A 144,179-nucleotide genomic window follows, 5' to 3' on the forward strand; every position below is an offset into this window, starting at 1 on the left:
GAAGAGTGTGTGTGGGAGACTGGAGGCCCCATCTCCTGATGAGGGTTACGGGAAACCTCGAGGACAGGGCTGGGCGCCACGTGGCAGCAGGTGGCCCGGAGGACCGACCTCCTGAGGGGGCCACTGAACCCTGTGCCTCCAGAGTGCTTGCAGCTTCTTTGTGATTTCACTCCGGCTACTTCTAAGCAGTCCTGCTGAGTGCTCAGTTTTATCTTAGTACATAGATAATGAAGGGTCACAGAACCAGAGAGAGGATCCAGAGTCAGAAGTGAGGCGAGTAAAAGGCTTAATACTTAACTATGAAAGGCAGGGCCAGGGAGCTATACATGGCCCAAGTGAAAAGCCACATTGTGGACACCAAAAATAGAAACTCAAATGGGGAAAAAAAAAAAGACTTAGAGGCTTGTGTATTAACTGTTCTCAACTACAGTTTGTGTGACAGAGTTTGTGCTAGTGTGTCTCCTGACCGGGTTGTTAACAGTGACACAAACGCAATTATCTAAAGATATCATGTAAACAACTGACAATGTTGTTTCTCCAAAATTTTATTTTAATTTAAATTACAGGGCCAGCCAGATATTCTGATAAGAAATTTACTTTTCCTCAAGAGAAAGGAAATGCTTCCAAGGCATTGTTAACAATTGTATACATCTCCACCTTTTTTTTTTTTTTAAGGGTTAAAAATCACATTGAGTAACTGACTTATGTAAAATTAAACCTTTATAACACAAAAAGAAACCACTTCCAGTATAATAGTTTTGGTAACATGAATATATTAAATGATCAGAATTTCAACTGCAATTTTTAAACTTTGAGTGTTTTCACATTTTTGTTTAAAAACAACAAAAAACCAAAAGTCTTAACTATCCCCAGATTCTAATGCGAGAGTAACACATCCGTGTTTTCTTTGACACACTGCACCCCTCACTGTCTTCCACACAAAGGCTCTAGTGCTGCAACAGCATCACCAAAGTGGAAGCTGCTGTTTCGAGTTCTAAGAACCAGCTTGGCAAGGAAACCTTTCTTCCATGTGGTGTAATGAATGCTTGCACCCTGAATCCAGACACCCAGCACTGGACCACGCGAATCAGAACGATGCATCACAGCCAACTCTGCCTTCCTAAACGTCTTGGATAGTTTCATTTCAAGGAGTTTGCATTGCTTTCTGTAGTTCCAACAGAAAAAACATGGAATATTTTACACAGATTTTGGTAAAGACAGGCTCAGGAAAACCAATTATAAATGTAAGACCACTATTTCAAATAAACAGAATAAAATACATTTGTATTTTCTGGGGCTCTTTTCCTAAATGGTGCTCCTGGAAGGAGATTTTAAAGCCTGTTGAAACATCAACTGGGAGTCTCATTTTACTGGCTGATAAGTAATTCAATTAGTAAGAGAGGCTAGCAAAGAATAATTATATAAATTTCTTAATCAGCTACAGCCATGCTGAATTCGAACCGGCAAACTCTGATTTGTAAGTTGTTAGTTGTGATCTTCATGTCACTAAGATGAACAGATACCATTCTAATAACTTTACATAGATATATTCTAGGAGACGTTGTTCTGCCGTGGTCACAGTAACAAAAAAGTGGTGCAAAATCAGTTACTTTATAAATACTGATAATTTGCAGCATTAAAGAACAGGACGTTAAAAAAAATAAATTTCCCCGTAGGACACCTATGACTAGGAACTCTTCTTTTCCTAAGAGAAGCCAAAGTTTTAATTATTCAGTTTCACAACTATTGTACTGGATTACTTACTCTAAGAAAGAAAAGGTGCTCTAACGAGGTCTCCCCACACACAAAGAATCAGCGTTAATTTAGCATAATTGGTATCATTCATAGATCTGGAGAACTCTTGACTCATTTTAAATGAATAAGGCCAATATTATGCAGGAAAAGGTGTAGCTGAGTTCCAGGTCTGTATTGTAGTCTATTGATGGCACCCCATTAGATAACTGAATACAAAGGACTGGTTTACTTCGTTTTCTTTTAATGCTGTGATACTTAAATGTTAAATCAGCATTTTCAGGTGATCTGAAGTATTTCAATTACATATGAGCATTCATTTTTTGCAAAAACTCAATATTAGGTAATAGTTACATACTAATACAATAACATTCCTCTGCTGTACAAATTAAATCATTTAAAAGAAATGAGCATTCTAAGAATTATATACAAAAGAAACCTGTAAGCACTGTTGAAATGAAATGCGAGGTGTCGTTGCTAGCTCTACTGTTTTAAAATACCTTCAAAAAGTAAAATTAACAAATACCCTTCAACGTATCCAGGTTTACAAGTCTCAAGAAAATCAAATGTCAAAAAATTCTAGAAAGCTGTGAAAAGCATATATACATTTTCCTTATGACCTTATGAAGCTTCACACTTTTGAGAAGTTGCTAAGTTTCAGTATCAATTTATTCGTGTGTCAACTTTATCCACTCAAGGAGCTCCCACCTTGGATACAGTTCCCCTAGGATTTCAAATAAAGCTCTGCACGATCTTCCAAGAGTGAAGGCATACAATCTTACCCAGAATCCGCGCTCAGATCTTTAACAAAGATAAACGCAAACAGGCAGGTTTACTCTGATCAGATCAATGCCCTCTTCCCCTAACACACACTATCATCTATGCATTTGCCTTCAGGAACCTAGCCAAGTTCAGAACTTCTACAGCAAACGAAGTCTTTAAGTTCTGAAATGACACAAAGATCAAGAAAAAGTCCACGTGTGCTCTAGTGTGCAAGAAAGCAGCAGCTACGTTCTCCAACTTGGACTAAAAAAACAAACAAACAAAAAATCAAAAAAGGTAAAATGAAAACCGTTCACTTAACAGCAGATTAGCAGTAATGTTCCTCATGAATCGATAACAGTGCCTGATGCTGAATAGCTAACAGCAGACGCTGAACTTGGATTTAATTTTTTCGATGTTTATTGGAAATCAGGCTTCTTGCTGAGCTGGTCTCTTCAAATCCCTGATCTGTTTGACTAAATACGTCTTCTCATCATTGAACTGCTCATCCTCGGTCCTGTCATTCTGGAACTTGCTGAGGAACTCTATGAGCTTGGCCTGGTTCTTGAGGAGGATGTCGAGGATGGGCTGCGTCTTGTTGGGGTTGGCTACGAACACCTGCACGGGAAGAATCAACGTCAGCTATAGGACAGGGCGCCACGGAGACTGCAGACAGCGCACATGCGGCCACGCCCACAGCTCCCCTGGGGCACGGGCTGAGGTCAGGACTGCTCACTTAGGGGTGTCAGCTTTGGAAGACCTTATTTTTACAATTAAAAAAGGAGGGAAGAAGTGCATGTTTAAGCACAAAAAGGACTGACATGTTTACTCATGCTCTGAAACTCTGAAGTGAAGTCACTCAGTCGTGTCCGACTCTTTGTGACCCCCATGGACTGTAGCTTACAAGGCTCCTCTGTCCATGGAATTTTCTAGGCAAGAGTACTAGAGTGGGTTGCCATTTCCTTCTCCAGGGGATCTTCCCAACCCAGGGATCGAACCCGGGTCTCCCGCATTGCAGGCAGACACTTTACTGTCTGAGCTACCAGGCAAGCCTGACACTCTGTAGTTGGTATTAAATACAGACTTTGATTTTAGAATAAAATGGGCAGAAGTTAGTTCTGGGCACAGGAGGTCAGAATGCATTTTAAGAACAAAAATCTCCATGGAAAGCATTAAGAAATGCATTACCCTTTACTTTGGGATTAGTAATCTTCCATGCCAAAGACCACCTGACTCGGAGAACTGACTCACTGGACAAGACCCTGATGCTGGCAAAGACTGAAGGCGGGAGGAGAAGGGGACGACAAAGGATGAGATGGCTGGATGGCATCACTGACTCGATGGACATGAGTTTGAGTAAGCTCCGGGAGTTGGTGATGGACAGGGAAGCCTGGTGTGCTGCAGTCCATGGGGTTGCAAAGAGTCAGACACAACTGAGTAACTGAACTGAACTGATGCCAAAGATAAGTGACACTCCTCTACAAATCAACTTTTCTTATTCCCAAATACAAATGCCCTGTTTCTGGGTCCATTTTTGTTTAAATGTTGTACCACACAACTGTGAAAATGGACTGAACGGAACTGTGTCACTCAGATTACCAAAATGAAGCTAATAAAATAAGTAACTTGCAAATAAAATGGGATGAACGAGTGTTTATGGTTTTAGTATTCTACCTTAAAAACGTGGAAGGCCTCAAACTGGATGTTACGGCTTTTGTCTCGTAGAAGGTTCATCATTAATTTGAGGTTCTCAGGTTTACTGATGTATTTTGTCATAATCGTGAAGTTGTGTCTGTCTAGTAGCAGTTCACCGAGAAGCTGAGAAGATAAACAATTTATCCCATTATTCCACCATTATCATTTAAAATTTGAAGTAAAACCAAAGTTTTAAAAACAGTTCATTAAATAATCATATTATTAAGCATGGAATATTAATAGGCACTCAAAAGATGGATGAATTGAATTATGACCTGAAAGCTAATGAGCACTTCCTGTTTGCTACTTGGACACCTCCTTTTCCTTCTGGGGTTTAAAGCTATGGTGGGTCTGACACTGCTCCCTGAAGATGACCACATTCAAGTCACATCTGGCTCAGAATCTGAGACTTATCAGAAACTATTCTTTAAATATGCATTTGTGTTACCTCAGTAAAAAGAAACTACCAAAGATAGCGGTCAGAAGATAAGTTACTGGATAACTATAAACGTTAGCTCAATTTAAAAATAATTTTACTACTTTTTATGTATCTGAACTTTATGGGACAAAGGGTTTCATGTAGATAGCTTTCCATATAGTTACCCCTATACACACCAAACATCATTTTATCTTATCTGATTCAGAAAACTTTATAAAAACAAGTACTTTTCTGGTCCTTCTTAAGCAAGGTATCCTGAAGATACTCTAAACTTCTCTTAGTGACACCACAATATCACTAATGACGTTAATTAAACTAAAAAAGAAAAAAATCTGTCGCTGCAGTTAAGTCTGTGCTTAATCAATTCTATGGAGTTGATTATACCACATCAGCTCTTAATTTTAAAATCAAACCTGCTTATTCTAGATTTCTTTTTCTGAAACTAGCGGTCACCTCTTCATGTTGTCACTGTGCCAACTTCCAGTCAAGGACTAGTGTGCAGATGGTATGACCGCATGGGGGATAGGGGCCCAGAGGCACCCCAGAGTGGCGCCCAGCCTGGCTCCCGGCACCAGCCGGCCTGGGTTCAGATCCTGCCATGTTGCTCCTTGTGAGCTCTATCTCCTTGAGCGCATTATTTAACTTCTGTGTGCTTCAGTTTCATCATCTGTACAAGGGAGTGGATGATGCTATCTGTATCTTATGACAGTGCAGTGCGAAATAACAGCATGAATACATGCAAAGCACAGTGGACCTGAGTCTAATAAGAGACATGGAATGAGGTCCAAGGGAAGAAAAACACATGGATAGAGCTACTTTGCCATGGTTTACTTGCTTTTGTTAATTCCTTTTCGGGTTCCTGACTATGTCTACATACCTGACGTTTCCAGATAACTGATCTCTAGATAAATAACATATCACAGGAAATCAAAAATAACCTGATGTGCAGGACAACAAATCTGTGTAGGATTTATAAAGAATTTAGAAGAAGAATTCAAAAGCTCAGACAGGTTTCACACCGATCCGAATCACAACATCTACAACTTTCAAAATAAGAAGCCCAGTATTTACTCTTTCAGAGGCTCAGAAGTTAGCATGAAGTGTGTACAGATTTACCCAGTGTTCATTTTCTGTCACACAAACCAGAGATACTGAAAATGGCTCATTTCAGCTTGATTATCTAGGGGAGGGTAACCAGTAATTTAAAAAATTTCTTTGGATGTAAAAATTTAAAAATGTCAGGCCAGTTTTATTAAAAATAAAACCCTGGCAGTCCAGTGGTTAGGACTCTGCACTCTCACTGCTGAGGGCCAGGGTTCAATTGTTGGTTGTGGTACTAAGATTCCATAAGCCACACAGCATGGCCAAAAAACTCCCCTGAAATCTGGTACAGGGAATTCAAATTTAAATAAATACAGGGATAAATAAATGCCAATGTGGCTGCAAAAAAGGGAGTACAAATTAAAATACATGTTTAGAGTACCACTGGTCCTCAAAATTTCTCCATGTGTTCAGGAGAAGCTGCAGGCATGAAAGACTGGCTTCATATCCATTACTAAGGTCTCACAAGTGGCAGTCATCATCTTCCTTTCATGTTGGTAATTCTGAAGTGTTAGAAGGTCTTGAAAGTCTTTCTCCTATCTAAGCAGCAAAGAATTCTGCATTTGGTCCAAGTCTTCTGATCTGCCAATTAAGAACCACCCCCCTCCGCCCCGCCCCGCTACCCAGGAGATATCAGTCCTGGAAGCTAGTATCCAAGACAAACCCCTCTAGCCTCCTTGGCCTCAGAAAATACTGAGTGCGTCCAACGGGGGAAGAGGCCCTTGGATATGGAGGTTCCTGGCAGAGGGCGGCCTCTCCGCGAGGCTCTCAGGGCAGCCTGCACTAGGTTACACTGACGCGCAGGGAGGAACGATGCCTTAAAGAGCTGCCAGGTGTACTACGTCCACCGAACATGAAGGATTGTCCCTATCGGCTCTCACAACCCCCGGCGACTGCCCAGCCAGCACGCCTGCAAACGGAGACCAGGCTAAGGACCCTGACACTGGACCAAAGGATGCCTGGGAGGTCAGGCTCCACCTGACGGAGTGCTGTAGTGGTGACATATTTCTTATGGCCTTAAGGAAAACGAGGGAACTAGCTAGTCAGGGGAAAGGCATCTTTTGGGAATGTCCCTAATGTTCTTTAGTCAATTTCCACAGAAAGACAAGGTGGAGAAAAGTGATATCCCCATGGGAGCAGCAGCAGGCGGAATGGAGTGTCTTGATTAAAATAAATTCAGATATCTCTGAGGGGAAGCACTCTGGGCAGAGTAGAATTTGAAGTGGACCTGGCAAAAAACACAAATGGAATTGCAAATTTCCACCCACAAATCCTTTGTGATTCCATCTGTAACTCCTGTCAGGACCACTTCCTGACAGAAGGAAGGGTATACATGGGTATACATTTTATTAACTGCAGTAAGAATTTTCTAGAGAAAGGGTTAACAAACGATCTGTAAAGAGCAAGACAGGAAATACTAACGTCTTTGCTACCCATAAAGTGTCTGAGGCAACCACTCAAATCTGCTATTGTAGCCAAAACAGCCACAGACAATACATAAATGAACAAGTACATCTGTGTTCCAACAGAATTTTATTTACAAAAATAGGCAGTGGGCTGGATGTGGCTCATGGGCTTGCCAACCCCTGTTCTAGAGTTTTAAGTCTTTATTTAAGTTTCAAATGGAACTGTCCACATCCTATTTTGACACAAAGCAGCCAAAGCCGCCTGGTTCCCCATGTCACCGCTGGCAGCCGCCCCTCCCCTCACACAGCAAGCCTGGGGCCCTCTGGGCAGAATCCTGGGAGCACCACACCTGCGGTGCCTTCACCTCGGTGCTAACAATTCTAAGTTTTAAAAATAAGGCTCCAAAACCTAAAGAACTTCATCACTTGGAGATCAGATTCTCTTCAAAATTCTGCATATTCTATTTTGGTATCTCTAACATACAAGGAGGTGAGCTGGAGCGGGTGCCCCAGGTGACCCACTGCTGAGCCCTGCTCCTTTCCACAAAAATCTCGGCCAGGGACACGTGCCTGTTTCCTGTAAAGCTCTGGGACCCATACATGTTTCAAACAAGGGGTGGAGAGAAATGAACGACTCAGATGGTGTGTCATACCTTGAGTGACTGTCTTTTTGTCACATAGTTTTCTGAATGAAGTAACTTCTCATATTCACTGAAGAACTAAAAGACAAGAAAACACACATCAGAGGTTTTTTTAAGAGCAGTAGATAACACTGAAAAGCTTGAGCACACACTTCTAACAGCCCAGAGGCCAATCTCTGCCCAAGCCCTGCTCCTCCCGTCCGTTTCACACTCACCCTCGAGTGATATCCGCTGGTTACTGCCATGAAAAAGGCTCCTGGGCTGGCCCTCTCCAAGCTCCAGAGAAGTGTGTACAGAGCTTGTATCTCTTCTGTCACCCAAACTTCAGATACACACAACTTGCTCCCTTCCCCACCTCCCTACCCCACTGTTCTCACTGTTCTCACTTCCTGGTGTTGAATTAGAAAATTCGTATATATATATATATTTCTTACAATTCAACTAGTCCAAAGCACAACCACAAAGAGAAAAGTTATCTGTTCTTTCAAAGCAAGAAAATAATTAAGAATAGAAGAGAGAGAAATTCAGCACTGTTAGGTACGTGTCCCACAAACAGTAGGACTTGAGCTCAACTTGAATAATGAAAGAGATTTTTGTGCAGAAGAGATACTCTGGGGATAAAAACAGAAGAACACAACAAGACTGAAGACCTGGAAAATGCAAAATGATACAGACTGAAGAGCTGACGAGGGTCCACTAGATTTACAAACTGGGGCTCGCTGACAAGAACCATGTCCCTGGAAGGGTAAGGAGCAGAAGCAGAGGACAGTAAGGAGGTGGGGGACACACAGGGGGCAGGGCCTCCCTTCTTAAAAGCTAGATGAGTGGGCCAGTTAGCTTTTTGTTTGTCTGAACTATGGACAGGCTTCTAAAGTTGCAAAATGTTGCATTACTAGTGTGAGGCTGCTGGGTGTCAGTACATTACTGAGACTTGTCCCTGGCTGTGGTGGGTTGTTGAGGATGCCTGCTGTGTCCACACTCAGGCTACTTCTGCCTTTGCCTTATGATGGGTCCTCATCAGTCATTCATCTGAGGTTTAGAGCTGGGGTTGGCAAACTCTAGCTCATGGGCTATATCCAACCCACTGTCTGTTTTTATACAAGTTTTACTGGAATACAGCCATGTTCATTTGTGTATTGTAAATAAATTCGTTTATGAACTGTTTATGGCTGCCTCTGCAGTAGAACTGACAGGAAAGTTGACCAAGACTGTGCAGCCATGAAGCCTCAAATATTTGCTCTCTGGCTGGCCCCTTACAGAAGAGGTTTTAGCGCTAACCCAGAACCGTCCCTGCAACCATTCTTTTATCTCTGGGCAGAGGTGGGATCGCCCTCTATGTAGTATGCAAGGGAGTTAGACTTCTCTCTTCAGAGGTGGCTGTTACCCCTACCTTCTCCTCTAACGATCATCAAGCCATGATCGAAACAGTCGGATCTGCCTTTGATCAGTAACACAGGAACACCTCAAGTTCTTGACAGAACATGCAAGTTAAGATTTTCTGCCGCATAATTTTTAGGGTAAGCTTGGTTGTAGGAGATTATTCTCAAGGAGAACTGTTTGGTTAAATCTCAGCCCTGGGACAGCAGTAAAGGACTAGGATAGACAAAGGACTGGCATGGTCTGGGCTCCTCAGAGATTTGCTCTCCGTGAACCGCACTTCAGTTCAGCCTCTTCTTCACTGCAGAGTCACCCTCGGGGATGGCATCAACTCCATGACGCTGCAACTCAACTCCTAAGACCGCCAATGGGAGAAATGTGCTTCACATCCCAGTGCTAGAAAAGGCTGTTTCTTTTGAACAAGCTTCACAGACACTGTGATCTTTTAATGGTTTTATTTCCCTCTATGTTTTGATTATTAGAAAGCTCAGAACCAAAGTGCACAGACTTTAGAGCATGTGTTTTTGTGTGATAACTCCACATTTGGCCTAATTTAAACTGCTCGTATCTCCCCTTTCCTTCTCTCAGATCTGACTGCACTCTATACCTACATACATACATATATTTACATATATATTTCAGTTAGCTGCTGCACATACGCTTTCTAAAATCCTGATAACCAATGTCACCCATTAGTAACACATAGGAAAATATTTTATTGCAAAATTAAAGTGACATCATTGCCTATAGTAAATTTCTTGGAAATATCGTTGGCAGGCTTTAAATTAAGACACTTGTATGCTTAATTATAAAAACCTTTGCGATCATGTTTTAATAAAAACAACTTGTTAATGCTTATTAAATGCTTACTGTGTTCCAGGCACCGTGCCTTGCAACCTGACACATTCTTACCTAATCCTCACAGCAACCTAGCAGTAATAAGAAGGTGCTGTTATGAGCCGTCTCGTACAGCTGAGGATCCTACAGGTACAGAGGGCCAGGGAAGCACACGGTGAAGCTGGGACTAGAAGCTAAACTCCACACAGTGTGGTGCTGAAGCCCACGCTTCTAACTACTGCAAAAGGTGCTGACAAAATGACTATGCTTCCGACTAAAACTAGCAAACACATGGAAAAAACACCCCTACGTCCCAGTGTACACGGGAAAAAATAAATGACCACTGACGCTTAAGCCATCGATGAGGCTATTTCTGAGGGAATTACTGTGGACTCTGCACTATGTTATGATGTTACTCCTAGCGGGATGGTAAGACGGGAAAAGGAACATGGAAGAACTAGAAAGCATAAGCTCTGCCTCCAAGAATCTCCTAACTTAGCTGCACAGCACAGGGAATTTCCTGGTGGTCCAGTGGCCAGGACTCCACACTTTTCACATCGAAGGCACAGATTCAATCCCTGGTTGGGGAACTAGGATCCCACAAGCTGAGACGGAGCCAAACTGCCCTCCCACCCCCCTGAAAAGAAAAGCTAGTTGAATAGTGAATAATGAAGTATTAACAAAACTTAAGATTTTAAAAATTCAAATAAGTAGTGGAAGAATGAAAAACTAAGCCAAATTTTAGAGGAGAGAGAGAAATTTTAAATGGATTGTAATCATGGTAACTTCTCCAGGAGCACCTATACAGTTTTGGACAGCACTGAAATTAAACCAGTGCGGCACAAGGAAGTGCTCGTGGGCATCGTGGGGAGCAGAGATGACACAGGTGGGACAGAAGGAGTGACCATGCTGTCATAATGATCAAGGGCAACCAGGTCATCAGAGCGCCCAGACCTGCTCACAAACCTCTGTGGGTTCTATCACCAGGAAGTCGAACATCAACTCCAGCTGGAGCGGGCCTTATGGCTGAACTAACCAACGTCCTACTTTACGAATCAGGACTGACTCCTGAGCCTCCAGAGTTGAGGGCCTCGGCCTCGGCCACAGGAGCCAGCAGCGGAGCGGGGACACTGCTCGTCCGCCTGCTGTGTCCTCTAGGCTGGGGCTCTGCTCACCCGCTGCCGCGGAGTCCCTGTCTCTGTAAGCAGCTGGGATGCGAGCAATGGATGGGAAGTATGGGGAAGGAAAGAAGCCACGTAGTAATTTTCTCTTTATCTTAACTGTGTATTATCATTCAGCAGCAAAGTGCTTTATTTTCTTCTTCTAAAGCAAGAAAAGATGCAAAGGGCAGTTTGTCATCAAAAAGCAAATTCTGCTTCTGACCAAGTGACAGTCACTACCTCGGTTTTCATAGAGAAGTGATTACAGCACCAATTAAAAACATATTTCCAAAATAAATCTTCTGGTACAAAATCTAATTAAAAGCTTTCATTTCTGGTAACAAAACTTACAGTGTGCTATTTTAAAATACAGTTTCACATACTTACTCTATCATAATGTTGTTCCAAAAATTCCGCACTGAGCAATTTATGTCTTGTAAGTAAATCCTAGAAAAAGAAAACATACTTTTTACAGTTGTTTGGCATTCAAGTTCTTTTAGAAAAGAGAATCTTAAAATTCCATGTCATTTGACCTGATAAAAACTGTTGTCAAAAATTACTACACTTAAAAATATTTGAGCATGAATTGTATTGAAAATGTTGATTCTATAAGTAAATAAAATAAATAAAATCATCAATAATTTGAAATTGTTAGAGTAATGATTATGATTGTCACAGGTCTAACAGCTCTTAGATGGAAAAATTAAAAAGCAAATTTATAAGGCAATGGACATAAAAACTCAAAGAAAGGGAATCAAGAACTGAAATGAAACAAAAGTAAATGGTTGTGATAAAAAGCCCAACAGCATACTGCTCCTGGTAGAGAAAGAAGAAATGTCTTTTATTAGAAAAAGTACTGGCAGTTTCGTTTTTTCCTCAACATTCAATTTCATCTTGAATGCTATCTTTTTTCAGAGGTAGGATCTCTTTTAAAAGCCCCATCATAAAATCATTAGCTCCAAAGTAAGCAGACTCATGCTGCAAACATATAAAACCAAAAGTTATGAATAGTAGAGTCCAATTCTGCATCTCTGTGAAATAGAGCTTATACCTGACCCCATGAAATGTCCCTGGAAATCACTCAAGGGTCATTCATTCAGAAAACATCTCCTATGTGCCAGATAAAGTTCTAGGTGCTGGGGCTACAAAGACAAAAAGAGGTGGTCCCTACTTTCAAGGACCTAGAAGTCAGCAATGAACTAGCCGTGGACGCACCAGGTGGGAAGAGAATGGAAACGAGACGGCAGAACAGACCGTTCGTCTTCAGTGAACTCAGGAGCACAATTCCTTTAGAGCTGCTGACCTGAGAGGTCAGTGTCAATAATCCCCTTTCTCTGAACCAACTTTCCTTCACTTGTTTTCTCTGCTGTTTAGGTTACAATGACTACTGTTTCCTGAAGTATGTCCTGAGAAATGACCTAAGGAATGTTCCATGGTCAACAAAGGAGGAAAGGGCTGCAGCTTTGGTTCCCTCATGGAAACGAACCCCTCAGGTTTCAGAGGGTTTTGGAGGGAGTTTTCCTGATGTCTGCTCGCTAGCTTCCTGCACTGAAAGTCCTTCTCTGCACAGGCTTGCCCCTGGCCCAGTTACTTCCTATCTTCAGACCTTGACACACACACCGCCTCCCTGGGGAACCCTTCCTGGCTGGTCACCAGCACTAAAGCATGGTCACAGTTATGACCTGATATCTGTGGGATTATGTTCTTAACACTTCTCCCAGGGTAGGCTATAAATTCTATAAACACAAGGTCATGTCTATTTCTACTGATCTCTGAATTCCCAGCACCTATGCAGTAACCAGCACATAGTAAGAGCTTAATATTTAATAAATAAATGAATGAACCAACAGAATTCAGAAACATGTTTGGGAACACACCATATTAATCAATCTTTGAAGAACGTTTTTAGGCTTCTAACCCCACCCCAAAGATTTACAGGTGTTCAAACTGCTGGATAGGGTATGTACCCTATGCCTATGGTAGGCATATGAAAACCTACCCAATTTTCCCCAAGTGTCCCTTTGGGATTAACCAGGAAAAAGAGAAAACCTGGAGTGAGTAACTTCAAGAATCTGGGAAGAAATATGGGGAAGGAGGAGAAGGTGGGGCTAGAAGAATTTGTATTATCTTAATATATTGTCCCATAGAGTCATACGTGAAGGAGAGAGGAACATGAGAACTTTAAGGCAATATATCAAAAATGCTTGTTAAATAGTGTCCTGCCTCTAACATGCTACTCTCAATGTAAAGTGCTATGTCTGTAACATGTGGTCTATGACAGCTCTCCCCTGAGTTAGGACCTCAAGGGCAGGGGCTTGTCTGGGCAGATCACTGCTAAACCAGAGTTCCCTGGTGGTCAAGTGGTTAGGACTTCATGTTTCCACTGCAGGGGGCCCTGGTTTGATCCCTGGTCAAGGAGGTAAGATCTTGCAAGCCTCGCAGCATGGCCAAAAAAAAAAAAAAACAAACTCCTGAAAACAAACAAATGAAAAAGATCACTGCTGATTCCCAGAACCTAAAGAACAGCACCCAACATGAGCAAGCAGTCAAGAGACTTGTGGAATGAACAACGAATAAGCAAATTTAAAGACTGCTGTGTCTGGATCCATGTAAGACTGAGTGTCTCATCTACTGTGTGGCGAAGTCTTTCTGGAGGAGCCAGTACAGGGCTAGGAACCAAGTGCTCACCGCTCAGCCACGATCTGACCAAACAGAAAGGCGTCTCAGAGGCAACGGCTCTCCACTGGGGTTGGATTCTCGGGTACAGGGAGGCAGACAGTATTTCTCTGAAAAGCAAAGATCCTGAACATGCAGTACAAGCGTTTTTCTTTTTGGTCTGATCAAGGTGACTGTTTATCTTGAGAGCTGTATTTCCAGTAGGAGCAAGAGGCTCACAGTTGGGCCACACACAGCAAGGGGGAACGTCCAGTACCCCCTCATCAGAGATTCTACCTGTTACCATTCGGTTTAGACAGACCAGGAGGCTCAGGAAACCACTGCCAACCTAGGGATCACATCTCCGGGGCCTTGGGGGAGGAGAGAGACTGGAAAGGGGTTGCTGAGACTGCTCAAGCAGGAGCCTGACGCCAGTGCATCCGGGGAGGGAAGTCCTTCCTAATAAAAGCCAGGCCAGGGTCTGGAGCAGACAGTAAAACACTAGGAGGGAAGGTGTAATTCTTGAGAGCCAGCACAGAGGAAAAAGGCTGATACTAAGCTGGGAAAAGACGAGGTGGGGACTTGGGCAGAGCGTCTCTCTCCTGAACAACAGGAAAAAACCCTACCCTCGGGACTAGAGCCAAGAGCTTGGCAAGCTCAAACCAGGCTGTGGGCTGTGTATGGAGATGAGGCAGCGTGGGCACAGAGACGGATAGACTAGAAAACAAAGGGAAGGGGTCATGTAGTCGAAATCTGGTGAGCGACTGGCAGAGATGACAGGGTGCACGTAGTCCAGATCAGCAGAGTGGCCGGCTCAGCCAGCAGGGGCCACAAAAGAACACGAGGTCTGACTTCCCAACCTATCTAAATTCCCATAGGGCCAAGCCCTGGCATGATCCGGAGACAGGTCAGAGGTCATCTCCCAAGTCCAGCAGATGGAGCAGCCAACTTTCAGGGTGGACTGAATTAAAAACACTCCTACAAGTTATGTGAATTTTGGCTCCCAAAGGTCATGTGACAAAGATGGCCCTGGAATCCCTGAAGAAATGCTGCTAACCCAGGGGGCTCATTTTCACAGAGCCTCGGCAAGCCATCCGGCCCAATGTTGTACTTGATGACTGTCTATGTCCGAAGACAAGAGATTCAATTCTTCCAACTGTGTGGTTCACCTTTGGAGCTCCAAAAGTTAGAAAGTTCCTCCTGTGCTAGAGTTAAAACCTAACCTAACCCCAGAAATCTGTCAAGAGTCACAAAACTAGGTGGAATCCACTTCCTTGAGGATCCACTTTAAATTTAAGTAAGCAGTGCTCTCGTGGCAAGTCCCTACTGAGTTTTCTCTTCTCCAGGCTAAGTATGTCCAGTTCCTTTAACCACACCTCGAATGACAGGTTCTGAGTCCCCCTCACCATCTACTGTCTTCCGAAAGTCATCTATTTGTCTATGTACCTCTTAAAGTACAGCGCCTGGACCACGTGTGCTATTGCTACCTTACAAGCTTATAGCGGGGCGAGACCAGCAGCAGCTCCTTAGGTCACACATTATGTAGCCACAGGTAGCTTTGGGGCAGCATCATCATACTGTTTAATTTTACTGGACTTACACAGAATTTTGTTTTCTCAGGGTCAGCTCTCCAGTCAGACTGCCTGGGTTCAAATTCTGGCTTCCCCATTTATTGTCCGACTTCATCCAACATTTTTCTAGGTTTCCATTTCCTCATGTGTAAAGAAGATAATAACAATACCTCCTTCACAGGGTAGTCTGAATATGATATGAAGTCACCTACATTTTAGTCATTATTACACTGTGTATTGACTATATTTAGTATTACCTCCTATCATCATGCCTTATTCTCACATCTCATATTTACAAAGCTGGGTCCTCAGGTGGAAGACCTCAGCTTTTGTGGGTTTTTTAATACTTGAAAATTTTTTTAATTGGAGGATAATTGCTTTACAATGTTGTGTTGAAGACCTCAGTTTATCTGTATTTAACTTCAACCTGTTATATATTCTGGCCTCTCTGGATTTTTATGAAGCCTTATTTCAGGATCTATCTGCTTTCTATTCCTTTGTGGCATACATTTGTTGCCACCTTTTATCTGAGTCTTTAATAACAATCTTCGGCTGTGCTAAGTGAAGACAAATCCACTAAAAATTTCTCTCCAGGATGGTGGCAATCCATTTTCTGGCACCTTATGGATATGGTGTTCAATTAATTATGAATTGCTAACCTGAAACTCCATCCAGTTCCGAGTTTTTCATTGTTTTACAGGTCTGTTTTAACAGACATTCAACATCTAATGTGTAAAGGAGTAATTCTAACAGCTACTGTTCTCCGCGCATAGACTACTGAGGACACAATAACCTGGACATACTCGTACTGTCACCTACATTCTGACAGATGGGAAGACAGGTTAAATCAGTCTCAGAGCAGGGAGCCGACTCCAGGCAGCCATGCCCCTCGCCCCCTGATCTACACGTGTCTATGAGATTAGTATGACTGAACTTACTCTTAGTGAATCCATGCTGGCTGCGGGTACACGGTTTCCTTTCCAAAATGCTCAGAAACCATCTCTTTAGCAGTAGTATTTTCTAGAACCTTACACAGGTATAATATCAAGCTCCAAGCTCCACCAGCCTCTCTGGGGAGTCTACTTTCTTTTACTCTGGAAAATGGGAAATATATTTGTTGGCCTTCTGATACCCCTCCCCGTCTCCTTAATTCCTCTTAAAAAAAAATCATGAACAAATAACTGGCCACCGATTTACTGTCTCAGTATCCCATTCATTCAAGCTCTGAACTGTAGACATATTTCGAGCAGGTAGTTTTAATTTCCCTTTAAGACTCAGCACCTGCTCCTCCTCGTTCAGGGTTACGGATGAGCTGCATTTGTTTGAAAGTTTGTGTGTGTGAAGTGCATTTTCTGGGAAGGTAGCTCTGGTCATTCTCAAAGGAGAGCATGAACCAAGGATCTATTTTTTCCATTATAAAAGTGTCCTCTGCCAAGAGGCCACCAGCAAACCGAAGAGGAGCAACCTCCTTCCCTTATCAGCACCTCTGGCATGGAGGTCAGACCACCCTGCCCTGACCAGACTTAAGGAAGGGTGGGGAGGGAGCTTCAGTCTGTTTGACAGGCCTGTGCCTCTCCTGAAACATCTTCGTTCTGGGCCCTACTTCCTCTTGCTTCTTGGCGGGCTCTCCCCCTTCTATCAGGAGTAGCTGAGACACAGGAGCCAAGCCCATCCTCACTGCTCTAGAGCCCTCTCCTCTAGAGCTCACCCTGAGAATCCTAGCAAGTCTCTCAAATTTCCCTTCTTCAGGCAGAGACCACCTGCCTGACTCTGCTCAGTCTCTCCGTCTCTGGCCAGGACCCAGCAGGGGTGCTTTACCCACAGTGATTCCATCACCACCATTTTTCTTCTTGGTGACAATTTCATTCAAAGAGGTAATCCTAACTGAGATGGGATTATCAGCAAGGCCAATCAGACCGTCAGAGACTGGGACTCACGTTTCTGGTAGAGTGAGCAGGTCACTCACCTCAGCTATGCCGCCTGTGCTAGGAGCATGTCCCTCGCGTCCTCTCGGTCAGGCGGTCCAGCTGAACTCTCCCAGCCCACTGCTGCTCCTCTCCTCTGCCCTCGCCCTCCTCCTCCCAGGGTTCTGCGCTCGGGCTTCCAGCCTGCTTCCCACACAGGAGCATCTCTTCCTGACACCTGGTGCGGCTGCACCTCCCTCCTAAGAGGTCTGCTGCTTCTGAACGGGTGTCCCCTTCCATCAGTATGTCCCAAGCATGAGTCCCAACCCACCACTGCAGTGATAGCTAAGATGTCATGTTTACCACTCCACGTTATAATCTCAAAGTCATTTCATCCTGCTTTGTACATGTGTGTGTGCTCAGTTGATCAACTGTGTCTGACTTTTTGCAACCCCATGGACTGTAGCCTGCCAGGCTCCTCTGTCCATGGGATTTTACAGGCAAGAATACTGGAGTGCCATTTCTTCCTCCAGGGGATCTTCCCGACCCAGGGATCGAACAGGCATCTCCTGCATTGGCAGGTGGATTCTTTACCAGTAAACCAACTGGGAAGCCCTTGCTTTGTACATTAACATATAAATAACTGAGGTCATACCTAAGGTTTCTGACATCTTTAATAATCCCTAGGCACCTTTCACATTATTACCTTATTCTCATTCAATGTGAAACCCTAGGCTTCCAGGCTTTCACCCTATCTTAAGGGTATTCATTCTACTGGAGGAACACATTTTATTCAAAGACCAAGGCACGTGCTCATCGTCTAAATGGGTCTTTACACATAAAACTGAACCTTCACAATAACAGTGGCCACTTCTCACTGTAACAGTGTTTATGGTTTGTAAGCACAGTAGTCTATGTTAGACTATTAAATTCTGAATATATTGAAATTGCAGTTCTAAATACTCACTTATGAGGTCAGACATTGTATATAAGGGAATGTTAACATATCACACAGAGGATGAGATAGTTAGATGACATCACTGACTCAAGGGACATGAGTCTGCGCAAACCTGGGAGACAGAGAAGGGCGGGAAGCCTGGTGTGCTGCAGTTCATCGGGGCACAAAGAGTTGGGCACGACTTAGTGACTGAACAACAACAGCACATAAAGGCTTGCTCTTACTGTAAAAAGCACTAACAAACATTACTGCTTTATTCACATAATTTAAACAGCACAGAACCTTGCAATTCAAAACAAATGTGCATGCCGTACACTGATGCCATATCACGTGTCTTTAATTTATACAAACACACAAAAGGGGCTAAGGCAGGCAGGGGAGGGAGGGACGCTGCTGGTGATTCTGCACCCTCTCCACCCTGAGTTTAATAAGCAGCTCGGGCCTGAGCATGAGACGGGAGAGAGCAGCTCACTGTGCCCTTGGGCCTGTTCACAACAGGGTGATCTGTCCCGAAGGTGGTTCTAGTATTTAAAGGTATGTGCATTCCAAAATGATATAGCCCTGAACGGAAGCCAACTACTCTGTGTGACGCTTAACCAAAGAAACTGCTACACTGTGTTTTAACACAGGAGACAAATCTGATTTTCACATATACTGTATATCTATATACTGTATTTGATGGGGAATTTAACAGAAAAGTGTACCTTTGACCATACAGGACTTATGCATTTTAGACAGACTTCAGAGTCTTAACTTTTCCAACCTATTAAAGCTGTGACTCTACTGCACATACCTGAGTCACAAACACACATATAAAATACATGTTTTCCCACTAGAGGGCAGTCGTGTGTAGATTTGGAGGGTACAGAAAGTTTAGCAAAGAACAGCACACCTGTTAATCTCACTTGTACATATATTTGGAATTCTATAGTTTTTGTTACCTTGAACGTGGCAAATGCATCTGAAGCTATGTCAAATGTTGACATTTCGACATATCTGAAGAAATCATAAAACTGTTCCGACCACAAAATGATTTTTGCAAGTGGTTCATGTCTGATGCATTCTCTTAACATTATTCCACAATTTAGGGCTATTTCTGGAGATTCATACCTGCAAAAAGAAAAGACAATCATGACTGCTTTTCCCACCCATCACTGTTCTTTTAAAACTCCCAACAGTTCCGATTTTTAGAACAGGAAGTTTCACACATGTTCTAACTAAGTGACAGAAAAGGTTACAAGATGCATCTCTCTCAGTGGAGAATATGTGCTCAGTCGAGAGGGCACACATGTGTCATTGGGTGGTGACCACTTCACCATAAAGAAAAGTAACAGCCTTGACAGTGAGTATGAGGGTAAAAGCTCATTCCTTCAGTTAAAAGACTTGAAGGGAGGTATTCAGGGTCACACCTCCAAAGAGGGTTTAATTCACCTGAGGTGCTCTCAACACTTCAGAAAAACCAAACACTGAATCAAAAAACAATAGGAAACATAAGTTTCCTAAATTCACAGGATCTAAATGGGTCTGTCAAATTATACAGCACCTAGACTTCATTGTTTCAGTTTAATACTCAAATAGTACTCCCAAGACTGCTGGCAACACACAAACGCCAGAGCTGAAAGCCTGGTCTTGAGGATGTCACCGAGCGCGCTGAGGCTCCCAGGTGGACACAGGGGACGCAGGGGCTCCATGTACCCCTCCTCAGCTCTCCACACAGACTTCCTCCACTCCCTCTCAAGGTCGCTCGTCTCTTCCCTCCCCACCATCAGAAAGAGAACCTCATTCTCCTCTCAACGTAGCAGGCTTCTCCATTCTGATGTGCACCAAACCTCTCGGACTGGACTCTGTCTGCCATCTGCGCACACACGTCACCCTGTCACTCCACTTCCTCTCACACTTGCACACTCAGGCTGCATCTCCTTCCCCACTCACAGTCGCCTTTAGTTTCCTGCCATTGAATCCAAAGACCTCTGGGCTAAAACAAATGATCTTCTAACACAAATTCTGGACAATGCAGACCTTTGCATCTCTTTCTTTAAAAAATGAAAGTAAGGCTCCCAGTTCTCCTTTCTACCTCCTCTGTTCTTATTTCTTGCCTGGTTGAAGTCTTTCTTCCGTTGCTCTGATCCGTAAGATCTCACAGTTCCCACCATGGCTCCTAAACTGCCCCAGCCCAGACCCACCCTGAACTGTAGTAAGGTATTTTCTGTTGCTTTTGGACAATTCCATAAACTTGATGTGTCTAATACAGTATCACTATTTTGCTTCAGATATCCTGGTCTAAAACAGATCTTACAGAACTTTCTTTGATAACGGAAATGTTCTCTATCTTTGACATTTGGCTACTATGACTGAGGGACTGAATTTTAAAATGTCATTTAAATTTAAAATAAATAATTACATGCTGTTAGTAAGAACAGTATTAAATAGCACAGTTCTGAACATTCCCCTCTTTGTCTACTTCCAACCTTCCCATCTTCAACGTCATCAGTCCTTTCTAATGCTCCTCTGCAATATTTCAGTTTCATTTTCTTGTATCCAGTGCTGCATGAAGTCATGCCTGGTCACCTGAGTGCCCCTAAGCAGTGTCTTTGTTCAAACTCTGTCCTAACAAATCTATCTGACACATAAGTGTATCAGTAGCCCTTTCCAATTTAGGAGCTTAAAATGATTCTTCTTGCTAATTAAATAGACACACATCCAGGCTTCCCCACATCATAGCAATGCCTCCGGTACAACACCATCTCCCACTACGCCATAAAACCTTCCGATTCTCTCCTTACTGTTGTCAGTCACTGCGTTCATTCCTGCCCCTGTTCTTACTATTTTTTCTGTCTATGCAAATCTGAAACTATCTGGAACCTCAATCCTAAGTCCATCTCTGTTACCAAGTGTTGCCTTATTGACTAAAGCCACATTTTACCCCCCCCGAAACCCTCTGGGAGTGTTATCCGGTAGGACTATCCTCCTATTGTACATACGTTCATCACACACCCTCAACACCACCAAAACCACATTCCTCTGTGTCACTGGCGGCATGGCAGCTAGAATGGTGACAGGCTCTGAGGTGACTAAAATGTCTGCTCACAAAATGGCTGACCACAGAGTTTCCTCTGCTGCTCTGAAACAGGCAGGAGACGAGAAAGACAAGGGTAAGACAATTTGGTACAACAAGTCGGGCAGGTTCTGATGGCAGTTTGTCAAGCTGGCCTTAAATGATTAAACCATAAACCACTGAGTACAAGGCAAACAGTTATGCGGTACAACCTGTTAGCGCTAGGCAGGAGAGCACATTAACATTTAAATCGCCAGTGAAAGAATGACTGCCTCCGGATGCAGGCTAACACAAGTAACATGGTTTTTCCCAAAAGCACACTGATACCGGCAGCGTCACTCCTCAAAATGTCTAACGTCAGAATGCCTGTAGCCTGAGTGGATAATCACATTGTGTTGAAACAGTCTAAACTAATTAATCAACAACTGCAGAAAAATTTCTTTTTTTTTTTTTTCTTTTTGGCTGTGCTGCATGGTTTTCAGGATCTTAGTTCCCTGACCAGGGACTGAACCTGGGCCCTCAGCAGTAAGTGCTGAGTTCTAACCACTGGACCTCCATGGAGTTTCTGAAAAACAGAAAAATCACAGGGCCCTGGAAGAAATGCCTGTTTCTAGGTCTGAGGAAGAAACCCATATAAAATGAGCATTGGATGTTTTGTGCAAGACAGCAAGGAAGCTATCAAAGACTAAGGGGGTATTGCCAAGAGGGCACAGGAGCCAATTTGAAAGAGTGCCCAACAGCCCAAGATGGGGCAATCTGGACATAAAAACATGGTCATAATGACTGAAAAGGTTTGAGACACATCAAACATATTTTAAGATCTGATTAAACTTCAGGTTTGATGCTTAAATGCATAATGATGCTTAAAACAATAACATAATCATTGCTCACTTAAGAAAGTGGCCATCAACCGATTATACTAAAAAATGATAATGTAGAAAAGAGTCAAGCATCTATTCTGTCTTTCCTACAGAAGTCATGAAACACTTGACATATGGAGAAGGAATAAGAAAATTAGGAAATCACCATTTTGAACCTAGACAACAGAGTACATCATGAGAAATGCTGGGCTGGATGAAGCACCAGCTGGAATCAAGACTGCTGGGAGAAATATCAATAACCTCAGATATGCAGATGACACCACCCTTATGGCAGAGAGTGAAGAAGAACTAAAGAGCCTCTTGATGAAAGTGAAAGAAGAGAGTGAAAAAGTTGGCTTAAAGCTCAACAATCAGAAAACTAAGATCATGGCATCCGGTCCCATCACTTCATGGCAAATAGATGGGGAAATAGTGGAAACAGTGGCTGACTTTATTTTTTTAGGCTCCAAAATCACTGCAGATGGTGAATGCAGCCATGAAATTAAAAGACGCTTACTCTTTAGAAGGAAAGTTATGACCAACCTAGACAGCATATTAAAAAGCAGAGACATTACTTTGCCAACAAAGGTCTGTCTAGTCTAGGCTATGGTTTTTCCAGTAGTCATGTATGGATGTGACAGCTTGACTATAAAGAAAGCTGAGTGCCAAAGAATTCATGCTTTTGAACTGTGGTGTTGGAGAAGACTCTTGAGAGTTCCTTGAAAAACTGTAAGGAGATCCAACCTGTCCATCCTAAAGGAAGTCAGTCCTTGATATTGATTGGAAGGACTGATGTTGAAGCTGAAACTCCAACACTCTGGCCACCTGATGCGAACAGCTGACTCACTTGAAAAGACCCTAATGCTGGGAAAGATTGAGGGCAGGAGAAGGGGACGACAGAAGATGAGATGGTTGGATGGCATCACCGACTCAATGGAAATGAGTTTGGGTAAACTCCAGGAGTTGGTGATGGACAGGGAGGCCTGGTGTGCTGCAGTTCATGGGGTCACAAAGAGTCTGACACAACTGAGCGACTGAACTGAAATGAATGATCCTAAATGGATAGTAAAACCATTAGGTACAGGGTTGATGGAGAACTTTACAATGGGCAGGCTGACATCATCTGTATCCACTGATCAATCTAACATCACCAGAAGAAGGACAACCACCACTGCCCAACAGAAGCACACAGTCCCATCCATGAAGAATTCCTGTTCCCACTCCCTCAAATGAGGCTGAATCTAACCAAATGCAAAAAAAACAGAGGATAGAGGAACATGGTTATTTGTGAAACCACAGTATGCAAATACAAAACATGAGATTTTTCTACAAAACACATGGCCCAGTTGCTTCAACAAATAATAGTATTAAAAGAAGAGGGCAGGAACTATTATAGATTAAAAGCGAGTTAAGAGTCATATCAACCAAATTAAGTTTGTGGACCATGCTTGAAGACTGATTCAAACAACCTGAAAAATGACATTTTTGGTGGAAATCAAGGAAATCTAAACACTGACTGGGTATTATATTATGCTTAGGTTTTTAAGTGATATTATGATTATGATACGGAAGTGATGTTGTACGTGAGGAAGAAAAACAGGAGGCAAGAAATAGACGAAACAGGAATGTTAGTAATTTGTTAAATATCAACAAGATGTTAATAATTGCTGAAGCTTGGTCATGGCTAGGAAAGGGCTTGCTATATTATCCCCCAGTTTATGTATATTTTCCACAATAAAAACTAAAAGGGGTGGAGTGGAGTCCCAACACCAGTGGCTTCTCCATGCTGCTTCTCCTCACCTCCCTAAGATGAGGTTTCTGCTCTGGCCAGCTCAGTTGAGATCTTTAAACCTTTCTTTAAATAGTGCCTCAAAAGTGTTACATGACATTCAGCAATGTTCCTATCATACCCCTGGTCACAGTAAATCCAGGCAGAGCTAACTAATTCACAGATTTTAATAACCACTGCTTTCTATGGAAAAAGGAATATTGGCTTTAAAAATACACACAGGCATCCGGAAGCTGCTCCAAGAACACCAAAATTTCAGACTACTCACTACATGTTCATACAGGCAGCTCTGGATTGATACAACAAAATACTGGATGCCAAAAATTCCGTACAGCATCATCTGAAGAAGCAACATAGATAGTTAGAACTAGAAAGAAGGAAATGGAATGCTGGCATCCAACACAGGCACTGACGCATGCTCTGTCTAAACAAGTCTGAACTTGGAGGAAGTGTTAAACCACAGAGATATGAATCAGAGTGAGGCAAGCTATAAGGCTGAGGTAGGAAAGCAAGCTGATTCATGCCAACAGTCATGCCAATAAAACGCTTGCCCACCAATTTAACAGAACCCTGCCACTGCACACGTACCCAGAGCTGGCAAACAACCCTGGTGTGAAACAACAGGAGGCTACCTTGCCAATCAGTGATGAGGGGAGAGGAGGATTAAAAAAAAAAAATTTCAATTTTAAGGCTTTTTTTGGTTTTTTATTTTTGGAAACTGACATCTATCCAAAGATAAATGACTACTCAGTTCAGCAGTAATGCCAGGAAGGTGCACTGTGGATTACCAAACTAAGTGGGTTAGTGGGTGGACACACACAGGTGTAAAGCAATGGAAGTACATCATAAACACGTACTTTGTTGTTGCTGACTGAACAAGGCTAAGTGCTACAGCATCCACGCTCCATTTACTAGGCAGCCTTTACTGTCATACAGCATGCGTGTACGTCCAAAGAAGAGGTCTTTAAGTATACGGTAACTTATTTAGCTGCTATTTCATACAATTAAGGTTTTTACATCTTAGAGAACAGAAAAAAGACCACAGAGGACTTATTTTTTTCTTGAGGTTTGAGATTTTAAGGCCCATAAGTCACTAACTTTAAAATCCCCTGGGCATCTTCAAATTCTGTTTAGCTCACAGGTTGAATTTTAAGGGGGGAAATATAATCAAGAACTACCGGAAAAGGAGTTGATGGAACTACAGAGAAAATGTTTTCCCACATTCACCATCCTGCTTTTGCCCACAATCATCTTTCCCTTTTTATTTTTCAAGTAAAAAAATATCAATTTTATTATATTATACATACCCTTTCAACAACATGAACAAAATATTCTGCTGGGTGCAGATGTATTCAACAGTAGGAGTTCTTGTACCAATTTGTCTTCTGAGAATGTTGTTGAAAATTTGAGCCACGTCTTTCTTGCCCTATTAGGGAGACAAAAATAGCAAAATGCCTGACTAAATATCCAACGGCCATCCACACTCCCAGATAAATGCAAATCAAGGTACTGACTGAACACCCAATGCCTGTCCCCACTCCCAGATAAACTTAAATCAAGCTACAGACTAAATACCCAACGCCCGTCCATGCTCCTAGATAAACTCAAGGTACTGACTAAACACCCAATGCCTGTCCACATTCCCAGATAAACTCAAATCAAGATACTGACTAAATACTCAATGCCTGTCCACGCTCCCAGATAAATTCAAATCATGGTACTGACTAAATACCCAATGCCCTCCACGCTGCCAAACAGAACTCAAATCAAGGTACTGACTAAAGACCCAATGACCGTTCACGATCCCAAATAAACTCAAATCAAGGTACTGACTAAAGACCCAGAGACCGTTCACGCTCCCAAATAAATTCAAATCAAGTTACTGACTAAATACCCAAATGCCCATCCACATTGCCAGATAAACTCAAATCAACATACTGATTAAATACCCAATGCCCATCCACCCTCCCAAATAAACTCAAATCATGGGTCTGTGTATTTATAATTAGGACTGAGTATCTGACTTTAAAACATTCATAGACACTGAATTTTATTTTTTCCTTTATATTTCCAAGTTCTAGTAGTGAAGTATTTTTGACATGAATAATGTGCTGACAAAGTGAAATCTCAACTACACATAATTTTCAGTGATTTCTAATTCTCAGAATGATGCTGACTCAGGTATGAAAAACAAAACCTTGCTATATGCTTACATTGTTCAGGGATCTGATTCCCATCCAAAGGGAGCAAGCAGCTTCAAATAGGATGCTCGTATTATAAACAATACATGCAGCTTCCTTTTAACAGTGATGGGAGGAGAAATTTTATTCTGCTATTATAATAAAAATGAAAGAATTCTGTAAGAAGTTGAGCTTTAATGGCATGTAGACATAGCCTCCTATTTTTTTTTGGGGGGGGGGGGTGCAGCACAGCTTGTGGCTTGCAGGATCTTACCTCCCTGACCAGGGATTGAACCGAGCTCTTCATAGTGAAAGTGCAGAGTCCTAACTACTGGACCACCAGGGAATTCCCCATCTCCTCCTATTAAACGAGGTCTACTTGGGAAAAATTTTATATCGATTAACAGTTAAGGTACTAAGTATCACATGACTCAATAGTTCAGAGTTCCACCACTGTACTTTGCTAAACAAAATAGGTGGTTGTTAACTTCATATAGTGAAACTGTCTTGATAAGAAAGCTGCACAAGGAAGTAACAAATGAAGAAGTGAGTTTCAGAATAGCCACTTGTTACAAGGCTGACAAGTCTGCAGGGGAGTGAGGGAAACATTAAAGCTTTCCAGCACCGAGATCACCCTGGGGTCTGTGCTAGGTTAGGGGTAGTAACGGCAATCTCGAAAACCAGTCTCAACGGCAAACATTTCTTTTAAATTTATGTCTCTAAAATCCCAAATGAATATTAAGATCAGGGTCCAGGCTGGGGAGTAGGTTGGGCAGACAAAGGAGGAGGAACTGGATGGTCCCAACGCATCCCCACCTTTGCTGTGGAAATAAAAATTGTTGCTGGAATTTGACACTCTATGAAAAATATATGAAATCAGCTATATAAATGAAAATATCATAGTTCTGTTCTTTCTTTTTGGTAAAGAGTTTTTTGATGTGGTCCATTAAAAAAACTTTGGGTTTGTTACATTATTGCTTCTGTTTTATGTTTTGGTTTTTTGGCCGCTAGGCATGTAAGAGATCTTAGCTCCCTAACCAGGGATTGAACCCACAGCCCCTGCATTGGAAGGCAAAGCCTTAACCACTGAACCACCAGGGAAGTTCTTCTGTCTGTTCTAAAAGACAGAAATAAATTTTGTTCTCTTTTAATTATCTACTGATAGTACACTCAAGTAACCTAAGAACCACACTTTCTTCAACCTTCTCCAAAACTGAATGTGGCTATATATGCATGCTAAGTCACTTCAGTCATGTCTGACTCTTTGCAACCCTATGGACTGTAGCCCACCAGGCTCCTCTGTCCTTGGGATTCTCCAGGCCAAGAATACTAGAATAGGTTGCCATGCCCTCCTCCAGGGGATCTTCTGACACAGGGATCAAACCCACTCCTCTTATGTCTCCTGCATTGGCAGACAGGTTCTTTACCATTAGTGCCACCTGGGAAGCCTGAACCTGGTTATAGATGTCTGTCATTTTCTCCCCTGGTTTTCCAAGTACCTAAACAGACAAAGGTCCATCTAGTCAAAGCTATCGTTTTTCCAGTAGTCATGTATAGATGTGAGAGTTGGACTAAAAAGAAAGCTGAGTGCTGAAGAATTGATGCTTTTGAACTGTGGTGTTGCAAAAGACTCTTGAGAGTCCCTTGAGCTTCAAAGAGATCCAACCAGTTCATCCTAAAGGAAATCAATTCTGACTATTCATTGGAAGGACTAATGCTGTAGCTGAAGCTTCAATACTTTGGCCACCTGATTTGAAGAACTGACTCATGTGAAAAGACCCCGATGCTGGGAAAGATTGAAGGCGGGAGGAGAAGGGGACAACAGAGGATGAGATGGCTGGATGGCATCACCGACTCAATGGAAGTGAGTGTGAGTAAACTCTGGGAGTTGGTGATGGACAGGGAGGCCTGGCGTCCTGCAGTCCACAGGGTCACAAAGAGTCGGACACGACTGAGCGACTGAACTGAACGGGCACAGACATCCAACCCCTCAGGATGATAAATACTGGGGTTTAAACAAAGCACACCCACAACAGAGCATCAAAGAGGGGACTGCTCATGACCATGCCAGAGCCCTTCACTATGTGCTTCTCAGACGAGTTTTCTCAAGACTGTTATCAAGGTCATTCTTCTCACTAATAAATACACTAAATATCTAGCATGGCCTGATTTGGCTGTATAGACTTGGGCAACAATATCAAGTCCTGACCAGGGATGAGCAGGAAATATAAACGAGTGCAGCGGGCCTGCAGTAGAAAAGCAAGCTGCGCCGTCTGAGGCATGCCCAAGTACGGATGCCCATGTCACAGGCTGAGGGCCATGCAGGGCTACAGGCGCCATGCTGCCAGATTTTTCAAGGGAAGCCAGAAATTCCAAATTGTGTATAAAATCTCCTGCTGTTTTAATGGTATCCTAATTTAAATATTTAAAAGCACTGCCATGCAAACAAAACATACATAATCTCTACTGTAATGAGTTTTCAGCAGGTTAAAGAAACAAATAAACAAAAAAACTAGATGTTCTCTAAGATCTTATCTGGGGATTCCTGGGTGGCGTTAGTGATGAAGAACCCACCTGCCAATGCAGGAGGTGTTTAAGAGACCCAGATTCGATCCCTGGGTAGGGAAGATCCTTGGAGGAGCAACATAGCAACCCACTCCAGTATTCTTGCCTAGACAGCCCCATGGACAGGGGAGCCTGGAGGCGCACGGTCCACAGGGTAGCCGAGTCAGACACAACTGAAGCGACTTAGCATGCACGCAAGATCTTATCTAGCTCAAAAATTCTAACATTCTATGGTCTTCTTTAGATTATTTATTGAGAGCCAAGGACCAGTGAATTATGTAAAACAGCATCCATTTAATAAATATACCTGAATGAAAGGGTGTAACAAATACCTAAGAAACTTCATATATGATGTCGTCAAAGAAGGGGGAAAGACATGGCCTAAGTCTGCAATACGCTTGAGTTCCTGACCTAGCCCCGCTAATTAGGCAGGCAGCCCGGACATGCTTACTGGTCAGTACCCCCGAGCCAAGAGCCGAACAAGAATATTCAAACATTTCAGAAGAGAGAGCATAGGAAAAGGACTATGAATGGTTAGTGTTTTTGAAAAATAAAAAAATGATTCTTACCTCAAAGTCAATGAGCTGCAAATCAGCTACCAGGGTGCTGAGGAGCCCACTGTTATACAGCTCTTGAGCGAGCTGCGCCACTGCCTCTGTCTGCGGCTCCTTCTCGTTTGTGCCATACAGAATTTCCTTCATGGCAACCAGGTTCTTGGAAACTTCTTCTGTAGCCTGATTGTGGGGGAAGAGGAGAAGAACAATTCATTTTAATAAACATAAATAACACACCTACATTTGCTCAATACCTTCTCTATGTATTACAAACCCACAGAAGGGACACAAAGGTGGGCACCCCACCCCTGCCCTCAGCAGTAAAAACTGCACATGTGTGCACACATGGGGACTGACGTGTGTGTTCAACAGGGAAGGCAGCAGCTTCACAACCTGTACACCTCAACACTGAGAACAAGGCTGTGAGAGCAGAAAGACAGCAGGGAGAATGGGCTCAGTTCTGCTCAAATGGGAGGGACACCACACGGAAGAGGCAGAGCTGACCCTGAGAACGGAAAGACACTGGCAAGCAAGAACCAGCTGGGGAGAAGCAGGCTGAGGGGAAGGCATGGCACGAGCTGGGGATGAGGGACAGGCAGAGAACAGCTGTGGAGGGAGCAACAGGAGAGGGAGTGGTAGAAGAAACGACGCCGAAAGAGGCTCTGAATGCAAAGCTAAAATGTCAGCAATATATTACAAGTCGCTAAAAAGCTTCTACTTTGGCCAAGATCAAAACAAGGGTCAGATTTACTTATCCCCATGAAAAAGATTAAAAAATGGGAGAACATCTATCACATAATTAATTTTAAACACTGAACTTCAGGCAGCACAGGAGAGCGATCCCAGAGAGAAGGGAAACAAATGAAGTGACCCTCATGACTGCCCTAGCTCACTGCTAGACCACCACACAGGGAGGACATGTGAGCAGACAGAGCTGGGAATCTGTGGAGGACAAGGAGCCTTGGTCCCTTTTGTGGGCAAAGACCAGAGAGGAGAGCTCCACTGAAGAGTGTTAGAGACCTACAAAAGGCTTGCCTGCTTCTCCAGCTGAGCACTGGTAAACACATGCATGTGAGGAAAGTACTCACGGCCAGGGAACAGTCACGGAGCTCATGCAAGGCTCCCATCAATGTGATGGAAAAACCTCATGTCGCAGGCATCAAGCAGAGCTCCCCAAGGGTTTTGTCTCTGCTGTTATAAAAAATGAGCCTGGGACTAAACTCTGCTCTCCAACAAAACTCAAAAGCCAGCCTGCAAAGAATCAAAACTGGAAAATACAACCAATAATGGGGAGAAAATCCAGTCAAGAGTAACAGCTCTGCAAAGTGACCCCGATGGTAGAAATTACACAAGGACACTAAAAGTTATTAGAACTACAGACAGTACGTTCAGGAAAAAAATGAGCATGTTAAGTAAAGATACAGAAGGCATTAAAAAAAAATACCAAAATTAAACACTTAAAAACTACAATTTCTGAAATAAAAATTACACTAGATGGGATTAATAGCAGATTAGGAAGAAATGGTTAGTAAATAGGAAGACAGAGCAATAAAAGCTATCCAAAATGAAACACAAAGAGAGGGAGGGAAAAAGCACATTAGTCAGCTATAGGATGACTGCGGGCAGTCTAATATTGGGTTGGCCAAAAGTTTGTTCAGATTTTTCTGTAAGAAGGTACAGGAACACCCAAATGAACTTTTTGGTCTACCCAATACATGTACAGCTATAGTCCCCAAAGGAGGGGGAGGGACAGACAAAACATGTGAACACACAATGGCTGAAAATTCTCCCAATTTGATGAAAACTATAATCCCATGGAGCCAAGAAGTTAAAAAAAAAAATCCTAAGCACAAGAAACAGAGAAAACAGATTGCTTAAACTCAGCGAAGAAAAAATCTTAAAAGCAACCAGAGGGGGGAAAACATTATGGACAAAGAATCAAAAACTGACAACAGATTTGACAAAAATGATGCAAGTCAAAAGACAGTTGAGGAACATCATTAAAGTTACTAAACTGTCATTGTGAAATGAGTTTTTAAGACAGAAAAGCTGACAGATTTTGTCACCAGCAGTCCTCCATTATAGGAAGTGTTGGAGATTCAAGATGAGAATCTGTATACAGAAAAGAATGAAGAGCACTGGAAATAGAGATGTGGATAAATTTAAAAGATTTTTCCATTATTAAAAAGTCTTTAAAAGATAACTTAAAAAAAATGATGCTTAAAGTATCATTTGTTTAAAGTATAAACAATTGTATTCTGGGTTTATGACATATGTAAGGGCCTCCCCTGGTGGCTCAGACAGTAAAGAATCTCCCTGCAATGCAGGAGACCCGGGTCCCATCCCTGGGTCAGGAAGTTCCCCTAAAAAGGGAATGGCTACCCACTCCAGTATTCTTGCCTGGAGAATTCCATGGACAGAGGAGTCTGGTGGGCTATAGTTCATGGGGTCACAAACAGTTGGACATGACTGAGCGGCTAACACAACAACAACGCAATTGTCTTCTGGGGTTATGATGTATATATAGAACAAGAATATGCGGTAACAATAGCTCGAAGAGGTACATGAAGCAGTACAGTATTTCTTGAAGAAAAACCACAAGTTAAAAAAGCATACACTGTAAGTCCTAAAAAAGACACCCAAAAAACACACACACAGTGAAGAAAACCAAAACAGTCATAGCTAATAAGCCAACAAAGTAGAATATTCAAATTATGTGAAAAACGTAAAGGCTATAAAAAAGCTAAATAAACAAATATTTATGACCAGAAATACACTTCAGGGAGATTACTTAGCACAGATTCAGAGGGCATCAGCACTTCATGGTACCTAAAGAATCATCTATGTCCATGGTACTCCCTTTTACAACCTTCTAATCTTCTTACCAAATGATCACATTGCTTCACCTTAAGTATTTCCAGCATCTAGAAATACAGTAATAGCAGACTTTAGAAACAGAAAGCTGTTAGAAAATTTTATAGTTGAGACAAACACTGCCTCACTATAGTGTCTGCTGGTCCTGGGTCTGCAAGGCAGATATGGCAGTACCCGAACTTTTCTTCCACATGAAAACTACTCACTGAGAACAGCTTGCCTCTCTCTCCTAAATAGAGAATCTCCAGAAAAACCTCCTCTCAACTTCTTTAACTATCCTTCCCAGAAAGGCAAGACTAATGCTCCAACTCCATCCTGATGGAATGATGGAGAAGACACCAGACCACCACTTCCCTGCAAATGTGGCAAATGTAATGTAGTTCAGGGCTCCTTTAAGGATTTTTGCAATTATTCATTCAAAGCCTGTTCTTTGAATAACACTGCAATGATAGCTTTAACTCTTCTCACTATTTAATTTAATCTCATTACCAGCCCATCAGTCAACACTGTTCCAGACTGTGAAGGACATCCAAAATGTCAGCTCTTGCTCTCATCTTTGTACCATCTGAAAATCTGATAGGTAGGCGTGCCTCCCATGGCCTTATCGTTGACCAAAATGCTGAAACGGAAGTAACCAAATGGAGACTAACAGTATACCTTTGAATTATCACGCTCCTTTCAGTAATGATCTACTAATCATCTCTGGGCATGGCTGCTCAGCCACTTAACATCTATATTTATTTCCAAATCATAGTCAAAAGGCTTTTTGTTAAATACTTTGATAAAATAAGAATACACTTTTCCTCCACATTTCCTGAATATAAGGAAATAAAGTTAATTTGTCAATATCTCTTTACTTAACTCTATGCTGATTTTTACTGACTACTATACTGCTTTATTTTCTAAATGCTGTATCTTCCTAATAATCCCATTATGAATCCTTATTCAGTATCAACATTAACTAAATCTTTACATTTTCCAGTCTGCTGTTACTACTGTATCCTGCTAATAATGTCTTAGATCTGACACCAGTTCGTCATTATCCCATATATAAATTTTAAGTAACTAGAATGTACTTTTTCTGGGCCAGGAGATAAAAATCATTTCTCAACAGTAAATGTTCTCTTATAATCTAATTATGTGTTGCCTTTTCAATTTCACTTCATTAATCTTTATTCTTAAGATGATTCTCTTTGACAGGGAATAATTTGACATTTAGTAGATTTTCTGAGTATATTATCTGCTGAATTTACTGACTGACTCTAAGGAGTAGAGCTTAGCCTTCTCTGCTTCTCTGACTAGATCAAAGTTTTGAGGTTCTTAATAACCCTTCATATGTCTCAGTTTATACTCTGCTTTGAAACCATGATATGATTTTAAATCTGAATTCAGACTGTACTCTCTGCTTTCCGATAGCAAAAATGAAGTATTCACTAAGTTGGGGGAAGGGGGAGTGAATAGTTAAAAGTATGGGGTTTCTTTTTGAGGTAATGAAATTTCTAAAATTGACTGTAGTTGTTTGTGGTTGCATATTACCTGTGAATAAGAACTACTGAACTGTATACTTTAGATGGGTGAACTGTGTGATATGCAAGTTATATCTGAACAAAGCTGTTTTTAAAAGACAGTAGAGAGAAGCAAGGAAACAGATGCTCCTATGATGAAACACCCTTGGATTCACACATAAAACCCGCTTCTTCCTTTTCAGCAGAAGACACTATCACCTAATTACAAGGGGGAGAAAAACAACATCCAATTCTCTCCTCTGCTAACCATTTATACTCATCTACCTATACTAACCTTCCTGGCTTCTGAATTCCGCTCACCTCCTCCCTTCTCAGGATCTCATCCATCCTGTCTGTTATCTTATCAGCTCATATAGTCAACTCCCCTCTCACTTGACTCTCCCAAACTCAACTTTAAATATGATCTAGATTCCCATTAACAAAATTAAAGAAGCTCTCCTTTGACCCCATAAGCCCCCGCCCCCCAGCTACTGCCCACCCATAATTAAATCTCTCAAAACGTCTCCTTGTGTCTGTTACAGTCCACATCTCTTTATCTCTTTCCTATTCGCTCTTCAGCCCAATCCCACGTGGCTTCTATAGCTAGTACTTCACAGCTTTTAGACAGCCACCAAGGACCCGCCTGCCATTAAATACAATTTTTAGTCTTCATCACATGTGAGCTCTTGGCAGCATTTGAAGCTGTTGATGACACCCTTCTTTTAAAACTGCGCCTCCCTGTGCTCTGTGACTTACCAGCGCCCTCTTTTCTTGTCTTCCTGTCTCCCGTTTGGCTCACCCTTCTTGAGTGGGTCATTTAAATACTGGGACTATCTCCAAGCAGAGTACAAGGCCCTCTTCTTCTTATTCTTCATCTCTCCGAAAGTGACCTCATCCACACCCACAACTTTAATTAACACCTAAAGGCCTCAGATTCCTATCTCTAATTTAGTTCTCTTCCTAGCCTGTTAAGCAGTTTACTCACAGTGTCTACTACTCCAAGTGTCTCTACCTGGATGTCTCCAAGTACCTCAGATCTAACACATCTAGAACAGAACTCACGGTCTTGCCCCAAAGCCTGGTGTTCTTCCCTTGTTCCCTATTTCAGGGAATGAGATACCACTAATGATGTTCTTATAACGTATGAGAAATTTAAGATTCATCCTTGACTCTTTCCTCTTCAGTGCCCTGCCTCAACATCTCATTTATCACAAAATCTCTAAAATCCATCCATTTAGACCCCACATCACCATTCAAGCTGGAGTCCCCATAACTCCTGTCTGGACTACTAAGTAGCCTACTGACTTGAATTCCCTACAGTCTGTTCTCCACATCACAACCAGAATGATCTTTTCACAATACAAAATGATGACAATTTCTGACTAGCCCTTAAAATGCTTAAATCTTTGTGTTTAAAATATTTCAATTACCTATTGCTCTTACGGTGCAGAAAATTCCCTTTGGACGTGGCCCCTAAAACCCTGTATGGTGGACGTGTGCCCTCTGCCCTGACCCTGCACTACAATCCCTCCCCACTACCCACACACCAAGGCTCTGGTCATACTGGGCCCCTTTCAGGGTCCCTGTGCACAAAGTTTCCTGAGCCCACAATGTTCTTTGCGCTCACATGGTGCCCCACCTGCTAGCCAACTCCCACTCCCCCTTCACTGCGTGGCTCTGGTCAGCTCCTCAGAGAAGTCTTTCTGAGTCAGTTCCGTTCTCCATCCTCCTGCCGCTTTTTCAGTGTCTCTCACAGATGCATGCTGGAGAAGGCAATGGCAGCCCACTCCAGTACTCTTGCCTGGAAAAGCCCATGGACAGAGGAGCCTGGTAGGCTGCAGTCCATGGGGTCTCCAAGGGTCAGACACGACTGAGCGACTTCACTTTCACTTTTCACTTTCATGCATTGGAGAAGGAAATGGCAACCCACTCCAGTGTTCTTGCCTGGAGAATCCTAGGGATGGCGGAGCCTGGTGGGCTGCCGTCTATGCGGTCGCACAGAGTCGGACACGACTGAAGTGACTTAGCAGCAGCAGCAGCAGCAGCACCGATGCATGCAACTCTGCTCTCCCCTGTGATTTCCAGTTCATGTCAGCTTCCTCCTGCCCCATCAGAAGCCCCATTCTTGCAGAGGCTCCGTACACACCTGACTAGTGTCTGAACATGACCGCACGTGATCGCTGGATATAAAATGTGGAGGGACACCGGAGGTAGGGAAATGTGCTGTCCTCACACCATAAAAATCAAGGAATTCCTCTTAAAAAGAAGCGCAGATACAGGGACCTGAAGGAAGGACACTTTGTAGCATCTCACCAAGAAAAGTGAAGGGAACCTACCCGGCAGAGACAGTGGTGAGCAAGGGACCCGGCTCCCCGTTTCCTCCAAGGCAGCAGTCTGGGAGAACACACACCAGACTGAGCACCGGCTGCCTAGGGCGAAGGGAAGAATCCTCTACTTCGCACCTGCTGTATTTCAGATATGTCTGAATGGTTTACAATTCACATTTTAATTTTTTAAAGAGCAAAATAACAAAGGAAATGGGAGAAATAGATCCGAGTATTCACTATATTTGTAACAGCTGCCTTTTCTGACTTCTGCTTCTGTTTCCCTCTTTCACTCCTCCCCACACGACACCCCTCCCTACATTTTTAAGATTTCTAACAAATAACTAAGTATATAGCTCAACATATGTAAATAGGTCTACCAATCACACCTTGAAAAACTGCCAAATAAAAAGCTGAAGACTAGAATAGGGCTTAACAGATAAAAGGTTGACTCAAACTACTCCAAAGTAGAGAATGGCACTGGGGACAAGAGACTTCCAAACCTGAGTACTTCCATGGTTAGTCACCATCCACATAGGATAATCAGCAGCATGATATAAAAGAAAAACTAAAAATCACCAACTTTTAAAGTTTTATTTTTTTGGCCTCGCTCCCAACCAGCAATCAAATCCGTGCCCTCAGCAGTGAAAGCACTGGGTCCTGACCACTGGACCACCAGGAATTCCCTAAAATTCATCAACTTTACTGTTTATTAACAGCCCTGATACATGAGAATAATCAAGTTTATATCTCAATTAATGACTTCTAATTTTATGAATATTTCAACCATTTGTGTAATTTCTGTTCCCCATTACATAGATAAATTACAAGTTGATTTTTTAAAAAAAGCTTTAAAAAGAAATAAAAATGAGCATATATTACACTAAACATGATTTCAAAAGTTTATGAAGTGTTTTATCAGAAAAGGCGATGCAGTAAGAATTTACTTAATGAAGATGCCACGTACAGAATAAATTAACTTAGCTGTTCTCATTTACATTTCATTTGGTTCCCTTCATCAGCGTTCACACTAGGGACCCTGCCCAGCGCCCGCTGTCTGGCCAGCCTGCATTCTGCCCACATGTTCTCTGCCTCTCTGACCACATCCGCCTTATCTGCCACCTCCCAGCTTGTCCCCTCACACCTACTAAGTAAGCTATTCACACTTACAGCTCCTCACAACTGTACCCTTGTCAAGCTGCTGAGATCACCATGACATTTCATCCCCTGGGCTCCTTAACGGTCATGTTATACCTGTCTTGCTAAGCCTGCAAGTTTCGGGGCTGCCCGTGCTCACAGTTCCAGTTCTCTTGCTTCCCTAAACAACGCTGGATGTTCTTTACTGAAAACTTTCTCTGCTTTAGCCGCAGGGTAGAGAAGGTGATGGAATCTGTATACACCTGGTTCACGAAAATTCATGCTGTTCAACTGCCTTCACTCAGCCAGAAACATTCCTTCAAACTGGATGGATTTCACAACTGGCCACTCCCAGCAGCAAATATTCCAAAACTGTTCCACTTTCCTCCAGAGACCTTAGCTCTCTTTCTCTGGTCCATATCTGAATAGCTAGCTTCAGTTCCCCCATACTGAGACAAGACTTGAAAACATCTTCAACTTCCTCAATCCACCCTGATATATTTCTGCCATTCTTTGTCTCAACCCTGGAGATACACAGAATCACTTGGGGGACTTTTAAACAAAGATGCTCACTTCCCTGAGACTTACTAGTAACAAAAACAGTCTTTTTACATGGAGATACCCTTTAACCATGTGATCACCTGTGAACAGCACTGAGGCTATTGACCTCATGTGCCTCCTGAAAGGGCACACTGCAAAGGGCACAGCATCACTTTTGTTTTTTTCTTGCCAAAAAAGGCATCACCTACATTGACTCATGAGGAATATCAGCCAAACCCAAATTAAGGGACAGTCTACAATATAATGTTAACATTTGGGGATGGGTACTCTTTTGCAGTACTCATTTTGTCAGTTTTAAAATTTAAACAACCTGGTTATTTTGCTTTTACTTCACAGGTTAGAGGCAGCCCTCCTACTTAGTTCTTAGTATGGGTGCCAGAGAAAAGGCCCCTACACAAACAAGGCTGGCCTTGCCTCAAGGCCCCCCCGCCCTTGCAACTCTGTCAGTTGTGTGGCCTCATGCAAGGCTCCAGGGCCCGATGCCTGCTGGGAACCATTCCCTTTCTTAAGATGTCAAATCCCAAATAAAGGTGCTCCCAGTTCTACTCTCGCCCTCTTGTCCTGGAGGCTTTGTCTCTGCTCAAGTGGCCTGGATGCCCGCACTACTCCTCTGCCCTCCAGAGCCTGTCCTGGCTCCCGCCGTTCTCCTCCTGCTGCAGCAGTTGCCACCTTGTCTCCCCACCGCCTTGTACTGCTCTACCCTCCTCCGCACCTCTCATTTCCCTAACACTCAAGGGCTTCAGAAAGGGCATGCTTACTCCCTCCCTCCAACGTGAACGAGACAGTGACTGACACACAGTCTGACTTCCATGATTTTGTTGACACTGAACTAACAGTCTGGGACATTTTGTCAGTAAAATGTGGTGTTCTGAGACACAGATGCTACACTTATGTGGCCAGTGAGCCTCAGAGTATTAGTATGCTTCATGGGTATAGACTACTAACAGTGGCCAACTGCTTTATAAATACCTGGTCATGAAGAAAAACATGTGAGAGAACTGCCCTCCCCCCTACTCCCATGATAAGCCCACTCACTTGACTGGAAAATGTGGATCGTGCCTCACTCACTCGCAGCTGACTTGTCTAGGTGAGAAGTTCCTGGTTGTTTTCTTGCAGCTTCAGAGAAGTGGTTTACCCTGTGTGATTCTACTAGGCGGCCATATAGTGGGAGTTCGGGGACACCTCTGTTGAGCAGAGTCACAGAGGAAAAGGTCTAAGCCTTGGCAGAGCTTCTCAGAGGCAAGGCCTGGGTAGGGTGGGTTGGGGGCAGGCATATTAATCCCATGCCATAAAGCCTCATTGACTTCCACAAATAATCAGTTGGAGACTTTATTTCTAATCAGTATCTCAAAAAATATTTTTACATCAAACAATGTAAGGTACAGGATCTACTTAAGTAGCAACCAATACTCTAAAGTTCATACCAACTATTCACCTCACTAGTAACAGTATCGGGACCATACTTCTTTACATACCAGGGTGAGGAGACAAGTAAATACTTCAAAGTTTCAAGAGCTGTGCCCATAATAACCTCCCCAGTTAGAAGTAAGGCTGTGAGACTTCCCTGCTGCCTGCTTTCTCATTAAAAAATACAAAGAGGTAGAAAAAAAGCAACTAGCAAGCCTAACATTGGTGGCCTATTTCAAGACTTCCAAAACTTCAGCGGTCATATTAAATCTCTTTCGCTGAACCCCATGTCCCACAGTACCCATCCCTGTACCATTTTATCATCATCAGTGGCAATCACTCAGATACAAAGCTGTGATGCAAGAGACATTTTCACATCAGAGGCATTCCTCACTCTCCCACTAGTGCTTGCAGACCACGTCCCTGCAGTACTCACAGTCCTTATCAGTCACACCTCTTCTGGTCCCAACAAAGCCCAACTACTCAGAAGACTCCAAAGTGGCCTCATGGTAGGAGGTGAAAGGTGACAAGGTGTCTACTCACAGATGGAGGTACAGGGTTTATCTGGTGGGGTATGAGACTGGGTATGCTCTCCTCTTTGCCCCAAGTTTTAACAGATAAAAGTTACTTGTTAAGCCTGACTTACGAATTCATAGCACACTTAAGCACAGCAAGAGTAAAATGCTGAAGTACAGACATGGCTAATTCAGAAATTAAAAGATAAGAAGATATTCTTGACAAATAGATATCTTAAAGAAGATATACTACTTTATAATGTAAGCTAACATAATAATAGTAGCTTAAAATGATAAACTGCAAAGAACTGACTTATTTGAAAAGACCGTGATGCTGGGAAAGGTTGAGGGCAGGAGGAGAAGGGGATAACAGAGGACGAGATGGTTGGATGGCATCACTGACTCAATGGACATGAGTCTGAGTAAACTCCGGGAGCTGGTGATGGATAGGGCCTGGAGTGCTGCAGTCCATGGGGTCTAAAGAGTCAGATATGACTGAGTGACTGGACTGAATTGAAAATGATAAAATATTTTCCCTCACTTAGCAGAAACAAAGACTTCTGGAAGATATATTGGTTGAGGAAAAATAAATTGGTACAACTTTATTGGAGGGCAATTTAGTAAAATATAACAAAAAACCAAAAAGCTTTAAAAGGTGCAATTCCTCTGAGTCACCCATTATACATCTAAGGAATTTACCCTGGGGAAACAGATAATTACACAGAAATTTAAGTACAAGCAGGGTCATTTACTACAGTGAAAGATCAGAAGTAAAAGTTATCTCTGGGAATTCCCTGGTGGCCCAGGGGTTAGGATTCTGTACTTCCCTATCGGGGAACTTAGATCCCACATGTGCTGCAAGAGGCAGCAAAAAAACAACAACAACAAAAAAACCCAAAACCCTGAACTAGTTATATAATGATGTACCCATAAAATGGAAGATTATGGCAAGCTTTGAAAACAATTAAGTAGATATATACTGACATGCAAAGATTTAAAATTAACAAACAAACCAGGACCTAAAATAACATGACCTCGGTCTGAGTAACTGACCTGCCCCAGAAAGAGAGAGAGACTGAGAATGTGAATAAGAATCTGAGAGGCTGTCCCACTACATTAATAGTACCTCACTGCATGCAGGAGTGGACTGAGGATGAGCTTTAGTTTTCCTTTTATGCTCTGCTGAACTTCCTTAATTTTTGGAATGAACACATACTAGAATATAGTATTTCATATAGATATAGAAATCAATTAATAAAACTATTAGGCTTAATGAAGGAAGCACAGATCTCTTGCACACACACAGGTACCCAAACACCCACACTCCCACATTACCTACAGAGTGCTTACAAAAAGGCAAAGAGTGAGAGGTTGCAAATTTCAGCCTCTTCTCTCCTCACCAAATGACTTCAAATGAACAGAACTTTGGCAGATACTGAAGTAAAGACAAAGAATCTGATGCTCTAAGGTTTTGAGCCAGAAAGACATTTCTTAAGCTAGGCAGTCAGGAAGAGAGACCAATTCTGGAACAGAGAAGATGAATTCTGAATTGAATATGTTAAACTTGCAGGGATAGCTCAGTATGGAATCACAATATCTTAAATGTTGAAAGAGATGTCAGAGGTCATCAAACCCGTGGTTTTTAAATGTTTTTTGGGGCACTGATAACATACTTCCTAATCCTGCTGCCATCATTTCTCAAAATAAAGATCTTGTATAGAGACCCAATAGATAAATAAGGATAGGGTGAAACTGAAAAAGTGGATTAAGGTAGAAATAGCACCGGAAAACATGGCCAACTTGCTTCTTCAGAGTACCCTTTGCATATCTGTGGAACATTTAAGTTTACAAGCAAAACAAAAATATTAATATTACTCAGCCATAAAAAAAAGAATGAAATGATGCCATCTGCAGCAACATGGATAGGCCTACAGATGATCATCTTAAGTAAAATAAGTCAGACAAAGAAAGACAAATACATGACATCACTTCAATGGGGAATAGGAAAAAATAATATAAATGAACTTATTTACAAAACAGAAATAGACTTACAAACACAGAACACAAACTTATGGTTACCAAATGGGAAAGGAGCGGGGAGGGATAAATTAGTAGGAGTTGGGAAGAACATATATACACCGCTATATATAATATGAACAACAAGGATCTACTGTATACCACAGATAACTATATTCAAAATCTTGTAATAACCTATAAAGGAAAAGAATCTGAAAAAATATATATGAATATATGTACACACACACACATATGTATATGTAACTGAATCACTTTGTATACACCTGAAATAACCATTGTAAATTAACTATACTTCAATTTTTTAATGGTTAAATAAAAACCTTTAAAAAAAAAAAAAAGCAAAACAAACACACTTTTCCTGCACCTCACTCCTACCTCCAATTTCTAATTAAAATAAGCACCTTGTTGTAATCTACCTCATCAAAAGTATCTTATCAAGTTTCTTTCGATAAGGATGTCGCTGTCTTTCTGTGGGTCACATGGTCTCTGTCACAATTGTTCAACTCTGCCATTGCACCAGGAATGCAGCCATAGACCATGTGTCAACGAATGGGTATGGCTGAGTTTCAATAAAACTTTACAAAACCAGGACTGGGCTAACCTGGGACATGGTTTAATGACTCACGCTCTGAAAAACACCTGGTTTGTAGAAGGACAGCCCAAAGGTTATGTGAATCTATAGTTAATTACATTGTTGTTGTCGTTCAGTTGCTCAGTTGTGTTCAATTCTTTGCAACTCCATGGAACTCAGCACACCAGGCTTCCCTGTCCTTCACTATCTCCCCAACTTTGCTCAGACTCATGTCCATTGAGTTGGTGATGCCATCCAACCATCTCATCCTCTGTATCCCCTTCTGGATACCCATCAAATCCTTTCAATTCTCCCTCAGAAATTTAGTCTCACATCTTACCTCTCCTCTTTAATCTTAAGACTTCCTTGTCATCCGAGTCCTCTTACCAAGTTTAATATTCTGCCATTAAGTCCAGCAGTCCAACACTTCCCATCTCATCCCATCTATAACCGTGAAACACTACTAGTGGAATGTAGTGGGAAAGAGGCTGGTGGTTTCTTCTAAAATTAAACCTGCTCTTACTGCATGAGCCAGGAGCTGTACTCCTGGACATCTATTCTAGAGGGGAGAAAAGTTATGTTCACACAAAATCCGTTTATGAAAATATTCACAGTAGCTTTATTTGTAATAGCCCCAGCTGGAAACATTCCACTTAAACATTCACTCTATGTACACAGTATGGTGTATTCACGGAACAAAATACCACTCAGCAATCAAAACGAATTAGTGATACTAATAACCACTTGCATAGATCTCATGGGAAATTAAGCTGGGTGAGGAGAAAAAAGCCAGTCTCAAAAAGTTACATACTATATGAGTCTATCTGTAAGGCATTCTTGAAATAACAAAATTATAGGTTGCAAGAACAGATCAGTGATTGCCAGCAAGGGTTATGGATAGGGGAGAGGAGATGGCTATAAAGGAATGGCAAGAGGGAGCTTGTGGTGATGGAGAAGTTCTGTATCTTGGTTGTGGTAGTGGTTACACATGTGATGAAACTGCAGAGACACATACACTCACAAAATTGTAAAACTGGGAAAAGGTGAATGAGGCCTGTGGACTGTACCGATGTCAATTTCCTTGTCTTGATTTTGTATATAGTTAAGTAAAATGGTACCACTGGGGGAAACTGAGTATAAGGTACATGGGATCTTCCTGTATACTTTTTTGCAACTTTCTGTGAATTAAAAATTATTTAAAGATTTAAAACAAAGCAGAAAAACAATAGATTTCTTTAGCTCCCTCAGTCTATCTTTAGGTTGTACATAAGGCCCTTTTCAATCTACCACATTCTCCTCTAACCACTCCTACAAAATCACCCTAAACTTGTCGACTGTTTTCTGGACATGCCATACTTTAAGGTGTTTCACATTTCATTCCCTTTCACTCTCAACTTGCCAAACACCTTTAAACCAGTTCACATGTCACTGCTCGCTACCTCCATACCTATCTCTGACAGAGGTAGTAACTGCTTTCTTCTCTGGGTTCCCACAGAATTTCACTCATACCCCCAAGTATCTCTCTGCTGTATTATATTATTTGACATGTCTATCTCCTCTGTGTGTGTGTTAGTCACTCAGTTGTGTCTGACTCTTTGTGACCCTGTGGACTGTAGCCCACCAGGCTCCTCTGTCCATGGAATTCTCCAGGCAAGAATACTACAGTGGGTGCCATTCCCTCCTCCAGGGGATCTTCCTGACCCAGGGATCGAACTCAGGTCTCCTGCATTGCAGATAGACTCTTTACCATCTGGGCTACCAGGGAAGTCCTTCTACTAGATTATAAATTCCTTAAGAACAAAGACAAAATTTGATCCATGTGCCCATCTGTCTGCCCTATATGGAAGGGCACTAAAATGTCTATGGATTCAATCAAGTTGGGGATCTTTTGCAAAAGGTGACAATGGAAGCGATGACAGTAATTACTTCTATTGCCATCTTTTGAAAGCAAACAACAAAAAAAACCCCTGTCCTGACAATTACTGTGAGTATGGAACTCCACAGAAGGTAACATAATCAGATGGGAATCATTATTTATAAAGTCACCTTTTTAGAAAAAATTTTGAAGTGATCTATTAAGTAGAATTTTCCATTCTTCTGTTCACTACTGGTTTATACAATCAAGCTTATTCTAATTTACATGCAACCTAATTGTTATTATTGAGAAATTCCTCAAAAAACCCAGATTTTTTTTGAGGAGGAGGGGGCTCATATCATTTATTATTTTGTATTATACATTTTTTTGAGTTTCTTTATACCCACTCTTATGCAAAAGAATAATTTTAAACAAGAGTCCTCTAAATATTTACAGCCTATATTTATTGCCTCAAATATCAATTCATTCTCAAAAAGCGATTTATTAGATGACCTCATTTAAAAAAGGAAGTTCTTAAAGTAAATTAAGATAAACAATGTGAGATGGAATCTAAAAGTAAACTGAGGAACATTGCTGGCACTAAATACTCAAAAATAAGACCAATTTTATTACCATATTAATTTCTAAATTAAAAAAAAATCCTTATTCATATATGTGCCTCTCTACTAAAGAAAATGCCTGAGTATACTAAACTGAAAGATCATGGGCTAAGAAAAGCCTATTAATAACCTTCTGGTGTCAAAGATTACTCTGAACAAGTTTAGTAACCATGAGTCACTGTTAAATGGCTATGCTATGAAAAGACTACTCCCTTCCCCCCTCTTAAATATGCCAGCAAACTTAGTCCTCTCATGAAATGAGTGAATATAGCTATTCAATCCCATGAACACATGCATTCACAGTGATGAAGAGCACCAAGTGTAAGCTGAGCAAGGCAGCTATACCTTCTTTATATAGCATGCAGTGGCAGAGTGTGTAAACAGTCATTATGTATACCAGATCTATGTGGCTGTGAGCAATGAGAGAACGAATTCCATTCCATCTGACTCCCATGCTCCAGCTACCTAAAAATAAAGATGGTAAGATAAACCACTTTTTTCTAAAGGTATAAGGAAAGTAGTTTTCAAATTCTCTTTAAAGGTATGACCCAGTTCCTAAGGGACTAATCTATTTCTATTACAGACAATTCTTAATATGGCAACTGTGTACCATACAGAATAAGGAAAAATATCAACATACTATAAAGAAAGAAACACTCAAATGTTATATTTATCATTTTGTTTATAAGATCACAAGAAATGAATGAGAAAATGCCCATGGATATCAAGAACAAAGGAGATAAAGACAAAATTTTACCACAGGTTTAGCAGTTAGGAGTGAATACCACCTCTGATTCTACTATAATCAATGTCCCTGGAAACAAGCTTTCTTCACGTGGATCATGAGAATAGTAACTATTGTACCTCGAAGTAAGATGGAGGATATCATTTTACCTCAAAATAAGATGGAGGGCTATTTTCTACAAAGGCACCTTGCAAAGTAACGGTATTGTATCAATGTAAGGATGTGTCAATCATACAATTCTAATTCCTTCTACAATACCTAAGTGATCACTGAACCCACAACAACACAAACCCTGAGACAGGAAACTTGCTCTCTCCCGTGGAAGCTAACTTCCACTTATTTTCCCAAATATCAAGATGAAACTGGACTCCCTGTTTTATGTCCACTCACAAGTCTTAAGTCTATCTTCTGTCAGTCTGGAAGCTCCTCTAACATAAAATGATCCCCTAAAAACATTTTACTAAGAGCACTAGGACTCAAGTTTGATTCTCTCTCTACATCTCCAGTTCCTTCAACTGTTTCTCATGGCAGGACTCTGAATTTCAGTGCTAACCTGGTCACTCCCCTCTCAACACTCGAGCTTCTCCACAAACTCAGTATGGACTTGTCTACACAGAGCAGAAGATGGTCACTCTGAGGCTGCTGTTTCTCTACTATTGCAACCTAGGCTTTCAATAGTCTCTCTGGATGCTTTATTATATGGTCTATCCGTTCTTAGGGTAAACATCTATGGTTCTAAGTCACCTATACCTCAGCTGCTACATGGAGAGTCCTTTTCCCTGTCAACTGTAATTGAGTTACAGTTAACATACAACAAAACACACATATTTAAAGTGTACAAGCTGATAACTCTGGACTTAGGTACACACCTCTAAGACAAGCGAACATATCCATGACTACCATGATCCTGCTATAATCCCCCTCATTCCACCAACCCTACTCTAACCCGCCCACCACTCATCTCACCTTCTGTCACTGTGGCTATTCACAGTTCTGTAATATAAACAAAATCATACATTATGTATTCTTTATAGCCTGGCTTCCTTCACTCAACACATTATTTTGAGATTCATTCATGCTGCTATAAACAGCAAGAGTTTGTTCCTTTTTATTGCTGACTAGTATTCCATTCTATGGATGTGTCACAACTGGTTTATTCACACACCTGGGCTACTTCCTGTTTTGGACTCTTCCAAATAAAGTTGCTATGAACATTTATGTATAAGTCTTTGTATGGACATATGTTTCTCGCTCTCTTGGGTAAATACGTGGGAGTGAAATGGCTAGATGTAAGTTCAGCTTTTCCAGAAACCGACAAACTGTTATCCAAAGTAGCTATATTATCTTACATTCCTACCAGCAGTTTTAATGTCTCGCCATAACCATTAACATTTGATATAGCTAGTATTTTCAATACCTGCCATTGTGATAGGTGTGTAGTGGTTATTTCATCATAGCTTTACTTTGCAATTTCCTATGATGAACATCTTTGCAAGTGTTTATCTGAAATCTGTATATCATCTTTGGTGAAGTGTATACGGAATTCATTTTTTTTTTATTGCTTTCTTATAAAGTTTTGAGAGTTCTTTAAGTATTCTTGATGCAATCTTCCATCAAATGTATGCTTTGCAAAGATTTTCTCAGTCTGTGGTTTGTCTTTTCATTCTTTTAACAGTGTCTATAGAAGACTTGAAGATTCCGGTGCTGATGAATTCCAAGTTATTATTTTTTCCTTTTATACAGTATGCTTCTGGTATCACATCTGAGAATTCTTTGCCTATCCCAAGGTTATGAAGATGTTTCTCCTGTTTCCCAGGTGCTTTAAAATTTTAGGTTTTACATTCAGTTGTGTGATCTGTTTTGAATTAACTTTTGTATATGACATGAGGCATGGGTCCAACATATTTTTTGCACATGTGGCTATCAGGTTGTTCCAGCACCAATTATTAAAACTACTATCCTTGCTCCACTGAACTGCATTTTTATCTTTGGCAAAAAATTTCCACACCACGTGTAGGTTTTATTTCTGGATTCTCTATTCTGTCCCACTGATCTACTGGTGTGCCTCACAGACTTCTTTTATCAATCACTGAGACTGGAGTATCAAAATCTCCAATTTTAATTGTGGATTTAATTGTTTCACCTCATAGTTTGATCAGTTTTTGCTTTGTTTTAAAGCTGTTACTAGCTGCATAAACATTTTAGGTTGTAATGTCCCCTGGATTAACTGACCCCTATTTTATCATGAAATAACTATCCCTGATACTATTCTTTTCTCTGAAATCTATTTTTTCTGATATTAATAACGCTATCTCAGCTTTCTTTTGACAAGTGTTAACCTGGTATATCTTTCTCCATCCTTTTACTTGTCTTCAAAGTGCATTTCTCGTAGGCACAGACACTTAGGACTTTTCCTCTTTTTAACCATTTTTAAAAACTGAGGTATAGGTAATTTACAATGGTATGCTAGTTTCAGGCGTACAGCAAAGTGATTATAATCATATATGTGACATTCTTTTTCAGATTCTTTTCCACCTTAGGTTATTATAAGATACTGAACACAGTTTCCTGTGCTGCACAGCACTCTTTGCTATTTATCTGTTTTATATATAGTGATGTGTATGCTAATCCCAAACTCCCAATTTATCCCTGCTATACTCTCTGGAGACCACAAGTTTGTTTTCTACATCTGTAAGTCTATCCCTATTTTGTAAATAAGTTCATTTATATCATTTTTTAAAAACTCCACATAGAAGTGATGTCATATGGTATTTGTCTTTCTCTTTCTGACATACTTCCCTTAATATGATAATCTCTAAATTTATCCAGTTAGGACCTTCATATCCAACCTGACAAGCACTGCCTTTTAACTGGAGTATTCAGACATTTATATTAAATGTGATTATTGATAACAGTACATTTGAGTCTAGTATCTTGCTATTTGTTTTCCATTTGTTCTACCCATTCTCTCCTCTTTTTCTGCCTTCTTTTGGTTTAATCAAATACTTTTAGTGATTATATTTTATTTTCTCCTTTGGTATCCCATCTGCTTTTTCAGACCCTGATACAGAGTGATACTTGTATATTTGCTGCACTTTATCAGTTACAATCATATCCTTCCTCCTGCCCACCTTCTCCCAGCTAATTAACCCTTCTTTGGTGCCTGATTTAGTCACCTACAGAGTTTTCTATCCTTCTCCAATTTCTGTCATTCATAAGCTCTGTTAATTAAGCCCTTCCTCAGTGATAATAAAGCTTATCAAAAGTTTAGAGTTGGGGACAGTATCCTGCAACAGGTCACCAAAACCCTGCCTAGGTGCTTGGTTATCCATTAATTAGATCCACTGGGTATAATTATTCATCCAATCATGAAAAGTGTCCATTGAGCCTCTTGAACTACACAGGAAGATAATTAATAAACACAAAACAATATGGAAGATACTAGGACTAACAGGGTAGACCTCTTGAGAAGGGTCATTTATCTCACTATTTGTGTGGGTGGTAGTACTGTAAGGAATGTGATACTTGGCCACCATCATAAAATTCAGAAGATACCTGGTTGGGATACTCTCTTATTGGTCATAAACTCAACATACAAATTATTACAACATCCTCAGTAATACATGTTTTATCCTATTCAGTAGACACTAAGAGTTTAGAAGAGATACAAGCTGACAGTGCTTCATGTTGACTCTGAATTTCATTTTCAATAAATGAAAAATAATTATGGAGCTGTCTTTGGAAAGTTTATGTTCTAGGAGAGGGAAGAACTAATTTTAAAAAAATCATTAAGTATATTAAAGATGTTAAGTGATATACAGAAAACAGCAAGATCGGGTAAACAGGAATGCCGGGGACTAGGCTGCACTTTAAATAGGGGGTTAGGTGAAAGCAATATTTGAGCAAAGGCTTGAAGGCAACAAGGGGGCAAACCAAGCAGAGTTGGGGGAAGAACATTCCAGGCAAAGGGAACAGCCCAATGCACAAGCCTCGAGGCAGGGGTGGACTGGAATGCATGAGGAAAAGCAAGCCAACTTTGGGGGGAGTACTAGGAGAAGGGATGGGCCTGACTGACCAGGGCAAGGATGGGCATTTATTTTTAGGTAAAAACACCAAACAGGAAATATTTTAAGCTTTACAAGCCACATAAAGTCTCTGTTGCATATTCTTCTTTGCTTTTAAAACCAATCCTTTAGAAATATAAAAACCATTCTTACCTCATGAGCCTTACAAACAGGCCTAGGCAGGAGCTGACCTGTAGAACTTGGTTCTGCTAGTGTAAGGATTCTGACTTTTACTCTAAGGGAAACACTATTTGATGCACGTTTTGAAAGAATCATTATGGTTGTGGGGGATCAGTTAGAAGAACACTGCAGCAATGCAGAGCAAAGATAACAATAGCTTAGACAGGAGTGGGAACCAGAAAAATGGGGTGTAGAGATCATTAGATTCTGGCTTTTTAACACTCCCTGCCGCAATAAAGTGGATGAATTTGCTCATGAATTGGATTTGGGAAGTATGAAAGGAGTCATGGATGACGCAAGTCTTTTGGCCTGAACAACTAGAAGAATGGTGTCTCATTAACCATGATGGGGAAGACTGAGAGTGGATGTATGAAATGTGTGCTTTGCTTCAAAACAAAGTAGAATTCATATTCCTTAAATTCCAGCACAACTTTACAGCTATTTATTCTTCCAGAACTTCATAATCATTTTTTGTCAAGGTACAAAAAGATCCTGCTGTGATCTGAATGGAACTGCTTTAAGCTTAAAAATCGATTTGATAAGATATCTTAATTATATTCTGCCCAATGACATGGACAGGTTCTGCACACCTCTTGATAAAAGTATTCCCAGATCCCCTATTTATTTGTTGTTACTACAAATAAAATACTTTTTAAAAAATTATAATTTCTAGATCATTTTGACTAATATTTAGGGAAGCTCTGAATTTTGCATTTAGGTGCCCTAGTGAACTCTCATTTTCACACTGATTCCCCTGTGTTTTGTAAAGATATACAAATACACTGTAATTTCCCTTCTTTATTTGAAATAAATGTATTTTTAATTTCTAAGCCATTTCTTTATGCATTGCCTAGAATTTTCAGTACAATGCTAGATAACAAATCATACAAAGCATCCTAACCTTCAAGTTTTCAGTTTTAAGTACGAAAAACGTTTCAGGGTGTTTAATTTAGTGGTAATATTTTATCTTTCCATTGTTTTCAGGTCTCAGTTCCCTTTCTTGTCAAGATTCAGGAGACAGCACTTGTATTAGCATTGTCTCTTGAATCTTGACAAGAAAGTGAAATCACAAAGTTCAGGGTCTTCCTCTCTATTCCTAATCTATTCCAGAATAAGTAATTTGTATCAACTGGTCTTCAGAGTTGTCCCCTTTCTTGGAAACAAAACTTATTTTTCAAAAGTTCAACTAATTCTCTTCGCTTTGTTTATCCTAATAGCAAGAGGTCTATTCTTGCTTAGGTTTAGAGCAGGAATTCTCAACCTCTGTGTTATTGAAAAAGGTTCCCTGAGACCCTTCCAAGGGGTCAATGAGGTCAAAACTGTCTTCATATCAGTATAATACATAATTTGCCTTTTTCCACTGCTGCCATTTGCATTGATGGTGCTGACCTGCCCGAGTTATGACAGCTATCATTGTAGTTTTTTCATCCTCACACACTCAGTTTAAAAAACTGTTTCACTTAGGAGTAGCATGAGGAAGCAGAAAAATAATTCATTAAATCTTGACCTCTGAGTATGCGCAAGTGGGAACATTTGATGTAATTGGCTTAAAGCTCAACATTCAGAAAACTAAGATCATGGCATCCAGTTCCATCACTTCACGGCAAATAGATGGGGAAACAGTGGAAAGAGTGGCTGACTTTGGGCTCCAAAGTCACTGCAGATGGTGACTGCAGCCATGAAATTAAAAGACACTTACTCCTTGGAAGGAAAGTTATGACCAACCTAGATAGCATATTAAAACACCAAGACATTACTTTGCCAACAAAGGTCCATCTAGTCAAAGCTGTGGTTTTTCCAGTAGTCATGTATGGATGTGAGAGTTGGACTATAAAGAAAGCTGAGCGCCAAAGAATTAACGCTTCTGAACTCTGGTATTGGAGAAGACTCTTGAGAGTCCCTTGGACTACAAGGAGATCCAACCAGTCCATCCTAAAGGAGATCAGTCCTGGGTGTTCATCTGAAGGACTGATGTTGAAGCCGAAACTCCAATACTTGGCCACCTGATGTGAAGAGATGACTCATCTGAAAAGACCCTGATGCTGGGAGGGATTGAGGGCAGGAGGAGAAGGGGATGACAGAGGATGAGATGGTTGGATGGCATCACCGACTCAATGGACATGAGTTTGGGTAGGCTCCAGGAGTTGGTGAGGGACAGGGAAGCCTGGCATGCTGCAGTTCATGGGGTCGCAAGGAGTCGGACATGACTGAGTGACTGAAATGAACTGAACGGGAAGTACACACGAAGCACCTCCTGCCCCTTCCAGAAGTATGGCTGCTCGTCTTGAAGAAAAGTATTTGTATGATAATGCTTGGGCTATTAGCTGAACAAGCAGTTTTCTTCAAGCAACATCACTTTTCCTTGAAAGAAAAACTGAAAAATTATTCAGGCTTGTATCCTTGGCAGATATTTTTTCAAAAATAAACAAAGTGAACCTGTCTCCTTAAGAAAAACAACCAACAAATAGTATTTGTTGCCAATTTTGAAATTTGAATACAACATAAGGAAGTTTGACCCCTTTCCAAAAGTTTTACTTTTCTGAGATCACAGTAGTGTAATTTTAATGTGTGAATTTTTGATACTGAATAATGTGTAAACATTTGGAAGATGTAAGTCAATGATCCAATGCTTTCTAAATGACCAATGCCTGTAACAAAGTTATGTATAGATAAAGGGCCTCTTCAAAGTAGAGAGTATGAGAAGTTCATTTATACACTCTGAGTCTATTACAACCAAGAAACTATCAACTGGTGAATACTGGTGTGGTATCAGAAACTTCAAAAATCTGAAAGGCTATTAAAATACTCCTCTTTCCCAATTATGCATCTGTATGAGGCCAGATTTTCTTTATATACTTCAACCAAAATAACATAATAGCCATCTTTAAAAGAAGTTTATCATATTATTAATAGTTATCTACATATCTTACTAAGGTATACAAGAAATTGTCTACAGACTTTCTATGGAAGATCTAAAGAAAAGATGAATGATACCAAACTTCACTAATTGTACGCTGCTTCCAATGACAGGATAGCCTATAATGACTAAATAGCCTATAATTACAAATCTTAATCCCATGACTGTGATATTCTTTTCTTTATAAGAATACAGGTAAACCACAGAATCTCAAAAAGATGGTAGAAATGATGCAATTTAACTGTCAATTCAAAAGAGAAAACAACTTCCTAAAATAAGACAGGATGGAAAATGTTCCACTTAAGGCACTCATCCAATGAATCATCAGGTGTTCAGCCCATGGGGAGACAGGTACCATGGAGGGCAAAGGTGGGCCAGAAATGACACATGGGTCAAAGAGCTCAAAGTCTAGTAAGGAAGACAAAAATATGACACAAATAAAACCATGCTGAAGATAGCAGCAGTCCGGCTATTTCCAAAGGAGGTGGCCAAATGGTGGATATTTGTTTTAGGAGGTAAGAATAAGGTTAGGAGAGGGAGTATTCTGGAAAGCCATTTGGGAAAACCAGATGAAGAGGTTAATTCTGGCAAATGCATGAGGGCTAAGGGAAACCGGGGTGGGGGGGCAGTGAAACATGACAAAGACAGTAGAGCTGACTATTTGCTATTAACTGTTTTCCATAAACAGAAAGAAACTGAGACTGGTAGAGCACACAGAATAAGGAAGAAAGGGGTTAAAATTCACCAAGAGCTGTACAGGCCAGGTCACAAAGGGTCTCAGGTACTATGCGAGAAGGCTGAACTGAAGGGTTAAAGGAGGGGAGATATTTCAGAAACAGCCCTAAGGAGGCTACTGCTACGGTCCATAAGGTCTTGAGAATTTTTGTCAAGTAGGAATGAAAGTCGGGATCAATTCCTAAACCTCTCAGGAAGCAATAGAAGTTCATGCTATTTCTTGAAAATTGATGCTTCTTGGCGGGGTGGTGGGGGGGTGGGTACAAACTGGGATGAAAGTCACATTTTGGACTGTGATGAGTGGGTAGAAGATACTTGTCGGGGATACACGAAACACAAAATCAGGAGAGGTAACTCCCATGGCAGACTACTGGTGGAAACATTGACTTTAGAAATCAGATAAACCACATCAACAACAAAAACCTCAAAAGTTAAAATAAAATTGGAAACTTCAAATGAAAAATTTGAGAAAAAAGTTAAGATGTATTAGATGGCAGAACAGAGGAAAACATGTGGAATTTAAATAGCACCAGCAAGCACTACTTAGTCGGACTATATTTTAAAAACCCTAAACAAACGCAAACTGAATTCATTGCCTTTTAGAAATCACCTCATAATTTGTTTTACATTCACTCCTAATCCAAAGATGAAAAATACAAAATAAAGCCAAACATACCTTTTCTGCCTTTTTGTCGGAAATGTCTTGCTTCTCCAGCACAGCCATGCTCTCCTTCAGGTTCTTCACGATGTCCGCAGGGGACTTGTGAGACTTCCCGAACGGGAACGGCATGGCGGCAGCGACAGGCGCCTACTGCGCTCCGCCTGCTCTACCTGCGGACACAGCAAACGCGCCAGTGAGGAAACGGGAGGCGGGCAGAAGATACCCTCTCTAAATCCTGGTCTGGGAAGAAAACCAGGGCTTGGGCAAGCTATTTCACAGCAGTTTCAAAATCAGTCCTAGGAAATCCAAATATGTGAGAAATGACTGCAGAATTATAGAACACTTTGTACTTTTCAAAACACCTTTTCAATCCCCTGCTCTCCTAACCCCTGTCTGAAGAGGCACATGATGGCGCTGATGCTGGTGGCGTGCCAGTGCTGCCAGGGTCCCTACCAAGCAACGGAATCCATCATCTGTGGGATCTTTTCAAACAATTCGCCAAGGACATTATATTACTTCCATTTACAGGTAAAGCTGAATGACTTAAAGAAACTGGCTCAAGGTACTAAAGGGCAAAACTAGCTCAGGCTCAGGTTGATCCAAAGTGTCCTTCATCACCACACTATACCCCCAATTAACAGACACCTCTATCTTACAGTTGAGGAAACTGAAGTAAAAAGTTAGTAAGGGGCTTAGCCAAAAAACACTGGCAACAGGCCCACCCTCTAGGTCTCCCCAGACGAGCTTTTTCCAGGTTCATGCTGCTTGCTGCTAAGCGTCCCACAGGCACACCGCTCCTCCTCCTTAGTCAGGCCTGAGGGCTCAGGGTTGGAGGGAACCTTGGAGAAAGCCTTGGGCACATCTCCCCATCAGATTTGCAAATTCTTTAAGTGATGGTTTCAAGGTGTACTTTTTCTGCCTGGATATGGCTATTCTCTATGAAGGAACTCACTCGATAAATTCTGGGGACAACAAACTTCTGGAAGTTCTTGACTTTTTGTGGGAAGCACAAGACAACGTTTCAATTTTATCAGGCAAAAGGGGGCTATCAACTATTCAAAGAAGTCACCATGAATAAACAAGATAAACGATGGAAGTTACTTGGGAACAGAAGTTACAATTTCTCTCACTAAATAAACTAAAGGAAGTTACAACCACCCTCGCTAAACAACCTCATATAAGATACCAAAAGATTAACACTTTTGAGAAGAACCTTAAAGATCACTTAGATCAGTGACTTTCAACCTAGGAGTTCCATACTCCTATAGTTAACTGCCCCTGGCACCCACTGCCTGGGTAGAGGTGGGTCTCAGACACCCCAACCCTACTCTATTTTTTCCCATCAACATAAAATCTCTCTGCCGCATAGCATCATAACACTTCCTTTGACCTTCACCTAAGACTTCACTGGAAGAAAGTGTTGGAATGTTTCTTCTCTAAGTTTGAGATACAGAGAGCTGCATGTCTGTTTACAAATAAACACTTGGGGGGAAAGAACATGTAAATGAATTCCAACAAGAAGCCGACAAATCATGAACAGGTATGTTATTTCTTGACATCGTTTGATATGATCTGTTTTGATCAATCTCTGTACCAGAATCAATCACCTACATAGTTCACCTCTGTCAGCCTGTCAATCTTCTTTTGATCACATTAAAACATCTTCATTAATCAAAGGGAAATGCCCTCAACCACAGGTTCTCAAAATTCAAAGATGCATGAATTTACTTCTAAATATCTTTTCTACAACAAGAAGTTTGGATCAACTACAGGTGAGTTACTCCCAGGTGGCTGTTACATTTTCTCTTTGATTACCTGACAAGATGGGACCCAAATTCTGGATCATTCCTTTCCATTACTTTTTTCTTTTATTTATTTTTGAAGAAGGGTAGAGGGCAATGCGGAGAAGGCAATGGCAACCCACTCCGGTACTCTTGCCTGGAAAATGCCATGGAGGGGGGAGCTTGGTGGGCTGCAGTCCATGTGGTCACTAAGAGTCGGATGCCGACTGAGCGACTTCACTTTCACTTTTCACTTTCATGCATTGGAGAAGGAAATGGCAACCCACTCCAGTATTCTTGCCTGGAGAATCCCAGGGATGGGGGAGCCTGGTGGGCTGCCATCTATGGGGTCGCACAGAGTCGGACATGACTGAAGTGACTTAGCAGCAGCAGCAGCAGAGGGCAATGCAGACTGCTTCTCTATAAACAGTGAATTCACACTCACAATAAATCCTATGAATATATAATCTTCCTATTTGTATTCCACAAATAATAGCAGCGATAAAACAAGTCTATGCTGGGTAAAGGCTGGGAATGTTTAATGGTTATTTTGCAGGAAATATTAGGGTGCTATGCAACAGAGATTATTTTCAGCTCTGGCTCAGTGGTGGAAGAAGTGACTTTCCAGCTACTACACATGAAATACTGGTCACAGAAGAAAAAACACAGTTGCCCAAGAGAACACATATACAAATTGCTTTTGTGAGGGAAAGGGGAAGCATGCCACAATCATTTCTCTTAATTAATACACCAGGCAGCTAAGATTCTGCTGAACATATAAACTAATAAACCATACTTAGAGGAATACAGTCAGTAACAAGAGTTACATAGTTCTTATTTTAAAGCCTAAATGCAATAACAAAAATCCTTTTCTTTCATTTACACCCTCAAATTCACCAATTCTTATTTAATACAACCAATATTTGGGGGGTCAAAAACAAGGGAATAGTACCCCTTAAAACTTCTGCATTAGAATTTATTTCTTAAGGCTAAATTTGCTTTGTATTAAGCTTAATTATCCTTATACTACTGTATGTCACTTGTGATCCAACTTTTTAAACAATTAATTGAAAATGTAGAGAAATTTAAAATTTGTGAATGGCTTCTAAGTCATGACTGAGCACAATACATGTGCCTAGAACATTGCTAAAAGGCTAAGAGAAATACTTTGAGAAATAAAAATTCTTAACACGTTAGCTTAACATGCGTAGAGTTACTAAGTAATATTTATTGTGTTACTGACTTTACGATGAGTAAAGAAAACAAAAGCAGCTATTGAGGCAACGTTATAAGTAACATGGTGAAATCATGGATGTGTCATTTAAGTATTAGTATGTTCATTAAATATGTGGAGAAAGATTCCAAAACAATTTTATCAAAAGAGGCTGTACCTCTAGAGATCAGGAAAAGTGTGGGGGATTGTTATTTTTCTTACAAATCCTTTCTATAACTATCTGCCTCCTTCAATTTGACATGTATTAAGTCTGCTAAACATAAAACTAAATTTAAGGAAATCAATGGATATATAAAACTATCTTTAATACATAAAAAGTACTATTAATAGAACATTTCCATGGAAGGCTGAATGACAGAAAAATAAGGCTGCCAATTTACTAATCTTACTAATCCACCAGGTCAGAGAGAACCAACAGAACCAGCGAACTTTGACCATGATCTGTATGTAAGAAAACTAATGTTTCTAAAACATTTAATAGTACACACATGTGCGTGCACACACACACAGCTAAAAGAAATACAGATGACTAAACTAGATTTCATGGATCACTTTAATTCATTTTAGCAATAAAGAACGAACCGAAATCCACCTGAAGACTTGGAACCAAATACAAACTGAGTTTGAGTTGAGCACGAGGCTTTGGTTTGCTTGTGTGTCTGTGGTGTATGTGTATGTGCTGTTCGCTCAGTCATGTCTGACTCTGCAACCCTGTGGACTTTAGCCCTCCAGGCTCCTCTGTCCACAGGATTCTCAAGGCAGAAATACTGGAGTGGGTTGTCAGTTCCTTCTCCAGCGGATCTTTCCAACCCAGGGATCGAACCCAGGTCTCCCACACTGCAGGCAGATTCTTTACCATCTAAGCCACCAGGGAAGCCCAGTCCTTAGAAGCAACAGAGGTTAATCCCTGCACAGAACAACTCATGACCTTCCAACAATACCCAAATGATAGCAAATGCAGCACTGAGAATCAACTCTCCAGCCCACTCTGCTTCCCAGGAATGGAGACGGTGTTTTCGAAGGGGCCTGGTATACCATCAAGCCGAACTATTCACAGGCTTCTGTGTCCGTGAAGGATGTGAAACACCCAGGCACATGTCTCCAAGAGTATGGAGATGCCCAAGCTGGAAGTATTGCAGTAGCAATGAAGGGTTAAAGGGCTTCCCTTCTGGCTCAGCTGGTAAAGAATCTGCCTGCAATGCAGGAGACCCGGATTTGATCCCTGGGTTGGGAAGATCCCCTGGAGAAGGAAGGGAATGGCTACCCACTCCAGTATTCTGGCCTGGAGAATTCCTGGACTGTATAGGCCATGGGGTCACAGAGTCAGACACAACTGAGCGACATTTACTTCACTTCACTTCGAGATGGTTATAAGATGTCCCTCACCTGCCTGGCTCTCACTTCCCCCTTTCTTCCTTTACCATAAGGATTTGAGAGAATTCTAGGGAACAGTAACAGCAACAGCTCCCTGAGTAAGGCCCTTCAATAACTTTTCATTGCCTTTTTGGTAAAATCCAGACTGTCTACCATGGCTTTACCCATCTCCAGCTCACACAGCCCTCTAGCCTCTAATTACAGGGGTCAAGCCACACTGAGGTCCTTCTGGTTCCCTAAACATGCCAACTACCTCTAAGTCAGAGTACCACACTTGCAAATATGGTAAAAAACTTTAAAATCTAGATGGAGTTATGTGTTTTCACTGTTTTTCAACTATTGCATATGTTCAAAGTTTTTCTTAAACTATGTTTTGCCTAAGTTATGTTTTAGATATAACCAGAGTTCATGAAGGAAATGGACAAAAATATATACCGTAGTTGAAAAAAGTCATTTCGTTTTTAAATACTCTTTTCCCTGTCCCTTCAGAAAAAAAAAAAAAAACAAAACTGGTTCATAATAAATCTCAATAGGATTCCCAGGGCTAAGTCAAAATTACTAATGCCACTGGGAGAAAGCCAGCCACTGTCAGCATTACAGAGGGCTGTGGAGACCCATCCCTGCGTCTCTCAAACTGAGGGTAAGCTTGTCCCTGATGGTTAATTAGTGGGATATGCCCAAATCCCAAAGACAACTCAGAGGGGAATTTTAACATGAAAACTGGGAGGACAGAGGTGGGGAATAATTTAGCATGCCTTTACACTAAAATTAATATTTATAAAATAACACGCTAAATCTGCAAGAAAGGAATTTGCATGAACATTTAGCATTTCATACCTCTTAGCTTTCACACGTTTTCCTGTCTTTCCAAATGCCCTTTCTTTCCGCCTTTAATTCAATGACTCATATTTATTTCAATGTTGACATCCTTCAAGCTTCTATCTTGGCTGTCTTCTTACCCTATATTCTGAGTGATCTCATCTACCCACCGTTTTCAACAACCTGAAATCTATCTCCAGCTCCAACCAATCAGCCTACATTTCTAACTGCTGCTCGCTACAGATGCCCTCCAGGCAACTCAAATCTCACCCCCAAGTTCTTCTTATTCTTCTAAATTCCCCTTCACAGTGAATGGATCCATTGTTCACCCAATCACAAAACTTTGGTTGTCAGAGCAGACTCTTTCCATTTGTTAACTCTTTCATATAATCAGGAAGTTATTAAAGTTCACAACTTTAGTAAATTCAATTTTCTAAATCTCTCTGCCCCTACAGATACCAAGTGGAGACTCACTATTCTCCATGAAGGGTTGTAGTTGTCAAAGGGGCCAATATCACCCCTAGGAGATGTCCTGGAAAATTTGGTTGTCAGGATGACTGGGACACTTACTGACCCACTGAAATCATTTTAAAAAGGGGATTAAAAAAAAGAGGGGATTAAAAAAGAGGAGGAGATTGCTTTTTGTGCCACTGTTCACAAAAGCAGAGCCCTCAGCCAGCTTCTATATCCATGAGGTAGGGAGAAAAGGGCTAGACTGGGAGTCAGAATAAATGAAGTCTGCACCTATGTCTACCATTGAGAGTTAAAACATCTAGCTTTAAAAAAACTATGCTGTTAAAAAGTGCTGCACTCGATATGCCAGCAAATTTGGAAAATTCAGCAGTGGCCACAGGACTGGAAAAGGTGTTTTCATTCCAATCCCAAAGAAAGGCAATGCCAAAGAATGTTCAAACTACCACACAATTGCACTCATTTTACACGCTAGGAAAGTAATGCTCAAAATTCTCCAAGCTAGGCTTCAACAGCATGTGAACCAACAACTTCCAGATGTTTAAGCTGGATTTAGAAAAGGCACAGGGATCAAACTGCCAACATCCATTGGATCATACAAAAAGCAAGAAAAGTCTAGAAAAACACCTATTTCTGCTCCATTGACTACGCTAAAGCCTTTGACTATATGGATCACAACAAATGGGAAAATTCTCAACGACATGGGAACACCAGACCACCTTACCTGCCTCCTGAGAAACCTGTACGCAGGTCAAGAAGCAACAATCAGAACCAGATGTGGAACAAAGGACTGGCTGAAAACTGGGAAAGGAGTATGTCAAGGCTGTATACTGACACCCTGCTTATTTAACTTCTATGCAGAGTACATCATGAGAAATGCTGAGCTGGATGAATCACAAGCTGGAATCAAGATTGCCAGGAGAAGTGATACGCAGATGACACCAACCTAATGGCAGAGAGCAAAGAGGAACTAAAGAGCCTCTTGATGAAGGTGAAAGAGGAGAGTGAAAACGTTGGCTTAAAACTCAATATTTAAAAAACTAAGATCACGGCATCCAGTCCCATCACTTCATGGCAAATAGATGGGGAAACAGTGGAAACAGTGACAGACTTTATTTTCGTGGACTCCAAAGTCACTGTGGAGGGTGTGACTCCTGCCATGAAATTCAAAGATGCTTGCTCCTTGGAAGAGAAGCTATGACAAACCTAGACAGCATATTAGAAAGCAAAGTCATCACTTTGCTGACAAAGGTCTGTATAGTCAAAGCTATGGTTTTTTCAGTAGTCATGTATGGGTGTGAGAGTTGAATCATAAAGAAGGTTGAGCGCTAAAGAACTGATGCTTTCACAATGCGGTGCCAGAGAAGACTCTCGGAAGTCCCTTGGACTGCAAGATCAAACCAGTCAATCCTAAAGGAAACCAACCCTGAATATTCATTGGAAGGACTGATGCTGAAGCTGAAGCTCTAATACTCTGGCCACCTGATGTGAAGAACTGACTCACTGGAAAAGACTTTGATGCTGGGAACAATTGAAGGCAGGAGAAGGGGGTAACAGAGGACTAGATGGTTGGATAGCGTCACTGACTTAATGGACCTGAGTTTGAGCAAACTCTGGGAGATGGTGAAGGACAGGGAAGCCTGGCATGCTTCAGTCCATAGGTTGCAAAGAGCAGGACACGACTGAGCGACTAAATGACAAGTTCTTAGAAGAGCATCCGCATGTGGTAAAATTTGAATAAATAGTAGAAAAAGATAGTTCTGTGGGGTTTTTTCCTTCTAACATTTGATTCATGGCTACAATTTCCAGAGCCAAAATGGGTTTTAAAAAAAGGCATCCACACAGACTATACAGCAAGGCAAAATGAGTGATTTTCTCCTTTTTAAAACTGCATCTAAAAGTTCTGATTTCGTTTTTGGAAGGATAGGCTACATGCTCTTCTAAGCTGCAAATAAGATGCAATGACTCAGCAGCTTCATTAAAATAAGCCATGAGTAGCTTAAAGAAGCAGCTGAACCTCTGGTTAATTAAAAAAGCTGCCATACACATAGCTCATCATCAGATGTAAAACCAAAATTAATTGTTCAAGAGCACACAAGAAGACTTGCGAAGTGTTCTTTGCAATTAATATACTGCATTGGCCAATAAGGTTATTAGGGTTTTTTTAATAACAGCAACAGGGAAACCCAAATGAACTTTTTAGCCAAACTAATATCTTGATCAGACTTTCAGGGGCCAATGATGTGCAACACTGGATACTATGCAGGAATCAAACTGACATTTTTTACAGCTTAAGAGAGTAAACCAGGTGGTTATCATGGTGGTAACAGTAGCAATATTTAAAATAATATAGGATCTCTCCTATAGTACAACACTTCACAGTTCACAAAGCCCTGTCACTTCTGTTTAATCCTCAATTCACTGAAAATAAAATCCACACTCCTGACTGCAGCCTGCAAGGCTCCTTGTGATTTACTCTTCTCTGTCCTCATCTCTTAGCCTCTAGGCTTCAGCCACAATGTCTGGCTTGACACTCCTGGCCAGGCCCAAGAGCATTTTCCATATTGCTCATGGAGAGCTCTTTGTGCAGATCACCATGACTCTCTCCCTCATTTTACCCACAGGGCCTTCCTGACCACGGCTTGCAGCAGAGGACCTCTCCCCTCATCTTATCTCCTTACCCTGCTTCATTGCTCTTCCAGTACTTGTCACCATTACCTGAGCTATATTAATAGAGACGAGAGCAGCAGGAGCAGATAAAATAAATCTCAGAAAAAGTGCTCTGCTGATTCCACTCATTCACTGTTTTATACCTGAACCCTGGAACATACCTGTAGAAAATATGTAGAAGGACCAAACTATTTCTTTTGATTCTCAAGGAAAGAGCAGAAACACTTTTTGATTCTTCGCTCCTAACAGAAGTTATTTTTTTTTCTGTTCTAAATAAGATGAGTAAACTAAGGCACAAAAGTATTGAATAATCTATTCAAACACCATGAAGCTATTAAAACTTAGTAAAGTGCAAGAGATAAGACTTCTAAGGACTCCAACTTTGAATGCACCATCTACCAGTGTATCTAGTGTCTTTTGTATGATTATGACTATGTCCATTGTGTATCAGTAGACTTAAAAATGCTTCTCTGGTAAACCTGTTTCTCTAAGATTTATGTACCAAGATGGCAGATGAATCCTTAAGACAGTTGAAAAAGAGAAAAAGTCCCAGGAAATGTAACTGAACACTGTGAAGTCATTGAAAAATCAATGCTCTGGGGCTTGTGGGCTCAGTGGTAAAGAATCTACCTGCCGATATAGGAGACACAGGTTAGATCCTTGATCTGGGAGGACCCCACATGCTGCAGAGCACCTGAGCTGCGCGACTGAGCCCTTGTGCCACAACTACTGAGGCCCATGCGCCCTGAAGCCCGTGCTCCGCAACAAGAGAAGCCACCATAATGAGAAGCCCATGCACCGCAACTAGCGAGGGGCCCCGCTGCGAGTCACAACTAGAGAAAAGCAATAAAGACCCAGCACAGCCATAAATAAATACAATCTTTTAAAAAAATCAACGTTCTGAAGATTTCTACTGACCTGAAAAAAATGCCCACAATCCCTTTTAACTGAAAACACTTTAGATAGAAAGGTGCATACACATATTTATATGCACCATATGTACATATACACGTATATGTATATAAAATAAACCTGTGTGTTCTATATATGCAAACACATGTTGACTAAGAAAAAAAAATCAAAGGTTAACAATGGACACTGAGAATGTGTATTGTATATTAAGTTCTTCTTAAGGACAAATATTTATAATGTACATGTGATACTGTTTTTTTCCTGATTATAGAAGTGCTATTTTAAAAATTAGTATAAGATCATTCCCAGGTAAAAAAACCAGGGCCCCGTGAAGGAGCTGGAAAATACATAAGACGAGAATGGGACATGTTATCTGAGAAAGCAAAGATGGATGATGTCATGCCAAAAAAGACACAGGAGCCAATGTGAAAGGCTCCCACAGGAATGTGTGTGCATGTGTGTGTGTGCATGTGCATGCACTCAGTTGTGTCTGACTCTGTAACTGCATGGACTGTAGCTGCCAGGTTCCTCTGTCCATAGGGTTTTCCAAACAAGAATACTGGAGTGGATTGCCATTTCCTATTCCAGGTGATCTTCCCAGCCTAAAGACTGAACCTGCATCTCTTGCATCTCTTGCACTGGCAGGCAGATTCTTTACCACTGTGCCAGCTGAGAAGTCCTCCCACAAGCCTAAGATAACACAATTTGGGCATAAAAATGAAAAATTACTGCAATGAACTGACATGAAAGTTAAAGTTTGCATATATAATATATAAACTATGTATTTGACAGTAGTATAAGGAAACTATACTATAGTTAATATAAAACATTAAAACTCATGAAGATTATAATACCAAAAAAGAAAATTCACTGGTCACATCAAAGTCTGTGAGAACAACTCAACACCCCCAAAACTGGTAAATAAAAGAAAGAGAATGGCACTTTTATCCTGTCTTTTCTGTATAGCCTGCATTTGAGGGTAACCAAATAGTTGAAAGTGAAAGAATCTTCTTTACGGAAGATTCACATGGTTAATAAATGTAGAAAGAAAAATAGAAAATTAACATTGTGCAATTCTGATATGACATGGGAAATAGGCAACAACTATCAATGGCCATTAAAATTATAGGTGAAAGGATGATGGAGAACTTCATAGCGGATACACTGGAGCTGGTAACTTGGAACACTGATCTATCAGTGTTTTTAAAATAAGAAAATCAGACATCAATGTGACTAGGAAAATCAAACATCAATGTGACTCACGGTACGATGTACAGGAAGTAAAAGCTCTATCCATAAAAATATTGACCTCCTTTCCCTCACTTAAAAAATCAACTGAATCTAATCAAGTTCCTAGAACTATCAGTCTACAGGAAACACAGGGGGTGAAGGAACAAGTTAAACAACATAAGGAAGTACCAAGTCAATCCCAGAACAAGGGCCGCTCAACAAGACAAACTTGGGTCTCTGCAGCATATCAAAAGGCATTAGCAGATGGGGGACAGGAAAGGCAGTGGCAAATGTTTAATAAAAGAAACTCACTAGACATAGTCAAATGCATGGATCTTCTCTGGCGCCTGACTCAAATAAACCAACTATACAAAAGATATATGGGCAAATCAGGAAAATTATATACTAGGTAGGATAATTAACAAATTATTGCTAATTTTGTTATGGATTATAATATAGTGTGTAAAAATATTCTTATCAATTAGACATAAGTACTGAAATATGATGATTTGGGATTTGATTTAAAATACTATAGTACACTCTTCCTTAAGAGTAAGGTGGAGGGAATAGATGAAACAAGGCTAGAAAAATATTAACAACTGTTGTTGGGGCTAGAACTTCACTATACTAGAGTATCTGTATATACTTGAACATTTCCGTAATTTTTAAAAATTAGAAATTGGGAAAATTTTTTATTCTGAAGAATTTTTATGTTTCCTATAATTGATATGTCTATTGTGCTTTGCTTTTGTTTTTTCCCCCTTTATTTGCCTAAATTGTCAAAGTTAAATTTATGTGCAAATGCAAAATGATCACCTTAAACCATGTTTCTGCCAAAAAAACAGCCCTTTCTCCTCTCTGGACTCACAGCTCTTACTTAACAGTTCCAATGTATACGTGTTGTCATTCTGTCCACTACAATTCAATAAATAAACGTACCTGTTGATGGCACATGAAAAGAAAAAAAATGTCTACCAAAGAAATAGGTGCTCAGGCAATTCCTTCAACAGCTGACTGACAGTGCCCCTCCCTGAAATTCAGACAACTGCAGCAAAGCCAGTATGAGTGGCCCCTCTTTGGGAATGCCCCCCCTCTCCACTTGTCCCAAATCCTGCCCATCTCTAACTCCACTTTTAAATAACAGCTCCTCCACAAAGACCCCCACAGTAAAAGTAACCTTCCTCCTCACACTCCTGAGCTTTCAAAATGTTGATTATAGTGTGCTTTTAAAATTAACATATGTATCACCCTCAACAAGTCAGGAAGCCCCAAAACTGAATATGGCAGAACTGAATACTAGCCAGCTTGTTGCATGCTCATGACATTTGGCATGCTGCTTTGCAAAAGACTCCAGATACACGTTTTGACTGGAAACGAAAAAACAGTTCTGAAAATAGAACAGGGCTGGGGGTCACCACCTGACTGGTTGTGGAGGTTCTTGGAGGGTGAGCATGAAATCCAGGAAAAGCACCTATAATCTAGATGTTGCCATGTAGAAAGTCGGACCCACACGTGCTCGCTTAACTTTTCTAATCTGTATGTGCTGCCACTTGTATGTTGTTTGTGCCATGAAGAGCAACATGGCACAGTTCTGACCAAAGTGTAATGTATACATGTAATTAACCAAGATGGAATACTGAAAAGGTAGACCTCGGTTCCCAAGACTGAGGCATGATTTGTAGAAACATCCTGTTTGGGATCTTCACAACTCTTTTGCATTGATTTTTTAAATTAATGTTAAATTAGAATGAACTTAACCAACTGACCACTTGGACATTATATTGTGATGTGTATTCTCTAAATTCAAGGTCTACGAACACCTTCTATCCATGAAACTATCCCTTCCCATTTTCCCAATTCCTATGGCAAATACATCCTGTACATCGTTGTGGTTGCTCAGTCACCGCAGTGCCCAACTCTTTACGACCCTGTGGACTGCAGCATGTCAAGATTTCCCTGTCCTTCAGGATCTCCCCGAGTTTGCTCAAATTGATGTCCATTGAGTCAGTGATGCTTGATATCCAAACATCTCATCGTCTGCTGGGCTTTTCTCCCTTTGTGTTCAATCTTTCCCAGTATGAGGGTCTTTTCCAACGAGTACATCTTTAGGCTCATATAAAAGACCAGCCCTGAGATCCCATGGTGAATATGTCCATCAGAATTCAAGGTAAGTCTCTTATCTTCAAATTCTCTTGTATTTATTTGTCCTGTCATGTTATACACAGATCAACTATTACAAAAATGTACAACATCAAAGTATGACTTAATCATGAAAAAGTAACCAGAAATAAACGTTCACTAATAATGCCTTTTAAAAAAATACTGATTTTTAAATTCTGATCAAATAAACAAAAAGCAATTTCTAAAACTATCATGAGTTAAATATGAAAAAGATACCTTTGACTGTCCCCTCCCTCCCTCAAAAAAATCCACCAAAATATCAAAAAACAAAAATTGGCCCATACCTCTGTTCCATATACTTTATTTAGAAAGGATTTTTATTGCTCATCATTGACAACCCAAGCTTCTTTTCTATTAAATATCAAGAATTCATTGCATAGGGAACTACTTTTTAGTTCTAATCAAGTCTAGTTCCAAACATGGCTATAGGTTTGAGTGACCATGAGCTTCTCCCACTTGTGGAAGTACAGGAAGTATTTACCACAGGAATTGGGAAAAGCAGGAAGGGGTAGTTTCACAGATAGAAAGTGTTCACAGACCTTGGATTTAGAGAATACACATCATGACATAATGTCGAAGTGATGAGTTGATTACGTTCAGACTAACTAAAACAAAACTCTGTTAGGCATATACTTAATATTTTTTAAAAGAGAGATTGTTGGGGACTTTCAACCTCTTTCACATTTTCAGAATTTAGAGGTATAGGTTAAGGTAGACTATTCTTGGTGGAACATTCTCCATGACCCCAAGTGCACATGTCATATGAACCATTAGTTCAATTTTTTTGGGGGGGGGTGTAATCAAAAGTAGCAAATAATCATTATAGGTAAATAAATCTTTAATAGTATTTCCAAAAGTTTAAATTTCTAGAAAAAATTCCTATTTCAAATTCACAGCTTTTGTTATGAATGAATTACAGATCAAGAACTTAATGAAACAGACTCAGTAAATGTGCTATTCAGAAATAATTTCACTTTTGTGTTCTAAGATAGGCTTTTTGTTACTCCTTGAACGTTTCTTTTACTCACACTAAATATGAGTGTCAAATTATGAATGTTTATGAAATATGCTCTAATGATAACGTTCATTATTTGAATAACAAATCAAGAGACATCTTCTTATAGGAGAGAGCTCTGCTTCAAACAAAGCAATTTTCAGAGAAGAGTAATTTTACAAGGATTTTTTAAAGCACCACACACAAAAAAATCCGTGTATAATTTTACAAACAGGAACCTCACAGTTAAACCTCAAACACTTTTTGAGAGAACCATACGACTAGTGTCAAGTTTTACTGTGGTAATCTCAGCGTACCATGCAGTCATTATGGATTTTCAAGACTAAAATTATGATAATTAAGTACAATAGAATACTTCAAGCTGCCTTAAATCCTCTCTGGAATAAGGTGGGGCATGGGTGAACAATCACTTAAACAGTTCTAGAATTCACTTAAACATATGGTTGGAAGTATTTAGCCAAACTGTAATTAGCTAAATAATTCTTAACAGCTAAGACCGTATCATGTTTCAGAGCTCTATGACTTCTTTCTTGTAATTTTAAATTACCTTAAAAATACACACACATGCATACACACCTAACTTGAATCTTTCTTCTGCAGAAAAGTTTGCTCTTTATATATCTGCTTTTTGCTTCAGTTGAATACTGGCCTGATAACAGTTTTCAGACATCTTTTGTTGTTAAATGAAAGGTAGTTTGCTCACTAAAATAAGTGCCATGAATGAGACCACATTTACACATGTTTGATCTGCGCCCTTATATTTTCAAATTTTTGTGAGCACAGCTTTGCAAAACTTATAATATTTTATATCAATAATTCCACACAAAATATACCTTTAACAATGTCTTCTAAATTCATTATAAAAGTAAACATATACTTTCTTCATAGCTGAAACTGTTAGACCAACACAGCTCTCTTCTGAGTCAGCAGGGGTCACTGCAGCATTTCTCCAAAGGACAGGCTGTTTTGTAACTATTTCAGCAAAAGTACTAGCTCATAGGCTTTGGGTCTTATTTCTAATGTGTTACTGTATTTCTCTTCTGTGCCCAACATGAGCGCCCAGCTTTACTCTTTCCTGCAAGTCATATAAAATGAGTGAGAGTAAAGAAACTCCTGTCTTTCTCTCTGCTAGCCAGATCTATCTCACTCAGGAGGGTCACTGCGTATGCGTCAGTTCAGCTTTATAAAAAAACCAAAGAAATGACTCCTGACCTTCCCACCTTAGGAAGCAATTTTCTATAAAGGATGACTAAGTAAAGGGCTGTTCTGGCCACAGAAAGACCACACAATGTTCTGTATACCAGATACCAGAATAAAAGAAGCCAAGGAGATTCTGAGTGCCTGGGGGGTCAAAACACAAAGATTATAACCTGTACCAAAAGCTTATGCCAGTTTACACTGTCATCAACAGTGCATGAAGGCAGTGATTTCCTCACCAGCCAACCAACACCAGCCCTACTAATCCTTGTGATTTTTGCCAATCTGTCAGAATAAAAACACTATTTTCTGGACCTCCATCTCTACCCACCCAAACATCAATTTGACTCCTTTGATTTGAATTCCTGATCACTGATGACAATAAACACATTTTCATATCTATTATTCATCTGGACTTCCTTAGCAAAACTGTACACCTCTAATGCTTATTATTACACTGGGTTTGGAGTCTTTTTCTTCCTGATTTAAAGGACACTTGTGTAGGTGAAGCCGATCAGTCGCTTCCAACTCTTTGCGACCCCATGGATTGTGGCCTGCCAGGCTCCTCCATCCATGGGATTTTCCAGGCAAGAATACTGGCGTGGCTAGTCGGTCCCTTCTCCAGGGGATCTCCCCAACCCAGGTCTCCTGCTTGGCAGGCAGATTCTTTACCACAGAGCCACCTGGGAAGCCCATGTTAAATAAAGATGATGTTAAATAAACATTTAAATATGATATATTTTCAAAAGTATAGTTCCGTAACTTGAGAATATTTTCAGACGTCATGTAGAAAGAGGAACTCAAAGTACTTTGAAAAGTCTAATCAGACATATTATTAACAATATATAAATTATCATCACCATACTAGCCTGTGAATTGTTCCCTGGCCCATGCTGGGAAAGTAAGTGGTCAGACTTCCAAGGTGGCCAAACGAGGAAAAAAAGACTGAGCCAAGAGGCGTATGCTGTACAACCGGCGCTTAATCAGTGTCAAACCCACCTTTGGGGAGAAGACAGACCCCAATGCCAGCTCTTAAATCCTCTGTAATCTTGGCTCTCTCTAACAAAGCCACTTATTAGCCCAATCCAAAAAAAAAGCGGGGGGGGGCCATAATATTCACAGTCTGCATTACCTTTAGCATTGTTGGTAACCAAATCCTGTCAGAAGTATCCAGCTGTGCTTTTGTTACAAAGAAGATAAAACTTGGGGGAGTTGACTCAATCAGAAGATTCCCCTCAGTTATTCTCCAGGAGAATAACTCCAGCTTGTCTAATCCCTTTTTAAAAAAAGGGATTTCAAACCAGACCCTATACTCCACATGTGATCTAACCAGGCAAGACCACCTATCCAGATTTCATAGTGCAGTCTTAAACTCCACTCACAGTTTTCATACATTACACGGCAGTTCTCCACTGAGCGACTTAACTGACCTGTCTGTTCTGCAGTGAACCACATCCTCCTCTCTTGTTTACTGCTTGCCTTTTGGGACATTCCTGCTGGGCTGAATAATTATTCCTATCAAATTGCTTCTGATTTAGATCCTATATACTTCTGACATTTCAAAATTTTTCCTGAGTTTGTTATCCAGAGTAGTACTAGCTTTCCTTACCGGATTCCCGTCAACTACAAACCTGACCAGCACAGTTCTTCCTTAATTCCCTCCTAAAAGCACCAATACTGGAACTTCCCAATTAAAGCTGGTCAGCAGTCTGTATTTGTGTACAATCATTTAAACACCACAAGGAACCAGGCCACCTAAGTGCATTACCCCTAGTAGTGATAGCTTACAAATTTCTCTGATATCAAGACACTAAGATCATGGCATCCAGGCCCATCACTTCACGGCAAACAGAAGGGGAAAAAAATGGAAGCAGTGACAGATTTTATATTCCTGGGCTCCAAAATAACTGTAGATGGCGACCACAGCCATGAAAATAAAAGATGCTTGCTCCTTGGAAGGAAAGCTGTGACAAACCTAGACAGTATATTAAAAACCAGAGACATCACTTTGCTGACAAAGGTCCATCTAGTCAAAGCCATGGTTTTTCCAGTAGTCATGTATGGACGTGAGAGCTAGACCATAAAAAAGGCTGAAAGTGAAACTGTTAAGTCGCTCACTTGTGTCCAACTCTTTGCAACACCATGACTGTGGACCGCCAGGCTCCTCTGTCCATGGAATTCTCCAGGCAAGAATACTAGAGTGGGTTGCCGTTTCCTCCACCAACGGATCTTCCCAACCCAGGGACTCAACCCAGGTTTTCTGCATTGCAGGCAGATTCTTTACTGTCTGAGCCACAGGGAAGCCTGTAGCAGAAGGCTGAGCACTAAAGAATTGACGCTTTTGAACTGTGGTGCTGGAGAAGACTCAACAGTCCCTCAGACAGCAAGGAGATCCAACCAGTCAATCCTAAAAGAAATCAACCCTGAATTATTCATTGGAAGGACTGATGCTGAAGCTCCAAAAATCTGGCCATCTGATACGAAGAGCTGCCTCATCGGAAAAGACCGTGCTGCTGGGAAAGATTGAAGGCAAAAAGAGAAGGAGATGGCAGAGGATGAAATGGTTAGACAGCATCACCAAAACTCAAAGGACATGAATCTGAGCAAACTCCAAGAGAGTGAAGGACAGGCGAAGGCGAGCCTGACATGCTGTAGTCTGTGTGGTCACAAAGAGCCGGACACGACTTAGCACAACAACATGAGCTCATACATAAAAAATAAGTATCACATACATGGGGCTCCCTTGATAGCTCAGCTGGTAGAGAATTCACCTGCAATGCAGGAGACCCCGGTTCGATTCCCGGGTCGGCAAAATTTCTCCTGGGTGGAGAAGGGATAGGCTATCTACTCCAGTAATCTTGGGCTTCCCTTATGGCTCAGCTGATAAAGAATCCACCTGCAACGTGGGAGACCTGGGTTCGATTCCTGGGTTGGGAAGATCCCCTGGAGAAGGGAAAGGCTACCTACTCCAGTATTCTGTCCTGGAGAATTCCATGGACTGTCTAGGCCATGGGGTCATAAAGAGTCGGACACAACTGAGCAACTTTCACTTCACTTCATCTCTCTCTCTCTCTCACACACTCACACACAGTATCACTGAAGAGTACTTACCCTCACGGTGTACACTGCAGTGACCTTCTCCATCCTATTTTATTCTATCCTAGTCCCCTGCTCCCTTCCTTCTCTTTGAAAATGCTAGTCATAGCCCACTAAGTTGATTTCATAACCAACTGATCAAATGGGACCTGCAGTTTGTAAAACAGATTTATAATAAACCTGAGTAGTTCACTTATTAATGGAAACTATTGTATTCACAAGGCTGAATTCATCATGGGGTCTCAAAGAGTGGGACACAACTTAGCGACTGAACAGTAAAACAATACTGATTAATTCACAGATATTCTAAGGAATTAAGTTAATTATCAGTTTAAGAATTAGTTTCAGAAAACATGAACTTCAACTATTTCTTGACAAGCCAGCACTGAACTTAGTAATATGAAAGGTTAATCAGTGTCCACGTTTAAAAGTATGAAGCCATCAATCTTCAAGGATAAAATTATAAATCCATTTTTCCTCTGGTTAGATTTACTGCTCACTTTGCCACAAGGTTGTGGAAGCATCGTCCATATGATCATGAGCAAACATAGCGGTCTGACCCATGCTTGGTAAATAAGAAAAGCAAACAGCCAATCCTGTTCTTTTAAAAAGATGGTAATTCCTTAGAAAGAATATGTATTTCAAAACTCAAACAGTAAATAAGTGAGGAAAATTTGAAACAAGATTCAAATATGAAAAAGAAAATCCTTATAGAAAATTATTTTTTTTTTGGCCAAGAATTTAGATAGAAAAAGTAAGCAAATACTGTGGTTCTAAAATGTTATACCTGAGAGTGTTGAAATGATTTTTCCCCCCTTTTAGTTATTCCAATGAAGGACTGTATTTGGGGGAAAAAATCCTTTTTAAAGTTTATAACCTTAAAAATTATTTCTAGAAGATCAGATGTAAACCTGGAAAATCACTCTCTTTCAAGGTCCAGCACTGCTATTTCTGTTCTGGCTAAATGCCCAAAAAAGCACAAACAGGCCACAAAACCAGCCTGAGCTGAAGCACCATAGTTGGAGATTCAGTTTGTTTCCTTTTTAAACGGCTCGAAGGCCACCGTATGGTGGTATTCAGCGTAAATAAGACTTTTTCCAGCAAAAATATTTAGAGTCACAGAATTGCACGGCCCTTTAGAGGATCATTTAGAACATATTACCCAAAGGTAATTTCTCTGAGAATTCTTCTACCCTTCCAAATCAACACACTAACTGGTATATGGAGGTTTGATCCCAGATTGAAAGAAAAACTCTAGGTGAAAATAATGAGGCTGAAAACACTATTTCTGAGGAAATGACTGAATTCATTTCTCAACTGACTGGCATGACCATATATAAAAATTCTTGCTTGTGTTTTTGGAGGGAAAAAGTTCCCAATCCTATAGCCAAACCTCGTGGACCAAAAGATGTGGTCATGCCACATCTGGTGGTACACACTCACTAGGAGTTCTTTCAGGACTTAGAATACAGCCAGGGAGATGAGGCACACACAGGAAGAGTGCACTCTATGGAAGACTAATTCATGCCACCAGCCCCTGCATGGCAAAACCCAACTAACAGAGGAGACGAGAGGCAAGCTCAGAGGATGGACAGGGTGTTGTGTGCTGAAGGTCTCACACCTCAACAGAGGAGATGCTTCTTGAGCTGCATTTTATAGACACAATAAATTTGGATAAAAGAAAATGTATTACAATTGATCAGAGAGCTTCATGAAACAATCTGAGCTCCAGTAAGGAAACAAAAATTACTTTTTGTAATTTCATCAACTTCTAGGGGGGTAATAAGTGTCGAATGAAAAGGAAGGCAGAAGGCAGTGTGTTTACAGAACTCACTGTAAACTTAAGTGCTATTTACAGAATAACCACATGGTTCCTTTTATTGCTCAAAGAACATTCCACACTTTATGGAGTGGTTCTTTTCAGGTGAGTGTTAATATCACAATATAGTCACAATGGAAAACTTGCTTTTTAATCTGAAAGCTGTACTGAAAATGTACAACAGATAAATCTGACAGTGGCTTTTAAACCTTGCCCTAAGGTCTAGAGCAGGTGAGGGTCCATCTCCTGTCTAACCCAAATACCTCACTCTTAATCGTTTTTTTTTTTTTTTTTAATGTTGGGCTTCTGTGTCAGAAATTTGACAAATTTTTTAAAAACTACTAATTCATGACATAAAACAATGTTCATTAAACATATCTGTATGGTGGACATGGAACTATTTTCTGAGGAAAACAATCACTTGGCTTCCAAGTCAACTTAAACAAGTAGATTTGAAATCAAGTCCTGGTTAAGGTCTGCAATTTACCAAGGCAGATGATTAGTGCTGCTGGTCCCCTCAGCTCATTGTTAAAGCAGAAAACTATAACCTTGGACTCCCTGGCACTCGATTTTCATGAAAAGTTCAGTGGCATGAGTGACTGTAGAGGGTCATTTCCATAGCTAAAGAGCATCAGAAAAGTGGTGGTTTAATTAAACTGCACTCCAGTCTAACATTATTCCTATGTTCTGTACTAAGATGCTTTAAACTTGAACAGGGTACTTTTACAGACACTGTAGAGAACAGAGAGAAGTGTACCAAGGACCCAGTGCCTGCATTAATAAAGCATCCACAGGGTCTCAATTCCTGGAAAAATTATGTTTCTCCTAAGCGGCCGGTTTGTATTTTACCTCATGAACACAGCCTTGCAACTGATCTTCTTTTCTTCTATGTTCTGGCTTCTAAACTCAAAGCCAAATGTGCGGTCCCCAACCAGCTAATGTAAAAGACATGCATTTATTTGTGTCCTAAGGTTGCCCCAAGAATCACTTTGTCTTTCCTTATTTTTCTTTTGCTTATCTAACTCTTTGGAGTGAGGAAGAGAATGGGACAGAAAGGAGAAAAGAGAAGAAAACACATTTTTTTTTTTTTCATTTCCCTAAAATGGAAGGCAAGGAACAAGAAAAAAAATAACTAGCTAGTTTTAACAAGGGTGTGGCTTTTAACCTTACCACCATGATAAATTTGCTAAAAATAGCAAGGTCTAGTGTGTCAGTTTTCTTGCTCAGGTAGAAACAGGTAACACTGCTGAGGGAATATCCCATCTGGGGAGAGATGACTAAGTCAAACAGGAAAACTGTATCAAAGCAATCAACATGCACAGTGTACAACGAAATAAAGTGCTTCCGTCATTTTTCTTGATTTTCAGAATATCAGTCCTGAGTATTCACGGGAAGGACTAATGCTGAAGCTGAAACTCCAAGAGTCTGGCCATCTGACACAAAGAACTGACTCATTGGAAAAGACTCTGATGCTGGGAAAGATCGAAGGCAGGAGGAGAAGGAAATGACAGAGGATGGGATGTTTGGATGGCAACATCAACTTGATGGATGTTGAGTTTGAGCAAGCTCTGGGAGCTGGTGATGGACAGGGAAGCCTGGCGTGCTGCTGCAGTCCATGGGGTCGCAGAAAGTTGGACATGCCTGAGCAACTGCACTGAACTAATCATTTTTCTTTAGAGTCAAATAAATTCTGTGACTAACCCATGGCCCAGGCCTCCTCTCTAAAGTGAGAGATGCTTGTCACAGCTCCTCTATCTCTCAAAAAGCCCTGACTCCAGCATGCAACTCCTGTCCAGTCCCAGTCATTGAGTAAACATAAATTAAAAAATACTTCCAAAAGTTTATTCAACATATTTTTCAAGCCCTTATTATCTATGAGGCTTTACAGATATTATTATACTAAGTGAAGTAAGTCAGAAAGAGAAAGACAAATATCATGACATCACTTCCATGTGGAATCTAAAATATGACACAAATAAACTTATTTACAAAACAGAAACAGACTCACAGACATAGAAAACAAACTTACCATTGCTAAAGAGGAAAGGTGGAGGGGGATAAATTAGGAGTTTGGGATTCATATATACACACTTCTATATATAAAACAGATAATCAAAACAGACCTACTGTTTAGCACAAGAAACTCTACTCAACATTCTGTAATAACCTATATGGGAAAAGAATCTGAAAAAGGAATCACTTAACTGTACATCAGAAACTAACACTATACTGTAAATCAACTGTAACTAAAAAAAAATTTTTTTTAAGTCTCTTTCAGAGCTGCATGGCATCTAACAACAACCATTTAAAAACTGGAACATCACAACTTCTTTCTTCAACAGTTCCTGAGAAGCTGCATATGTGAGTGGACAAGGAGTGAGAGAGGGAATGTGGGCAAAAATAAGATGTTTACATTTAGAACCTCTCCTTTCAAGTGTCTGACTTGAGGAAAAGCAGAACATTTTAGAGTTAGAACATCATAGTTCCCAGACAAAAAAGTCTTTTGGTTCCAATGTAGAGAAAACCCTTTCAGTTAAAAAAGAAGGATCAGACAGCTGCCATGACTCCACAATTAATGCCTCAAAAATCAAGCTACGTTAGGAGGAGACACCTTGGGATCCGAGAGACAACCTTGCTCCTTAAGTGTCAAAAATGGGGGTAGTGGTCAAAGAACAGCTAGTTTTGTAGCTGCTGAATGTTAGATGACATAATTTATCATCTAAACCAGGAAGCTGCAGGGAATAAATGGTGACACAGTGAATAATTATGTGAGGACAACAGTCATAAACCTGGACTTCTCCTGGCAAACCAGGATACTTGGTTACCCCTACTAAATTGCCTCCCCTATGACCAGACAACATTTACCTTGATCTAGCAAGGGTAAAGCACTTTCCACTGACAGCAAGGCCTAGCAACCTGTTTGAAAAACAACATCTTTTAAGAGTTCACAGCATAAGCTCTTATCAGACCCAAGTTCAAATCCAAGTTCCACCATTTAGTAGAAGTATACACAAAAACTCTTGGGCAAAACATTTACCTTCTGAGTCTTGTTTATTTACAAATGCTTTAACATGAATAAAACACCCAGGGTTGCATTTAAAACATAGGGAGGGCTTACTAATAAATGGCAGTTATCAGTCTGCATGAGCTTTTACTATACTGAAGTAAAGATTAACCCTCTATACCATGCAATGTTTTTTCACATATTTAACCTTAGTTTTTTTTTTTTTTTCCCCTTTCGATCACTTGATAGCAATGGAAATAAGCCTGCTTCTCATTCAAAGGTCTGATAAATACTCATATAAATGTCCTTCCTAATTTATGTTTTTTAATTCATTCTCCCATCAGGTTTATTTTCATAAAGGGGTAGCTTAAGTTATCAAAATTGATTTTCCCGAAGAACAGATAACCAGTTATCTAAAACTCTTTTGCTAAATAATCCTTCTTCCTTCCCAGTGATGTACGATTTCACTTATGTAGCAGGTACATTTATTTATATCTTTCACTAAACTCCCTAAGGTGACTTCTTAAAAATCTGGCTATACTCTCTGGCCAAGATACACTAATTTAATTTGGGAGATTTTCTTTCTTCATAACATTCAGTATTCACATTCAAGAACAAGGTAACTCTCCATCTTTAAGTCTTTTTTTCATTCAATTAAATTTATACTAGTTTTCTTCAGAGATACCAAACATTTCTTAGCAATCCCCTCAACTTACGAATTTGATTTTTGGTTGCTATGATGAGATTGTTCTCCCAGTATTTTGAGAACTGGATATTGCTAGCAAGAAAAATGCTACCAACTTTTAAGTGTTTTTATGTGGTATACAGCTACCTTATTGAACTCTTAGTCTTTCAATTGATTCTGTTGGTTTTCATAGGTTTAAGACTGCAACATCTACAAATATAGCTGCACCATTTTTTCAAACAGTTGTACCTTTTATTTGATGTATCTTGCATTGGCCAGGATAATGCTAAAGGTGTAGGACAGGCTTGTTTCATTTTCTGATTTCAAGGGGAATTCTACTAGTGCTTTCCAATTAGTAGGTTGTTTGCTGTTGGTTTAAGATATTCTTTTATCTCCTACCAGCTTTTAAAGAGTTCATAAGCAACAAGAACTGTTGAATTAACATTGTTATCTTGGCTATATTAATATGATACCACATGTTCAATGTATGCTGGTACCAGACTGCAAGGGTTCAAAAACTAGGTTCTGTGACTTATTGGCAATTTGTCCAGCGGCAGATTATTTTAACTTCTTGGCCTAAATTCTGTCACTCGTAAAATGAGGGTAATAACAACAACCTCCTTTTTGACAACCTCCTTTCTGAGTTGTTCTGAGGACTGTGAACTGAGATAATATATTAGAACAATGGCATATAGTAAATACCAAGTGTTACATGTCCTTTGTCTTTTTTTTTTTTGGGTAGTTTCCATGTTACTCTTTCCATATATCTCACCCTTTCCTCCCCTCTCTCCATGTCCATAAGTCTATTCTCTATGTCTGTTTCTCCACTGCTGCCCTGTAAATAAATTCTTCAGTACCATTTTTCTAGATTCCGTATGTATGTGTTAGACTATGATATTTATCTTTCTCTTTCTGACTTACTTCATTTTGTATAATAGGCTCTAGGTTCATCCACCTCATTAGAACTGACTCAAATGTGTTCCTTTTTATGGCTGAGTAATATTCCATTGTGTATATGTACCACAACTTCTTTATCCATTCATCTGTCAGTGGACATCTAGGTTGCTTCCTGTTCTAGCTATTGTAAACAGTGCTGCAAAGAACAATGGGATACATGTGTCTTTTTCAGTTTTGGTTTTCTCAGGGTATACGCCTAGGAGTGAAATTGCTGGGTCATATGGTAGTTTTATTCCTAGTTTTTTAAGGACTCTCCATACCATCTTCCATAGTGGCTGTATCAATTTACATTCCCACCAACAGTGCGAGAGCATTCCCTTTTCTACACACCCTCTCCAGCATTTATTGTTTGTAGACTTTTTGATGACAGCCATTCTGACTGGTATGAGGTGTTATCTCATTGTAGTTTTGATTTGCATTCCTCTGCTAATGAGCAATGTTGAACATCTTTTCATGTGTTTGTTAGCCATCTGTATGTCTTCTTTGGAGAAATGTCTGTTTAGGTCTTTTCCCCACTTTTTGACTGGGTTGTTTGCTGTTCTGGTATTGAGTTGTATGAGCTGCCTGTATATTTTGGAAATTAATCTTTTATCATTTTTTCATTTGCTATTATTTTCTCCCATTCTGAGGGTTGTCTTTTCACCTTGCTTATAGCTTCCTTTGCTGTGCAAAAGCTTTTAAGTTTAATCAGGTCCCACCTGTTTACTTTTGTTTTTATTTCCATTACTCTAGGAGGTGGGTCATAGAGGATCCTGCTTTGACTTATGTCAGTGAGTGTTCTGCCTATGTTCTCCTCTAAGAGTTTAATAGTTTCTGGTCTTACATTTAGGTCTTTATTCCATTTTGAGTTTATCATTGTGTATGGTGCTAGGAAGTGTTCTAATTTCATTCTCTTACTCGTCCAGTTTTCCCAGCACCATTTATTGAAGAGGCTGTCTTTGCCCCAATGTATATTCTTGCCTCCTTTGTCAAAAATAAGGTACCCATAGGTGCATGGGTTTATTTCTGGGCTTTCTATTTTGTTCCTTTGGTCTATATTTCTGTTTTTGTCCCAGGGCCATACTGTCTTGATGACTGCAGCTTTGTCAGGAAGGTTGATTCCTCCAGCTCCATTCTTCTTTCTCAAGACTGCTTTGGCTATTTGAGGTCTTCTGTGTCTCCATGTGATTTGTGAAATTTTTTTCTAGTTCGGTGAAAAATGCCATTGGTAGTTTTGAGGACTGTGAACCGAGATAATATATTAGAACAAGGGCATACAGTAAATACCAAGTGTTACATGTCCTTTGTCTTATAAGAGAATTTCCTACTTAATTAAATTTGCTGGTGCTTTATTGAGAATTTTCACGGTTATTCTGATATGTGAAATTGAAACAGTTTTCTTCTTTTGTGATGTCTTATCAGGTTGTCGTTCTTCTATTTTATTATGTTTTTAAGAGTTCATGCTACCTTTTAAAAGTGAATTTTACATATCCTGGTATTTTTCTAGATCTAAAATTATCAAGATAGATTATTGATAAGTATTCCAAGATTTTTAAAAGAACTTATCATTTCTATATTATAGAAGTCCAAAGCTCCCCTCCCTCTTTTGGTTGGGAGGCCATGGCCTTTAACATACATTTACTATACTTCATAATTAACACACTATTCAAGTGCTCCAGCTCAAAACAATCCCCAAGAGCAACCAGTTCCGCTTTCATCATCAGCTCTTTCAAAGTTGCACATGACATACAAATTTAGAGCTACTGACTCTCTCTGGTCACTTCCTTCTGGATGTACTGCTATGTCTTGTTCCTCTTCCCTATTCCTTATTCCTTCCTCTTCTTAAGAAGCATCTGCAAAAGATAGTTGTGCCCTTTCCAACACCTATGATATCCTAGGATAAGGACACTCAGTAGTGTGAGAGCTTTCATAAGATAAAGAAGAAAAAAGCTAACATTTGTCACCCTCAGCTCCCTCTCGGTAAGTTTTTAGCTTTCGAGAGGGCAGAGTGCACGCTCCTATTGTCCAGTCCTCTTCCCATCAACCCACTTCCAGTCACTCACTAGACCGTCTTCAGGAGCAAGACAACTAACTCTTGAATAAACAAATGGTTACAACCAATCTCAGGGAACAGGGATGAATGATTTTAACAGCATGAAACTAGGAAGTACTAATATTTACTTTGCTGTGTGCACATGCAGGAAGATGGGACAAGTTCTAGTTCCTTCTCGCCTACTCGAGAAGGCAAGGCACGGGGCTACTGTTTCTGAGACTGACTTGCCAGATGCAGCTTAGGAAAAGCATATTATTATAAAGCTATATTCTAATACAATGAACATAAGTAAGATGATCTTGTAAAGACATCAAAATGATTTCTAAGTCCTAAAAGATATTTCAACTTAAATTGTATGATTTAACATTTTTTCAGTCAATCTCAAATATGAATGAAACAATGAACCATTACAGATCCGTACTTTGGCTACATGCTCATTATCCAGGAACTTAACAGAATCCTAGGAGGAAAAGAAAGAGTTAATAAATGGACAGCAGCCTCTGGAAATCAGCACTCTGCTAAGGCTGCACCCCTTTCTGGAATCTGTCCAGCAATCAACACTGAGTTTAGTGCCTATGAGTGGTGGATTCCACCTTTTCCTTTTTTGGAAGTACAGTACGTGAGCTTCCCTCCTCTTCCTACACAGATCCCTCTCTTCACTGCTCCTCGAAGACCACCAACAGCTACTCGGCAATGTGAAAGTCCTCTCAGCATCCTAGGATATCACATGTGCTGACCAAAAAACCTTGACGTCATTTGTTTCTGTAACAGAAATTCCCTATGTTCCGGGATGAGTCGACATTCTAACAGCTTGTGGTGAAAACAACAGAGCACGGTGGGACATGAGCGCGCCCTCTGCGACCAGGGTTTCACACCTAGGGCCCCTCTCTAGGGGTGTGACTTCAGGCCAATTACGGAGCTTCTCTTTTTCAACTGAAAACAAGGGAATGAAAATAGATTACAGGATTAAATGAGGCAGATATATAAAGAGATCTTAAACTTTATACCAGCAGGTAACACACATGTGCCATGTTAGTATATTTATTCTTTTTACCTCACTCCTTTTGCTTACATAAGCACAGATGCCTCTTTAATACTGAATTGGTCTGCCTCAATAATGTTCATTGAATGAGAGGTTCTACCTCTCATTTCAGCAACTTCTGGTCAAACTGAGGACAAATGGGCAATTAAAGAAACAAAAAGAGAAAATATAATCAGGGACAGACAATGAAAATGCCTCAGTAAGTGACAAAAATGTCTGCAGTAGCCAGCTAAGTTCAGGATGAAGGAGAGTAGTCTACAAACTGATTTGGCCTCTGCCATTGTTAACACCCTCTAAATATTCCTTTTCTTAGGTTAGGACACAAAAATTAAACCCCCAATAGCATTATAAAATATTGAGAGGGGGATTTAAAAAACTGCAGAAAAGAGATATAACAGGAAACAGCAAACTTTACCTTGTCCTTCTTTCAGTGAACTACAACTGTAAGAATACTAAATTAATCACTGATATAGGTATGTACTTATGTGTATTTAACTACATGCTATAAAGAAAGATTATTCTAAACTTAAGATATTGTTATAAATAGTTTAAAAAATACAAGAATATGGCATGAAGCAATTATGAGGCAAATCAACTTTAACTGGGTCCTAATAGGCGTGCTGCAATTCACGGGGTCGCAAAGAGTCGGACACGACTGAGGGACTGAACTGAACTGAACTGAATAGCTTCCCTGGTGGCTCAGATGGTAAAGAATCCACCTGCGATGCAGGAGATCCTGGTTCAATCCTTGGGTCAGGAAGATCCCTGGAGAAGGGAATGGCTACCAACTCCAGTATTCTTGCCTGGAAAATTCCATGGACAGAGGAGCCTGGTGAGCTATAGTCCATCGGGTTGCCAAGAGTTGGGGCACAACTAAGCAACTTTCACTTTATGGCTATTTTAAAGCTTAGTATTCCAAAGGGCTAACATCAGAAATGGAGAAGGCAATGGCAACCCACTCCAGTAACCTTTCCTGGAAAATCCCATGGACGAAGGAGCCTGGTAGGCTGCAGTCCATGGGGTCACCAAGAGTCGGACACGACTGAGCGACTTCACTTTCACTTTTCACTTTCATGCATTGGAGAAGGAAATGACAACCCACTCCAGTGTTCTTGCCTGGAGAGTCCCAGGGACAGCGGAGCCTGGTGGGCTGGCGTCTATGGGGTCACACAGAGTCGGACACGACTGAAGTGACTTAGCAGCAGCAGCAGCAACATCAGAACAAATGATATATCCAGCTACGTATCAAAAAAAGAGTTCAGGTTCACTTGAAGGCCACTTTAACACTTTCAAAGTCCTAAAATATTTTCGAAAGTATGTACAGTGCAGCGGAAGGAGTTTTTGAACTTGAGTTAGCTATGAGGTTTGGGGCACTTAGAGTCTATCAGACATGTTATGCAAAGCATTTCTTACTGAGTCCTCAGGACTACTGCATGCATAGGTTCTACTCTCGCTATTTTACTGATAAGAGAGCTGAGGCAGAATGGGCACTGAACGCCCTGCCCAAGCAAACAACCAGAATCTAAATCCAGGAATTCTAAGGCCAGAATCCTTCCTCTTGCAGGCTAAGCTCTAGTTTCCCCACTCACAAAACAATCTTGACAGTATCTTCTCACCCTAACATCTTAAAGAGTTTATAAATTCATGTAATCTCACAGTGTTTCTCAAACTAAATGGGGAATTATTTGAGGACCTAATAACAGCCATGAAATTAAAAGACGCTTACTCCTTGGAAGGAAAGTTATGACCAACCTAGATAGCATATTAAAAAGCAGAGACATTACTTTGCCAACAAAGGTCCGTCTGGTCAAGGCTATGGTTTTTCCAGTGGTCATGTATGGATGTGAGAGTTGGACTGTGAAGAAAGCTGAGCGCCGAAAAATTGATGCTTTTGAACAATGGTGTTGGGGAAGACTCTTGAGAGTCCCTTGGACTGCAAGGAGATCCAACCAGTCCGTCCTAAAGGAGATCAGTCCTGGGTGTTCATTGGAGGGACTGATGCTGAAGCTGAAACTCCAGTACTTTGGCTACCTCATGTGAAGAGTTGACTCACTGGAAAAGACCCTGATGCTAGGAGGGATTGGGGGCAGGAGAAGGGGACGACAGAGGATGAGATGGCTGGATGGCATCACCGACTCGATGGACACGGGTTTGGGTAGACTCCAAGAGTTGATGATAGACAGGGAGGCCTGGCATGCTGCAATTCATGGAGTCGCAAAGAGTCGGACATGACTGAGTGACTGAACTGAACTGAACATACATTTAAAAACAGAATAAAAAGTATCAGAATGCACTCATTGTACATAGGAAGGCCTAAGTATTATTTCATGAAACTTCTTTTTCAGTTTTGACAGTGTGTTTATATATGTGCTGGGCCATTGATCAAAAATGTAATTTCTCACTATGGGCTGAAGTTAAAAAAAAAAAAAAGGCTTGAAAAGTCACTCATCTAAGATATTCATTCTTTCAAACATAATTGAAAATAAATTATTCAATCTTAGTTGAATTCCAACTTGTAAGTAATCATTACAATTATAAAGCAAATGTTTTGAATTCCATACTAATAAGTATGAAAATAAGAGTTTTCTCCAAATCATGCTCTAATAGACCCCTCCTTCAAGGTGTCTGTGGTCATTTCCTGGGGAAAGAAGATGTTTCTGTGACCAAGTGCACTTGACAAATGGTGAAATACTGCACACTGCAGTCCCTCCTGGACAGTCATAATGCACATTATTAAAACTCTGAAAAGCTCTGCAGAAACACAGTAACACAACCATCATCAAAAAATAAAAACTGATTAACTGTTTTTAATCCAGTGCTTTCCTAAACTTAACATTTCTCTGGAGCCTCTCCCACCAACTAGTAATCTCTCCTAAAACTAGTGTTCTGCAAAACACAATTAAGGAAATACTGCTTTATGTGAACTTATCAGGACAAAGGAGATCCTAATAAGCTTCAGCTTTACAGCAAGAAACCTCAATCAAATAAGTATAAAGATAGCAGAGAGAAATAAAATACACAGAAAACTGTGCTTTGGTTAAGTATTTCATCTCTGCTGAGTAGTTTTATCAGAATACTATATAACTGAATCATTTAATAAATACTTACAGAAACAATGTATCATACTCTGAAAACAGGATATGGGGGAAGAGGGAAAAAGAGATATGCAAAAAGGTTAAAAGAAAACCAGCAACTCAGCTATATTACAATCTATTGTACAAAATTTACATGGGAAATCTATTGATACAAAAACCTACATACTCAGGAGAAATGTGTCTCTCTCTCTCTCACACACACACACACAGAATAGAGAATAAAACCATACTGCAAAGAAACAGCCAAACAATCTGTAGGGCTTCCCAGGTGGCACTAGTGGTAAAGAATCTGCCTGCCAGTGCAGGGGATGTAAGAGACATGGGTTTGGTTTGGTCCCTGGGTTGGGAAGATCCTCTAGAGGAGAGGTACGGCAACCCACTCCAGTATTCTTGCCTGGAGAATCCCATGGACAAAGGAGCCTGGCGGGCTACGGTCCATAGGGTTGCAAAGAGTCCAATACAACTGAAGTGACTTGGCAAGCATGCACACAAATGATCTGCAAGGATCATTTCTGTGACCTGAGTTGCTGTCTCTCTGTTGGAGAATCCACAGTCATAAACTAGCTCTTAACATGCCATCAAAGAGGGGAAGAGCTATTTACCTGGAAACTCTGAGACTGGCATACAGAACAAGACCAGTATAACGGGCAATAAAAACTGCCTGCGGAACAAACACATTCATCATAGATGTCTGAGGAGCTATAAATGTTCAGGGGTGGTGAATACTGCTCTCATCTCTTATCAGTAACAGAACTCTGGGCTGGAAACAATCCTATCTAGGCCAGCCTACCACCCCTTCACAGGTGGAGGATTAGTACCAATACAACCAAAGAACACTATTAATATCTTAGGCATGTTCTTCACATCTTCCAATTGGTTTCTACATTATTGGCCCTTTCTTTTCCACTCACACTGCCTTCAGTTAATATTTTCCCTTTCCCCAAAACAGCTCACAGAACTTTACAACATATACTGCTTAAAAGCTGACAAATGAAACTAGTTATGAGGCTTGAAGATTTGTTTATCATTAACTTACTAAGCTTAGTAACAAATATTAGTTCCCAATCATTTATTCATAAGTACAAAAAAAGAAAATTTGGGGAAAAAATAGATTTTGATATACTATTACCTGAAGCAATACAGTAGTAGTGAAATAATATGAAGCGTCAGAACACAACCAGCAGAAAAAAAAGTTAAGAGCATGGCCTCAGAGCTCATGTAAAGAAACTTGACTTTAAGACCACAAGCAAAAGGAGAGGTGTCCAGGAGAGGGGGAAAAAGGCCTACAGAAAGCTTACACATAGGATCACTGAAAAAAAGAGCAAAAGAGACTGAAAGGGCTTTTCAGTTTGGTCCCCTGAGTATAATAATGGGATAACTGAAGCCTAGAGAGGTGGAAAGACTCACCCAGAGTGACATGGTTAGCGAACAAGTCAGGACCCAGCCCAGAAACCTTTCAATCTGCCAGGCTTCTGCATTGCCCACTATAACACAAGGTCTCTCATCTTCTTACAGACTAACATGGAAAACAAACACTACTTACCGGCCAAATAAACCTATAAACCACTCATCAAATTATGACTCTATATAACTAAAGCATTTAGAATACAACATCTCATTCTGTGTTACAATATGTGGTTGCTGCCTAGAAACCTATTAATGCCCCCATTAGGGTCTATTTACAAACTTTCATTCTAAAGTTACTGAACCAAATAAGTCAGCAAGAAACTAAGACCCTATGGAAGGAAATAAAAGTATTTCATATGAGAGAGTCATAGTGTGTCTCATGGACAGAGGAGCCTGGCAGGCTACAGACTACAAGAGGGTTGCAAAGAGGCGGACACGACTTAGCGACCTAACAACAAACGCTGTGTTGTGGCGAGCACACACTTAGCAGTCAGGCAGATCGGGGTTCAAATCCCTGCTCAACTGTGCAATGTCTGCGTGACCTTGGACATGCCCTCACTTTCGCTTCCGTCTATAATGAATATAATATATAATACTACTTGATTCTATTTCAACTTCATATTCTTACAACTAGCTCCGCCTAACAAAAAAAACTTGCTAGCTACATCATAATTATAAACATTAGTATATTAAACTCCTTAAAAAAAAAAAGGACTATGTGCCACAAAGCATTTAACATATGAATACAATCTTTGCAGATGTTGGTGAAAATTTTCAAATACACTACTACATAAAGTATAAAACTAACTTTCAAGCAAACTGGATAAAGAGCAGAGAATCAGGTTCTACATCAGCCCTGCAACTAATAAGCAGCACAACCCTCAGCAAGTGACTATACTTTGAGAAAGCTCTGTCAGTTACAGCTCCAAGGCAGCCACCTGCTGCTCCAGCATGGTGTGGAAAGAACCGTTCCGACCACAGGATTCCCAAAGCTCTCATGTTTCTTCTACTAGAAACAGTCCAGCATCAGCACCACCACCACGTTAGGGTACACATACAAAGCTTCGTTCTAAAGTACTAAACCAAAAACAGTCAGCAAGAAACCAAGACCCTAAAGAGGGAAACAAAACTATTTCATATGAGAGAGTCATGCTGTTTCCGGGTGCCCACATTTTGAAGTGAGGCGGATCTGGGTTCAAATACTTGCTCAAAACTTAGTGTGTGCCAGGCCCTGTTCTAAACACTCTAGACACAGTAACTCATTTAACCCCCTACAGTCTTCTCAGATGGTCTATAGCAGCAGCAGTCCCAACCTTTTTGGCACCAGGACCGGTTTCGGGGAAGACAGTTTTTCCAGGGACTGGGAAGCAGGGGGCTGGTTTCGAGATGATTCAAACACATTACATTTATTGTGCACTTTATTTCTAATCTAATGCCACTCCTGATCTGACAGGAAGTACTGGCCCATGACCTGGAGGTTGAGGACCACAGGTCTGTACCTATCCAAGGACTCTAAGCTACAGAGAAGTGAAGGAATTCACCTAGTTACACAGCCCACAGGAGGGGGTGAGGGTTCAACAATGCAGGAGTCTGGCTGCATCGGTGCTTTTAACCACTAGTGACACCGGCTCCCAGAATCCTATAAGTCCCAGAGAGGGTCTTAAACTGTAGACACGTAAATGCAAATCTGTTCATGCTATTTCCTCCTTGTGCCTAAATACAGCTGATAAATAATCTATTGGAGGGAGAGAACAGTGACTAACACGTTAACAGTACCCTGTAAAAGAACAAGCTACAGATCATTAAACAAAGTAATAAAGCAGCAACTTAATTAAGATCAAGCTACAAAATGTGTATTTTGTTTCTCAAATATTTTATCAAAATAATCAAAGTGCTGGGATGCTGCTTTAACATTATCATACTTCCCTGGTCATCAAAAATTTATCTACTGGATAATGCTCCTGAAGAATAATTATTGTATAAAACCAGACTGCCACTAAATATTGGTTAACCGGATTTTTCTGCCTTTGTAACTGCACACAGGAAAATGCACATATACATACAAAGAAGCACATACAAACCTACAACTTAAACGCTGTATTCGGAGCATCGAAATCTCAAATTAGACACAATGTATGAAGGGTTATGAAAACAGGTATGTGCCAGCCGCTGCCCAACATAAATGACCAGGGCAGGCTGGACCTCTCCCCTTTGGAGCTACTTCACACCTGACTGATTTCCTGCAATTCTCTGTATGCCGCTCTTCCTTCCTCTGCCAACCTGACATCACAGTTGCTAAAAACCACAATTCTGCCATTCCCTCACCCCTATCTCAAGAGAAAATTAAAAAGCACAGTAGGGCCAGGAAGCGCAACAGAGTAGAAACGGTACATTGAAGGACAACACACACACACTTACATACACACACGTATGTACACACACACACCCCCTCCTTCCAAAAATGCTGACTGCAATAAGCTGTTTTCATCACCAGAATCTATCATCTGCTGCCCAGTCTTACAGTAACTTTTCAGAATCTTTGGGAGGCCCAAGAAACCGAAACAACATTTAGCGTTTACTTCCAGAAGGATCTACTCTATAAATACTGGTGGTACAGACATTTGCCTCACTTTGCTCTGCCCTCATACTACGGACTGATAAAGGTAGTGATTATGGTCCAGTTGGATGGTCATCTGAGTGGTAAGACACATAAAGTAAGAATTCACACAGCTCAATTCCTTTTTAAATTAAGGATGGCTCCAAAACCAGTCTTCTTTTCAATAAAAAATATAGACCAATGACTAAATTGTTATGCAATATTTAGGCTACTTGGTTTGATATGCATTCACACAAATACAAGATCTTTATAACCTCAATAATAACAAAAGAAATCACGAGCAATCTAATTCAGAGGTTCAAAGATTTGATCTTTTCCATAATTTCATCACATAAAGTTTTACCAACATTTTGCCATTATCTATACTAATCCACCTACAGGATTCCTATTTCTATTAATACCCAACAACACCCATATAATCAAAGTTCTAGGTAAAAGGAGCCATGGAAAGGAGGGAAACTGATTTTTAAAAGATCACTGGAAAGGTAGCCAGAAGATACTACCTAACAGGAAGTCCTGCCCTATACTGGATTTTAATTTTCCCTGCCAAAGTGGGGGGATTTGGGTTTGTGTCTATATTTTTATGGCAGATGGTACAACTGTGAATGATCAACTTCTCCTGGAAAAAAGGATCCTGGCATAGTATGGCAGTTACTGCGGAAATCTATAACCTAAAGATGGAGAAGGAAATGGCAACCCACTCCAGTATTCCTGCCTGGAGAATCCCATGGACAGAGGAGCCTGGTGGGCAGCAGTCTATGGGGGTCACAAAGAGTCGGGCATGACTAAGCAACTAACACACACACACACATAACCTAAAGAAGTTTATCCAAAGAAAAATACTTTAATAAATATTCAAAAGTAATAAAGGATGCCGTGTGGTATACACATTTACAACGTAAAAGATTCAAATAAAACCACATTCGGACTTCCTTGACGGTCCAGTGATTAAGACTCTGCCAGGGGACACAAGTTCGATCCCTGGCCTGGGAACTAAGATCCCACATGCCATAGAGTGTGGCCAAAAAATAAATACATATATAAAACAAGTGAAACCATATTATAAAACTAAGCCCCATAGTTAAACTGGGCTTTCTCAGCTATTCTTTTACATTAACCTTATGAAAACTTACACACTCTAACTCAGTATCCCACTTTAAATGCCGTGAGAAACAGAAATAGAGACCTCACTGACTGTAAAGCACAAGGGAAAACGGGCTTAAATAAGAACCTGAGAATGAACTACGGTGATCTGCCATGAAAGTTTTAACAGCAGCAAATTATTTCACGACAAATTCTGTATTTCACAAAGAAATACCAACAGAAAAATCAAATACATAGTCTGAATCTTTGTGATGTCATGATCAAAAGGTTAGATGAATGGGCTTAGTATAAAGACATTTTCAGGGGTAGGGGGAGGTGGGATGTGGTGGGTGGGGGAGGTACATCACAGTGTATGGGAGATATTAAACCAGCTATGAAACTACTCTTTTTATAGTGCCTTTTTAAAATTACATCCACTCATAAAGCAGAAATATGTGATCTCTTCTGTACCTGATGACAGCACACATTCGAAATGATAAAACCTTTCTTTATTCAATAAGCAACAGGATCCAAATCTTACAGAAAAGTTAACAGTCTTCAAACAAGAAGGCTTTACAAAAAGTTGTGTCTCAGCAATAATTACTAAGCCTGATCACTGCATTTTATCTGAGGTAAATAAGTCAATCCTGACAGAAAAAAAAATAATACACTTAAGAAGATTTCCCTTACATCTGGGTAAAAATATTTTTATATGAAGATATTCAATGACAAAAAGGAAAAGCCTAATAAAAACTATACATATATATATATCTGTATTTATATAGCTTATTTCATTATGTAAAGCAAAAATAGAAAAAATAAAAAGGAACATGCAAAAATGTTAACAAGAACAAAATCTAAGCGATAAGATTACAGAAGATAATTTTTTAAAATTTTACAATACTTCCTGCATTTTACAAGTCTGTCTTTTTAACTGAAAAAATTGACATTCACTTGTCATATAAGCAAACAACAAATAAGGGTTCACAAAACCAACACCGGTTCTAAGCTGCTTCCACAGACTTTTTAGACTTCAAATACAAGGGCTTTATTTGCTAGTTATCTGGAAAAAGGGAACAAAATAAAGCCAAAGACTTTCACTTCTAGTTCTCCTATAAATTTTTCATAACTAAAAAACTAATAAAGAAATGTTTACCTTTCTACAAGAAGTTTCTATGTCCAACTTTTTATTAGTAACAATCTGATTTTTTAAAATATCCATTTATATTGCCTTACACAAACACCATCTCAAATAACTGAGTTATGTTCAGCTCAGCAGTCCCAAAATGTAGGCATCTAATACACAGTGCGAGAAGTTCTGATGCATTTTAGCTTACCGCACCAACAGAAACATCTCATTTTATACACATCTTTCCATTACTACTTAAAAGTCTGATATCTATTGAAGTTTTTTGCAAAAGGTACTTTGGCCTAGCCTGGACATGGATTTATCTGAACATCCAGAAAGCTGTCAAAATCTATCTCAAAGTGCATTATATTCAAGGCACAGAATGTCAACTCTTTACTGGGCCTCCTCCTCTCCTTTCTTTCACAGGAACGCCTTTAATATTCCCCAGCTTCCATTTCTAGGCCCATGAGGAACTCAGAAATGAGCTCTAAGTTTTCCTTAGAATGCCACTCAAACAGCTCCTCTACAGTATTCCAGGATGTGGACCCCAAACGACTGTGGCGACCCACCCCCACCACGCCACTCCTCATCGTGGCCTTAGGCTACCAACTGCATTATCTACTACTCCTAGACTGTACCTTTTTACCTTTGTCCCTCTCTAGCTTTGCTGCCCCTCCACACACTGTTCTCTTCTGCAAACCCTCCTCTCTCCCAAATCCCCACAGGGCCTTCAAGATCGGCTGTGTACCGCCTAGCCCAGGAAGTCTTCCAGATTTCTACTAGGCGGAAGGCTGTGATCGATCGGCCCCAGTCTTTCCCGGGTACCTTTTTTAGCATTTTGTTGGTCTTTCACAGGACTTATCGCCTCCTTCCCGGTATCGTGCCTAATCTCCAGCACCAAGAGCGTCTAAGGTCCCCCCTGAGGGTGGCGGGGGGTAGGGTGGGAAGGGGGCCCCGGGGCCCGGGTTCACCTTTTGAATCCCTCCGGCGCCGACCGACCGGAGGGCGGGGGTGGCGCCTGCAAGCAGAGTCAGCACGCAGGTTGGTCCAACCGAACCCGGGGGAACGCTCCGGCCGCACCATTCCCTAACCAGAAATCGGTTAGGCGGTGTTCCCAAGAGGAAGATCGCAGAGATGCTCGCCCGCCTCCGAGTCACAGGGAAGTTTACCAGGGGGCAAGCAGCGCGGCGGCCCCGAGCCCTGGTGCGGTGGGAGTGACAGTTGGCTCAGCCCGGGCCCCGGACGCCCTCCCCCCCAACCCCGGGCGCCGTCAGCCCTGCCAGAGAACGGCGTAGGACGGGCAGGGGTACACGGGGTCCCCGGAGACCCGGGCCGCAGGCCCCTGGGCGCCGCGCCGGATAGGACGAGATTGGGAGGAGGGACGGGGAATTGGGAAGGCTCCCGCGAGGGGCCCGGCCCGGGCGAAGAGCGGGCAGGCCAGGCCGCTCCCGCCGATTCCTGGGCCGGAGTTGGGGTGGGGGGGCACCCGCCACTGCCAACCGGAGAAAATGGAGGCAGCCTCGGGGCCGGGGCCGGGGCCGTAGGGAGGCGGAAGCCAGGCTTGGCGTCCGCGCCGCGAGCGGGGTCGGGCCGGCGGGTCACTCACGGGGCTGGGCCGGGCGGCTCCCTCTCCGCCTCCGCGTCGTCGCCGTCCCCGTCTTCGGCGGCCGCCGCCGCCTCGGGCTGCTCGCTCGGTCCCCGCGGCGCGGCTCGGGCGCTCGGCCCCTCCGTTGTCTTCCGCCCGCTCCTGCTCCCGGCGACAGGATCCTGCGGCGGCGGCGGCTGCGCGGGAGGACGGCGGCCCAGATGCTCCCGCGGCGGCCGCCGCACTGCTGCTGCTGCTTTCGTTCACTCGTTCGAGCTGCGACTTTGCGGTGGGGCCCGCTGCTGCCTTCGCCTTCGCCCGGCTCCTGGAGCTTCAGACGCTCCCCAGGCCGCGCCGCTCCCCGAAACCCCCGTTCCCGGCCCGAGCCCGGCTTTGACGTGCGAACTGCGCAGCCGCGGAGGGCACGACGTCGGGCGGCGCAGTAACGCCCCGCCCCCTGCCCCCCGCCCCACGCCTTTGGCCTCGGGCGCCCCCAGGCGGACGGGCGGACTCAGGGCGGGGGCACGTAGGAGTCCTCGCAGAGCCAAAGCGGGAAGGGGCGCAGACAAAAGCGGAAGCCAAGAACCAGGGTTCCTCCCCCTTCACCTGCCACTTAAACGTTGGCGCTCAGCTCCATCTCTTCTGTGCAACCACTTCTTCCCGGAGGAATCCTACGTCCACTTTCTCCGACACTTCCCGAACTTTACAGAGCATTATTTCTGCTAAAAGGTCGGGCGCCGACTTGTGTAGACTCCTTTATACTTCCGAGGGAGAGAGAACCCTCATTTTTAGCATCCTCCGAGAAAGAGCGTAGAAAGTGATGGAACAGCCTGGATTTCAGTCTCCACTCCGCCATTTAGTCCTTATGGGCTATTTCCTGTCCTTATTCCTCCGTTCCTTCACAGACAGTCACACAAAAGTATAATATATAATTGGCTAATGAGGATGAACGGGATAATGCATTGCAAAGCTCCGACAACAGACTCTGTATCAGTTGCCATACGTGTGTATCTTCATTTCTTTCTGTTGCTTTTCTTTTAATTTGTAATCGAGCAGGTATTTTTGGGCATCTCCTGTGTGGCAGACACTATGCTAGGTGGTGGGGCAGTGAACAAAACATTCCCTGCTCCTAAAGATTGAAGGTGGGAGGAGAAGAGGACGACAGAGGATGAGATGGTTGGATGGCATCACCGGCTCAATGGACATGAGTTTGAGTAAACTCCGGGAGTTAGTGATGGACAGGGAGGCCTGGCGTGCTGCAGTCGCAAAGAGTCAGACACGAGTGAGCGACTGAACTGAAGACAGACAATAAATAAATCGACGTATATATGACTTCGAATCTCCCTGATAGCTCAGTTGGTAAAGAATCTGCCTGCAGTGCAGGAGACCCGGGTTGGATCCCTGGGTTGGGAAGATCCCCTGTAGAAGGAAATGGCAGCCCACTCCAGTATTCTTGCCTGGAAAATCCCACGGACAGAGGAGCCTGGCAGACTGCAGTCCATGGGGTGGCAAACAGTCGGACACGACTTAGTGACTAAACCACCCACCACCCACAGAGGTTATAGGGTGTCCTGTAAAGTTTGCATGTGATTGATTGATTTATTGAATATATTACTTCAGATGGATTTCAGTGCTGTGGAGAAAATCACACAGGCTAAGAAAGGGAGAGAGTGCAGGGTATTGTTATGTACAGTGCTCCCACAAAGGGTGCATGCGTGCCTGCTCAGTCGTGTCTGACTCTTTGCAACCTCCATGGACTGTAGTCCGTGAAATTCCATCTGTCCATGGAATTTCCCAGGCAAGAATACTGAAGTGTGTTGCCATTTCCTACTCCAGGGGCTCTTCCCAACCGAGGGATCAGAACCCAGGTCTCTTGCATCTCTTGCATTGGCAGGCAGATTCTTTAACATGATGCCCCCTGGGAAGCCCAGGGTAGCTATTTGAAGAAAGAGACTGCTATGAGCTATGTATATGGAATGGCAGAAGGAACAGCAAAAACTAACGCCCTGAGGAGGGAGATGCCTTGGAGCCTACCGAGGCAAGAGCCCTGAGCGTAGAGGGGAGAGTTGAGAAGAGTAGGATGCCATATAGGCCAAAGTGAGGACTTTGGTGTTTACACTCTAGGAGAGCGGGAGCTATTTGGAGTGTTTTGAGCAGAGAGAGGACGTGGTCTGACATTTCAAAAGAATTACTCTGGTTGTGGTGTGAAGACTAGCCTGAAGGGCCTGAGAGTTTCACCCAAGAGACCAGTTGGAAGGCTTTTGCAGTGACAAGAAGATAGACTTAGCCCAGTGGAAGACTAATGAAGTGGTCCTGTTCTAGACACATTTAAAAGGTGGAGCTGACGTGATTTTGCTGATTTCTAAGTTTTGTTTGTTTTTTGTCTTCTCAAGCAACTGGAAGATACAATTTGATGAAATGGACAAGACTTAAACCGAAACAGATATGAAGGTGAGTAACTTAGAAATACATTTAGACCATAAAGAAGGCTAAGTGCCGAAAATTGATGCTTTCGAACTGTGGTGCTGAAGAAGTCTATTGAGAGTCCCTTGAGAAGCTCAGAGAGTCCCTTGGTCAGCAAGGAGATCAAACCAGTCAATCCTAAAGGTAATCAACCCTGAATGTTCATTGGAAAGACTCATGCTGAAGCTCCAATACTTTGGCCACCTGATGCAAAGAGCCGACTCATTGGGAAAGACCCTGATGCTGGGAAAGACTGAGGGCAGGAGGAGAAAGGGACGACTGAGGATGAGATGATTGGGTGACACCATCGACTCAGTGGACATGAGTTTGAGCAAACTCCGGGAGGTAGTGAAGGACAGGGGAGCCTGGTGTGCTGCAGTCCACAGGGTTGCAAAAAATCAGACATGACTGAGTGACTAAAAAACAAAAACATAATAAGTTTGAGCTGTCAATTAGACACCCAAGTAGGAAGTTCGATGTAGAAGTCTGGGGTTTGGGGGAGAGGTCTGGGCTGGAGATAGAATTTGGGGAGTCCTCAGAGTAAGTATGGAGAAGGAAATGGCAACCCACTCCAGTATTCTTGCCTGGAGAAGTCCATGGACAGAGGAGCCTGGTGGGCTACAGTCCATGGGGTCACAAAGAGTCGGACACAACAGAGTGACTAACAGAGTAAGTAAAATCTCAATGTTTGATGAGATCATTTAAGCAGAGAGTGCTAATAAAAGACAAGGCCAAGGGTGAGTTGAGGCCCCAACATTGGGAGGTCAAGAACCAGCAAAGGATGCTGAGAGGAGCCAGCATGGCAGGAGGAGGAGGCCCAGGAGAGCTTTGCATGCTGGGATAGAGGAGGAATGCCTCCGAATGTAGCTAGCCGGTCAAGTACAGTTAGTCCTGGTGATTGGCTATTGGTGTCAGTGCCATAGGGGCTACTAGTGGCCTTGGGAAGAGCTGCTTCCGCAGAGGTTGGTGGAAAAGCCTCATTCTCTGGAAAGAACGAGACCTGGAAAGATCTCTAGAAAGAATTGAGCTCTAGGACGAGAGCCCACGGGTGCAGACAATTTTTTCAAAAAGCTTTGCTCTAAAGGAGGGCAGAAAAATGAGGTGGTAGCCAGAAGGGAATGTGGAGTCAAGACAAATTTTTTTGTTCATTTGTTTTATTTCGTTTTGTTTTGTTTTGACAATAGGAACTGTTAGAGACAGCTTATGTGATGATAGGAATGATTCAGTAACGAGGGAAAATTTGATGATGACTGGGGTGGGGCAGCATTTCCTGGAGAGTTGTCCTGGAGTGAGCAAGAAGAGAAGGTTACAGCACACAGCTGGGGCTGGGGACCTTGGAGACCAGCAAAGCAAGAGTTCACTCACAGTAACAGGGGGGCAGCCCGGGAGAAGAGGAGCCAGAATGCTTGGACGTTCCCTTGAGGGTTTCTGTTTTCTCAGGGCAACAGGAAGCAAGGTCATAAGCTCAGAGCAGGCAGGGGGAGGAGTTGGACATTTGAGGGGAGAAGGGACCATATACAGAACAGCTGGTCAATAGGATCATTCTATTTCTCGGGGGCCACAATTTCCTAGAAAGGTCCAAGTACAGGATGGTGGGGACCTGAATTCAACCAGGGTTATTCTGGGCTTCCCTTGTGGCTCAGCGGGTAAAGAATCCCCCTGCAATGCAGGAGACCTGGGTTCGATCCCTGGGAAGGATGGAAAGATCCCCTGGAAAGAGAAAGGCTACCCACTCCAGTATTCTGGCCTGGAGAATTCCATGGACTGTACAGTCCACGGGGTCGCAAAGAGTCAGACACAACTGACTGACTTTCACTTTCTGTTTTTTTTTTTTTTTGCCGCATGACTCCATTAGGAGAAGAAGGGACAAGAAAGGGAAGGGTGTGTGCAAGGAAGTAATAATAATGCCTAACTGCTGCCTCCAAGCTGGATAGGAGGGAGGGAGGAAATGGGGGAAGAGGTGGGGGCAATGCGAGGACAGAGACCCTGAGAAGGTGGTGGCAGGAACTAAGTGATAAGTGAAAGGCTGGTGTGGTCAGCACAGCAGGCCAGGTGAGCTGGAAAAGCAGAGAGCCAGACTGCTCACACTGAGTGTACAGAAGAAGCCGTGCTGTCCTCAGTTGCTCAGTCGTGTCCGACTCTTGGCGACCCTTTGGACGGTAGCGCGCCAGGCTCCTCTGTCTATGGGATTCTCCAGGCAAGACTACTAGAGTGGATTGCCATTTCCTCCTCCAGAGCATCTTCCCGACCCAGGGATCGAACCCGTGTCTCTTGGGTCTCTTGCATTGGCAGGCAGATCCTTTACCACTTTGCCACCTGGGAAGCCCCCACGGAAGAAGCAGTTTCTGGTCAATGACAAGGCCTGGGGCAGCTTCTCACACTCATGTCCACGTATGTTACCAGAGGGTCTTGTTGAAATGCAGATATTGATTCCATTGGTCTAGAGTGGGGCCTGGGATTCTGCATTTCTAACAGTTGTGCCTGGAGTGGGGGAAGATTCTTCTTATTCTGGTTATGGTCTTGATACCAAAACCTTAGTAAATGCAACACACACAAAGAAAACCAGACTAATCTTGCTAGTGTGTGTGTGTGTATATATATATATATATATATATGTGGCTTCCCAGATGGTGCTAGTGGTAAAGAACCTGCCTGCCAATGCAGGAAACATTAGAGACTAGGGTTTGATTCCCAGGTTAGGAAGATCCGCTGGAGGAGGAAATGGCAACCCACTTCAATGTTCCTGCCTGGAGAGTCCCATGGACAGGGGAGCCTAGTGGGCTACATAGTCCAGAGATTCACAGAGAGTCACACACAACTGAAGTGATTTAGCATGCACCCATGCATATATGAAAAACCTAAATAAAAATTATGGAATACAAGTAAAATAATAGCACACTAAAAGTAAAGTTCATTCCAACCAAGGGCAACTGATCTCAAACATATCAGAAACTATTAGAAAAACTATAGCTGTCTAGGCTCAGGGAGAAATCAGCTGATGAAAAGCCCTGAGCAAGCAGATGCCCGGAGCTGTCTCTGCTTCTCTCCAATTGCCATGGATGGGAGGCGCCTGGCCCTCTGCAGTGAGCAGAATGCAAGTTTTATCTGATTTTGAAACTTTGTTCAATGAGGTCTTTACCCCCACAGCTTTTTTTTTTTTAAGAAGAGAATTATTTTTAACTGTAGTCTCCCAAAGGGTGGCCTTTATTGTGCTGACAGACCACAAAAACAAATTGGGACCCAATTTCCCACAGAATAAAAGAATGCATGGGGGCGGATAATCCCACATGCAAGGTTTTGATTCCTTTGATTTAAGGGTCAGCGCAGGATTCCAGATTAATCTCTTAAAGTGGGATAAGTCCAGTACAGCCAAGAATTGTAGCAGCAAGATGGCAGAAATTTCTGGAGAAGGGGTTTATAACAAATTCTGAAGCCAAAGTGAAAGGAGCAGTAGCATCTGACCAGTTGACCGTCTGACCACTTGAGTTTGCACTTGGGGAGATTCCTTCTCAATTCTTCTACTGGACTCCAAGCCCTTTCTTTTAATATATTACATATGCATTTTATGATATATTCTATAATTATAATATATGAAGCATAATCTCTTTCTGGGAAATTCTTCGACCTCTTCATGTCGAGGCCGTCTCAAGCAGAGGCCCCCTCACTCTCTCAAGCCATGTCCACAGACCTCAGGGTCATACGGCAAGGTCACATTCTTCTGGAGTCTGTGTTGGTCCTATGTAATTCCTCCATCATTTTCATTTCCCCTCCTCTCCTCTGCTGAAGCTGGGCCATGGGATAAAGGCACCTCCCTGCCTTAATCACACCACTCGTGAAGGACTTTGAAGCCTGACTCACAGCTTCCCTGCCCGCCCCACCCTGTGCCTGACTTCTCCAGGGCAACATAAGTGCCACTCATCCAACATATTAGGTCATGATTCCCTCGTGTTCTCTGCCCCAGTGACCTTCACTTCCACTCCACTCAGCAACCTCTTGGTTAGCCCCACCCTGGTCCCAGCAGTTACCAAGCGTCTACCTTTGAAGCTTGAACTCTGTAACTCTCCTGTTGAACTGCTCCTCCCACCCATTCACCCTTCCCACACCCTCATACCCACCAAACCTGCTCTGAAGCTCATTGAAACTTTGTTTATTCAACACATACATATTGAGAACACATAATTACTGGGCACAAACAGTAGGAAGGAGACATTGGGCCAATGCATGGTCCCTGCTTTCAGCCAGCCTGCAGTCCAGGAAAGGCACACAAAGAAACAGCAATTACAGAGAGTGAGACATGACGCATGAATAAGATTTAGCCAGCTGAAAATGGCGGTAAATGCTCAAGGAAGATCATGTGAATAGCTCCCAACACAGGAAAGAACAATGAATTTGGGGAAGTGCATGCCAGTAGTTCATTATATAGAGCTTAGTGCTTGGGGAGGGGAATTTAATTTTTTTTAATTTGTTATTTCTTTTTTCCCCAGCTTTACTGAAATATTATTGACTTGCAACATAAGTTTGTGGTGTGCAGTATGATGATTAGGTCCATATATGCATTGCAGAAGGATTACCATAATAAGTTTAGTTCAAATCTTCATCCCCTCACATAATCCTCACATGATTTTGTGTGGATTCATTGGAAAAGACCCTGATGCTGGGAAAGATTGAAGGCAGGAGGAGAAGGGGATGACAGAGGCTGAGATGGTTGGATGGCATCACCGACTTGATGGACATGAGTTTGAGCAAACTCCAGGAGTTGGTGATGGACAGGGAAGCACAGTGTGCTGCAGCCCATGGGGTTGCAAAGAGTTGGACACGACTTGGCAACTGAACTGAACTGAACTGTGCAGTGATAACATTTAAGATCTACTCTCCTAATAACTTCCATTATAATAGAGTACTGCTAATTATAGTCACCATGCTGTATATTAGATATGTACATCTCTGTGTGCATTATGCATGTGACATATGTATAGTATATGCACATTATACATATTATATTTACTTTAGACATAGTATGAACATCTCTTCATTTTCCCCAGCTGCAGCCCCTAGCAGCCATCATTCTACTATTTCTGTGAGTTCATCTTTTTTAGATTCTGTGTATATAAATGAGAACAAACAGCATTTGTCTTTCTCTGTCTGACTTATTTCACTTAGTAGAATACCTGAATATCCTCAAGGTCCCTCATGTTGTCCAGGACTTGTGTAGGGAAATTGGTACCAGATAAGATTGGAGGATAAGCAAAGTCCCGGTAATGAAGACCCACATCATCTGTGTTCAGGAGACGGGGTTTCAACGTGAAGGCAAAGGGGGTAGGTTGGGTAGATGGAGTATTGAAACTTTAAGCTGTGGAGTGACCAATTCACATCGTTCTTTAGGTTTACAGACATCACTCTGAGCCTGCTGGTACTGTGGATGGGAAAAAGGCCAGGTTATTCTCATTTTGGCAAGAGATAATGGGGCCTGATCTTGGAGGCATGGAGAAAAGTGAATCAGTTAGAACAAAAAGTAGCTAGAAGGCAGTAATTGGTGATTTGAAGAATATAGATGGTAGGAGAAAATCAAGAATACAGGATGAAAACCAGGCAACTGATCAGATAATAGAGCTATCTAGTTAGACGGACACCATCTGGGAACCATCACATGACAGGAAAGCATATATCCTGCAGACACACTTCCAGAGAAAGAATATGTGGAGTTCCACACCAAGGTCACAGTTGCGAGGCCTTGTACTAAGGCCACAGATGCGGAACCCAGAACCAAGGTCACCTCCAGAGCGGACCATTGCCAAAAGCCTTCCTGATCCTTACTGGCGAGCTTCCTGACTCCAAATTAGGCAAAAAACGCCCACCCAAATACTTACCCTATAGCGCCCTAACCAATCACCTTATGCTGTCCTTCCTGCAGGAATTTTCTCTTTCTCGAGGCTATAAAAATCGGCTACTAAAGTGTCAGCTCTCCCTTGAGCTGGCCCACTGTCGTAACCCATCCATCCCGTCAGCTCTCCCTGGTCTATCAGGAGATGAGCCCGCTGTGCCCACTGCTCCCACCTCATCTCTGCTGTTTGTTCTTAATAAACTCGCTCCTTTCTGAAATACTCTGTCTCTGGAAATTCTTTTCCAACCGGCTCTGGGACTGCCAGAAGAGATTAGTCAAAAGTCTAGCGCTACAGTCAGACCAAGTGATACAAGTTTGGAAGTTGTGGTTGGCTGGGGCAACAAGAGGATTTGGGTGACCTTGGAGAGAGCCATACCAGTGGAGTGATGGGTGAGGAGGTGATCGTATGGCAGTGTGTTGAAGTTGTGAATGGCAGCTCTAGAAAGGGAAAATACAAGCAGAGTTTGTACTTTCAAGACAGGAAAGTGGAGAGGAAGGCCTGGTCAAGATGAGCTCTGGAAGACAGCAGAGCCTTGGACGTGTTTAAATGCTTGTGGGAAGAAATGGTTTAACAATTTGAAGATACAAGGAAGAGAAGGGCATCACAGATATCTGGAGGTCCCTAAGGATGGAGGAAGCTTCATGGGAGCAGAAGAGAAAAAAGTTTCCGTCTCTGTAAGAGCAAAGAAAGAAGAGGATGGAGATCCATGAAGATCTTGCTTCTGTGAAATCAGGAGAATGTTTCTGGGAGCTCAGATATGCAGGATGTCTTTTGTTAAGAAAAAAAAAAAAAGAGTGGTTTTGTCCTAAGGTAAAAGGACTGGTTGTTCCAGAATGAGAAAGAGGAAAGAGTAGGTCACAACCTGATGAATATAAAAGTAATAGAAGGTTCTAGAAAATGAAATTTTATTTGTCAAAGCTGGCTAATTTTTGATGGATTTACTTATAAGATTTTCAAAAAGAGGTTTAGTATCAGATACACTGACATAAAATTAAAATTTGGTTTTCTCTCTGTTAAGATGAGAAAATGATTGGCCTCCCTCAGTGAGAGGTTTGGCAGATTAATGACCCCTTAAACATGGCCATGGCCCAGTCTCTGGAACCTGTGAATATTTGAGTTCAGGACTTGTGATGGAGAGATTATTCTGGATATCTGGTGGGCTCAATGTAATCAAAATTGTCTTTATAGGAGGGAGGAAGGAGTTCAGAATAAGAAAAAGGTGATACGACAACAGAAGCTGAAAGAGATAGAAAGCTAGTTCACTGCTGGCTTTGAAGATGGAGGAAGGGGCCCTGAGTCAGGAATGAAAAGAGACTGTAGCTTCTGGAAAAGGAAATGGATGCTCTCTCAATGCCTCCAGAAGGAAGTAGCTTTGCTGACACCTTAACTTCAACCCAGTGAGACTGGGTTTTGGACTTCCGATCTCTAGAACTATAAGATAATATATCTATGTTGTTCCAAGCTCCTAAATTTGTTAGAGCAGTTATCGGACATGAATATGAGGTTGTAAAAGGTTATTCTTTACCTTCTGTGTAGTTTGCCAAGGTAACAGATTCTGTTTTGCCAGAATAACCTTCTATGGCTTCTGCTGACTTTATTATGTCCTTGGTTATTTAAGAGAACAAAGTTTTCTTACTTTGGAAAGAGCTAAGATTCTTTACAATCACGTTACCGCCTATGTTTATTTTTAAAATCCTTTCTTGTCACTTTAAGTGAGTAGCCAAGCATTCTTTCTCAGGAACTCATGACCCTACCTTATTCGGGTGTTCAAATTTCCTGACAACTTTTGATATTTTGCCTTTCCCCAAACTGACCCTAAATGATTCCTTTTGCATCTTAGACTGTCTTTAAGATTTCCCAAAGGAAAAAACACAAATGATTTGATCTTTCATTGTAAAAAGAGAAATGGCAGAAATAATGAGTTTATTTGATGGTTACTGTTGATGAATTGCATGGGAAGAGTTGTTAAATCAGAAGAGATGTCCTTAGCATGTCCCCAGGTAAATCATATGGTAGAATGTAATTAAATTTGGATTTCATGAACTATATGCTCTAGGGAAAATTCCTAGAGCACTGTCAACGCTCTCACTGGCCCTGTTGTTTCCCGGTGCTGCTTACAGTCATCCCAGAAATGACTGTATTCACAGGGACCTGGTTTTAGGATCTTCTACAGATAACAAATCTGTGGATGCTCAAGTCTTTCACAGAAAATGGCAAAGTATTTGTATATAAACTATGTGCCTCCTACTGTATTCCTTAGATTAGTTTGTCTCATACATTGTAAATGTAATGCAAACACAAAGTAAATGCTATTTGAACAATTGTTAATGTGCTTTGGGTTCAAGTTCTGCTTTATGGAACTTTCTGGAATTTTTTTCCCAGAATATTTTCTATTTTCAGTTGTTGGAATCCACAAATGTAGAATCCATGGACACAGGGCAGAGTGCTGACTGCCACAGTAGGTGTTGTCAGTCATAATTCCGGCTATTTCTTAAAATGGTAACTTGGTCATAGCTTTAATTTGAATCTAGCATCTACTTGAGTAGTGGTTTTCAGCGGGAAACTCGTATCACTTAACTATGGAGTTATATTAACATGCAGATGTTTAGGACCGATTCCAGATTTACCGAGTCTATTGGATATTCTTTATGTATTTCTAGTGTATTGTAGCTATGTGTTCAGTAAATTCACGGAATATTGTTATGTGAGGATTACTATATGTTATATCTGAAGATTTTTTCCTTTGAAGGTTATGTTACTCCATTTTTATAAATTAGATATAATATTCACTCTTCTTTGAAAATAGAGTTGCTCATTATGTTAACAGATATCTTGTCTACAATGTTTTCTGGATTGACTTTGTCTTTTTGGTTTGTATGCCGTAGAAATCACTGAATTTCCTTGTCAGCTGTACTATTCCTGTTAGGAACTTCCAGCAGATCTTTCACTTTTGAAGTGTGTCAGTAATAGGTTAACCACAGCCATCTTGTTTTGTCATCTAAAGATAGTTTGGGGATTTCTCTTATGCTTCCCCTGAAAGAACTTGCGATCAGCTACAGACTACAGTGCTTGTCTTCGACAAAGAAGGGCTGTCTTAAAGACCTGCAGAAAAGGACTGGGCTAGACATCTTGGGGTACAGTCTTCTGATGGCCTTATTTAGACAACTCTGAGACCATACTAGTGGGATGATTCAGGATTTCTAGATTTTTAACTGAGACACAAATGAATTCAGAGGATGAGATGGTTGAATGGCATCACTGACTCCAAGGACATGAACTTGGGCAAACTCCGGGAGATGGTGAGGGACAGGGAAGTCTGGTGTGCTGCAGTCCATGGGGTCACAAAGAGCTGGACGTGACTTGGCAACTGAACAACAACCACCACCACAACAAAACCAAAATCCAGTGGAACATGAGTTAGTTACCTAGGACTGAATGAATGGGTGAGGGGTGATGGTGGGTTTTGTTTAGAATATTGTTGATGTTGTTTCAACGTTCTGATTTCTGGGTATATAAGGAACTCCATCCTCTTTTCTCTAAAGCCATGCATGTGTGTGCCAAGTCACTTCAGTCGTGTCCGACTGTTTGCGACCCTATGGACTATGACTAACATGTCAGGCTCCTCTGTCTATGGGATTCTCCAGGCAAGAATCTGGAGCGGTCACCATTTCCTTCTCTAGGGGATCTTCCTAACCCAGGGATTGAACCCACATCTCTTACGTCTTCCTGCATTGGCAGAAGGTTCTTTACCCTTAGTGCCACCTGGAAAGCCCCAAAGTGATGTATAAGTTTAACAATTCAGTAGACTATACTTCACTAACCAGAAACAAACCATGTGTAAATACCATATTCTCCCTCCTCGATGGTTACAAAATTGAGAAGCTCTGGTGAGTATTCTTAATTTCATGGCAGTATAATTATTTTCATACTTCAATAAGAACCTGTCTTCCTTATGAACAAGGCATAATTGGAAACACTGGTTATAAACCCAAGGCTTTGCCTGGGATCCCATAATTGAGAAGGATGTTCATTTAGTCAGAAATGACTTGACACTTTTAAGGAACTAAGGTTGACTCTGTGGAGCCACTGGTTAATTCCCAAGGTTCAACTCCTGGCTCTTTAACACAACTTTTAAAGTATTATTTCTCTGTTTTAGGCATCCCTCTTTTAAGATATCTGATCTCCAGGACCATAAAACAACTGACCTCTGCCCCACCACCTCAGATGAGCCACCATTTATATAAGAACACCACCAGCCTGAATCCTGGAGAGACACCTTCTCAGGCCCTGCCTCATGCCACTCAGGAGGTTTATGCTTGCCTCTGAGTTGTTCAGTGATAAGTGATAGTCATCTTGAAAGGGGAGGCGGGACTGACAATATCGATCTTTATCTGTGCCCTGTGCCACTTCAGCAGCGATGGTTAAGAAACTCCTCCTACGCTCTGTGCCTCAGAAATGACAAACCAGCTAACCACGAAGGACCACGCTGCTCTCAGAGTTTCCGAGGGAAGTCTCAACTCCATCCTTCCTCCCACAAGACTCCAAGCTGACTCCCTTGTTTACCTGCCTCTATAAAACCCCAGGTTCCCTTCCTTTTCTTTGAGATTTTTCTCATTAATGAATGTTATCCTTGGTACAGTAGCCTGAATAAATCATCTCCTTAATTCTCAGGTGAATTTTGTCATAGCTCCAGAGAGGACCTCTCTTTGATGGCAGCCCCTGACTGTCCCCCTGGGATGACAACCATCTGTGCCCTGAGACTCTGTTTACCCCTTCCGTGGCTTGGCCCTGTGGACAACCACCCCTGGACAACTCAGGCCATGTGTAAACGGAGAGCAACAGCGTGGCCCTGGATCCCTCAGGTGGTGGTGGAGTTGTGGAAGGGAATGCCCACGTCCTGTGCCGAGCTGGATAAGGAACCAGTGTGAGATGCTTTTGATCTGAACCGGGGGGAAACACACCCAGGATTGCCTTTGAAGGAGAGAGGAGATGGGTGTCAAGGCAGCTGGGGTCTGAGCCGGGCAGGCGTGGGGCGGAGCACAGGCTGAGGCCGAGCTGCACCACAGGAAGTGCCGCTCACTGGGGATGTCGGAGTGACCAGTGTGAAGGGAAGAGTGAGTCCGGAAGTCAGAAATGCCGGGGGCAACATTCCCTGAAAACTGGGGGCAGGGAGGCCCCAAGAGGGAAAGTCCAGGGAAAGACTGGTCAGAAAGTAAAAGGTCTACAGGCCTCTGACCAACCCTGTGAGGGTTCCCAGGTGGCTCAGTGGTAAAGAATCTGCCTGCCAGAATAAACAATGGGGCAAAGACAGCCTCTTCAGTAAGTGGTGCGGGGAAAACTGGAGAGCTACATGCAGAAGAATGAAATTAGATCACTACCTAATGCCATACACAAAGATAAACTCAAAATGGATTAAAGACCTAAGCATAAGACCAGAAACTATTAAACTCTTAGAGGAGAACATAGGCCGAACACTCGATGGCATAAATCAAAGCAAGATCTTCTATGACCCACCTCCTAGAGAAATGGAAATAAAAACAAAAATAAACAAGTGGGACCTGATTAAACTTAAAAGCTTTTGCACAGCAAAGGAAACTACAAACAGGGTGAAAAGACAATCCTCAGAATGGGAGAAAATAATAGCAAAGGAAACAACTGATAAAGAATTAATTTCCAAAACGTACAAGCAGCTCATACAACTCAATACCAAAAAAGCAAACAACCCAATCAAAAAGTGGGGAAAGGACCTGAAGAGACATTTCTCCAAAGAAGACATACAGATGGCTAACAAACACATGAGAAGATGCTCAACATCACTCATTATTAGAGAAATGCAAATCAAAACTACAACGAGATACCACTTTACACCGGTCAGAATGGCCATCATCAAAAAGTCTACAAACAATAAATGCTGGAGAGGGTGTGGAGAAAAGGGAACCCTCTTGCATTGCTGGTGGGAATATAAATTGATACAGCCACTATGGAAGATGGTATGCAGACTCCTGAAAAAGCTAGGAATAAAACCACCATATGACCCAGAAATCCCACTCCTAGGCATATACCCTGAGGAAATCAAAACTGAAAGACACATGTACCCCAATGTTCACTGAAGCACTATTTACAATAGCTAGAACTTGGAAGCAACCTAGATATCCATTAGTAGATGAATGGATAAAGAAGCTGTGGTATGTATATGCAATGGAATACTACTCAGCCATGAAAAAGAATGCATTTTTGAATCTGTTCTAGTGAGGTGAATGAAGCTAGAGCCTATTATACAGAGTGAAGTAAGTCAGAAAGAGAAATATAAATATTGTGTACTGATACATATATACGGAATCTGAAGAGATGTCACTGACGAATTTATTTTGAGGGCAGCAACGGAGAAACAGACATAGAGAACAGACCTATGGACACAGTGGGAGGAGAGGAGGCAGAAGGGGAGGTGTATGAAGACAGTACTTAGAAATTTACAATACCATAAGTAAAACAGATCGCCAACGGGAATTTTCTGTATGACTCAGGAAACTCAAACAGGGGCTCTGTGACAGGCGAAAGGTGGAATGGGAAGGGAGATGGGAGGGAGGTCTGGGAGGGAGGGGACATGGGTGTACTTATGTTTGATTCTTGTTGATGTATGACAGAAAACCACAAAATTCTGTAAAGCAATTATCCTTCAATTAAAAGATAAAAAAATAAAAAAGAAAGAATCCGTCTGCTAATGCAGGAGACGGGTTCGATCCCTGGGTTTGAAGGTCCCGTGGAGTAGGAAATGGCAACCCACTCCAGTGTTCTTGCCTGAAAAATCCCATGAACAGAGGAGCCTGGTGGGCTACAGTCTACAAGGTAGCAGAGAGTTACATACGACTGAATGACTGAGCATGCATGTATGCACGACCCCATCTCATCCTTCTTCTGAGTGGGGAGCGGGGCAGGCAGGGAAGGCTGCACTGGGAAGAGTGTGCATTCTCAGGGCTCTCTGATGGCAGCAGGTGACAGAATTCACTACCTCTGCAACTGCACAGGAATCAGAAAATGGCCTTCAAGATTTCAAAGGGCATGATTGAGAAGGCTGAACTCCATCCTGAAGTTGTCTCTCTTGCAGCTTGAGGGATCTAGACATCGGTGGTAGGTTTTCTGTTTGTTTTTAATATATCAGGTATGATTTCCCCCGTTTGAAGCAAACGTGTCTGAGGCCAGGTGCAGGGGCCAATGATAGCCAGCGAGCCCCTGAGAATTCTCAGGGCCCTTGGGTGTCTCTGTGCTGTCCCCAGGCCTAGCACAGTGCCTGGGACTGAGGAGACACTTTATGAAGCTTGAGAATCTGTTCTTACCGTACAAAGTGTGTCCTGGGTGGTAAAGTTTGACAGGGCTTCCCTGGTGGTCCAGTGGTAAAGAATCTGCCTGCCAATGTAGGAGACATTGTTCGACTGAAACGATGAGGTCTGTATGAGGTCACCAAGACAACTCACAGGACCTTCTAGACCAGAGCCCCGGGTCCAGCCATCACAGCTTTAGTGGTCAAGGCTGGATTCTAACCCACTGACTAACCAAGTGGCCTCAGTTTGCACCCCAATTCTGGAAGCACAGTTCAAAGACCCATTGAGTGCCAGTTCGATCCGTGGTTTGGGAAGATCCCGCATGCCGTGAAGCAACTGGACCTATGCACCACAACTACTGAACCTGTGCTCTAGAGCCTAGGAACTGCAACCACTGAAGCCCACACGCCCTAGAGCCCGTGCTCCACGAGAAGCCATAGCAATGAGAAGCATGTCCCCAGCAACTAGAGAGTAGCCCCTGCTCACCACAACTAGTCAAAGCCTGTGCAGCAGTGAAGACCCAGAATAGCCAAAAATAAATAATTGACAAAGCTGTAAAGCTTATTAGAGGCAGGATGAGGCAATGTGTCATGCTGATTCTATGACAGGTAGCCAGAAGTCATATTAACCATGTTTAATAACTAGAACTACTTCAGTTCAGTTCAGTCACTCAGTCATGTCCAACTCTTTGCGACCCCGTGAATCGTAGCATGCCAGGCCTCCCTGTCCATCACCAATGCCCAGAGTTTCCCCAAATTCATGTCCATCAAGTCGGTGATGCCATCCAGCCATCTTATCCTCTGTCGTCCCCTTCTCCTCCTGCCCTCAATCCCTCCCATCATCAGGGTCTTTTCTAATGAGTCAACTCTTCGCATGAGGTGGCCAAAGTATTGGAGTTTCAGCTTCAGCATCAGTCCTTCCAATGAACACCCACGACTGATCTCCTTTAGGATGGACTGGTTGGATCTCCTTGCAGTCCAAGGGACTCTCAAGAGTCTTCTCCAACACCACAGTTCAAAAGCATCAATTCTTCAGAGCTCAGCTTTCCTTGTAGTCCAACTCTCACATCCATACATGACCACTGGAAAAACCATAACCTTGACTAGACTGACCTTTGTTGGCAAACTAATGTCTCTGCTTGTTAATTGCTGTCTAGGTTGGTCATAACTTTCCTTCCAAGGAGTAAGCGTCTTTTAATTTCATGGCTGCAATCACCATCTGCAGTGATTTTGGAGCCCCCCAAAATAAAGTCTGTCTACAAAGCAGAATGGATTCTGGCTGAAAGATCATCTCTGTGTATAGCAATGGTAGGACCTCTCTGGGCTCTGGCTCACCTAATGTTTTAACAAAATCAGGGGACAGAGGGGTGGATGGGCACTCAGGGGGCTTTGAACTGTGCTTCCAGAATTGGGTGCAAACTGAGGCCACTTGGTTAGTCAGTGGATTAGAATCCAACCTTGACCACTAAGGCTGTGATGGCTGGACCGGGGGCTCTGGTCTAGAAGTTCCCGTGAGTTGTCTTGGTGACCTCATATAGAACATCAGCAATCAAGAGGCCAAAACTATTATAGAGTCCAGTTTTCAGGGGCCTCTGGCATCCGAAATAAAGGAGACTTCAGGGTCTTTTGGGGCCTTGCTTTGACCTGAGCGTGTTCTGCCAGAAACCTGACATCTGGATGTTTCTGGGTTGGCGTCCTGGCAGCAGTACATGCCTGTCTTCTGGCTCTTCCCCAGGGAACATGCTGGAGGAATAATAATGGCAGAGCAAGCCTCTCCTGTCCTCTGCACTCTGGAAGTCCCCACAGAATGGTAAGGACCTTGTCCAGGGACTGCTGAATGCAACACTGGCCTGTTGTTCGTGTCTGATCGTGCTGGGGGTTCTAGGAGTACGTGTGCGTGTGTGTGTGTGTGTGTGTGCGTGCGAGCTCAGTTGTGTCCAACTCTGTAACTCCCTGGATTGTAGCCTGCCAGGCTCCTCTATCCATGGGATTTTCCAGGCAAGAAGACTGGAATGGATTGCCATTTCCTTCTCCAGGAAGGGATCTTCCCGATCCAGAGATCGAACTCTGCGTCTCCTGCATTGGCAGGCAGATTCTTTACCCCTGAGCTACCTGGGAAGCCCGCTAGGAGTGCTCAGCTATGACTTATTTAGAATGAAGGATCTTCCTTGAATTAGGGTGGCCTCAGCTGGCTCCTGTTATTCAGGCTCATTTGATAAAGATTTAGCTGTGTGGTTGCCTAGGCTAGCTATTTGAAAACACCAATCGTTGAAAGTCAAGTGGCCAGGACTGAGTTTTCTTGTCTCTTTGAGCTATTTCAAGCCACAGTGGTTAGCCTTTGGGGCCCACTATGTAAGTTTCTGTTGAGTTCATCTCGTCAAGCCTTAAAGCCGTTTCTAATGCTATCTGTGTCCTGGGAGTTGACTTCTCACAGAATTAGATTCTTTGAAAAACAGACACAAAAGCAAAAGTTTCCTAGCAACATGGCTGCCCTGTGTACATGTTTGGGAGGCTCCCAAGCCAGGCAGACATGGGTGGGCTGAGTTAGGATGGGCTTGGATGAGGGCGGGAAAAATCAGGTCTATGATTTTGGGAGGAGCCTTTGCTAACTTTGGGGTCCAGAGAATATTTCTTTTATTTTGAGGAGATCTGTTGACAAGATGCAATGGAAAAATGGGTTTTTTAATAGCTGTGGTAACCAGAGAAGTACTATTTCTGGTGTATAAGGATTTGGCTACTTGAATGTAGAAGCCTGGTCAACTCAACCTTAAATATTTTGAATCATATTGGGGGAGGGGACACTGGCCCACACGTGGTGTTAAAGACCAGGTCCAGGAAATAACTATACATCAGAACACCTTTCATGTAGGGCTTCGCTCCTGACCTTGGGCCTTGGAGGGCCACACGTGTGAGTCCTCAGAATCCACATGGTGTGGCTCAGGCCTCAGAGTATCACCAAGTACCGGGTCTGGTCCAAGCATATGCAGAAGGCCTTCTCTGCTCACTCACAGGCACACCTCTGAATTGTTCATCCTCAGAATGTCCAGCTTTATGAACGGACGGGCTCCTCCAAATTGACTTTATGAATTGAAAATGATTGGAAGTGAGTCTTTTATTGTGACCGCCCTGATTAGAGCCATCATACCATGTGAGGGCCTGGTGAGGAAAAAAAAGAGAGGTAGGGATTTGATGGCTAAAAGTACTTATGTGGGATTTGTATGTATATGCAACCTAGTTAGATCCTAATTTCCCTTCCAGACTGATGTCCCCTGTCTTGGCCCCAGTCCTGACTCTGGGATGTCCTGTTTTAGCTAGAGTTCCCAGTTTTTAATTTTTACAAAGACATCAAGTCCTTGCTGGAAGTGGTCAAGGATTTATTAAGTACTCATGGTAAGTTTCTTCCAGACTGTCCTAATTGGAAGACCTGATCTTCAAAAGATGAATATACCCTTGAAACCAGGGGTCCCCAACCTCCAGGATCTAATGCCTGATGATCTGAGGTGGAACTGATGCAATAATAATAGAAATAAAGTGCACAGTAAATGTAATGCACTTGAATCATCCCGAAACCATCCCCCACCCCAGTCTGTGGAAAAATTACCTCCCACAAAACTGGCCCCTGGTGCCAAAAAGGTTGGGGACTGCTGTTTAAACTGTTTATGGTATCGTCTGGTTGGAGGACACCCACCTAGGAGAGTGCTGGATGTAAGAACTGGATGGAGCTCAGCGTCCAAGTACCCAGGTGAATCTGAGACCAACAGTGTCCTTCAATTAACCTGTTGTATTCTATTCCAGTTGCTCCTGGGTGGAGCCAGGCGCTATGGGGCTTCCAGCCTGGCTTACACACAGCAGCTGAGCAGCTTGTGGGTACGGTCTCAGAGGCCGTGGGGCACCCCAGTGTAGGGACTCACCTGTGCTGCATGTCCATACTGGGCCATGTGGTCCACGGTGCCATGTGGACCAGAGTTCAGGAGGCTTTTTGACACCCTGTAATTTGTCATGACGAAGCTCATAGTTCCCCGTGAAGGGGAGCCGGATCCTGGCTGTCCTGGGTTTTAGGGTGGAGAGTTGGGTCTTGATTCCTGGTGAATGACATCATTCTTGGGGGCTGAGAGGGGATAGCTGGAAAAGAGCATCTATTAAGCTGAGGAAAGTGCCATGGTTCCCTTGGGTCCATGTGGCTGGTGTGTGTGTGTAGTGCATACAGGTGAGGGAGTTTAGGTGGGTGTGAACATGACTGTGTATAAATGTCAGAGAGGTATAGCAGGAGGTGGCTTATAACACTTACATAGGAAGCCCACTGACCTACCCCAGGCAGCGCATGCTGGGCTGGTCAAAAAGGCAAGAAGATGTAGAGTTCTATCAACCTGTTGTTTCTATCCAGGTAATTCCCTACCCATCCACGCCCCCACCCCCTCCCAAAAATGGGTTGAGTTTAGCAGGTAGGACAAGTCTCAGTACAGGCATGGGCTCAGTCATTCAGTCATGTCTGACTCTTTGTGGCCCCATGGACTGTAGCCTGCCAGGCTCCTCTGTTCATGGGATTTTCTAGGCAAGAACTGTGGAGTGATTTGCCATTTTCTGCTCTGACCTCATAACGAAGGGTGACCGATGACCTCTGCCAGAAGAATCCAGGGGTCAGAGCCTTCCAGAGACTGGAAGGCAGGCACCAAGCCCTCACTGAAGCAGTAGCCTGGGCTGCGATCCAACCACCCCAAGATTCTGCTACAGTGGAAGAGAGCCCAGGGAAATCGCCAGCTAGTGTGGTTCAGTCCTATTGCTTCCAGAAAGGATTGTTCAGACCTAGAAGGGTGAAGAAGACTCCCTCCAGTCCAGGCACGGTCTGGGTGACGGCACCCCAGGGCACAGGCCCAGCTGGGGCAGCTAGGATGCAGCTGATGGTCTTGGCACCCGGCCTCCACTTGCCATCAGGGCCCCCAAGAAGGAGCTGCAGTATCTCCAGTTATTTCAGGTGGCTACAGAAGATGTCATTTGTATTGCCACAGTGTCTGAGGAATAGTACATCAAGTACATAACGTGTGCTGGAGATGGTCCAGGGCAAATTCATCCGACTGAAACTTGGTTTCTTCCAGGCTGAGGATCTGTGTGCCTCTGTTGTGGCTTCTGCAAACCCCAGTGCATCCAGCCATACCAATTCCACAGAACACCCTACTAGCCACTCCCAGGATCATACAAGTAAATTTCTGGAAACCAGACCAGGGCTAGGGACCCACCATACAGTACACAAGTTTCAAATGAAAAGAAATAAAAATTATTTTCAAAATATATAAGGTATCAACAATGTAACATCATCATTGAAAGTGTTTGTAATCTCTTAGTAGATCTGAGTTGATCCCAAGTGTTGATGGTCCAGGCCTCTTTTATGATGATTATACCACAAACCACCTCAGAGGGCAGGCCAGGTTATGGGTTGGAGATACCACTAAAAAAATATAAAATCCCTTCAAGTTCACCAATAATCATTGCATGCTTGTATTAAAATTACCAAGCAAATAAACACTATGGAATGTGTCTAATGAAAATTATGTGAAAACAGCCCAATTTCTATCTCACCATTTCAAATGTAAGTTTCATCACTGACTGTTTTAACAAAAATTATCTCAAATGTCATGTTGGTCAAGTTAAAGGATAAATTACATCATAGAAAGTATTTATAAGCACTGCTCATGTTTCAATTGCCATAATGTTTTTTGCCAAGCTATCTTATGATCAAAAACTCAATTCTGCATTTTTGTGTAATCTATATTTTCTAAACATAAATCTGTTCTACAACTTTATACTTTTTTTGAGCAGAACTGGGCACTCACACAATTACATGCTAAGTTATAAGCGAAACTGAGAATTTTTATATTTGCTCTATTCAGCCATAAAGGTAACATGCTGCTGCTAAGTCACTTCAGTCGTGTCCGACTCTGTGCAACCCCATCCCTGGGATTCTCCAGGCAAAAACACTGGAGTGGGTTGCCATTTCCTTCTTCAATGCATAAAAGTGAAAAGTGAAAGTGAAGTCTCTCAGTCATGTCCGACTCTTCTCGACCCCATGGACTGCAGCCTACCAGGCTCCTCCGTCCATGGGATTCTCCAGGCAAGAGTACTGGAGTGGGGTGCCATTGCCTTCTCTGAAAGGTAACATAGCAATTAGCAATTCTACCATTACAGTAATTCATTAGTAATTCTCTTCTCCTATAATAATGAATGTCCTGAGTCACTCCTTACACAAATTTCTTTGTACCATTATTTATCTTGATGTTTTAATATCTTTCTCTGATTTCTTACAATTGGGACTTGCAAAACCATAAACATTTGACATCCTGTGGAACTTCTCCAGATCGATACAGATCAAACCCTGATTTTACTTTAAACATTACCCTGCTCCATTAAGTAATGAAGTCCTTTCATAAAAAGCATTTCCAAAAGTACACTATACAATCAAGTATTAAATTGAAGTAGAAATACCCAGATGTTCACAGACTAACAAAAATTTAACAAAACCATACAATCCAAATTGAACAAACCACTTGGGGGTGGGGTGTGGGGAGAGGGGAAGGAGCTGGGTTCTAAATCAGGGGTAAATGTAGACATTCTTTCTAGATCTACTCCCAAGCATGTAAGTGTTCCTTTATGTCTTTAAAAATTAATAGGGAGCTTTTCACCAAATAACAGTCTCTATCTTCTGATTAAAAAGAATAAAGGAACGAAAAGGTCACATTTTCACCTTCCAACTTTACAATAATCAGACTTCTCAACGCCTCCGGGTCTGGCAGAGATTAGCCTCTGGTTCTCTGAGGCTAAGGGAGATTTGTCCTGGATGTTCTTCTTTGCTCCTTGCTGAGTCATCCGTGAGGCTTGATCACTTCATTTGAGCTCATTTGTCTTTCCTAGGCTTGGAACCAGCATGGCTTACATTTCCATTGCCATTGTAAAGTTCCAACAAGATGAGAGCTGATTACTTCACCTTTAATTTTTCCTCCTGTTAATCCCTCTCCGTTTTCTACCCCCGCCCACTCCCACTCATCTTCTAGTCTGTATTCTAGTTGCTGTTGTTGTTCAGTTGCTAAGTTGTGTCCAGTTCTTTGTGACCCCAAGGGCTGCGGCATGCCAGTCTCCTCTGTCCTCCACTATCTCCTGGAGTTTGCTCAAATTCATGTCCATTGAGTCAGTGATGCTATCTAACCATCTCATCCTCTGCTGCCCTCTTCTATATGTGCCTCAGTCTTTCCCAGCATCAGGGTCTTTTCCAATCAGTGGGCTCTTTCCCATTCCCTTCTCCATGGGATATTCCCGACCCAGGGATCGAACTGATGTCTCCTGCATTGGCAGGGGGGTTCTTTACTGCTGAGTCACGAGGGAAGCCCCTGTATTCCAGTCCCACCTACAAATCAGAGCACTTCCCACAAGAAGCTCTGCAAGGGTACCTCCTAAGGCCTGCAATGACAATTGTACATGTGGCATCTTAGTTCCAAGACCAGGGATTGAACCTAAGTCCCCTGCATTGGACGGCAGATTCTTAACTACTGGACCACCCAAGAAGTGCCAAGACTGTTTTTATGTCTTGAAGCAATATAATTAAAATAGCCACAGTTTTTCAAACTACAACGTGCAGGTCCTGTGCCAGAGTGATTGCTGATCCTAACACAAAACGGGACAGGCAGTATTTCATCAGATCTAATGATACTCAGTGTAGGTGAAGCTGCTCAGTCGTGTCCAACTCTTTTCGACCCCATGGACTGTAATGTAGCCCGCCAGGCCGCTCTGTCCATGGGATTCTCCAAGCAAGATTACTGGAGTGAGCTGCCATTTCCTTCTCCAGGGGATCTTCCCTCACCCAGGGATCGAACCCCGGTTTCCCGAATTGCAGGCAGACTCTTTACCACCTGAGCCACCAGGGAATCCCCCTACTCCATGTAACATGAAGGAGAGAACAAGACAAAAACCCTATCAACTGTATTATAACCTGACATTGATTGCAAATTGTAGCCTAATTTCAGTGATGTTAAAATGAGAAGAAAAAAAAAAGTGCATCTTAGACTCGATGGTGAATTTTGCAGAGGAAGTTGAAGCTCAGAGAGGCTGTGTGATGTGGCCAGAACCACAAAGCTCATCAGAGGCAGAGCTGGGTTTAGATTGTGCCAGAGTCCCTGCCTCTCCAGAGGTTGGAAGGCTTTTTCTCCCCCGTGGTTTCCTTTTCCTCGCCTGCCTGTTTTCAAAAAGCGGTTCCTAAGCCATCTGTCCTGGAAAAAAGAGCTTCCCCTTTTGGTTACTACTTAACTACTTACTAACAGAGGGAAAACAAGTACCCTTCAGAGACAGCAACCCCTCTTGGCCCTGCCTAATTATAGAGACTGACCATTGTGCTGCCGCTACATTATTTTTGGCAGGGGGACAGAGGGAGGGGAAAGAGTGGGTGTTGGTGATGGTTATGCTTACCTTCCCCCTTCTCCACTTGCCCTGAGGCAGCAGGGGAGGGGGGACCCGAAGCCTTTGCAAGTGGATGAATAAAAGCTGATTTAGGAAGCTAGAAGCTGCAGGGCAAATCCACCCACGCCTCTCCTGATCAGATCTTCTCACTCTTCCCCAGCAAAATGCGCTGCCCCCTGCTGATCCTGAACTCAGCACCACCTCTTAGACTTCAAAGTTTTTTTTCCTTCTGAATTGATGTCCTGTGTCTCCGGAGATGAACTCCCCAACTGCTGAGCCCACTGCCCGTTTGTTGGGTGATCTAATAAATACTTAGTGAGCATCAACTTCATAGTACTCTGAAGATGAGTGATAAGCCAGCGCACACACAGTTCCTGCCCTCTTGGGGTTCGCAGTCTAATGAGAGAGACACTTGTCATCAAAGAAGCTTATAAATTACTGTAAAATGACAACTGTGATAAAAGGTTCTCAGGAAGACCGGCAGCTGAGATAGTGCTCCCGGAGTATTGTGTGTGCTCCTCTGCATTTCCCAACAAAGCCCTCCCCCCTACTCTGTCCCCAACCTGCCTTGCAGTTTCACTTGGGGCCAAGAGGTGAATTCTGGCCAAGGATCAAGAGTGGATGTGATGTGTGTCCCCTCCAGGGAAAGACTTTAAGAACTGATGCCTCTCTTTCAACTCTCTTTGTACTGTTTTCAGGATTGTGTAGATGCTGGAGCTACAGAATGAAGGAGGGCTATGCAAACCACACTGAATTTTACATTTAGGGGAACTAAACTCCTATTGTGCTTGCTCACTGAGACCTCAGTTCGACTCAGTAGCTGGTGTGCTGTGCTGTGCTAAGTCACTTTAGTCTTGTCTGACTTTTTGCGACCCCACGCACTGTAGCCTGCTAGGCTCTGTCGGTGGGATTCTCCAGGCAAGAATATTGGAGTGGGTTGCCGTGCCCTCCTCCAGGAGATCTTGACTGAGTGATCACACCTGCATCTCTTATGTCTCCTGCGTTGGAGACATAACCAACTAGTGGCACCACTAGTGCCACCTGGGAAACCCCCAGTAGCTGGTGGTAATTGCCTTAACTAAGACAGAATCACAGTTCTTATAAGGGAAAGCAGGGAGACACCTGAGCATGCCAAGGGCCAGGAAAGGCATCCTTAGGAAAGTGACACTTAGGTCAGGGTCCAGAGGAAGAGTGGGAGTTAACATGGAGAAGAATGCGGGGAAGGGAGCATTCAGACATACTGACAGCCTGTGCAAAGGCCCTGTGATTAGAGGGTGCAGGACTCATTTGATGAAATGGACAAAGGGCGGAGGGACAGAGGGGTGTTGTTGAGGGGCTCATCTACCTACTATCTGGCTGATCTGAGACATGCACACTGGGCTCCCACTGCTTCTCGAGTCCCCTGAACTGCCAAGGGCTGCAGGATGGGTCACTCAGGCTTGAAATGAGGAGTCAGCTTTACCTTTTCTCTTGGCCCGTCACAGTCAGTTAGTGGGCACCTGGACAGAGTCTAGGCCATGGTCTGCCCCTCTGTGTTTCCCTGTCTGTGCTACTCTTGGGCACAGAGGACCCTGGGGAGGAGGGTGGGAGATGGGGTCCTGGGAAGCTCTTATCCAGCATCCCTGGATGAGAGGAGACTGAGGGTTGCTGAGCAAGAGGACTGGCATCAAATGAGAGGCCATGGTGAGGACCACAGTGATTGGGGAAGAGGCGTGGGAGTGGGGAGCACCGAGGCCCATCTCATCTGAGCCATGCTTTCATTGTGTGCTCTGGGGCTGCTCCTTCCTTTTGTGAATAGAGTGCTATGTAATGCAGAAGCCTGGGTTGCCCACTTCATGTTTCTAGGGTACCCAGCAGCCTAAAGGAGGTGTGAGAGTCTGGACAGCCACCAGTCCCACCCCGCTGGTGCTGTGGTCCTCTCTTGCCTCATTGTGTCTCCACCTCCCTGAGTGTAGGTCTACCTGTTACACACCTGCTCAAAACTCTGCAAAGAGCTCCCTTTTGACCACAAAGTAAACCGAGGCCTGGAGCCCAAGGACCCTGGATTTCTGGCCTCTGACCACCATTCCATTATTCCCCTCTCAATCCTGTCCTCATCTGAACCTGACCATGGTCCCAGCCCTCTGGGGAAGGACAAGATGGCATCCACCACACAGGGGACCCATTGAAGCAGATCTCATCTTTGTCTAACCAATATCCAGTCCCTACATCTTCCTGGAATTTAATTGCATGCAGCAGTGTGCCCAGGCTCAGCATTTAAATCTGTCATGGGTCTCATTCCCAGTTCTCTCAATTCCCCTGCAGTTAGGGAAGGCTGCGTGACTCAGCTCTCTCAGAGAGACCTATGTGGGACTCTGCTGGGAGTGACGGAATAGTTTCTTGAAAAAGGTTTTGCTTTCCTGATAACAGGGAACACAAACAGCTGATACCACCTTTTCTTCTTCCTTTTTTGACTGCAGATGAGGTGGCTGGAACAGGAGCAGTCATCTTTGAACCAGGAGGCAGTGAATGATAGCAGACACCCTGTCATCTAAAGGCTATTAAACCATCACCAACAGCTGTCTACTTGTGGACTTATTATGCATACCCTTTACTCATTTAAGCCACTGTAGGCATGTTTCTCTTGTTTTCACTGGATGTCATTCCTACCTGATACATCTATCCAAGAGCTTAGCCTCACATTTCTTCCACCTCCACAATCTCAGTGACTCTTACCTCTCTGCTGCATTTCAGCACCATACCACATCCAAATCCTGGAACCTCTTACCCCCAGAACTATTCACACTCTGTGTCTGAAATATCTCGTACAAACTGCTCCTTTTCTGAACCAAACTGATCCTTCCTTATTCCTGGGGTGACTGTGAAAGAGTGCTGTTCCTTTGGAATTGGAAAGTTATTCTGGACTCTATTTGGAAAGGGTCAGGATCCACATGTACGCCCTCATTCAGGTTTCTTTCCAGTGTTCACCTGGGCTAAGTACTGCTACAACCTCTGACATCCTGCTTTTCCTCGTGTTTCATGTAGACACCCCCCTTCTACTCTCTCCTCCTGTAATGCAGGAGGTGTACCTAGACACAGGTTCGATCCTAGACACAGGTTCCCTAGGTTGGGAAGACCCCCGGAGGAGGGCATGGCAACCCACTTCAGTATTCTTGCCATGAGAATCTCATGGACAGAGGAGCCTGGTGAGCTACAGTCCTTGGGGTCGCAAAGAGTTGGACACGACTGAAGCGATTGAGCACTCACTCACTCTACTGTCTCCAAGGTTGAAGTAGTCCTCTTGAGGGTCAAATCCAGCCACTCCCTGTCCCACAAACACACCCGGTTCCATTCCCTGTGGCACATCTAGCACTTGCTCCATCTACTCCTATCTCTCTCTGCTATTTTAACTTCTCCCTCCTTGCCTTTCACCTGGAAATATGCTCAAGTTTCCCTCAACACTCACCCCCCGCCCACATGCACACACCTCCCTTTGACCTAGTACTCTCCCCTTGCACTTCCTCTTTCCTTTCCTTTGGCCCTGAACTTGGTAAAAGAGTCATCATCATTCGGTAATTCTATCCTTCGCCACTCAATCGCTTCCCATTCCTGACTCTGGTCCTGTCCTGACCAGTCTACTGTAACTATTTACAGAAGTCTCCAGAGACTTCCCGATTATCCAGCCCACTGGAGACAATTCAGTCCTTATCTTCAGGAGCTGCTTTGATGTGACATGGTGACCATACTCTCATTTTTCAGACTTCTCACTTTGGCTTCCAAGACAGTTTCTCACCTGGCGTTCCTTCAGCTCAGTCAGCCACTCCCTCCAAGACTCTTTGATTGAGGGGGTTAAGACCCTAGTCTTGTACCTTGGAGTTCCATGTTCAGCATGGTGCTCTTTCCTCTCCTCCTCTGTCATTTCTCATTCATCTTAGAACTCCCATCACTTCTATGCTGCCGATGCTCTGATATATATCATCAGTCCTGATAGTTTAAGCCTCTAAGGCTTAAACATTTTTTTCAGTCATTTATGGATTGCTCCTCCATGAAGATGGCGGACCACCCAGTCCAAGTTCCTGGGGGTGTGCACCCTGAGGTCTCAGCTTCTGCTGTTTGTTCAAGTCTGACTTCCTGTCTAGTCATGGCAGACTCCCTGGAATGCCGGTACACATCATGATGGCTCACATCTCTTGAGCTTTTACACATGCAGCTTGAAAATCCCTTCCGCTCCTTTCTTCTCCACCTCATTCTTAACTCATCCTCAGTGCTCACCTTAGGTATCACCTCTCTGCCAGGAAGCTTTGCCTGTCTGGCATCTTCAGGCAGAGACACGTGCTGGTTTTGTGGGCATGCCCTCCACCACTGCACACAACATAACCCGTCAGATCCAGCCTCTCTCTCCCTCTCCATCTCTCTGTCTCTTTGTCTCTGTCTCTCTCTCCTGCAGCCCCCACCCCTCTGCACACTTGTGCGACTCTCCCCTAGCCAGCTGGGGAGGCTTCGTCTTTGCATGGGGCACTAACTCCAATCTGCTATGTCACCTCCCAGCTACAGCATCCCCAGGCTAGCCTCTAAGCTAGGCACTCCTGGGACTTGGGATTCACTTCCACATCCCCAGGAATGTCAGGGAGACAGTGAATGAACGATGACAACTTCAGCCTGACTCCTCATTTTGGCTGGGCTGCCCTGCTCCTGCCACATAGAGATGCTGCTGGGGAAGTGTTTCCTGCAGAAGAAGGCTTCCTTGTTCTCATTTGGGACGGTGCCCTCGCTCCGCTTTTAGCCCAGACGGCAGAGGCACCCCGCCCTCAGCTTCTGAGGTACAGATGGTCACTTTACAGCCTCGTGCTCAGCCTGCGTCTCTGGAGGTTAATCCCAGTCCACAGGCTGAGCCCCACATGCTAAGCCTTCCTGTTGAAACTGGGTCCTGAATCGGTCACCCCCTCTCTTGATGGTGAATTCCCCATCTCAGGCCCTTGCTGCTACCAGTTTCTCACTGGGGACAACCTCAGGGCACCAGGGACAGAGAAGATCCCAGCGGGCTATAGTCCAAAGGGTCACAAAGTCAGACACGACTGAGCACACACACAGTTCATCAGAGATGCTCTATACAACGCTGAAGGTCAATAGAGCCTGTGGCCAGGGTCCGGGTTACTCTGGTTCAGGGAGGCTCCTTGACCCTGTGCAAACGTGCCCGCTGTCCCCAGGCCAGCTCTGCAGAACGAGGGCACAGGGTAGTGACACTGAACGCTGTCTCTGTTACATTCTCAGAAACCATTCTGTGGCCTGCAGCCCTCCCAGGCGTGTCAGACCACGGAGTTGGCCCACCCAGCTCCAACTAGGGCAAGAGGCCCCTTTGAGGTCAGCCTGCCGCCTGTACTTGGTTCTGAGTTAGCAGTTCACTTACACCGTAACTCCCCTGTTGTGATGGCCCCTCTAGAAAGTGCCCCATCTAGACCCACAGCTCCTTCAAAGTCCAGCCCATGACCTCAGGATTCAAGGGTGGCTCTTGTTCAGTCACTAAGTCATGTCCAACTCTTTGTGACCCCATGGACTGCAGCACACCAGGCTTCCCTGTCCTTTACCACCTTCCTGGAGCTTGTTCAAACTCATGTCCATTGAGTCAGTGATGCCATCCATCCATCTCATCTTCTGTCATCCCCTTCTCCTCTCACCTTCAATCTTTCCCAGCATCAGGGTCTTTTCCAATGAGTCAACTCTTCGCATCAGCTGGCCAAAGTGTTGGAGCTTCAGCTTCAGCATCAGTCCTTCCAATGAATATTCAGGGTTGATTTCCTTTGGCATTGACTGGTTTGATCTCCTTGCAGTCCAAGGAACTCTCAAGAGGCTTCTCCAACACCACAGTCTGAAAGTGGCTCTGGCCAAGCTCGAATGTGGAGAGGACCTGGGCTAATTGAGATGCCCCCTTAGGTTGGCATGGAGACGGCTGCATCCCAGGCAGGTACCAGCAGCCTCTCCCCAGAGATTGAGCAGGAAGTAGGAGTGGGGGAAGGTGGGGGCAGGAGAGGAAGGATCCCCTCTACCCTCCAACTGGCTCCCACATATTGGGGTGCACACTAGATTGCTTTGCTCCCCTGACCTCCGCCCTCTGCTAAGCTCATCTCTGTTTCCTGGGCTGGCTCCTCCCTTGCTTCCACATGAGATAGGGAAAACACATTTTGCTAAAAAGCTAACTTAGAGGCTCAGAGGGTAGAGTGTGGGGCTTTATTAAATAACTTAGAATTCTTTATCAAGGCAATAATCTAACTTGCAAGGCTATTTTCTTTTCTCTGTGGAAGTTGAATAGCACCTAAATTTTTTTTTTTAAATTTAACTTTGGTAACAAATCTTAATACTTCTCCAGGCAGATAGAGCACAGATGAAGGTGGAGGTTCAAAGTCTCAACAATATTTTTCAAACCCATTGCATACTCTTCAACTCATCCATTCATCACATACAAAGTTCTTGCTCCCCCCCAAATAAATTAATTGAAAAGTTTTGTTTGGCTGCTTGAGGAAAAGAACTGAGATCCGCCCTTTGTTTTCTGTTTCATATTTTCTGGATAATGAATGAGTCAAACGATGAATAAAGGGCTGGGGACAGCCCTTTATTCTCGTGTCTCCAGTCCCACCGTCCCGGCTCCATTTCTGGCCTCCCTTGTCACCCGCACAGCTGTCCTACATATTTCAGAAGAATGTGGGGTCTCTCCCTGTCTCTGGTTGTGGAGAAACCGTTCCCCAGGAGACGATGGCAGGATGTCAGGACACAACGGGACCAGCGGAGGGGGTGACTTGCAGTTGTCAAGGGGACACCAACAGAGGTCACAGCTACCCTTGCACTCTGCCATCTGTACATTTGCTCAGGAAGTGGTGGTTGGGGGGAGGGTGGTGATAAAGGAGAAACAAGTCACATTTCTTCATACCTGCCTGGGGTTACAGAGTATTTAGGGAGCACCTGTTGTGTGACATCCCAGGGTTAGGCAGGAAGAGACAATTGTTTCCCTCTTGTGTCCATGGGCCTCCTTCTGTAGAAGGATGCAAAGCTCACCCTGGAAATAGAACCACAGTAGCGCCAGCTCAGCAGCCCCATCCCTGCAGCCTCAATCATCCTCTCCCTCACCCTCTCCACCCTACTCTGCATGGGAACCCTAACGGCCCCTTTGCCCTACATCCCATCTCTGGTACCCAGAGGTTAAAAATCTGGGTCTTGGTTTCTGAGCAACCAGTTCAGTTCCTGTCCCTGCTACTTACTAGTTGTGTGACTTCTGCTGATCTCTCTGAGCCTCAGTTCCCCATCTGTAAATTAGGGATCAAACTAGGACTGCCATCATAGGGTTTTGTGAAGATTAAATGAGATCGTGTTGGGACTTGGCATGCCAGGAGTCAGGGATACTGTGATTCATCACCTGCCTGGAGCCTGTTGCAAATTCCGCCTGGGAGCTCCGAGCTGCTGCAGAAAGAGGAGGGGCTGTGCCTCTAGTTGGGGAAATAAGACCAGTCCATGAGAGAAAATAGAGGGCAAATTAAGAGCCAAATTGTGATGCAGGCCACAAACAGTTTAAGATTTATATGAGATAACGGATGACTTGGATGGTTAAGGAGGTCTCAGAGCATGCAGAGCTGCTGACTGATGGGACCAGAGGAATCTTTTTTTTTTTTTTTTTCACTTTTTATTTTGTAGTGGGATATAGCTGATTAATGGGTCTTGCCATGTGGCACTAGCAGTGAAGAACCCGCCTGCCAGTGCAGGAGACACAAGAGACACGGGTTTGATCCCTGGGTTGGGCAGATCCCCTGGAGAAGGGCATGGCAATCCACTCCAGTATTCCTGCCTGAAGAATCTCATGGACAGAGGAGCCTGACAGGTTACAGTCCATAGTGTCACAAAGAGTTGGACATGACTGAAGCAACTTAGCACATATAGCTGATTAATAATGTTGTGACAGTTTCAAGTGGACCACAAAGGGACTCAGCCATACACATACATGTATCTATTCTCCCCCAAACTCCCTTCCCATTCAGGCTGCCATATAACATTGAGAAGAGTTTCCCGTGCTATACAGTAGGTCCTTCTTGGTAATCCATTTTAAATATAGAGGTGTGTACTTGTCCATCTCAGACTCCCCAACTATCCCTTCCCCCATCCTTCCTCCTGGCAACCATAAACTCATTCTCAAAGTCTGTGAGTCTATTTCTGTTTTGCAAATAATTTCATTTGTATCATTTCTTTGTAGATTTCACATATAAGGGATGTCATATGATATTTCTCCTCTGTCTGACTTATTTCACTCAGTATGACAATCTCTAGGTTCATCCATATGGTTGCAAACGGTACTTTTATTCTTTTTAATGGCTGAGTAACATTCCGTTATAGGTATGAACCACCTTGGGGACTGGAAGAATCTTTGGTTAAGTGAAGATCATTCTTGCAAGGCTGAGTCAGGGCAGATTCAGGCTGAGTCAGCCCTGTGCAGCCCACCTAGTGGGCTTTGAAGAACTTCTACTGCCCCAGGGCAGTTTGCCCTTGGGTTTACTAAGCACCTAGTATGTAATAAGCTTCCTTGGTGGCTCAGTGGTATAGAATCTGCCTGCCAGTGTAGGAGATATGGGTTCAATCCTTGGGTTGGGAAGATCCCCTGGAGAAGGAAATGACAATTCATTCCAATATTCTTGCCTGGGAATCCCATGGACAGAAGAGTCTGGCAGGCTATAGCCCATTGGGTCGCAAAAGAGGCAGACACAACTTAGCTACTAAACAACAGCAACAACAAAAATGTGATAAGTATACATTTATGGAACAGTTTTAGTTTCACAAAACATTATTTTGGGAAATACATGATTTGTAGACTTGCTGTTAAATATATACCTAGATACTTCCTGGGTAGATGTTTGGCAGAACTGAAAAGCTCACTTGTTTTTTTGTGATGAGAACCCAATTTAGAAGTCTTTTAGAACAAACCTAGGCTTGGTTTGGTATGATTTTACTCTAATTCCTGGCCTTCCTTTATTTTTCTAGTCATGCAAAGCTTCCTTATTTAGAGAAAAATATTAGTTACAGGTTGCTTTTTTTTTTTTTTTAATCCAATACCCAGTACACTTGGTTTTGTGGTTATGTAGGAGAATGGACCAGTCTTCGGAGATGCAGCCAAAATATTTTGGGCTGATGTACCACTAGGTTTAAACTCACTCCCAAATGTTTCAAAGACAGATTGATAGAAAACAGGGGGAAATAGTAACAATTGTTGAACCTAGATGGGAGGGTTCATGAGTGTTCCTTGTCCTATTCTTTCCATTTTTCTGTATGTTTGGAAACTGTCAAATGAAAAGGTAGAGAAAACTCATTGAATTATAGCGGGAAATGAAATAAGAGGAATGGCTGGTAGTTTTAGGATCTAGCCTAGGGCACTTCCCTTTTCATGCCTGGAGTTCGGTAGTGTTTCACTCACACTTCAGGGTTCTTCAAAGCTTGGGCTGTTCCCACAGGCCTCTGATTTCTGCTCTCTGCCTCTTACTGGCTCCATCCTCAGCCTGCTGGTCTTTCTAAGGATTTGCCAGACCCTGCCCTGGCTGCCATGGCAACAGAGGAGCAGACCCTGGAGGAGGCTGAGAGAGGTCGGAGAGCCTCTTACTTTGAAGACTTCTAGATGTGGCTTCTTTTAGGGACCAGGTTGTGTGAACCTCAGGAATCCCTGAGCAAGCACCTGTCAGCTTCAAGTCTTGGGCAAAGGGCTAGGGTTGGGGTAGGGGGAGTGGACCGAGATCCTCTCCTCTGGTTGGGGCTGCGGAGAGGGGTGGGGGGCAGGTCTTATGCAGCAAATACATTGCACTGAGCTTATTGAGAGATTTACGTCTTCCTGATGGCGCTTCAAGGGTGATTTAGAATCTGAGCTCTTTTGACCTTATTTGCTAACTTTAGACCTAACCTCCACATAGCACGTGATACCCTGGGGAATAAAGTATTCATTCATTCCTTCCACCCATACTGACCGAGTGCTTATTTTGGCCACGCCCCCCCCGCACTGTGCCAGCTCTGGGGACACAGGGCCCCAACTGTGCCTTCACACTGCAGTTGCCCCAGGGGATGGGAGAGGAGGTAAGGGGTCAGGGCAGATTTGTTCGGAGGGGTGGGGACCAGAGGAGGTAAACCAGGGCTTGAAGTGAGACAAAAGGAGGTGCGTTCTTGGGGGCTCGGGGGGGGGGGGGGTGCTCCGTGAGTGAAGGCACCATCTGATCAGTGCGCATTCTCTGGGCGAATGGAGACTAGGGGGCCCCGGTCAAGCTGGGAAAAACCTAAAATTAGCCTGACCAGCTGGGTCCGGATGGTGTGGGACTCCCCCCTTACCGCCCTGGCCGCCTCCTCAGGTTTCAGAGAGCAGGAACATGTGTCCGGAGCACTCGTGCTTTGCCCAGGTCACAGCAAGCAGAACAGGGTAGCCGGGGCCAGGCTGGGCAATATGGAGGGGGTGGGGGTGGGCAGCTCCCGGCAGGGATGTGGCCGCCCCCACGGGAGAACTCCAAGCCCTGAAAAGCCTGATGAGAGAGAAGGGGGAGCCCCTGCCCCCCACCTTCCCCTCTCTGTCTTGACACCACTTCCTCTTTGGCGTCCCCGTGCTCCGTCCGTCCAGATCTGCGGGCCTGAGTGGGGCCAGCAACGGGTCAGCGCCGCCCGCCTGCAAACCAGAGTCAGGGACCAGGCCGGCCCCAGCGGGGGCGGGGGCAAGAGGCCTGGGGCGGGGCCGGCCCCAGCGGGGGCGGGGCCAGCGCACCAGGGGCCGGGGCAGAGGCCTCGGCCAGGCAACTTCCGGGGGCGCTGGGGGAGGAGGGGCCAGAAGCCTGCCTGCTCCCCCCAACACACCTCCCCTGTGCCAGTCTCCTCTCTGACCTTGCCTGAAATTCCCTCCATTACTCACCGTCGGGCAAAGAGCGGGGTGCTGTCATCAAGCCTTAGAAGTTGTCTGAGACGCTAATCTTGCCTTAGAAGGCCCTGGAGCCGGTGTGAGCGGGTGAGGAGTAGCAAGGAGGTGGGGTAGGGAGGTGAGAAAGAGACGGCCCAGACTGGGGATGCCAGCAGAGACGGGGCTGGGGGGCTGGGCAGCCTCTTTGGTGGCTTCTACCCCTTGCCCCGTACAGGGCCACCCCCCACGTCAGACATCACCATGTGCTTCCTCTTATATTACATCTCCACCTTGGCCAACCCCAGTTCATCTGTGGAAGCCCTCACCCCCCCAGTACCTCAGAATGTGATGTTGAGAGAGAAAGTCTTTAGAGAGGTGATTCAAATGGTGGGCCCGAATCCAATGTGTGTGCTCTTTGCTTTGTCGCTCACTCATGTCCAAGGCTTTAGGACCCCATGGACCGTAGCTCACCAGGCTTCTCTGTCCATGGAATTCTCCATGCAAGAACTACTGGAGTGGGTTGCCATTTGCTACTTCCTAACACAGGGATCAAACCCATATCTCTTGCGTTGGCAGGTGGGTTCTTTACCACCAGGTCACCTAGGAAGCCCAATCCAGTGTGACCAGTGTCCTTATAAGAAGAGGCAGTCAGGACACACACAGAGAGACGACCACATGAGGACATGTGGAGAAGACACCACCTACAAGCCAAGGAGAAAGGCCTTGGAAGGAACCAGCCCTGCCAACTCCATCTTGAACGTCTACCTTCAGGACTCTGAGAAGATAAATGTTGGTTGCGGAAGCCCCCTTGTCTGTGGTGCTTATCATGGCGGCCCAGGTGGACCGGCAGTCTCTATCCCCAGAATGCCCTGCCCGGTGCCCTGTGTCCATATCTTCTTCCCATCTTTTCTCCTGGGTCACCCACTCCAGCTTTCACATGGCTCTCATTTGCAAATGCCACCTGTGGGCGTGAGGTCTCCTTGTCTGCAGCTGAGCTGGAAACTTCTGGAGAACCGAGCACAGGCTGGAGGGCCCAGGAAGGCTTCCAGAGAAGGTGTGATGATTGTGAGCCCTGTCACAAGTCACTTGGCCTAAGCTAATTACAACAAGAGTCATTCTGTGCAGTCGTCGGAGCTATGCCGTGTCCCCTGGACCTGCTAAACATCCCACATGACTGGCAGCAGAATTTACTGAAATATTACCTTGGGGTTCCTCCCTCCACCTGCCTGCCTGCACCCCCTTCCCAGCACAGCACTGTGTTTGTATGTCCTGGCCTCGGGAAATGATGGCACTTAGAATGGCCTGTTCACCAAAGACTTTAGCAGATGGCAAATCGTCTGTGATTCCCTAGAAATAATATTATAACTGGTGCACAAGCCCCACTCCCCAGCTTCGCATTCCCTCTTTGGCAGACTGGAAGGGGAAAAAAACCTCCAAGAAGTAGTGACATGAAGCAGTGGCCAACCCCTGCCCCCATCTCCAACTACCCCCGGCCTGGCTGCCATGGGTATGCTGCTCACAGTGTGGGGTAGACCCCAGGGTGAGGGGTAAAAATGGAAGTTGCAGGATGCTGGTGCACAGGGGCTGCATGTGTGTGAATGAGACAGGAGGGTACATGGTTAGAGAAGCAAAACTCACCCCTTCTAGATCCACAGCCCTAGGCCCCACCTCTACCAACTCTGGACTCTCCTGCCAGCCCTGGTGGCGCTGCTGGTGGGTATGGTCTTGGGCCAGGCTCTTGGCGACAGCCCTGACATCACCAGGGGTCTGATGTGTCACCCACCTTCCCTGTACTGAGCTCTGCTGAGAGATGTGCTCTAGGTCCCTACCCAGTGTCTAGTTTCCCCTTCTTTCTACCCAGCTGAAATCCTCCCTAGGATTCTCTGGAACTAGTGGTGACCATGTTGACCTACTTCTGTCCAATAGAGTAAGAGGAGAAGTCAGCAAGTAGATACTGAAAAAGGATCTGACTCAAGAGCTGACACATTTGTCAGCTCTTCACCTCTGATTCACTCTTTCCCCTTTCAACCTTCCTGGAAGACAATTTGGATGCCTGGAGGTGCAGCAACCACCTTTCACTCATGAGGACAAAAACCGGGTGCTCAGTGTGGGAGAGGTAAAACATAGAAGGAATCTGGCTGATGCTTCTAAGTGTCAACATTGACCCTTTTACTGCCAACTCTGAACTTACTTTTTGCAAGAAGTTGAAAAGAAAACCTCTTTGTTTAAACTCCTGTTCCTTTAGTTTTCAGGTTCTTGCGGGAACGCATAGTGCTGACACACAGCCCTTCCTATACAAACTCTGGTGGCTTCTTTTGAAATCTCAGCATGTACCCCAGCCAACCCTAGAGCAGCCCCACCCAAGGATAGCTGTGCCTCTACCCTGAACCCACCCCCCTGAGGCAATGACCCAGAAGAGTGCAGGGTGTAGGGGCACAGGCTCAGAAAGATTAAGTGACTTGTCTTGCATCACACAGCTAATAAGAGCCGAGTAAGTGTCAAAATAAAATCTTCAGTCTCAGCACCATTTCTTCTCCAGTACTAGGGTGGGTGAGAATGGGCAGAGATGTGGGTGTTCACAGGTCAGTGAATCTGATGTGATTCCTTAGGAGAATAATAATAAAACTAGTAGATCAAAACCTCTCTGAAGGCTTTGCAAATGTTTCCTCAAGGAGGCCCACCCTGACCGCTCTTGAATTTCTTGATGTTATTACCCTACTCTATTTTTTTTTTTCTTTAATAGAGTATTCACTTTCTAGCAGAGTATTTAATTTACTTTTATTGTGCTGGCTGTACCATGTCGGTCACCTCTCTCTCCACCCCAGATGTAAGCCCCACAGAAATAAGGGTCTTGGTCTGCTTTGCTCATGAATACAGTCTAAGAGTCAAGAATAATGCTGGCATAAAGAAGGTATTCGTTGAACTGAATTAAATTGGGATGTTTCCTGAGCACCAACCATTAGGGGCTGAATTGTATTCCCTCCAAAATTCATATGCTGAAGTCCTCACACCTAGCATGTCAGAATGTATGTGGAGACAGGGTCTTTGAAGAGGTAATGAAGTTAAAATGAGGCCCTTAGGGCGAGCCCTAATCCAGTATGACCAGCATCCATATAAGAAGAGACTAGAACACAGACACTCAGAGAAGGAAGCCCACTGAAGACAACAGAGAGATGAAGTCCGCCTACAAGCTACGGAGAGAGACCTCAGAAGAAACTAACCTTGCTGACACCCTGACTGCAGTCTTCTGGCCTCCAGAATTGTGAGAAAATAAATCTTTCTAGTTTAAACCACCCAGCCTGTGCTCCTTTGTTATGCAGCCCGAGTAGCACCTAGCTGTGTGTGAAGGGCTTGTACAGGTTGTCTCATCTGATCTTAACCACAACCCTGAAAGATAAGTACTTACTTTTCAGATGCAGAAACCGAAGCCCAGGAACTGATGATGGGGGTGCCTGATGGGTGTACAGCTTGGGGTGCTAGGCCTCCTGGAGCTGTGAGGAGGGAGCCCCAGCTGCTGACCCACCAGGGCCTCCTCCTCGTCTGGAGTTCTATGGACAGTCAGGCCTGACCTCCATCTGCCCCACTCCCAGCCCCAGCCCTGAACCGGTCCACGCTAGACCCCTCACCCGCCAACCTGCTCTCCCAGCAGCTTTGTACAGACCTGTAATCTGAGATGCCACTGGAGCCACCCAAAGAAACAAGTGTCTATGGTACAAGTGACATGTGTCTGGTTCTGGTACCGAGGCCGGTGGGAGGAGAAGAAGGAAGCAGCTTTGGGGAGAAGCAATTTTCTGCAGACTGACTGGAAGCAGTTAGTCCTAATGTACTGACCACAGGCCTGTCCCGAGAGGCAGACCCCCCAAGACAAGGGTGTGAGGAGTTCTTCAGACAGCACCTCTAGTCAGGACAACAGCCACAGGTGGCACTCATTGAGGTCCCACCAGCTGCCCAGCTTTGTCCTCAAGGCATGATGGAGAGTTTCTCCTTTAATCCTCTGAGCAGCCCTGTGAGAGCGTCACGGATATTATCGCCGCTTTACAGGTGAGGAAGCAGAGGTTCAGCAAGCTCCGGTGATTCACACGTGGTTGGGCTGCGATCCTGTCTGACTTCTGCCCTGGGCCCGTGCACCGTGAACTGACGCAGATTGTACTCCTTGCCAAGTGCTGCCTTGGGTGTAGATGGTCCGGCCTTTTCCCCAAACTCCTTGCTCTAGAGAGTTAGGAAAGAAATTCGCGGAAAAAACGGATGGAAACTCTGACGACTAGTGTGACAAAGGTCTGAACTGGTAGTTGACGATCTCCCATGCCTCCCCCCCAACCCCTCGGGGATCGCCTCCACCTGGGACCTGAGGCCGTCTCCCCCGTCTGTCCTGTCTTCCCCTCCAAGGCCACCCTGTGCTCCTCTTGGCCAGGGTCGCTGGGAGGTGGAGGTGCCCGTACCGCCAGCTCCCTGTGGCCGGCAGCTAGCTTTGGAACGGCCTAGTCAGTCACAGTCGATGGGGGATTGTCCGGGCCTTCCCAGGGGGACCAGGGCGGCCTGGAGAGGGTCTGAAACCAGGCCTGTGGGTCCCAGGTGGTGGCCCTCCTGTGCTTTTCCTTCGGGACTCCTCCCCTCCGTCCTCCCCTCGTCAGCGACAGTGTGGGGGCTCCCTTTGTGCTGAGAGTGGTAAGCGGGGGTGGGGGGCTCCTGAGATCTTCTGACAGTCTGCTGTGTGAGCTGGGTTCCTGTAGTCTTGCTGGGAACTTCTGTCCTCTCTGCTGGCCTCCCAGCCCTGGACGCTCTGCAGGTCAGAATCTGGGTAAAGGTGGACCAAGGAGGCCTTCCTTTACCCCTTCCCCGGAGGACAGCTGCCTGTGAGCCAGGCTCCTCTCCCCTGCGTGAGTGTGGCAGACTGATGGGGCTGGCATGCCTCCCGTCCCCGTGAGGACTGGGCCGTCTGTGTATGTATGTTGGGGGGAGGTCCTCAGGGATGGAGCCCAGGAGCACGGCCCTTCCCTGTTGACCAGCCTGCCCTGCACAGTCCCTGCCCACCCCACCCTCCAAAGGAAGGCGCCTGGCACAGGAAGAGGGCAGTGGTGTCACCCAGCTGGATGCAGAGGGCAGGTGGACTGGACGGCCTTGGTGAGAAGCCAGAGGACATGACGAGGCTGCCCCGGGCCCCACCCGCCCCCCCGAGCCTGAGGAAGTGGCAGGGCCCCAGCTTCAGGTGCCCACGAGCTGCCTCCTCTGGGCAAGTGCCATCAGCCGCACCTCCAAGGGGGCGGGGCCCAGCGCGGGCTGGTGGAGGGTCACCACGAGGGGGGGCGTTCCCGTGGGTCCTGGCGGGGCCCTCCTGACCACACGTATCCCACTTTACAGGCTGGCTTCGGGCTCTTCTTTAGAAAAAGTAGCATAACTTGCCTTTTCCTTTGGAACCTGTCAGCCACCAAAGCCCTATCTTCACTTAGCAGACACCCAACACCCTGTTTCTCATTTTCGGGATGATTCTGCAAGTTCTAGAAGTTAAAACCCACTGCATTCTAAAAAGATGCTTTCTCTCTCCCCCTAACCCCACCCAGGGAAATGGGCAACACGACCTCATGATTCCACAGGACACCTCTGGCTACTTCCGGCTAAAAGGGCAGAAAGAGAGGAGCTGGACTAGGCTTGCTAGGCAGGTCGGGGTTCCTGAGATCTCTGGGGTGCTTGGGGAGAGCTGGGCGGGCAGGCAACGCCGGAGGGTGTGGGAAGGATCTGGGAAGCCCCGGAGGGCAGCAGAGGCCTGGCTGAAGAGGCTGAGGGCACGCCAGTCCAGGCGGAGCCGTTCTCAGTGGCAGCGTGGGCGTGGAGCAGGGACTGTCCCAGGGGCTCTGGTCACCCAGACCCGTGGCCGAGGGTCCCAAGGACATCGCTGTAAGGGCTGCTCAGGGCAGCTGCTATTGGCTTCTCATCAAGATTGTGGAGGAGTCACTGGAGGCCTGGGAGGAAGCAGGTACCCTGAGCCCCTGTCTGCCAGATGAAGAATTTTCCTTCGGAAGAGTCTGTAGAGGACGTGGCGGGTGCAGGGCCCCTGAATCCATGAAGGGTGCTACCCCCAGAGTGGGGCTGGTGGCAGGGCAGGGATGGTCCTTACGTCCAGGATAGAGTCATTGTGGGGCATCTGCTGTGTGGTCAGCGCAGGACTAGGGCCGAGAACCGTGGCTAGGACACGGCCACTGAGGGGTCAGCGGCCCCAGCCCAGGGGCACTGGCTACCACTCACCCATCGCTCCCTTTTGGGGGACACTTCCCTTCATGAAGTAGTTCCTTCCAGATGCCACAAGGACTCCGATGTGTGCAGGACACTGGGGAAGAAGGTGACACGTCCAACAAGAGGCAGAAAGGCCGAGGCACCCAAAGAAGCAGACACAGAATGTGGGTTCCCCTGTGGGGTCATGGGGTGGTCTGGAGCCATGGAGCCGGTGACCTTGGACTAGACCTTGAGGGTGGTGTGGGCCTCAGATTGAGATACCAGGGGGCGAGGATCACGGGGGAAGGGGTGGTGTGAGAACTGGCCTGAGCCATCACAATTAAAATGACAACAGCTAGAGTAATGAGGGTAGGACTTGTCAAGTCACTAAGGGTGTGAAAGAGGCTCTGGAGCACTGGCCCCAGGCCTGGCGCAGAGTGAGCAGTTGGCAAATGGCAGTTGTTATTATGACCAGGAGCCGGGCCCCCTGCGCACCCCCCTACCCCGGCAAAATGTGAAAGGTGCCAGTGCCCTGAGTTTTGAGTGTCAGCCTATTTTGTATTAAAAAGCAGAGATATCACTTTGCCGGCCAAGGTCTGCATAATCAAAGCTATGGTTTTTCCAGTAGTCACGTATGGATATTGGACCATAAAGGAGGCTGAGTGCCGAAGAATTGGTGCTTTCGAACTGCGGTGCTGGAGTAGACTCTTGAGAGTCGCTTGGACAGTAAGGATATCCAACCAGTCCATCCTAAAGGAAATCAGTCCTGAATATTCATTGGAAGGACTGATGCTGAAGCTGAAGCTCCAATACTTTGGCCACCTGATGTGAAGGGCTGACTCAGTGGAAAAGCCCCTGATGGTGGGAAAGATTGAAGGCGGGAAGAGAAGGGGATGACAAAGAATGAGATGCTTGGATGGCATCACCTACTCAATGGACATGAGTTTGAGCAAGCTCCAGGAGTTGGTGATGGACAGGGAAGCCTGGCGTGCTGCAGTCCGTGGGCTGCAAAGAGTCGGACATGACTTAGCAACTGAACAACAACTATTTTGGATGCACTTTTGCACCCTTTCTGCCCTTTAACCCATTTCCTGCCCCCAGGGTCAGGGCTGGACCCCAGGTGGACCCAGCCCTCCATAGCTCAGCTCTTCTGAGCTGAGACCCAGCGTGGTGGCATGGCAGCCCCACTACCCTGGCCCCTGGCCCAGACACGACCATGTGAACCCCACTCCACAGTGGATGAAGGTGTCCTTTCACCTTGCTGGGCCTGTCCTCTGGGAGTGATACAGGACAGGGCTGGGGGCCAGCTCCTGTGAAACTTGGGGCTGCTTCAGCCTCTGGAGCGATGCCTTCACTGCCAAGAGTGAAGCGGGGTCCGGGTGTCCTTTCAGTTATCCCAGGGTTGCCCCCAGGCACCTTGGAGAGTGTTTCAGAACTCAGATGAGGAAACTCCACCCTAACCTCAACTCAGAGAAGCCAGGGCCTCATTCAAAGGACCGTCCCTGCCCTAAAACCTGCTCCCCATGCAGAGACCTGTCACCTACCTAGACCTTAATCTCCCAGCCTGCCTGGGGACTCCATTTCCACACATATCCAAGGGACTAGGGCTCATCTCACCCTCCCCTCCTCCCTCAGGCCCTCATCTTCTTCTGCCTGCTATCTGTTATTACATTAGCCTTTCAGTGTCTGGCCCCCCTCCAGATGTTCTCCTTCGGGGGCCCTGCTCCAAACAGCTAAGCAAGAACCTTTTTAGAAACACAAACTCCATTGCCAGAGTTCCCCTTAATGGCTTTCAGCTACCTTCGAGTTAAAACTCCAATTTCTTAGCAGCAAGCCCTCCTCCCTGTGTTCAGCTTATCCCTCTCCTTCTCGCTCACCCATTTCTTGGACCTGGGGCCCCAGGTCCACTGAAATCTCCCCCCTGAAACCCCTGGACCTTTGCTTTCTTGGAACCTGCACACATTTGTAGCTGATCCCTCTGCCTGGAATATCTAATTCACCCCAGATCTTTTTCTCTCTCCTAACTTCTACTCATCTTGAATTTTATTTTCAATGTTTATGTCACTATATTACTTGTAGTTTTTTTTCTTTAAGTGGAAATGTCTACAGTGTTTGCTGGCTATTGGTGTAATGCATGGTAACTCTGCTCAGGGTCCCTGAACTGCAATGCCTTCCTCTCTTCCCATCTGGGTGCTTTCAGTCTGGATTTCCTGGTGACTCTGAACTGCACACAGGTAGTTACACCTATAATGGTTCATGCCTGTCAGTTTCTCAATGTTTTATCCTCAGTACCCAGCAGTTCCTGAATTATTTTGGTTGCTTAATAATAATATTCATTAAAATATTTTTAACATAGTTTCTGTTTCAAAACTATAGGTCTAAGTGTCTGAATGTTTTAAATTAAAATGCTGAAGAGTTCTACAACTCAATTTCTAGCTGGAGCCCCTTTTCTGCCTCAAGGTGGATTCTTAAGCCAATTCCAGAAAATCTACCTTCTATGAGCCCCCTCCCCATCCAATTTATGCTTTTTATTTCATTCTCTTCCTCACTTCTGTTGCTGTTGTTTTACTGTTCAGTGGCTAAGCCATGTTCGACTCTTTGCGACCCCAAGGACCATTCCTCTGTCCTTCACTATCTTCCGGAGTTTGCTCAAATTCATAACAGGATCCAAGATAGGGGGCCTCTTGGAAGGGTCTGGACACTGGCTGGGAAGAGTTGGGTCCTGGGAGACCACGCTGAAGCCTGGCTGGCATCTGCTCTGTCCTTTGTTTCGTAGTAGGCAGATGTCCCCCAGCCTTTGCTGAGATAGCCTCTCAACATGTGGCAGAGGATAGAAAGGGGGCAACCACTGAGTGTGGGCCAGTAGCTTCATTGAACCCGTTCCCTTTCAAATCCCAAACCTCAAGATGCTACCTTTCAAGGGGCCTCAGAGCAGAAGGGATGGATTCGAGTAATGATCCACCGGCCTCAAACGTGAGGAGGGGCTGGAAGTGAGCCTGAGCCTTGAGAAGTCTCCGCTATCTGAAAGAGCACAGTAATGAGTCTCTGAATATGCAAAGAGCCCCGTGGGGCCCAAGTGGGTGGGAGGCGGTCATGGAGCGAAATGGCTCTGCTTAATGAGGGGAGGAATATTTCTGGAGCTGGATTTTGGGATGGGGGTTCAGGGATTGGTCAAGGGGGTGAGCGGGGAGGGTAGAGCCACTGTGTGCAGGATGGCCAGGGGACTGTATAAGAATAAGGATGCCGACTTTGTCACTGCTGTGCCATGGGCCCTGTTTGTCTCTCCAAACTTTCAATAAATTTGACTGCGCCCAAATTGGAGGGCTCCAGTTTGGAGGGCCCCAAATTGGGGGCTCCCCCTAGGAACTGAAGGGAGACTCTTTCTGTCTCAAGCTGAAACTCCTGCCCTCTTGCCCTCAGGGAGACTCTGGGAGAGGTAGCTTGGGCTCCTGATGTGACCCCAGTAAAAGGATCGGTGGTCCTCTGAGGACATACAATTCTGGGAAGGGGTCCTCTTTGAGAACAGGGGTCATTTGGATGAACCTGGGGTATGGTGGAGTCAACTCCCCATCCTCTCCGGTGAACACATTTGGCTCTTTCATCAGCACCTGGGGTGATTTTAATACAGATTATATGCCAATAATCTGTAGAAGAAGGGTACCCAAATTGATTATAAACAAAACTTTTTTGAATGATGAAATTAGCAATTTTCTTCTGGAAAGAAATTGGCATTCCTGATAAAAGGCAGGAGCAAATTTCTGATAAACTTTAGTGGAATTAAACCTGGTGGGAAACCAATGCCCAGCCCACCCAGCTGCCTCCCCAGAAGGAAGGGACAGTGGCCATGCCTGTGTGTATCTAAGGAGACATGCAAACTGTACTTTCTCAGCTGCTCCCACCAAGAGAGGCACTTACACAAAAACAGTCTGTCAGGTCAAAGCTATGGTTTTTCCAGTAGTCATGTACAGATGTGAGAGTTAGACAATAAAGAAGGCTGAGCACTGAATAATTGATGCTTTTGAACTGTGGTGTTGGAGAAGCCTCTTGAAAGTCTCTTGGACTGCCAGGAGATCAAACCAGTCATTCCTAAAGGAAATCAACCCTGAATATTCATTGGAAAGACTGATGCTGAAGCTGAAGCTCCAACACTTTGGCCACCTGATTCAAAGAGCTGACTAATCAGAAAAGACCTGGATGCTGGGAAAGATGGATGGCAGGGGGAGAAGGGGACGACAGAGGATGAGATGGTTGGATGGCCTTGATGACTCAATGGACATGAGTTTGAGCAAACTCTGGGAGATAGCGAATGACAGGGAAACCTGGAGTGCTGCCAGTCCATGAGGTTGCAAAGAGTTGGACACGACTGAGCGACTGAACAACAACAGAAGATTTACTTGAGTCTCAGCAACAGGCTTATAGAGACCTGCATAGTCCGATGGATTCTTGGAGGGGATGCCACACCTTGAGGAATGAGGGAACTGGACACCATCAGGGGAGCCTTGATTTCTTTGCCTGCACAGATGAGGGTTGCATTGCCCCTGTCTCTCCAATCTTGTGATGATCGATGGCGATAAGAATGAGATGGCAACGTAATTGGAAAAACAGAATGTGGTTTGTGAATCGGGGATTTATTATTACTATCATCTGATTCAGAGACGACCTGCTCCACATCAGAAAAGCTCAGGTAGGATTCAGGTTCTACACAGGTGTCCCTCTCCTAGGCCTTTCCAATGGCATGCCATGTCCTCACCATCCAAACATGCAGCTCCCCACTTTGAATTTTTGCTATGATTGCTCTGCCTCTGAAGTGCATAGCTTCCTTCCTCCCTGAAGCAGCTTCCTGACCTCCTCCTGTGGCCTCCCCAACAGTCAAGACCAGAGCAGGCACTCCCCAGCTCTGTTTTAGCAAAGCCAAGGCCCCTGGAGCCAGTATTGGGAGAAAAGGGTTAGTTGCCTTCCCAGCCCATGGCAGTCCCTACCGGGCCTCTCCCCACCCCCAGCACAGGCACAGCGATGTCTGTCTCTCTGCTGATTATGAGATAGCTCATGGCTGTTAGGTCTGCTTGAATAAGCTCTTTTGTCGCAGAGAATTTTCCCATGTCAAACATTTAGTCTGCTGTGTTATGGGTCAGTGAGCAAGGAGATAAGCCTGAATTCTTAAACAAACTGGTGAACGCAAGACATCTGTCTCAAAGCCAATCAAACATCCGTCACACTCTCCCCAACTTCCAAGACATTTTCTTAAAAAACAGATCATTGTTTTACACTTACCTTTCTTTGAAAATTCGGATATTATAAAAATATAGACATTGGCAGATGAAAGGCCCCCAGAAATGGGCACCTCCTCCCTCCTCCCCTCCCCAGTGTCAGAAAACTATTGCTAATATTTTGGCATATATTGCTCAGATTTTTCTTCTCTGCCCCTACTGACATACATATTAGTATCATTGCCTTCTTTGTTTATCATTGTACCGTAGATATGATTTTGCTATTTGCTTTTTGACTTAACACAGAACTTCTTTCTGTATTAGGGTCTCATTTTTAAAACAATTGTGCAGTGTTTCATTGTGTCCATGAGTAATCATTTTTAATGAGCTTCCTGTTGATAGATATTTGGAATTCAACCCTTTCCAATCCAATTTTTACTTTATATAAACAATACTGCGATGGATATCCTTGCACATACGTTTTTATATACTTGTGAGAGTGTTTCTATGAGTACAGGATATATTTCTAGAACCAGAAATGCTGCATCAAAGGTATAAATATTTAAATTTTAGTAGGCATTGCCGAACTGACTAAGCACCATGACTGGCGTTCAGTTTGTGGATTTCTTGAAGGTAGGAATGCCACAAGATACCTTCCCAGTGCTCGCAACGGGAAGGAGTGGTCCAACTTGGGTATACTTGGGAGTGTTTCCTCAGCTGTCTGCAAGAGTTGAGGCAACTTTGTGTGTGAGGCCTAACCCAGGAGAGGATAAGGCATAAACTGTCGGTCTGGAAAGGACAGTCATCACTTGAGTGGATCCCAGGTTAAGTTGAAGCCTGAAAGACAGGGACATTTATGAAATTGTGTGTCTAACATAATAGTCCCTTTGAGAGAGACCCCTTCCTCCTCCCCCAGTTCCAAACACTGGGTTCTTGGAGGAGCCGCCCATGCTATTGTTTGCTGGCTGAGCCAGGGGTCAGCAAATATAATCCCTGGCTAATTGAAAGCTTTCCCTAACATTAAAAATATACATATTTATTTTTTTGCCTGTGCCAGTGGCACGTGGGATATTTAGTTGGGGCATGTGAATTCTTAGTTGCAACATATGGGATCTAGTTCCCTGACCAGGGGTTGAACTCATGCCCCTTGCCTTGGGAGCATGGAGTCTTAGCCAATGGACCACCAGGGAAGTCCCCTAACTTCAAAAAAGTTCCTATTACTTTTGTGAATGGGAAGTAAGGGAAGACAGGGTTTTCCTGTTAGCTCAGTTGGTAAAGAAACCGCCTGCAATGCGAGAGACCTGGGCTAGATCCTTGGGTTGGGAAGATCCCCTGGAGAAGGGAAAGGCTACCCACTCCAGTATTCTGGCCTGGAGAATTCCATGGACTATAGTCCATGGGTTGAAAAGAGTTGGACACGACTGAGTGACGTTCACTTCACTTCAAGGGAAGACAAGTCTTGTTTTATGTGAGGGGTTTGGAAATATGTGTGTCTAGAGTCAACCAGGGGTCTTGGTTTCTGCACTGTGGAGAAAGAGATTTGGAGAGACTGAAGTGTTGCTCAGTTGTGTCTGACTCTTTATGACCCCATGGACTGTAGCCCGCCAGGCTCCTCTGTCCATGGGATTCCCCAGGCAAGAATACTGGAGTTGGCAACCATTCCCTTCTCCAGGGGATCTTCCTGACCCAGGGATGGAACCCACATCTCCTGTGTCTCCTACTGGGCAGGCAGATTCATTACCAGTGAGCCACAGCCAGGTTTGAAACCCCAAAGAGACTGAAGCTGACTCCCAAATAGAAGCTGAGACAAGTGGCAAAGAAAGCTCTAGAGCCCAAGTGGTGATGGAGGCTCCGATTCTCGCCATCCCCAAGGCCCCAGGCTAGTACTTTTGGTATGGGCCAAAAAATTAGTTTTGCCTCTCTTTGACCTTTGTATGAATGGAATTACACAATTTGTACCCATTTGTCCTTGTCTCTTTGATGCAATGGTTGGTGAGATTCATCCATGTTGTTGTACGTAGCAGTGGCTTTTTCACTTTAACTGCCTCCAGTGACCTTGAGTATGTACCTCTGAATAGGATTTTTGGGCCACGTGATAGCTCTATGATAACATTTGAGGAACTACTAAACTGTTTCCCAAGACAATTACACCATTTTAAGTTCCCACTAACATAGTGTGAGAATTCCAATTTCTCTCCATCTACACCAATACTTGTTATTTTCTATCTTTTTGATTACTGTCCTCCTAATGGGTAGGAACTGGTGTTCCACTGTGGTCTTGCTTTGCATTTCCCTCATGGTTAGTGATGTTGAGCAAGAATTGCAGTTATTGGCTATTTGCTTGTCTTTTTTGGGGAGTAAAGTCTATTCAAAACCTTGCCCATTAAAAAATTTTTTTTTAATTGACATGTTGTAACTATTTTTTAAATATGCCGAATGCTAGGTCTTTCCTGGTGGCTTACCAGTAAAGAATCTGCCTGCAATGCAGGAGACGCAGGTTCTAACCCTGAGTCGGGAAGATCCCCTGGAGAAGGAAATGGCAACCCGTGCCAGTATTATTGCCTGGATAATCGCATTAACAGAGGGGCTTAGTGGGCTCCAGTCCAAGGGGCTCCAAAAGAGTCAGATATGACTTAGCAACTAAAACAAAAAATACCCTTATCACATATGGGACGTGGAGATATTTTTACCCCATTATGGAGCTGACTTGTGTTTTCAAAAGATCGCTGTGGTTACTATTTTGACAGTATACTGTGGGGAGAGAGCAGAACTGGAAGCTGGGAGAACAGATAGGAGGCTAGTGTAGTGATCCAGATAAGAGATGATGGTCGTCAACATAAGTTCTGACTTTCTAAGTTGTAAGGCAGAGCCTTGTGTCTGCTGGAAAGTCTCAGTCTGGTTCTGGCCTTTGACTCTCCCTGGCTGATCTTTTTTTGCTTACCGTTTTGCTCACCCTTCCTGATTTCAGTTTATGTCCATTTCCCCATTTTCCCTTCAGTTTCCGTATATGTTAGTTTCATCTGGCCACATTGTAGGCAGTTTTGTGAACCACCCGTTTCCCCTTTGTAATGGGAAAAGAAAGAGGTGGTAGGCAGGAAGTCAGGTGGGCAGATTCCTGGCTTTCGTGGACTCCACGAAGCTGACTCCTGCTGCTCGTCCCCCCCATCCTGCCTGCATCCCAATATTTATCTGGCTCTGAGTTCTGTTTCTCCTTCCTGCATTCCCAGCTGCCCATGACATACTGAGAGCCTGGTAAGAGACTCAGAAGTCAAGGGAGGCAATGGAGAGCTTTGGAAGACAGCCCACAGGCCCCTAAAAATACAGAAACTCCATTCTTTTCCAACCGATGGGGCAGACCCTTCTGAATCTGCATATCAGGGAGCTTTAACAGGTCCAAGTCAAGCCTTGGATGCCACACTCTGCTCTCTGGGAGGTCTGAGTGGGGGCTGCAAAGCTTGCTGAACACAAAGTCTGTATCCAAGATTCAGCTGAATTTTTAACATGTTGGAAACCATCTAGTAGAAATAAAAATTTTAAATAAGCTTCATGTAGAACAGCCATTTCCTAATCTTGACTAGATAGACCTTTGGCTATGGTTTTTCCAGTAGTCATGTATGGATGTGAGAGTTGGACTACAAAGAAAGCTGAGCGCTGAAGAATTAATGCTTTTGAACTGTGGTGTTGGAGAAGACTCTTAAGAGTCATTTTGACTGCAAGGAGATCCAACCAGTCCATCCTAACGGAGATCAGTCCTGTGTGTTCATTGGAAGGACTGATGTTGAAGCTGAAACTCCAATATTTTGGCCAGCTGATGCGAAGAACTGACTCACTGGAAAAGACCCTGATGCTAGGAAAGATTGAGGGCAGGAGGAGAAGGGGACGATAGAGGATGAGATTGTTGGATGTCATCACCAACTCAATGGACATGAGTTTGGGTAACCTCCGGGAATTGGTGATGGACAGGGAGGCCTGGCGTGCTGTGGTCCATGGGGTCACAAAGAGTCGGACACGACTGACTGACTGAACTGAACAGAACTGAGAACATTCAAGGCTAGGACGTTGGGTAAAGTTAGAGAGTATCTAGGGTGCAGAATTTAAGTGAGGGGATAAATTAGGAGTTTGGGATGAACACAGACATCCTATGATATATAAAACAAGCAACAGGGTTCTGTTGTATAGCACCGGGAACTGCCTTCAATATCTGTAATAGCTTATAATGGAAAAGAATCTAAAAAAGAAAAGATGCATATATTACTGAATCACTTTGTTGTACACCTGCAACACTGTGTATAATACTTCCATAGAATAAACAAATAGAAACATAAGGAAGCATTCACTCTCCTTCTTGTCTCTTGCCTTATTCTAGTCCTCACCTTAAGGAAATAGCAAATAGCCAGGAAAAAAATCTAATGAAAGTTACTTAAGATTTACATAGTGAATATACTGAACATTACTGAGAGAATTTAAAGAAGGACAAAAGTGAAGATCTCTACCCTGGTGATGGATTAAAAGACAAAATATTTTATAAAGTTAAATATGACAGTTCTTTCTAAATCCCAGTAACAATCCTAGCTGGTTACCTTGTGGTAATTGGATGATGATTTGAAATTTGTGTGGAAATTAAAATAATTTAGAATAGCCAAGGAAATTCTGGGCTTCCCAGGTGGCCCTAGTGGTAAAGAACCTGCCTGCCAGTGCAGGAGACATAAGAGACATGGGTTTGATCCCAGGGTTGGGAAGTTCCCTTGGAGAAGGAAATGGCAACCCATTCCAGTATTCTTGCCTAGAGAATCCCATGACAGAGGAACCTGGTGGGCTAAAGTCCATAGGGTTGCACAGAGTCGGATACGACTGAAGTGACTTAGCACACAAGCAAGGAAATTCTGAATAAAAACAAAGATGGAAGATATGTTACCTGATTTCAAGACTTACTATGAAGCTACAACAATTAAGACAGTCTGGTGGTGGCGCAAGAATGGACAAACAGATTGACAGAATAGAAAAGACAATCAAGAAACTGTCCTAGACTTCCCTCGTGGTCTAGTGGCTAAGACTTCATGCGGTTTTCTCAGTGCAGGGGTCTGGTGTTTGATCCCTGGTCAGGGAACTAAGATCTCTCATGCTGCAACTAAAAACTGGTGCAACCAAATAAATAAATAATAAAAATATTTTAAAAAATAAAATTGGACTTAAAAAATACTGTCATCACATATGTGGTTCTTGATTCATGGCAAAAACTCCATGGTAATTCAGTAAAGAAAGAATTTTGTCAATAAATGATATGCATCAATTGAATGGTGAAAAAATTATCCTGACCCTTACCTCACACAATATATTAATTAGTTTAAGATGGATCACTGTCCTTAAAGTGAAAGCTGAAAACAAT

The 144,179-nt window shown here is 43.4% G+C and overlaps 1 protein-coding gene across 2 annotated transcripts; it reads right to left on the reverse strand.

The window, feature by feature from the left end:
• Positions 1 to 529: 529 nt before the first annotated feature.
• CAB39 (calcium binding protein 39) lies at positions 530 to 92,808 on the reverse strand. Of its 2 annotated transcripts, none has more exons than XM_043444745.1 (9): positions 92,426 to 92,808; positions 53,985 to 54,139; positions 29,277 to 29,441; positions 25,270 to 25,388; positions 19,200 to 19,368; positions 11,558 to 11,617; positions 7,809 to 7,874; positions 4,189 to 4,332; positions 530 to 3,132 (listed from the first exon to the last, which is right to left on the reverse strand). In XM_043444745.1, exons 2-9 carry the CDS (start codon positions 54,096 to 54,098, stop codon positions 2,944 to 2,946), a joined length of 1,026 nt encoding a protein of 341 aa, XP_043300680.1. In that variant the 5' UTR covers positions 54,099 to 54,139; positions 92,426 to 92,808; the 3' UTR covers positions 530 to 2,943. The 2 variants fall into 2 exon arrangements, with proteins under 2 accessions (XP_043300680.1, XP_043300681.1); XM_043444746.1 differs by having other exon boundaries at positions 92,320 to 92,788.
• Between the last annotated feature and the right edge of the window lie 51,371 nt (positions 92,809 to 144,179).

The sequence above is a fragment of the Cervus canadensis genome, chromosome 24, assembly GCF_019320065.1.
Source record: "Cervus canadensis isolate Bull #8, Minnesota chromosome 24, ASM1932006v1, whole genome shotgun sequence".
NCBI classification, from domain to species: domain Eukaryota; kingdom Metazoa; phylum Chordata; class Mammalia; order Artiodactyla; family Cervidae; genus Cervus; species Cervus canadensis.

Coding starts and splice junctions, on each gene's coding strand:
- CAB39 (XM_043444745.1), bottom strand. CDS start 54,098: ATGCCGTTCCCGTTCGGGAAGTCTCACAAGTCCCCTGCGGACATCGTG. Junction 25,389..29,276: donor TGCAGCTCATTGACTTTGAG/GTAAGAATCATT, acceptor TCTCCCTAATAG/GGCAAGAAAGACGTGGCTCA. Junction 7,875..11,557: donor TGGAACAACATTATGATAGA/GTAAGTATGTGA, acceptor CTTGTCTTTTAG/TTCTTCAGTGAATATGAGAA.